Source organism: Chiroxiphia lanceolata, chromosome 1 (genome assembly GCF_009829145.1).
Source record: "Chiroxiphia lanceolata isolate bChiLan1 chromosome 1, bChiLan1.pri, whole genome shotgun sequence".
Taxonomy (NCBI): Eukaryota; Metazoa; Chordata; class Aves; order Passeriformes; family Pipridae; genus Chiroxiphia; species Chiroxiphia lanceolata.
The window spans coordinates 26,162,689-26,306,867 of NC_045637.1; the positions used below are offsets into that span (position 1 = coordinate 26,162,689).

At 39.8% G+C, this 144,179-nt stretch overlaps 2 protein-coding genes across 3 annotated transcripts; one reads left to right on the forward strand and one right to left on the reverse strand.

Moving 5' to 3' along the window:
- Positions 1–2,563: 2,563 nt before the first annotated feature.
- Positions 2,564–84,590, reverse strand: NECAB1 (N-terminal EF-hand calcium binding protein 1). The gene is given in 16 exon segments (XM_032675069.1): positions 2,564–2,948; positions 6,057–6,148; positions 7,145–7,222; positions 9,467–9,579; positions 11,059–11,112; positions 15,258–15,334; positions 18,103–18,218; positions 20,221–20,244; positions 20,246–20,279; positions 20,282–20,354; positions 34,488–34,585; positions 36,967–36,992; positions 48,685–48,793; positions 60,122–60,146; positions 84,041–84,200; positions 84,487–84,590. Coding segments are annotated over 16 exon segments (1,212 nt in total). The 3' UTR covers positions 2,564–2,919.
- Positions 84,591–95,158: 10,568 nt separating this feature from the next.
- TMEM64 (transmembrane protein 64) lies at positions 95,159–107,178 on the forward strand. Of its 2 annotated transcripts, none has more exons than XM_032701900.1 (4): positions 95,159–96,013; positions 96,980–97,066; positions 101,540–101,695; positions 104,599–107,178. In XM_032701900.1, exons 1-4 carry the CDS (start codon positions 95,267–95,269, stop codon positions 104,791–104,793), a joined length of 1,185 nt encoding a protein of 394 aa, XP_032557791.1. In that variant the 5' UTR covers positions 95,159–95,266; the 3' UTR covers positions 104,794–107,178. The 2 variants fall into 2 exon arrangements, with proteins under 2 accessions (XP_032557791.1, XP_032557781.1); XM_032701890.1 differs by having other exon boundaries at positions 95,171–96,013; positions 96,980–97,070.
- Positions 107,179–144,179: the final 37,001 nt, after the last annotated feature.

Sequence of the window (144,179 nt, forward strand, 5' to 3'; positions counted from 1 at the left end):
GTAGTTGAGTATTTCCTGAAAGAATCCTTCAGTTTACAGGCTTCAGTGATAGTTATTTTGTATGAATATACTTAACTTCAAAACCCATATTCAAACCTACAATAACATCATTTGGGCACTGAAGGCAATTTTTTAACTTCTGTCAGAAATGATAATAAAAGCTAAATGAGAATGTACTGAATGGCAATTGCAGTAGTGCAGAAACCTTTCGAGTTGTGTTTGATAGGCACTAGATTTCTTTCCCTAGACCATGCAAATAAATCATTTTGTTGGTTAATTTTTAATCACTGGATCTTTTTTCCAAGTAAGTGTTGAAGACAATTTCTTTGTTTAGCTCTCAAAACTCTTAACTAAAACTTCTCAAAGTTCTCGTGTATGATTCATCAAAGTTTGTGTTTACTAGTAAATATACAAAGGAGAATAACTGCTAGAAGGACATATGACCTAGTAGAACTTTTTTCACCCCTCCAGCACCTAATTGACATGAAGTTCTAAAACAGGTTATTTTAAGAATGATTTTAACTTAGTTTTTCTTTTTCATGGTGAAAAGGAAAAATGTCACAAACTTCAGTGTAGAGTATAATTTTTCACTTAAGGATTTATCCTGCAGCTCTGTCACGTGTCACTGTATTTCCTTGGTTGGTATGTCCATAATGACAAAAAAACCTGTGCCATACATTAGACAGACATCTTGGCATGGGAAAAACAGTTGTTCAGGAATATTTTGCTTTTACTTTGCTAAAAACAAGAAACTAAACTTACAGTGATGTCACTTGTAAGGGTAATACAGTTATTTGGGTGCCTTTTTAAAAATGGACAGATCAGTAGTTGCATCATGTTAATAAGGGAAACCTTCAGACCGGTATTAAAACATTCACTTTTGCTGAGTTACCGTCAGATTTAAAGGTGAAATTTGTCTCTAACGTGGCACCTAAATTTAGGTGTGCAGGTATCACTTTCTGACATCCACATTTGTGTAGAGAACTTAGACCTCATGAATTTTATTGTCAAAGGGCTTGATTCAGTTGCCTAAAGGTAGGCATCTGCTGTTATCTGAGACTGTCATGTACTTTTTGGGTACTGTTTGTAACCTTGGGCTGCTAGATGAGAGAGTGGTCATGTAGCATGTAGAGCTTGTCAAGCTGTCATGGAGGTGTGAGGGAGGTTACAATGGTTGCTTTCCTTTCATTCTTGAGCTGAATGCCTCAGATACGGGGGACAACGCTGTGACTTGTTAGGGAATCAAATATTTCTACTTCCAGGTTTTATAGAATCATAGACTACCCTGAGTTAGAAGGGCCCCACAAGGATCATCAAAGTCCAACTCCTAACCCTGCACAGGACAACCCCAAGAGTCACACCACGTGTCCGAGAGCATTGTCCAAATGCTTCTTGAACTCTGTCAGGCTTGGAGCCATGACCACTTCTCTGGGGAGCCTGTTCCAGTGCCCAACCACCCTCTGGGTGAAGAACCTCTTTCTAATATTCAACCTAAAGCTCCTGTGACACAGCTTCAGGCCATTACCCCAGGTCCTGTTACTGGTCACACAGAGAAGAGATCAGTGCCTGCCTCTCCTCCTTCCCTCTCAAGGAAGTTGTTGTAACTGCAGTGAGGTCTCCCCTGAATCTCTTCTTCTCCAGGCTGAACAGACCAAGTGACCTCAGATGCTCTTCATACGGCTTCCCCTCAAGGCCCTTCACTATTTTTGTTGCCCTCCTTTGGATGCTCTGTAATAGCTTTGTATCTTTCTTATACTGTGGTGCCCAAAATTGCCCCGATATTCAAGGTGAGGCCACACCAGTGCAGAGCAGAGCAATCCCCTCCCTCGGCTGGTGATGCTTTGCCTGATGCCCCCAGGACATGGTTGGCCCTCCTGACTGCCAGGGCACTGCTGACTCGTATTCAACTTTCCATCGACCAGGACCCCCAGGTCCCTGGATGTGAAGGTGATCTGGCTGCAACATCTGTCACCCCATTGATCAGCCGGGTTGATTGAGCAGATCTGACTGGCTATAGGTGGGGGTGTCCCCTTCCTCCGTCAGTGCTCCATGTGCGTCCCTCATGAAGCTGCGCACTCTGTCACAGAGTGACCTCTGATGGTACTGTTTGTTGCTCAAGGGTGTACAGTAGCCCTGTTCCCCTGCTAGAACCTCCCAAGGAGCTCAAGGTTTATGGCTATTTGTGTTCTAACAGCAGTTTCTCTAATGACTTTTCAGTGAGCTGCCAGAGATCTAATAAAAATATTTTCTGAGTGGTCAGGACATAGAATTCAAAGCAAATTGGTTGTGAAATGTTAAGTCTGGGGATGTGTAGTGTCTTGGCAGACAGGCAGGTATGTTTCCTCTTGTGAGGGTAGGGGCTAGAGTCTGTGAAGAGAAGATAGTACTGCCTTGTCTTCTTGTGAGCAGAAAACATCCTGTGTGAGGGAAATTCTCTGTTAGCACAAAGAGTTGGCCCTGTGTTTATTCTCTTAATTAATGGCTTAAAGCATCTCTGCAGACGTGTGAAAAGGTGTGCTTATGGTCATACCTCTTTCTTCTGTCAAAGAAGACCACAGCAGCATTATGTAATGATTGTTTATTAATGCAAGATTGAAACTTTTCACAAATACTTAGTCATACAAATCAAGATGTACTTCTCTGTGATAGTTTGGACTGAATATACACAATAAATATTGTAGTTGTCTTATTTCTTATTTCAATTTTTAGAATACATCATGTCTCCGAACTAGTCACAAGAAGAGAAGGTAATAAAGATGCAGTTTTCCAGATTTTAAGATGGATAAAGTGGAAAAGATCGCATCCATAATAACAAACATTATCACATCATAAATTCATAGCCCAGCACACCTGTACACTGCTATGTGAATGTTGGTGTAATGAAAAACAATGCAACATTAACATTACTTGGAACAGCTTCTAGTTGTTATCGAGGACCCACCACGATGCTGAAAGAGAAAATTTATTTATTTGTTAATATAAATGATATTTCTGGTAAAAATCCTAAATAAAATAGCTATAACATATATATAGAAACATTAATTTATATATGCAGCTGATACTGGTGAGAAAGAATACTCAGAATACTGGGAGAGCTGAGTAGAACTGGTGGGGGCATGGCTTTAGCACAAGAATTTATATCACCTTTTGTAAACATCCAAAGAAGCATTAGCATGTCACAGGTGTGGTTGCATAGAATTAAGCACCCAGATCCTCATTCCTGTGCTGCTGCATGTGTCAGTATTTAAGCTGAGCACTGTGTCCTCTGGCTGGTTGTGTTACCTTAAATAACTTTCTTCCCTGGTGGCATTAATCAAATCTGGTGGTGTTTTTACACAGCTCTGCAAATTAATAGTGTTTTGTCCCCAAAAGTAAGATAATTGATGAACTTGTAAAATGTCATTCCTATAAAAGGATCTGTAATCACCAGATTATAGACAGAGCTGGAGTGAAGCAAATGTGTGTTTCTTCCCCACAATCTCTCTTTGGCCTTTTGAAATTGAACCTTACGCAGAGAGGAAACACGAAGTGTGGAGAGAGACAGGATGGAAAGAAAGAAAGGAATTGTGACTATCTGGGATGCCAAGTGCCCATAGCAGAGGGGTGTTCTGAGCTCACTGGGTTTTGCACTACACAGTTTGGGGATTAAATCCATTAACACAACTTGTTTCTTGTGAATGTATCCATAAATCCTTCCATTAATGCCATTTAAATGGAAAATATTATTATTGAAGAAAAATGATGAGAAGATACTTACGAATCTTACCTGAATTGGGGCTATGAAAGCCTAGTAGTTTCAGAAACATCAGTGGATTAATGAATTCTGGCCCCAAAAATGCCAGTTTAACAGTTTATTTCATAGATTTATAGTGTTATAAGTGTTCAACAGTTTTCTCCTAGCTTTTGTTTTCTTCAGGCAAAGGTTCTCTAGTGTCCTCAAGGCCAGATCTGCTATGAAAATTAGGCATTCACTGAAGATGAACCAAGTGATTCATGCCACCCTGGTAGATTGCCTGAAGCAGCTGGGTCAGTTAACAGGTGTCTGAGTGGTTATAATAGGTTGTGGTTCCTATTAAGTGATGTTAAATTAATTTTCTATAGGATAATACTGGATTGAACAGTCTTAAAAAGTGTTGTCTCTCTGAATCATTCTTGGCCACATAAGTGTATACTTGTTAATTTTAATTAATTGGTGGGGTAAAGACTTTTGGGTTGTAAACCTTGAATCACGTTTAGATTACAATTTGCAATTCTTTCAGTTCTTCATTACCCAGATCTGTAAAAAGAGTTTGGAAGTTTCTGAGCTATGGTAAATTTGTTTCTAGAACAGAGCTAATCCGTGTGCTAATTGTGGACAGTTTTGCATTTTTTTTCTCCTGATTTTACAGTGTTATTACACTATGGTGTCTGAAATTCTTTCCTAAAGTATACTGGTAGGATTTCAGCCATCATTTTTTACTTCAAGAACTTTTTCTGTCTTTCAAACACAAATATGATTTCACAGAATCATAGAATCGACTGGGTTGGAAAAGACCTCTGAGATCATCAAGTCCAACCCTTGATCCAACACCGCTGTGGTTACTAGACCATGGCACTAAGTGCCACATCCAGTCTCATCTTAAAAACCTCCAGGGATGGTGAATCCACCACGTCCCTGGGCAGCCCATTCCAATGTCTGATTACTCTGTAAAAATTTTTTTCCTAATATTGAACCTAAACCTTCCCTGGCACAGCTTAAGACAATGTGTAGACCAAATTTGTATAGATCAGTCGTAGGAAGTACTTTCCATGAAACAAAATCCACGTCTCTGCACAGATTTCTAAATTACAGGTAATCTATAAAATTGTACAAATGACTGTGAATGCATTTATTCCTATTGCCCCAGCAAGGAGTGCACAGTGAGAAATGCTGTTCCTATGGCAACAGTCTGCCAGGACAGAGTGCTGCAGACTGAAATCCTTCTAAGCAGGCAGAGTCAATGCTTTAATGACTATTTGGAATTCAATTTCAGACACTTCTATATATAGGCATTTAAAAATAATGTTTACATTTTATTTTATGTTAATTGTACTTTACCTGTGAGCTTTACCCTGGAACGCTCCTGGATCATATACAGTCTAACACTCCGACACAAAGAATTTTGGGAAAAGGCATCATTGTTTCCTACAGCCAACTTTGTCTTAAATTTCCCAGTAAGATACAAGATTTACAGAGATTATTGGTTCATTAAGTGTAGTCTCTTGATACTGCAGGAATCCCTGGCATATAATTCTGTGCTCAGATCAGGCTCATGAGATCTGAAGATGTCTTGGCTGGTTTCTTTTAAGGAGAAACTCCAGGTACAGGACTACATTTTTTTTCTACTAGGTGTGGTTTTGTGATTTTAAATTTAGCTTGTATGGAGACATAGAGGAAATTAGGGTTTTATTTTAATAGATTTGTGTTCCCTAAAATAAAAAATAATTGCTTTCCTCCCTGTGTAAATATGAGACTGATGCTTGCTTTTCTTCATTCTGCACTGTCGCTTAACTTTCATTTCTAGGAGAAGGAAGATGTTGCATGCTCACTGGTTTGCATTAGAAATAATAATTTGGAATCTTTAACACCTTGTTTTTTAAAAGTAGTTTTTTAACATAGCAGGAAAAATGTAAAATAGATTGGTTAATAAACATAAATTATTAGTAATTAAGGCTCCCTTCAGGCAGTGTAAATAGGATTAAGTTGAAGTCTTCATCAGAAAGCATTTTTTTGCTTGAAAATCTTAAACAGGGTCTGTTTTACCATTCACAAACAGTATTGTTTATTCTAGATATTTTCTTAAACAGAATATGCTTGTGTATGTTTGCACTATATAAAATAAAGCATTGTGAGTCTTCTTGCTGATGCATTTTATATTTCTGTGGTTAAAATAAAAACATTTGGAGTCCTTTCCTCCATACTTTACCAAAGATCTGACTAAGGGTGACATTATGCAGTGGTCTTGTGTATGGAACACACTAATATTGCAGAACTTTTATCTGGAACTAACAGTTTAATGTGAAAAGTTGATATTTACCAGGGACTAGCATTGTTGTGATGAGCTCTGGAGTTTCCAAGAAATCCACATTACTTCTTTGGAATGTCTTGCTGTAATTCATTTGAAGGTGGCTAAATAATTGTAAAAAAAAAAATAAATTAAAAATAAGTTTTTTAAAGGGACTCAGTTTTTTTTTTTATGAGCATTAGAAATTTTACAGTTGATGCTGTACAGAGATTTTGTGCTTCAAAACTTAGGCAATGGTGATAGTGGGAGAGGAGTCCAGATAAGCTGTGAAGTGCTTGCATATTATATTAAACACAGGTTTTCTTCTGTGCATCTAGCTGTCACTCTGATGCTCGTCTCGTGGTTGTGACCCAGTGTAGCGTTGACATGTGTTATGAGTGTTCTTGAGTCTTTGTGATAGGAAACCCAGTAAAACTGGGGTTTTGTTCAAAAGGAAAGTGACTGAGCTTCAAGAGACTTCTCCATCTCCCTTCAGAACAATTTCTGTCTTCAGATCATAGGGCTGGTTTGTGTGGGATTTAACCTAAATGTAATTAAGGGCAATCTCTTTGTCTCGGTTTCTTATCTGCCTGCTGGAGGGTAGAATTCAACTAGTAGGATTTTTAATCACTGCAACTTCTATTTTGGGCCCAAAAGAGACACTCTAGGAGTCTGTTGGATGGGTTTTTGTGATGTGGATTGGGAAGCTGTGGGAGAGCTCCCCAGGACTACTTGTATGCTGAACTGTGTTGTGGGATGGCATGCGTTCTATCTGTTGGCTCCTTCTGTTTCTTTCTTTACCATTAAACTCTGGTAATATTGCTACCTTCCTGTTCTTTTGTCTCTGATGAACTAACATCTATCTGATGATATATTTTTAGCACTTTCAGACTTTTTCTGTTTTGAATTAGTTTTGTCTTTCTGACATTTTTATTTATGTTTCAGTATATTTAAGTCTAGCAATTGAAGTATTCTGAAGTATTAATTGTGATATATTTAGCAAGAAATTGGTTAGCAGCATTTTAAGTAATTTATATTCAGTCTTTCTGCACAAAACCTTCAAAACTTAATGTATTACCAAAAGAAAAAAAAAAAAAAGCCACCAAACCCCTAGAACTTACCTATTCCAGGCATTGCTGTTCTCCCAGAACTCATAAACAATGAAGCGGAAATTACTAGGAAGCTTCTGTATGGAAATACTAAGAATTGTACAATTGAACTAATTTAGTAAAACACAACAAAGTTATTGGACATACACATCTTATTCCAAACTGCCTATAAGTAGGACTAAATGCAGTGATTTTTGAAAAAAAAAAAAATAAAACAACAAAAGCAAAACCAAAAAACAACCCAAATAATAATTTTAACAAATGAGTGATCATATACTACAAATTATCTTAACTTTAAAAAAACCCCAAACTCTTGTTGTATACTTATTTTTACTTAGTAATATTTTATATTACTACACTTAGGATGGACTCTTATTTATGAAACTCATTTTTCATTTTGCTCCAATAGTACCATATACGTAAAGAAATGCTAATCAGTAATACATAAAATTAAATAACTGTGGTTCAGGAAAGATCAGCTAATACAGAACCACAGAATATGCCAAGTTGGAAGGGACCTGCAAGGATCATCAAGTCCAACACTTAGTCCTGCACAGGACCATCCCAAAGAGTCACACCATGTGCCTAAGGGTATCGTCCAAACGCTTCCTGTACTCTGTCAGGCTTGTGACCACTTCCCTGGGGATCCCGTTCCACACAGTGAACAGTTTTGAGTAAGTTTGTAGAGGTTGTTTCACTGAAGAATTACACAGTAGAAGTTATCTTTTTGTATAAGAGATGCATCGAAGTGTCATGGAATTTCTGTGCTTTGAAAGCAAATGGAATATATCTACAATGTAGTGTAGAGTCAGATAGGCTGATATCTGCTGCATATACATTTTTAAAATAATATTTTGGGTACTAGTTACTTGTCCTTACACTTTTCAGCTAACAATATCATGGATCAACAGAGTATCTGTTGATCCTCTACAGAGTATCATCCCACTTACTATCCTGAGCATAAAACCTTTATAGCATGTATGGTATTAATGCATGTGGGTACTCAAATTGGTGTTTAGATAAATAGTACAAAAAGTATATATACATATTTCTCTAAGTGCCCAATTGTAAGATTGCTGATCTCACTACTGATGTGCTTGAAAACTGGTATCAGATTATATTTCATACTGTAATAAGCAATGTTTTATGATTTATTGGTTTTCTCCTGCTGTATGTGTAAGCACATGGTAAAATAGCATGTTGGAAAAAAAAGCTGTTGGAAAAAACAAATCCCTGTCATTACCAACTACAGCAAAACCCATCCGGTAGGTGGCATTACAGACTTACCAAATGCCTGTAAACTTGGGAAAGAAAGGAACTTCCTACCATCATTTATTAAGTTGCATTCTAAAGTCATGTAAGCTCTCTCCCCTGACAAGTCTGCAGTCACTACAGTCTTTAGCTTGATGTTCATTTTTGGAAGAGGCCAGAAGGGCTTCTCTTGTGTGGGGTTTTTTTTTTTTCCATCTCTTGGCCAACAAGAGAATTTTATTTTCCTCATCAGTCTGCCTTTACAAGTGAGCCACTGCAGAAATGTCACTTCTCTTGCAGCTTTACTTTTTCTGGTCTGTGTGGACACTTGATAAAATCCTAAGTATGATGATCTCATAGCAAAGTTTATAAATTAGGGGTATGATAGGCAGGCTTTGAAGCCTTTGAATATATAGGAAGATCCTATATTGTGTACACATATAAAAACATCTTTTTCATAATGGTCTACAGTGTGTATAGTAGTAACTTTCTCAAGTGTGTGAAATTCAGAAATTCAGAACAGTGGTGAGCCATGAAAATTTATTCGTAACCCATAGTAGTTTATTCAATAGTTTATTTCATTCTAAAAGGAGCAAAGCAGAAACACAGTTTCATTGAAAATTTTGCTTTTTAATTTTCACAGTTCTTTATTATGAATTAAAATTTTAAAAAGACAGCCTAAAGGGAAGATTCTGAAAGCTTCTAAGCAGAGAACTGGTGAACAAGTTGACAAGTTGCCAGGTGAGCACAAACGAAGGCTGGCAAATGAGTTTTCCAATAAGGAGTCTCAGCCTAGGAGCTTCCAGAAGTCATGAATCAATGACCTGCGGAGCTAAGAAGCCTGAAAAGATTGTTTAACATCTTTGGGATAGCCTTTATTGTCATTTTTTGATAGTACTTAAAATCTGCACATTTTGACATCTTTTTCTAGTTCTAGTTGTCTTTGAAAAGCTCTGTCTTACAGATTATGCATAAGCTACCAGGACAGGTGTTACAGGTTCTCTCTTTATAAATAATCCCGGTTATTCAAGAAATGAAACTACATTCCTTCCTTCTGCCCAAGGACAATAACATTGTACTTACTGCAGGCAGCCACCCAGAGTAGAAGCAGATTCCACATACTGCTTCAGGGCAAGATGGAATTCCTCAATCTTTTCTTCTATCACACACATTTGATTTTGAACGATCATTATGTGCTGATACAAAAACATTACAATATTACTGCCATATCATCCTCTGAATTCCTTGTACTTTAAACTCAGAAAAGTCATATCACGAAACAAAAAAACCATAAAGCATGAAAGAAAATCCACAGAAGTTCCTTAGAAGTTTGCAGTCCCCATTTTAGTGCTCTGGAGTGGAGTAGAAATGCTCAGGTGTGGCTCTTATGTCTAGACAAGCCGAGGTACAGAATGGAAACACCCAAAATGAGTGTCCATCTCAGAGATGGTTGTCCTAATCCTGGATGAGAGAGTCTTTTCGGAAGAGTGCAAAGCAAATGCTGATCTTTGAAATATTCAGTATTAAAGACAGTGTGTTTCCTTGGGTGAATCTGTATGCAAGCAGGTGTAAGGTCTGGGATAAGAGCAAACCCCCACAGTCTGCACTGGATATGTTGTTGCTTTTACCTTTTAGAGCCCTGACTCACACCTGAGTGAGATGCCTAAGGCAGCCCATGTTAAGTGATGAATAGAGAAGATTTTCTTTCCTCCACCTTTCTGAAAATGAACAATCTTTATAAACAAGACTGGAAACACTCAGTAGTACAGAAGACCTATTTATCCTTTTAACTATTTTAAATAGTTTATGTGTTGATTAATCTGTTGGAGCTTGACAACTTTACTAGTGGAATATTTAAAGCAACACAACGTGCTTCTTAATGAATACAACTTAATTTCTTGTACAGGTTTTTGACTCATTTCTGCTTTGATTATTAATACAGCTACCTTATGATTTATAAGCAATCTGTCTAGCAATATTGTATGGTCTCATTTAAAAAAAAATCTAATGCAACTCCTGTGATGAAATAATGATCCAATTTGATGGATCATCTCTTTTGGTTATTTTTTCATGTATATTTGATTTGCGTTGCATTAGGTTCAAAGCTCTGAATTTAGGAATGCTAATCTATCAATCTTGGGACATAAACTTACTTAACAGTAAGTTTATTTCTGGTCATGATTTTGATTTTTTACATTGTAATATAGATTACTGCTTAGCACTAGATAGTCTCCCATCTTTCCTATTAAGATTTCCTGTAGCAGTTTTGGGAGGGAGGGAGGCTGTACAACCATGATTTAAAGCATGCATGCAGCATTAGGTGATTTGAAGCAGAGAAGCTACCGCCCCATAAACACTGCTGCCAAATTTGTAAATCTTATTAATGACACCTTTTCCTCCTTATGCAAGTTAAGGTTTGGCTCCCTGTATCCTTTGAAAACAATGCAAAAATTAATGTAAACTTTTACCTCATGTATTCTGAGTTTTGTTTCTGTTGCCTCTTTCACGGTTAAATAAAATGGTTTCAATGCTAAATGAAATGGTTTCTTATCACTGAAAAGTGAGAGTAATGATTTTACAGTTACTTTTTAACAAAAGAGACCAGATGAAATTGTTGTCTCAACAGCTAGCATTCATAATCAAATGTGAAAATCATTATCTTGAAAAGTACTTACAGATCTTGCATTTTCTTCTAAAACTTCCTCTTCAAATGGCTCAAGCTTTAGGTCCTTTTAGGCAGTTGAAAAGAAAATAGAAAATAGAAGAGTCAATACTACAGCCATATTCTGCTCTTACCTTTTTAACAAACTATTCCAATAGCTAGATTCTGTTTTATTTCAAGAAGTTATAACTAAATACCTTCTTTATTAGCTGTAAGTCAAACATAAATGTTGATCTGGTATACCTCAGTGATTAATCCAGGTTGGGCTGTTTTGTAAAGGTTTATCTCTAATGCTCAGCAGGTTTTTTTTTCATTCAACAAAGTAACAAACCACTTGTTTCACAAATGTATGGACTTAACTGAGAAAAGACAGACATGCTCTCAAATTGTCACGTGAAGTATAGAGATGAGCAAGAATGGTAATTTGGAACGAACTATCAGTTACTATTATGCCATGATAAAACTTTACACAAAGGGAGATTCTCTGCAGGAGGTTTATAAGTGGTTGCAAGGGGCTGTTTTCTAGTGTCGAGAGATTCGCCATGATGGTCCAGATCAGGTTTCTGAACTGCTGCACTTACTGTGAGCATGGGCTGGGCAGCAGCAAACAGATGTGTCTGTGAGGCAGCAGCATGTTTGGCACACAGGCTGGATGTGCACTTCATGAATTGGTGATTGACACAAACACCGACTAGTAATGCACACAAAATCATCCTTTACATGTTAGACACAGGCAGTATTTTCTAACTCAATGCCATTATGATATTCTGAAAATATTCGTATGCCTGAAAAAAAAAAGGAGAGTGATTTCCAATAAGCAGCTGGAGAAAAACGCACTCTTTGTTTGTGGTGCTTCACTTCTCACTGCACACAGTTCTTGTGCAGCAAAGAGAAAAAAATTTCTTATGCTCCCAGCCTGGGTGAGGATTGATTAACCTCAGATAGCAGGCATTCTGCCAGCACAGATGCTGTACTCGCTGAAAACCAACAAGAGATGTGCAGGTAGAATTCAAATGAACAGAGGACCTCCACCAGCAGTGGGTGGCAGAGCAAGGCAGCAGTGAAATACTTAGAAACTGCTGTGAACGTGGATAGAAAAGCATAAAATGTGTGTTGTGGAGGGAAAAACACACAGCTTTTTGTTAATTCAGACACTTCAGGTAAAAAATCTGAAGGGAAAATGCATATTCCTGTAATTCTTCCACGCTTTCAGTGCCATTTTTTTCTAGGGAAACATGGCAAACTTTCTCTAAAGGTATCAAGAAAAGAATTCTTTTTTGTTTTTCGGTGTATGTAAATTTAGAACTCAAGTAAAAATAGGCAGCTTACAAGACTGATTCATGGTCGAATTGACCTTTGACAGAAGGCAGCAGAAGACTCAGACAACACTACATCAACCCTTCACCAAGTCGTTTTCCAATAGGAACCACTGACTAATAACTGCTACCCCTTCAAAAATAAAAATTATCCATAGCAGCTCTTCAGTAGTGTATGTCATTAGACAGGGCATGACTACACAGATAGGATAAGTCTACAGAGCCAGCCTGTATGACCTTGGAGCATGTGAGCGCTGGCACAGTCCTCATCTGTGTGGACACAGTGCTTATGCATTGCGTGGCTTGACTTTGAGCACAAGTGAAGTAGCCCAGGGTGCATAACAGAGGTCCTGCCAGCCCGTTTTCAAGCAGCCTGGAAATAAAACCTCATGCAGCTCAAAGCTGGGGCTTTAAAATGACTCCGGAGTCCTACCTCACCCAACTGAGAAGTGGTGGCTTTTGAAATTCCCTTTTAGCAGGATTGTGCAATCCTTTCCAATCTGTTCCAGGGCAAAGTCAAAAAGAGGGACTTTTAATAGCTGCTGAAAGACAGCTGATATTTAACACCTCTCAGAGTCAGACATGGCTGAGAGATACAAAGTCAAGCAGATGCCAAGTTAGGCAAAGGTTAGAGTCTACTGGGAAAGACTGTCTACTGGGAAAATTAGGCTTATCTAATTGCTGTGTTTTAGTAATCAAGGTTTATATTGAAAAGGAGGTAATTATGGGAGTTCAATGCCCTGTCATTGTTTCCCTTTGCACTGAGCTCCTTTTCAGACTGAGTTTCTCTGTCATTTAAACATGGCAGATTTGATATTTTTATACATCCTTGTTTGTAAATTTATTCACCACAAAATGGTTGGCTGCTTTCTGTAATGTTGCATTGCATTATTGCTGTAGGCCGGGTTTCTTTTTTTTTTCTTTTTTCCACATTCCTTTAGATGTTAGGTTTCTTTTGGCATCAGTCTATGTTGGGCTGGACGAGCTGTGACGGGGCAGTGAGCTGCTGTTTCCAAACCAGAGATGGGAGGTAAAGCCAGACAAAAAGTGAGATTTACCTTTGATGATGGACTTGACATTTAAAAATCCAGTTTTATATCTATTCAGGAAAAATCAAGTTGCCACTAAAACATCATTAACGTTGGCAACTGCCATGTAATTGCCTTTCTCTTGCAGAAATGACCTCTGGGAGGAAGCAGTTGTATAGAGGCTCATGGGTAGGCTCTGGCCAGAGACTTAATGGGCTGAGCTGCTGAGCATGGCAAGGAGCAGAGTGAGAAGGTGACAGGACTTAAGGACAGTGCTTCAAGTAATGGCCAAATTTCACAGCTGGTTAAGGAGAAGTGATGTGAGATTTTCAGACTGCAGGGATAACCAAAGGGAATATGGGTCTCCTTTTGGAGCACAAAGTCTTGCAAGGCCAGCAATGCTGGGGGTGACCATATGCAGCTAATCAGTAATAAGACTGAGATAACTGAAATACCCAATGCTGTTCCCAAACTGGGAGCAAAGGGCAAAAGTAGCTAGAGGTGTTTTTTTCATTTGGGAGGGAGCAATGGCAGAGAAAGGTCAGTATGCTTCTCTTGCTGAGCCCTGTGCCAAGTCACCACTCTTTTTATTTTTTTTGTTAAATCCCTTAACTATTTTCTGTGTGTGCACTTTGCTACTGAACTCAAGTTGGATGACTGGTTGAGGGAGAGGAGACACTTGTCTGCTAGGGCCCAAGGTCTGAGCCAGTGCCTGGGTAAGAGGTGCAGGTCCAGGCACAAATACTTAAAACCCATGATAATGCTCACGAGGCATCATCCCCATGATCATCCCCGATCAGCTGAAAAGAAAGAACAGGATCAGGACTGTTTATCTTCCTGCAAGTGCTGCTGTTCATGTTCATGTTCCTGCAAGTGCTGCCTGGTGTGGGTGCTGGTGGAAGCACACCCGTGCCAATGTCTTTGGAGTACATGCAACCAGTCTCATTGCTGGTGGGCACTGACCTGTGGGGAGAAGCTACATCAGCTGCACAGGGAATGGAGCTACTCCTGGGTCTGAGAGCACTTGGTCCTAAAGCCTCACCTCCAGTGGACCAGGAGGGAAGAAACCCCCATGGTCCCAAAATCCACTGAATTCAGCCACTCCCAAAAAAAAGAAGTCATCACACACAGATAAAAAACAACTTTTGTACACCAGGGTAGCAATTAAATCTGAATAATAATTAAAAATAATAGATACTTTCTGTATGGATAGATGTGGCTCAGGATTTTACAAGCCCTAGGATTGTAAATGCTGGCATTGTTGGATCAGATGGGTCATTTTCAGACTCCTGGAGGGGGTCTGATGTGATGTGGGAACCACAGATGGTTTCTGGGCTCTGGGGCCTGTGCAGCCAGCTCCCAGACAGGGTTGCATCAGCTTTTGGTTGAACTTTACTTATTAGGAAAGTGTTTTAAGCTTTATGAATGAGTATTCTCTGATGGAAAAGGAGGAAACAAAATGTTCTGTCGTGCTTTCATGGGAAAGTTTGGAGAGGAAAAGAAAAACACCATATTCTAAAAACAGAGGCTTATACCATGTTCCCCAAAACAAGCATAACTAAATACAGTACCATTCTCCAGTTATACAGTAATGCAACTTTTCAGATCTTTATGAAAAGTTGAATCTGTGGTGATAGGAAGGGGAAAGGGGAGCATGGAAAAACCATGACATGCTGTCATGCAATAGGAAAGAAGAAAGTGGAAGAAAAATGTAGGCATTTAATGAGCGGTAACTGTCTTAGGTGGTGTTGAAGTTTCACTCATTGTTGATTGGAAAGACTGCAACTGGGGCACTGAAAACATTTGTGTTTTCAAAAGGGTTACTTTACTGAAAGTGAGAGAACAAACAGGTGGAAAAAACCACACACCTTCTTTTCCAGTCTATCAATTAGCTTCTGGAGTCTGTTTATCTGGGTCATCCACTGGCTGTCTTCCTCAATCCAACCTTTGGACAGATAAATAATGAACATTTAAAAAATGTTACTAAAGTGCTGGAACATAGTGTATTCCTGTATTTTATTTAAAAAAAAAAAGTTTACCTGGATTTTCTTTTTCTTCTCAAAATTATGCTCCAACTAGTTCAATGTTCATTTAGGTAAAACTAAAGGAAAGCATGATTTTGACTCCATGAATGCTTTTTGTTCCTTTTTAAGATACAGTAGGAATCCACTATATGAATTAAAACTACATTCTAGATTAATGCTAGTGCTTTGGAAATTGTGCTGGTACTTGAAGAAAGCTCTCCATCTCTACTGCAATTATATTCCTGCCTGTATAATGACTGATCGTAGAATCATAGAATGGTTTGTGTTGGAAGGGACCCCTAAAGATCATCTAGTTCCAACCCCCCTGCCATAGGCAGGGACACCTGCCACCACATCAGGTTACTCAGGGCCGCATCCAACCTGATCTGATATCATATATCAAGGGTGAAGCTAGAAGACAATGTTCTACAAAGGCACAAGCATCTGGGCTATGAAGATGGTAAAGGGCCTAGAGGGGGGAGACATACAAGGGAGCAGCTGAGGTCGCTTGGCTTGTGCAGCCCACAGAAGAGGAGACTGAGGGAGACCTCAGAGCAGTCTGCAGATTCCTTATAAGGGGGAAAGTAGGAGCAGGCACTGGTCTCTCTGGTGACAAGTAACAGGACCAGAGGAAATGGTCCTATGAGGAGAGGCTGATGGAGCTGGGGTATTTAGCCTGGAGAAGAGGAGGCTCAGAGGAGACCTCATCACTCTCTCCAACTACCTGAAGGAGGCAGTAACCAGGTGGGGGTTGGTCTTCTTCTCCAGGCAACTATCAGTGAGACAAGAGGGCATGGTCTTAGCTCTACCAGGGGAGATTTAGGTTGGATATTAGGAAGAAATTCTTTCCAGAGAGGGTAAGAATTGGAATTGGAATGGGCTGCCCAGGGAGGTGGTGGATTCTCCATCCTGGAGGTTTTTAGATGAGACTGGATGTGGCATTTAATGCCATGGTCTAGTAACCATGGTGGTGTTGGATCAAGGGTTGGACTTGATGATCTTAAAGGTCCTTTCCAACCCGTCTGATTCTATGATTCCATGAAATGGCATCAAGCTGCATAGGGGAGGTTTAGGTTGGATATGAGGAAAAAATTCTTTACCCAGAGGGTGGTGGTCACAGGAACAGGCTCCTCAGGGAAGTAGTCACAGCACCAACCTGTCTGAGTTCAAGAAGCCCCTTGACAACACTCTCAGGTTCAGATCTTTGGGCTGTCCTGTTCAGGGCCAGGAGTTGGACTTTAGTGATCCTTGTGGGCCTTTCTAACTCAGGATTGTCTATGATTCTGTAATTCTGGGAGTCTCTCTGAAGTCTCTGGAAAATTTTGCTTTGCCTAAAATCTCATGAACAATGTCTACTAGATGGAAGGGACAATACTCAAGAAAACAAATATGTGCATTATTAAAGCAGTTCCTGACATCACTCACAGTGTAAATGTCTACGTAAGTGGTTGCTCTAAGGAGAGAGGCAGGTTATTATCAGAAACTGAAGAATTTTCAATACATGCTATCTTGTTATGCACATTCACTAACTGCTTATTTTCCAGCTGAGAGTTTTTGTGGCTCTTGAATATGTTTTGACCAAACAGAGAAATCCTAATGCTGAGACCATACCACAGCTGTGGTCTGTAGAGGCAGGCAGAGTGCAGCTTACCTGAACAAGTACATAGGCTAAAGACAATGCTGGCTTGAGCACTGAATGCAAATACACACCTACAGTGTTACTGTGCATGTGAGCAGCAGGCAGTAAGGAGGAAGATCAAGTGCCAAGACAAACACAAATCTTGTGCAGGAAAGTAGACAGCTATTAGCTATTAGTAAAACTGTGGAGAAAGATGTTAGCTTTAAAATTACATCAATACAGTAAGGTGATTTGGTAAAGCTTGCATATGTTTGGGTTCCTTCTGAACTCTGTGAATTAGCAGTGCTGCAACAAGGTTATGTGACCTTCCTTGTTATGAACAACAGTAACTCACAACAAAAGAGCAAACATCATCCTGTATCACTGAGCTGAAAGAACAGCATTATTTGGTGAGTGGCACAAAGTGAGTCAGGAATGTGAGTGACAGAAAGGTCCTCAGAAGAGGGTTAAAAAGGAAGAGGTAAGCATGTGGCTGCAAGCATTGACATCTGCATGACTGGTCAAGAAATGAGCCTGATCCATCACATATTTTGTTGTTTCAGTGATCTTCATGCCTTGATTTTGGGACACATCACTAAGCATGGAGACACCTTCACTGCAGCCTCATGCTTAATGTCACTGCTTCCAAAGAATCCCATTTACCAAAGTGCACTATCACATTTTCCAAAGGAGAAATGCTTATTCAGATTTTTTTGTGTCATCTGAAATGAATATTATTTTCTTTCACTTTTGTATTTTCCCTTTCTGTATCTTATTTGTTCCTCTCAGCTGGGATACAAATATTACCTAAAAATGTTTAATCAATCCAAAGCCGCCAAACAATATCACAATTTGGACCATAATTATATATTTATTTTTATCAGTTCACATCTATGTATATAGTTTCCTCATGGTTTGAGTTAATACCCTCTATATTAAATTGAAATTGTCTTCTGTCAGTAAAGTAGTTAGTTAGGTGTCTAAATGAAATTTTTGAGAGAGAGATATGTGTATATTTTTCTGTATATGTGTGTATGCACATGTTTTAAGTATCTTGAAAATGTGAAATACCATACCTGTGCTAGAATGGGTTATTTGATGACAAGCTGTTGTTCTTCTGAAGCCTTCGAGCTGAGCGTTTCCCTGGCCACTGGACTGAGAGCACTTCTGGTTTTGTTGGATCTTTTCTGCACAGAAACACAGGAGACTTCTTAAGATAAATGTGGGGAGAGCTCTCCTCTCTCTGTTTTTAAAAAATGTGCTTCTGTTCCCTTTTTAATTAAAAGAAAAGAAATACCTATTGAGACCACTGGACTATTTTCCAGATTGTCACTATTACTGATTAGTTGTGGTTATGTCATTAAAGAAGTTAAAAAAAAAAAAAGAAAAAAGAAAAAAGAAAAAGAAAAAAGAAAAAAGAAAAAAAAAAAAAAAAAAGAAAAAAAAAAAAAAAAAAAAAAAAAAAAAAAAAAAAAAAAAAAAAAAAAAAAGGAGGGGTTAAGCTGGCATAAACTGTAGATCTTTTAGGGAGGAAATCTCAAGGTCAGTGTCTGTCTGTGATGTGGCTCTGACCTGACCTAAGGAATCATTCACACAGTTTCTTCATTCACAAGAGTTTTATAGCATCACTGCAGAGGAACTTCACAGTACCATCTAAAAGTGAGATAGGAACTTTAAAAATTGAGCCCTGCAGCTTAAATATTGAAAGATAAACACAACCTGTATCTGTTAATAAGGAAGGAAAACTGATGAGAATTAGATGATACTGGATGCAGGACTGATACACTCTTGGGACCAGTAGTGAAACATAGCAGATACAGAAATGATTTATGTTTGTACTGTGATGACAGAGTCATTGAAGCTTGATATGTGTGTGAGGACTAAAGGCTGTCTTTATGTGGTTCTTCATCATCCAGCTGGCATGCAATGAAGGACCAGGACTATGGTTAATTTTGAACAGTTAGGATGAGTGGTTGCAAAGAGTATTAGACAGTAGCCTAAACAGTTCAGTAAATAATTCTCATGGCAAACTGTTTTGGAAAGATATCTGGTCTCCTGAAGCACAGAATAAAGGCTCACTAAAAGTTCACACACTGTGTTAAGGAGATGTTTTTAGGATGGTGTTTTCTGCAGCATAAATCCTTTCACAGTAAGTCAAATTGCAGCAATTCCCCACTGAGCACTCTTAATTAGTTTAGGAGTGTCTTAATGGGATTCTGATTCAAACAGTTGCCCCGAGTTTTGTTAAACATAACTGAAGATGATTTTACATATGGACTGGGGCATCTGCACTAAGAACTAACTAATTTTCTCCAGAATAGCTGTAGTTAAAGTGCTGAGTTTGCTGGGCTTTTCACTGCTACCTTGGAAATGGGAAGATGGTATTTGGCTTAAGTGTGTCACACCTCTTTTTTTTTTTTTTTTTCTTTTGCCACAAATGAAATTCAGCATTCCAGAGGATATTTCTAAACAACTGTACTGATAGAACTGGAGAAAGAAGTCTCCACAATGTCCTACTAGACAGTCAATTGGTCAAGAAAACTCACTGCAAAGGGATGTTCATATCACCCGTTCCAAGCACCCAACTGGGTAGTTTGACTTACTCAGATGGTCTTTCTAAATTGTATTTCTGGAGAGGCTGTCCTAAAGGGCAAGTCAGAGAAGTCAGTGATTACTTCAGAAGATGTAAAGGCACCTAAGTTGGACTCTAGCTCTGAACTGGCCATTCAAGATTTTTTCGCATCAGTTGCTGTGGAACCTGGAAATATGTATGCATGAACAGAGAGATATAAGATACTGGTCATACTTGGTGCATCCTCAGACTTCCAAAAACTGTTTGATTCCTATGGTCAAGCTGCTGACTCAAAACCCCAGGGTAGATTCATGTACTTTAGAGATCTCAACCCAACAGCAAAACAAGCAGATGACATTTCCAAAAGAAAGGTCTTAACATCTTCTTCGTCTGCAAAACAAAAAGTTCATATTTTGCTTTCTTTATCGTCTTTACAATAGCATACTGAGGAAAAAATCCATAAAAACTCCTTTAGTAGGTTCCTATATGGAATAAAAGTGTAACCTTATTTCTCCTGTTATTCCCTACATCAGATTGCTGGGTGAAATGTAAAAAAGAAGGTTCACAGTGACCCCACTCCTCACCCCTTCATTGCGCTGAAGAGGAAGTTTGCTCACCTCTCCTGCCGGGTCTGCTCCTCCGGTTTCCATGGCACACTCCAGGGAACTCTGGAGGACTGAAGCTGGTTCAGTGTCTCCTTCAAGAGAAAGCGAGTCACAAACTGCTCCAAATTAGAAGCCTCCTGATAGTCCTAAAAATTACATAGGGAAAAAAAATAAGGTAAGGCTTTGCCTACTAGGTTAGAAAACACGAGGGAAGGTTCAGACTTCATTCAGAAAGGAAGCAGGTGGATGTTTTCCAGTTGTATGTGCAAAACCACATAATCAGCCTTTATGTTCTGGATAAAAAGACCTCTGAATTTCCAGGTATAGACACAAATGCCACCCAGCTGAGAGACGGCCCGGATATACAATGACACAGCATAGTTTCTACTCAAAAAAAATCCCTTTTCGTTATGTGTCTTAACTCCAGCTGGGGCCAGCACCACATTACTTCTAAGTGTGGAAAAGTCCAAAATAAGACTGACAACTGCAGAATTGAATTTAAGTTTTTATTCAGATCCACTTTTCTGAAATTGTGTATCAAGCCCCACTGGCCTGTCTCTGACAGTAATTATGGGAATAGTCTTCTGAGCAAGGCACATTGCTTAGTGATACTCCCTTGAAAAACTCCTCCTCAGCTGGCTGAAGGACTGTTGGTGCTGAGAGAGGTTGCCTTCTGAATTTAAGAGGTCTTTGACTGATCTTTATTCCTTTTATTGTTTAATTATTTTTGAACCCATATATCTATATATTTTACAATTACATGAATGCATCTACATGTTATTTGAGCTAAAGTTATTAGAAAAGTTTGCACCTATACGTAGCAGTCTGTAGTAGTTCTTTGTGTAATGTATTCAAAAATATTTATGCTTATTTGGTGTAGATAATTTCAGAAATAAATTCTTACCCTGCTTTCTCCCTGGCCCAATAAATCATATTGCCATGGATGGGGTCAAATTTAATGTTTCTGGCAAGCCTAGATCTGCAAAAACCCGTTGTGGTCTCTTCCAACTGTATCCATTCTGTGATTCTGTAGTTCTGCAGTAGCACATAGGTAATGTGAGGGGGTCACCTTTACAATAATATAACACGTTCTTTCTTTTTTTCTCATTAATAAGTGTAATAGAGAGGATAGAACAGACCCCTAGAGCCTCTGTTTACTGTGGTTGAACTCACATTAGAAACAGAGAAAGAAAAGAGATTTCCATCTCTTAAACTCTGAATGAATTTATTGGCCCCCACTCAGCTGATCTTGAAAACTTTTGGGTACAATTTCACCTAAAACAATTTAATAAATATGAGATGCCTTAAATGAAAGATTTCTTTAGTCACGACATCCAAAGAGATGCTTAAAGAAGACGTCATTTCAGTGGTGTTACCTCCTACTCTGAGAACCCATTTGAGTAGTTTTGGCAATGCATATGGGTATTTTTAAGCTCTTCCATGTTCTTCCCAATATGAATGACAGCTGAAATGCTTTTTTGATTTTTAGACTTCTCTTACAATTTTTGCACATATGTGTTGCAATCAGAAACAAATACAAGATGTTTTGAAATTTAAATGTAAAATTAAAGACTGACAGATAATAGCTTTAAAACCATTTTGCTTTCAATTGAAAGTGATCTATTCACAATATGTTATTAAGTTAGTTCTTGTAGGAAGATTTCTGCTGCAGAAATCTCAGATGTTAAACCACTCATGAATCATCAGAAGTACTTATGTAGCCAGAAGCTTTGTGGTCTTCTATATTTACTTCTTCTGTCTTCAGATTAATCAGGTGTGAGTCACTCTCCAACATAATTTTTCATTTATACATTTTTAAAATAGATACTCATGAGAGATTGTCTGTCTACCTCAGTGATACCTGAGACTCACACGGTCTATAAATAATGTTTATGACAACCTTTTTACGATTACTAAATCTTTTTATGCAATAGGAAAGCTGATTTTTATTCTTCTTATAAATTTCCTTCATTGGTTCTCTGGCACGTTAGAACAACATGTGTGAATTTGTGTAGCATGGACAGCTAAATAAAACCCTGCAGTAGAAATACAGGGTATGATTTAGTTTTCTTCAGCTTTTGCCAGTGCTTTTGGAAATAAATGAACAAAACATGACAGAACTGACAATTTCTTCTAAGTTTTTTGATTGTTTGAAGTGTTTGAAGTTTGAAGTGTTTTAAAATTCTGGGCATCCAAAAAGTAAATGCTGCAGATACCTCCATATTGCTTTCTGCTCGTAGTCATGATAAATCTGACACTGGCATGCTGAATTACAACTTAAAATGTACACCTTTGTTCTGTTCCCTACACTTCTCTTGCAGTTGTCTGAGGACAAATACCATGTCTGTGGTGCTCCCTTTGGCTCTGAAACCACACTGACTTTCAGGTAGAATTCCTTCTGCTATAGCGGGTATTAGTCTGTTCAAGAGTATTCTTGCCAGGATTTTGCCAGCAATGGAGAGCAGAGTAATACCATGGTAATTTGAACAGTCTGATTTAATTCCTTTCTTCTTATACAAAGTGATGATGACTGCATCACGGAGGTCTGATGGTAGTTCGCCGAGTTCCCAACAGTGCACCACATGTTCGTGAAATTTAGCATGGAGTGCTTGGCCCCCATGTTTCCAGACTTCAGGTGGAATTCCATCAACCCCAGCTGCTTTGCCAGTTTTCACCTGCTGTACAGCCTTAGGAGTTTCTCCCAGAGTAGGGGCAATATCCAATTCATACTTCGCCAGTTGCTGTGTGATGGACTGAATTGCTGAGTTTTGAACTACAGGTCTGGTACTGAAAAGAGTCTGAAAGTGTTCAGACCATCGATTCAGGATGGAGGTTTTATCTGTTTCACCACTCTACTTCCTACAGAAAAGTACTTTATTTTGTATTTTACTAAGGGCACACTGATATAACACTTCGGTAGAAGAAAGAAAATGTTAATTTTGAATTTTAAAAAAGTGTATAATTTTATTAAGTGCATATCAATTTATTAAGTGTATATTATGGTAGAATCAGCTTAACTGGCATGCCAGCATTGATTGTCATGTATCGTGTCACAAATTAATAAGGAGACCCACAGATGGTGTCTGTACTAAACTAGAAAAATGGCCTGGTTCTTGAATTTTATCAGCTGTAAATTACTGTTCATTAGCATATACATTATACTGCACCACAGTTTGGGGCAGTCCAGATGAAATAAATCTGTGTTAGCATATGTTTCTGGTTGTTAGTTTTACTGACTGTGAATGAATGAGGTTAATTTTCCACATCTTCCTCATCAAGAGGCAAGTGTGACCTTGTGAGCAGCAAAGATTTGAATTTCCATTAGTGCAACTGAAAATACACATAATTAGTGATTTCCCAGTGAAAAGGTCACTGTAGTCTTTAAAAGTGGCTTATGGCTATCTTAAAAAAATGCGTGAGAGGTTGTCCATTTACAACAGCAGAGGAGGCTGGGCTTAGGTATCTCCTAGGGCACTCCACATCTCAGGGTTGCAACAAGAGGCTCAGCAACACTCTTGATCCTTTTGATCTCTGGTGCCAACCCCAGTCCTCACCCCTGGGGTAAACTAACACCACACAGATTCACTTATCAGAAGAGCAGCTCCTTGAGATGGAGAAGAAGGGAAATACCGGGCAAGCAAACTAAATGTGGATGGGACAAAAAAATAACCCTGCAATTTCTCAGAAGGCGTGGCAGGTTTGGCAAGAGCTTCCGCAGGGCTCCATCTTAGGGCTGGTTCTTTTCGACATCTTCATAAATTCCTTGGACACAGGACTTGAAGGTATACTGAGTAAGTTTGTCAGCTGTACTAAACTGGGAGGAGCTGTTGACTCCCTCAAAGGCAGGAAGGCCCCACAGAGAGACCTTGCCAAATTAGAGGGCTGGGCAATCACCAACCATATGAAGTTCAACAAGACAAAGCACAGGATTCTGCACCTGGCACAAGATGACCCTGGTTGTGTGTATAGACTGGGGAATGACAGGCTGGAAGGCAGTGCTGCAGAAAGGGACCCAGGAGTCCTGGTCAATGGCAAGGTGAATGAGTCAGCAATGCAGCTGATGGCAGCCAGGAGGGCCAACCGTGTCCTGGGGGGCATCAGGCAAAGCATCACCAGCTGGTTGAGGGAGGGATGTCCCACTCTGCTCTGCAACTGGTGCAGCCTCACCTTGAATATTGTGGCAGTTTTAGGCACACAATATAAGAAATATATTAAGCTATCAGAGAGCATCCAAAGGAGGGCAAAGAAGATGGTGAAGGGCCTCGAGGGGAAGACATATGAGTAGCATCTGAGGGCACTTGGTCTGTTCAGCCTGGAGAAGAGGAGACTGAGGGGAGACCTCATTGTAGTCTCCAACTGCTCATGAGGGGAAGAGGAGGGACAGGCACTGATCTCTTCTCTGTGGTGACCAGCGACAGGACTCGAGGGAACAGCATCAAGCTGTGTCAGGAGAGATTTAATCTGAAATTAGAAGGAGTTCTTCACCCAGAGGGTGATTTGGCACTGGAACAGTCTTCCCAGGGAAGTGGTCACAGCACCAAGCCTGACAGAATTCAAGAAGCATTTGGACAATCTTCTTGGTCACATGGTGTCCGTCTTGGGGCCATCCTGTGCAGGGCCAGGTGTTGTAATTTGACGACCCTGTTAGGTCCCTTCCAACTCAGAATATTCTATGATTCTATGATTCTACAACTTAGTGGGAAAGGATGTCTGACTGTGACGTGTCCAACCCCACATTCAGAGCAGGGCCAACTTTGAAGGTAGTTCGAGCTGTCTGGGATGTGTTCAGCTGAGTTTGTAACTCCTCCAAGGATGGAGATGTCACCATCTCTCTGGTCTGCTTTTGCACTCTCTTTGTGCATATTTTCTGTATGTCCATTCAGCATTTTTCTTTCTGCACGATGTAGCTGTTGCCTCTTGTGCTTTTGCTATGCACCCCTGAAAAAGACAGAGGGTTCTTTTGTCTTCTCTATAACTCTTTAGATTAGATTTAACTCTTAGAATTATATCTTCTCTCTGCCTCTTCTCCCAGTTGAACAAACCCTTTACTGCTTATTATGTTCCTATTTTGCTATATAATAGTTGATTCTATATTACACTTCTATAACTTATCTATTGTGCTTATTTTTAACATTACTTATAATAGTAATTTAACATTACTTAAAATAGTAATTTCTTACTATTATACTACTTAGCAATTTGCTGTGCTTATTTTATATTTCATATCAAATGATTTCATAAAAATATTTAGGCTTATCTTTTCAGAAAACACCCCACAACTGAAAACTAGTTATTATTGAGTTAAAACTCAGTGGGGAATAATCTATTTAAATTTCCCTTTATCATGGAATTTCTCTTGCCCTGTGTGTTTAGAGCCTAAATTACTGGGACCAATGCCCTGGGTTACAGCTTAATATTGAAGATATAAAATTAGTCGAAATAACTGTACTAGATGAAAAAAATCAAATTTTTTTCATTTCAATCCCTAAGATCTAATTATTCACACTGTAGGAAGAAATCAGAACTGAGTCAGAATCAAAATCATAATTTCACCAGAAGCCATATCCAGAGATGCTCAGTGTGTTGACTTCACACAAATGCAACCTTTACATCATCCTCATTGTAAAAGTGATCAAAGGCATAACATGCCAAATTATTGGATTCAACTTTGAGTATGGCACAGGCTTTTACAAGTTTACCAAATATTATATTTGGCATAAACTACGTGTTTAAATTCTGCCTATAGAATTGGAACAGTGACAATCTCTTGCAGTGCTGACTTATCAGCAATGAAATAAAATAGGCAGCCATGGCTGATTAGAGAGATACTGACACACATTTATAATAATTGTCCATCAGGACAGTCTATCACTCTCCTTTATTGGGATTATCGAAGGAGAAATATACTCTTATTGCAATATTACAAAATTCATGCACAGATAAAAAGTAACTCCTATTTAACTGCTATTAGGTGTGTCAGATAGCTTAGAGACAAGAAACTGTTTTGACTGTGTTTGATATTATCAGGTAGCTGTAATCAGGGTAACAACATTGCTCCAGAGAGAAGGTTGTAAGGATACGTAGAAAACATCAAAGCTGTTGGTGGTTTTGATAGGTATCAACAAGAGACATGGCTAGGTTAAATGCTTACTTTTCTGCTGTGAAGTAATTTATATACACTTTTATGTTTAGAGGTATGAATATTAAATTAATTAAGGAATTTTTGGGTTTTGTTTTATCTTTAAGTGCTGACTATTTAACACATCTTCTCTGCTACCGGCAAAAATTCGAGCATTCCTTCTGATCCAATAGGTATAAGACTTCCACAAAAAAAGATCAAAGAAGTTCCCAAGAGTTTTCATTACTCTGACAAGGAGCTAGGAGAAGAGGAAAGGCATGAATCTTTGGAATATCCTTGCACAACTGCTCAGAATTAATTGCCTGCAGCTTTTTGAATTTATCTTACTTGACCTGCACTAATAGTCACAATCTTAAAAATATTTTTTTTAAAATAGAAACTCCAATGAAATAAAATTCCAAAATGTAATTTAATAATGTCCCTAGATAAAAATAGCTGTTTATTCATAGAGTCCTCTGCCTTGTAGAAGGATCCAACTGATAATATATTTAGGTCTGTCACCAGCATTCTGCTCTTCAGTTGAGAAACAATCAAGTCAGTTTACTGACGGGAACAGGCTTCCCAGGGAAGTGGTTGAGTCACCATCCCTGGAGGTATTAAAAAAGCATATAGATGTGGCACTTAGGGACATGGTTTAGTAGTGGGTCTGGCAGTGTCACATTAACGGTTGGACTTGATGAACTTAAGGATCTTTTCCAACCTTAATGATTCTAAACCATAATGATTCTATGATTCTATGATTTTAGATTGACACTGACCTGAAAAAAACATTAATGATAAACCCAAAGGAACAAATGAACTGGATTCAAAGCCAATGCATAAAAAAATTAATAATCAGGATAAAATGATCAATACCTGCCCTATGTTATTCTTATGCAGCAGCCATTCCATTACATTCATTCTGTGTAAAAATGCAATTTCAAGGGAAACAAGACTGGATTCTTTGAAAAATGTTAATAAATCCTAATCATATACAAAAATGGGTCCTAGCCGATATCACAGTTTTTGTGAAAACAAAAAAACAATTTGAAACTTCACTTTTTTCCTTCAGCAGAATGCTAGTTGTGGAACACTATTGTCAACATATGCTTATCGAGCTTTTTTTCCACTTAATTTGTTTTGCTATATAATTTACATAAATGCACCTGTTACTGAAATATGCAATTAAAAAAAATCTAGGTATTCTAGTTTATAATAAAACCCTCCAGAGTGCAGTAATTTACATAATTACCATAAATGTACCATCAGTAACTAAATTGCAAGTCCCTGTGTTACTCTCTCAGCTCCTATAATCTTCTCTTTTACCAAATCTGGTTCCTATTTTTAGAAATTTTCAAGGCTACAGTGACTTTGCTTAGCTTTGGGGTTTTCTGAGCAAAGCAGAAAAATTACTGATTTCATAGAAGCAGGTAATTAGACATGCTGTGTCGGTCACTGAATCCAGCATTTTGCTGTTGTACACAATGCACATCCCTTTCTATTTTTTTGCAAGCAATATGTAAAAAGCAGTTAGGTTTTTTTGCTCCCAAAAAACTTGGAAGGCTATTCGAGAACTTGATTGCTCCACTGAAGAAGAACTATCTTTCATTTCCATCCTAAACTTAATATGTTTATTTTTTGCATATGTAAATGATGGGTATAAACTGGTCTTGATTATACCAGTCTTGACTACTGCTGCTTAAAATGGTGTTTGCTAGTTCACTGAATCTGGTCCCCTGCTATGACAGACGGATCATTCTGTGTCTTTCATAAAACAGTGGCAAGGGTGGCAAGAAAGTCTCTCCAAAGCAAAGAATGTGAGACTTTATGGAGTCTGAAAAGGAGAAAATCTGCAGTGTTCTGTCCCTCTACATTGTCTGCCATTCCTTTCCATGGAAGTCTGCAGTGCTTTTGTCTCTAAAAGAAGAACTGTACCAGTATTTACAGGAGTAGTATGCACTCAGAGGTCATCACTTTGAAAAAGTGTATGTTAGCTGTTCTGGGCAAAGCACCTTCTAGTTTTCATCTATGGAAGAAAGCTAAATGTTTTCCATTGCCTATACAAAAATCCTGGCAAGTCCATCTGGGAGGTTGCTGTTGCATTATAGTTGTTGGCTTTGTGCTTCAGATATAGGGTTGTCTCAGGTCAAGATACACTCTTGCTCACTGGATCAAAGTTTCATCTTATAAGCATTGTTAACTATAAAAGCTAGTTCTGGTTTGCCTTTTTTTTTTTTTAAAAAGAATCTGTATCACTATGTCCTTTTGAAATGGAACTATATGATCTAATAAATATAACTAATAGAATCTAAGTAGCAGCTTAGGTACAAAGCTTTTTCTTGCTTGAGACTGGATCACTTTTACAAGAGGTATGGTGGTCTTAAGTCAATTTTGAGACAGCTTATAGGCCTCTGTGAGAGCTATACAGGCACTGCACTTGCAAGGAAAAAGAAACAATTGCATGAGCTCTTAGTGCCATCCTCCCAAGGAAGCATCTCTGCCAAGTTCAGTTACTCCCAGTGATTCCCAATTCCCACTACTTTGCCATTGTGCCAATGCAAAAAGTCTGAATTCCCTTTGTTACTCCAGTAAGTTAAGAGCTGGTACTCTATGTCAGCGCCATTTTCAGCTCTGTGACTGACTAATGGGTGAGGTGAGGTTCAAGCCAACAATCACTGAAATCACAGAGCAGGAAGTGTGTCCCATCCCGAGATCGCCCTGGCATGGTCACTTGGCCACCAGCCAATTGTGGTTGGACTTTCACAACAGTGCAGTATAAACTGCCCTCGGGAGCAGTGGGTTTAAAATCACCTAAAACAGTTCCTGCTTCCCTGCAAGTTTCTGCTGCCAGCCTTCCCTGTGTAGGTGCCAGTGACAGCACCAGTGGGGATTCACGGGAATACATCCTGGCTGGAAAACGACCCGGTGCTGTTGGCATAGGGGAAGGCAGGAGTCAGAAGGAGAGGGGTGTGCTCTTCAGCTGGTGAAAAAAGTGAACTTCAAACAGGCATTATGTCTGATAAAAGGCACTGTCAGATCAGGGTAAGATCTTCCTCTGTGAGACAGCTCCTCTGGGAAAAAACTTTCAGAGACCTCAGAGCTATTGAAGTACCTAAACTGGAGTCTGGTGCCCTAAAAAGACCCACCTGGATTCCAGCTGGTGCCCCAGAGAGGAGTTTCATCCTGCCCCATGGTCTCCTAGAGATACTGCATGCCATTTGTCAGGCCTGTGCAGATGTCTTGGATATCCTTGAATACCCCAGATCTTCTAAAATTCTTTTAGATAACTGTTTAAACTCCTGACTGCTTTTATATTGTCAATTTAATTTCGTATGTAAATTGTATTTTTGGTGATCAAATGAGCTTCTGCTAGTTTACTGAGTACAGAATAGTTCACCACCTGCAGCAGGTTGCATTTCCAATACTAGAAATCAAAATGATAGAGCAAAACTTATTCTTACCAAATAGATGACAAGCAGCAACAATTTAATGGCTTGATAACTTAAGGAAGACATGTTCTTTAGTCTGTAAGTTTTTGATTTTCAATATTCACAAGTCAATAGGACCAAAATGTTGAGCACCTTAAAAAAATTTTCTACTTTTACCTATCTACTTTGTTAGTCAGCGACAGATTTTATTTTCTGTGCTGAGGGTTGCAAAGTTCTTGTAATTTTATTTATATGTGACTGCAAGCTACGGAATGTAATTAAAATGCAACTTTCTGAAAATGTTATGTTCACGTGGGTAATAAAAAAGAGAAGATTAAATATTTTAACTAAATATACTTCTGTGGTCTTTTTTATAAAAAAATTCAGAAAAAAAAGGCTTAAAGAAACAAACCTTCCAATAGTAAAGTTTTGCTGAGTGTTTAATTTTTAATGCTTCCTGTATATAAGAGGAAAAAGAAATGCAACAAACAGAACTGTTCAGATAGTGCTTTGATCTGGAAAATACCAAGTTGGCAGGTGCAAGAAAAACAACTGACACCAATGATTAATCTGTCCTTGCCACTCTGGTATAAGCAACTCATGCAGACTCACGGAGAGAAATTATCAAATATTAAAGGGCACAAATCCCCCTAAAAATCCTCAGATATGCATTTCCCTTCTTTGTGTAAGGATAAAACAGAAGGAGACCAGTACCAAAACAGCAGGGCTGTAGCTCCCCTACTATCCTCTGGTATGCTGCTCTTTGTATTAAAAGTAGATTGTTTGCAAATGCAACTCAGTCTTTTCCCTGCTGAAAGATGTTCCTAGCTATATCTATTTCTCTGCATTTTTAGCTTAGCACCTTCCCATCAAGCAATGGAGCATGAACAGTTCCTACACTCCTAAGGGCTTCCTGTCTTCCCTGCTATTTAGTTTGGTTTGGCTGGAGGGATCTGGCCCAAGAATGGTGAAAGGAAGCCTGGTTTCAAACTTCTTGACCCTGCTAACACACTGGACATTTTCTCCCACAAATGACTCGATGTTTTCACTTTCAGATAGCAGAGGACTGGAAGACTGGAGAAAAACTCCGTTCAAGAAAGCTGAGCTGACAGCTCTTTCAAACTACAGAGGGCAATAAAATACACAAATTCATGCTGAAATTGCCTTGCAAGAGCCAGTTATCTGCTAATCTATTGGGGAAAAAATATCTGCACATGGAAATCATTTGGAGGGATGGGGAAAATTTGGTTGATCTTGATTTAAATCCAGAAGTCCACAGCCAAGCCAAGTTCCAGTTGCTCTTAGTGGGATATTGTGTTGAGTTTGTGTGGCATGGTTTGGGTTTGGGGTGTTGGGGTGGACACCTACAGGGATGGCTTCTGTGAGAAAACCCCTTCTACCAGAAGCTTCCCCCATGTTCAACAGAATCAATACCAGACCTGCCACTGGCCAAAGCCAAGCCCATCAGCGATGGTGGTAGAGCTTCTGGAATAACAGATATAAGGGAACAGTGTTGGATCAAGGGTTGGAATTGATGATCTTGGAGGTCTTTTCCAACCCAGTTGATTCTATGATTCTATGATTCTAAAAGTTACTGCAAAGAAGGAAACTGCAGTCAGAGAAGAAAGGAGTGAGATTATGTGAGAATAAGAGCAGGAGGTGCTCCAGGCATCAGAGCTGAGGTTCCCCTGCAGCCCGTGGTGCAGACCATGGTCAGGCAGCTGTGCCCCTACAGCCCATGGAGGTCCACAGTGGAACAGAGGTCCCCATGCAGACCGTGGAGGACCCTATGCTGGAGAGGGTGGATATTCCCAAAGGATGATGTAAGTCTGTGGGAAGCCTACACCAGAGCAGGCTCCTGGCAGGAACTGTGGCCCCATTGAGAGAGCAGCCCATGCTGAAGCAGGTTTGCTGGCAGGACTTGTGACCCCACAGTGGACCCCTGCTGGAGTAGTGTGTTCCTGAAGGACCCCATGATTAGACTGGTTTTTGGATTTTTCAGACGTGTCACTCCATACTTCTCATTGAAGACAGACACGTCTTCCTTCTCCAGGGTTTCCTTGGAAAAACTGATGCTGAAGAATTTTTCTAGGGCTCCAATTCTGCAGATGCCTCTTGTGAAAAGTATTTACTGAGTCTGGGCAACTTGAATTGGTAGGAAAGCAAGGATTTTCTATGGGAAGGGCTGAGTGCTGGCTATAAATAAAATTAATTAGAGTACCAAGTTGCTCCTTTCCCCACTAAATACTCAAGACTGAATGAGCTGCCTGCCTGAAGCAGGACACACTCTGGGAAAGTTCAGCAGAGACTGATAGAAGTGCTGAGCTTTCTCCAATCCATAAAAAGTAGAGGGAAAGCTCATGACAACCCTGAGGACTGGGTCTATAATCAACCCCATGCTTTGTGGGCTGGAGTTCAGATTCAATCTCAGCAGTTTTTAATAGGACAATTTAGTCTTTTGGAATTTGGTTCTGGTCATTGGAAGCTGACTCAGCCACTGTAGGTACACCATGTCTTGGTAGGTTTCAAAGTGCAGGTCTTCAGTTCTGGACTTTTTTTCTATATATGAATTTTCCAACTAGGTCATCACTTAGAAGATAGTAATAAGTGCTCCTATTACTCAGTGACTATTCAAGAGACTCAGCGACTGCAGTGGCAGAACAGTGACAACGTTTTTTACTGCACTAGGAGAGGAAAGCCAAGCCTTGCTCTGGATCCATGCCAATGGCCATTTAAAACCAGACCAACCATTTCTGAGCACCTACTTGTCTGAGCTGGGGAGTCAACTCAAGTTAGATGTGTCACTGTTGATGAACATCATTTATCCATCCTATCTCCATATACTGCACTTCCAACTCTGATTCTAGACGGATGTAGTCCAGAGTTTAGACCACAAACTGCAATAAATTTTGAACTATTTAAGATAGAAGTTTTAATATTTGCACTCCAATATTTATCAGGTAGTCAGGTCACATAACCCATCTGTTTCCTGAGAACTGAGTTCCTATTGGGAATAATCCTAATTTGTATTTCCATACAAAGCTGTAGTGGCTGAGCATATCCTTGGCAGAAAGCTCTAGTTTAGAATATTTGAGCACGTATTTTTTTTTGTTTGACTGTGTTCACCCACTGTTTCTACTAAGAGGAATTAAAAGTTTTTTTCCAGTGTCAGCCTTTCTCTGGTTCTGCCACCTCTAATGAATGGTCAGCTGAAATATTCCTGAAAGACATAAAACCCATTAAACTTGAATCTTCAGTTAGGAAAATAAAATTTAAAGAAATTGTAGTTTGTTTATATTTTAGATGGGTTTTTCAAGCAGACAAATGAAACACTTATTAATATTCCAGACTTTCTTGTCCATTTTTCTGGTCAGGCCAATGCACACAGGCTGATTAGTTTTCTGGCACTCCTACTTGAAATTAACTTCTTAAGTAATTCTTAAATGCTGTGGTTTATTTACTTCCAGTAGCTCTGAGGTGACATGTCCTCCCCTTTAGCAGCAGTAGTTTATACACATGGCTATTTTTTTAACTTATGCATAGCTAAAATGAACCAATCTGTTGCCTTTCAGTGTCCAGCTCAACAAGACAGTGAGTCAGCACACAATCACTTCATTAAGAGTGGAAGATGCACAGCATGAAAGAAGAGACTTACTGGCTCAAGCTCTAAATAAATAAGCTACACTTTCAGGTTTTTATTTTGGCAACTCATGTAAAATATATGAGTACTTTACTCCTGCAAACACCCAAATATCAAAAATAATAGTTTCACTAATGAAGCACAGCTTTCTTCCCGTAGATCTCTCCATTGATTGACTGAAAAAAAAAATCAGGGTTTTTTGACACCATGGGATCTCACTGAAAAATTTTTGCTGAAATTTCTATTCTTGATGACTAACCTGCCAGTGAATACTCTTGTTGTGTGGGTCTGTGTCTGGATTTGGAGTATCTAGGTTCACTTCCTCCTCTGGGTTGTGCTTTCCCTCATCTTTTGAAGCTGATCCATCGTGAAAAGAATATTTAACTGTTCAGCCAGGGAAGAGGAGCGTATTATCCAATGTCTTGATGCAGTTTTGGTCAGACATAGAGCTGGGATGAACAACCAGGTCTGAACACAGGAGCAGGTATGTCCATAATGAATCGAGTGGATCACTGCCTGGCATGCCCTGCAGCATGGCTGCGTGCCTCCTGTCAGATGTGTGGATGGATAAATCAAGCTTTTCCCCCTGAGAAACATCTCCTCCCTTGCTGTGCTGGTGGGCAACAGCCCTAACAGCTCCTCTTGGCAGGTTCTTTCAGTCCTGCTTTTGTTTAAAATGCCTGAAATGGAAATGAAATCTTGTTCTTGGTTGGGAGTTTTTACTCAGCACAACACATTGTTTTTTCAAATTTGGTCTATTTCCAAATATTTGTGCTGATACTTACCCACACTTGGCATGGGACATAGAATCCTCTAACTCTCTCTTGGTACAAAAATATAAAGAACATTCTTCAAACCATTCACAAAGACAAATTTGGTTATTTCCGAACTGTAATACTTTGCAGACAGAACTTTACAGATTTGGTATACAACGATTTTGACAAGTCTTTTTCCTATTGGACTTTTGCTACAAACAGGTATATGTAGAAGAACTTAAATACAAATTAGTAACTTTAGTTAGGACAAATACTGCAAATACTATTCAAATAAACAAAATATGCAATATAAAGAAAATTTCACAGTTTTTACTTACTTTCTTTGTTTTGTCCATTGCCTTCAGTATGGTTATGTTTAAGTCTTCCAAAACAGATAGAACATTTTCATACTCTCCTAAGTGCTTGGAAAAATAATCTAAAAGAAATAAAAAAACACATCATCTATTAATTACCTGAAAAATCAATATTTCATTAAATATCAGTTTTACTAACTCTCAATTCAGTTCATTTAATAATGATATTATTAAATATGTAAATATAAAATGAATAGAAATGAGAATGAAAAGGATAATTTTATTTTTTTTTTATTTTGGTATTATTTCTCTGCAAAATCATTCCCGGAATACTTAAAATACCAAAATCAGTATTTCAAAACATTCTCTTTCAATAAAGGAGTTGCCAAAATGACAAAAAATTTACAATATCAATTTGATAGCTGAAACAAACTTATTTTCAAAATATCTACATTTTCTTTGCCAACTTGATTTTTAGTCCAATATTCTACTTTACAGGTACTAGCAGGAAATGAAGTTTTCATATGTATGTACTAAATTTAATTATATTGATACAAAAATGAATAATTCTGGTAAAGCCCTTAGAGGAGATAAGATGAAGTCGGGGCTATTGTGAGTTGGGGTTGGTTGAGACCAGTTGTTTCTATCCAAGAAATTAAGACACCGTGAGTTGGCCAGATAAACTTCTAGTCTCAGGTACTATGATTATATTTTCAACAAGTATGATGCATGCAATATACGTTTAATGAAAATCATGGAAATAACAAATTGCAGGATGTCCTTGTGTAGCTGCTTAAAGCAAAGAACATTTTAACAGAAAGAGCTGATGTAAAATCAGAGGGCACAACTCAATCAGAGGGATTACAGCAAGAGAAGGAAGGAAACCTGGGAAATCATGACCTGAGTTCCCATTGGTTGATGTGGGGAAATACAATAGAGGGGAGGCACAGGAGGGAAAAAGTGTGAAAAGGAAAGAAAAAAAAATTATGTTAAAGCTAGAGACTGTGTTAGACAAGGCATTTAGATATCAAATCACCTGGAAAAGCACAAAAAGCAACATCTAAATGGCAGATGGGAAGAACAAGATTAGATAAGGTCTTTTTGAAATAATAAATAGCAATACTTTGAAGCTTTTAAGAGGTCAGCATGAGCTTCTCAGGGAAATCATAAAAGCACAAGTTACCAGGAACACTGCAACATAACCTGGTATTGCTAAGAGGTTGAATGAAAACATATTGTGAATTAATACCGTGGATGTTTTTTCATTTAATTTCTCAGGTGAACTGAGATAACTCATGAAGAGCTGTATAATCACAAGCTCAAACAGATGTTGAGTAAACTTGGTACCAGATTCACAGATGAGGAACACTCTAGTAGCAGCATATGAAAGATTTAAAAGGCAGCTGAAGCAACTCGCATTTAATCAAAACAGACAGCAAACAGAGTCAGTTCTGGATTAACACCCCCCTCAGCCCAGCAAGCCTGTAAACCTCCAGTACAATGTCAACAGCAGTAAATCCCTTGTGGAACAAAACCACCTGTTTTCCTTGGCTGGGTTTATACAATTTTGACCAGGTACTCAACCAGCACTAGTTGTCACAGCCCAATTCACTTCAGATGAGTCTCTTGTCATATATTTATAAGCCACCGGCTGAGGTACCTCTTAGTGGGTTCTTGGCCATGGGAAGAGTCATCCTGTGGGTAAGTAAATGAGCTTGTTTTCAACGTAACAGTATTTTCAGCTTTTAAATGTCTTTAACATTGTTGACCATTGGAAAACTTAGCAGGCTACCAACTCTCCCTCAGAAAAAGGCTGGTGTTGACAAGTATAAATGTTGGGGCTTTTTTCCTGACATTCTGTGGGAGGACTTGCAAAAATCTTATGTGAATTGTTTTCTGCTGGAAGCAGAACTCCTAAATCAGGGGCTGTAAGATCAGCTGGAGAGCCAACAGGGTGTTGGAGAAATGATTCACAGTCCAGAATAGGGTACAGAAATAAGTAATTGGGCCAAATTCTAGGCCTTGCAAGAGTTTTACTGTCATGAAGGATGATAAAACTTCTCAAACTGCTGTTCTCACTGGCTCAAGTAGGAGGAAAGTAATGAATTTTCCTCCAGTGGGGTACTAATATGACAATCTTTTTCAAAATTCCTAAAGCACTCATACTTGTTAAAATGCGAAAACTAGAAAAAATATCTCATATGAGAGGGAAATAAGATAAAAGCCATCTCTCTATTTATCTATGTATCAGAACAAATTTTGAATCTCGGAGAATGTGAAGTACTGGGTAGGAAAAATATTTTCAAAGTAGTTTCTGCACATAGTGGGTGATAGAGTCTGAAAATATTATAAGCCATCTGCATTTTCCCAGGAGTTCTTTGAGTGGAAATTATTTCCTGTTTGAGCTACAAAGATTAAACAGAAAAAAATAATCACATGGTATGTTCATTTGCACAGGGCTGCCACAGGCATAGATTATGTTCTTTCCCAAAAACGAACTTACCACAGAGTTCTTCTGTGTCAAGATTGCTGGAAAGATAAGAGTATAGAGGGTTAGTGAGCTTAGTAATACTTTTTTTGTTGGATTGGTAAATAGTAGGACTCAAAGATTAGCCTGACTAGGGTATGAAACTCCCCTGCCTGGGCTGCAGCAGGAGTTGAGAGTGCCTGGCCCTTGCTGGCCTTGCTCTGCTGCCTTAGGGAGGCTTGTCTGAAGCAGAAGGCTGCAGCCTTTCTGAAGCTGGTGGCAGGTGCAGCCTCCTTTCATGATCACATTCCCACTGGCACCTTCCTACTCATTAACAACCCACTTTGATGTTCCTTGCCCAGCCTTTGTGCACCATGGTGCAGGGTCACTGCTCCTCAGACCTTACACATTTGGTCCCAGTTCTGGCAGAAATCTATCTAAACATCAGAAATATTGGTGGGGTTTTTTTCTCTACCTTTCTGCCTGTACTCCTCTTCTGTGGCTGTCATGCTGGACATTGGGGCTCAGAGACCTTGGCCCTCCATGCTAAATGAGGAAAAACCCAATAACTTTCTCCCATTTGCAATCCTTCTTGTGCAGTAGTGTTCCATGGGAGAGACAGTACAGTAGGAGGATAAAACCAGATATATCCCATCAGCACACATAATTTCTAAGGCTTTCTGGCCATACAAAACCATTTCACCACTACTAGCTTCAGCAAAATTAGTGATAAGAGAAGTATAGCTGTATTGCCATATTCCCATGCCATTATATAAGTATGTAAATGCAGGCAAGTATTCTATACAACACAAACCTGTTCACTTGGAACAGATTTTGTCTTGATCAACTTTGAAGTGATATTTTCTCTCATAAGCAATATTTTCTCTCTGAGGCCTTAATAGAAAGACGAAAAAAAACATTCAACCTACAGCTCATTACTGAAAGTTAGCATATTGACTTTCTTCCAAGGAGGAGAAGAAACTGATTATTAAAGAAACTTAAAAGCATGAATGTCCTCTTTGAATCTTGCTGAGGGGTGAATATTGAACGGCTGATTGCACTTAGGGTATTTTCACTTATCTTTTTAATGGGATTTTTTAATTGACCTTTTAATAAAATGATGACACAGTGCTATCTTAAAATCACTTTCACCACTGCTAACTTCTGTACATCTGGCTTTTATTTCACAAGGGAGAGAAACAGGGAAATTGCAGGATTCTGGGTTATCACAAACTTGCATACTCAGGACTATAAAAACTTCTGAACACTTTTAATTGATAATGTAAATGAGATTTTCACACAACTTTTATTAATTGAAGGTGACCTTATCTGCATTTGAACAGGCCAAGTTAGATGGCTGCCAATGAGACTTGCACCTGATTTTTTTTTCCAATGACCTTGGTGGCAGGTACAAAGAAATTCATAGTCTGTAAGAACAGGTGCCGAAGCTGAGAAACTTAGGTCAACAAACCATATGATGGGAAAGTGTCTGCAACTCCTTAGGGCTTTTTACCACAGATCACTACAGCATCAATGGTCAAATGTGTCTGACCACCCACTCCTGCAGTTCAGCAGCCATTTTTGGAACAGTCCAGGTGTTCACCCTTTGAATGCAAACTGAATTCCTGAAAGCTGGAAAATTGCCTGAGTCAAAAAGCCTTGACAGAATATGATGATGTTAAATGACAGGAGTTTGCTGTTATGATGCCTACTATTTGTTAATCATCCCTTCATTTTCTTCTCTTTCACATCATCTGTCCTAATGCCTTAATCTAAAACACATTTCTGCATTTCTTAATGTACAGCTTGATAACTATGTTTAAAATAGCCTTTCACATTGTTACCCAGTCAAATTCATGCTCTTTTCAAATTTCGTATGTGAATCCATTCTCGTCCTTCTGCAGTATCCTCAGTACCATGGTACTGATATAGGGAGTAGCTTGGAGGCTTTCAGCATCCCTGTTTTCTGTATGCTGTTAGTCTTATTGGCAGGAGTGACACAGCTGCAAATGGACTACCAGTGCAGATGGAAAAGTATTTAGGTGCTGAATTAATTTTCAGTTAGAACTGGACATCTGAATAATGAGAAAAATATTATGCAAAGCAATTTTCGCAGCAAGCCTGTGAAAGAACACAGAAAAGACACAAAGTACATGGATTTCAGTCTAGCATACTCAGTATTTCTTTCTTTGTTATAAATACCCTTCATTGTTCTTGGCATCCTGTTTGAAGGGGATGCTGTTCTAGGCAGGGAAGCTATAATTTTGTGTCAAAGATTATTTCATTCTCTCAGAAATTATAACATGCTGCTTTAAACAGAGTTGTGAACAAACCTAGGAGTTCTTTTGCTGCATACAAACAATTTTGAGCTTCCTGCAAGATGCTACAGAAATAATTAAACAAATTTGGCTTGTACTTAATAATACAGGAGTGAGGTACACACCAGAGGGTTGTTTCTGTAACTCAGTACTCAGGTTTACAGCAGGCACCTGTTCATCATTTCAGTGGGTACATATGCCAAGGATGCTTCTGCTTAGACCTATAATCTGGAAATGCTGAACGTGTTATTTGCGATATTTGCTGGATGACTCACATCCAGCCACCAGCCCTCTACTCACAATAAGCAACTGAGGCATAGGGTGTAGCCAAATGTATTCACACCATGTCAGCATGTTAATTTTTTAAGTCCTGCTCTCAATTTGCTTTCTTATTACTAGATGCAGTCCTTCTACATGTCTGTGTCTAAAATGTTCTCTACCTAAAAACATAAGCTATTTTTAAAGAACTATTACACTGAGCAGTCCTGATCACTGCAAAGTTGATCATACCTGTTGCTCAGTGACAGAAAAATAAGCAAATTCACTTGAATGAACTGTGGCAAAAGTGCCTATTCATGCTGCCTCTGGAAGTGGTCCAAAATGTAGAACTGCAAAGCAGCTGTGACCTTGTTCTGCCCACCACAGTTAGCTGTGGACTGGGGGCTGCCAGGGAGGAGGGAAGGTTAAAGCTATTCCACTCATTCACTGCTGTGGATCCACTGATCCACAACCCCACCCCACTGACTTGACACATACTGTTCTCTGATAGGAAAGGCACCTCTAGGCAGAGGCACCAGCAGAAGATCTGCATATTTTCACTGGACCACAAGAAGAGACAATGATATCTCTTCAGGAGTTATATACAAAGTATGGAGTCTGGCATTTAAAGCAGATACTTTATCGAAGAATCCAATACTATATGAAAGACTTTATGAACAAACTTAATTTAGAAAATTCATTGCCATGACTTATAGCTGGACAAGGATAACACTTTCTTCTTCAGATCTCTCTTCATTCTCAAAGATGCTAAGGATTTTTTCAGGAGCTTGAACCAACTCTCTTTTTGCATCCCATTTGCATGACTTTTTGCTAAATTTGGTTTTAGGGAGGAAGGTTCAAAGCTAGTATCACCTATTGTTAAGTAGAAGCATATAATTTGTGACTGAAAGGAATTACATATTACTTAAACTATGCAAGGGTGACTGCATAGTCATCCATGGACAATCTTGGCCAAAATGCTGTAAGCTCTTTGTAACATGAAAGCCTGCATACCATCCCACTTTAAGTCAGCAAAAAGAGACAAGTGCTCCAACATTACAGAGTGTGTTTCACAAAGGAGTCCTATGTGTGCACTTCCAATTTAGGGGTTTTCTGTCTCACAGCTGCTTTGCAACAGTGAATACATTTCTATTCAGGTTTGTTTAAGGTTTCTTACCAGTGTAGGCAAAACTGCCTCCAGGATGTTGCAGTGCTGTGATAGGCCCAGGTATTGGCCTCTTGTCACACAAAAGGAAGAAGGAGAGGTTGAAGAAGCAACAGAAGTGGGACAGAGTCTGTCCTTGAAGAGGCAAAATTCCTTCTGCCCTGAGGACACTGCAGCTATTCAACCCCAGGTCCAGCTGGACTGTGGCATCTGCTGGACCCTCAAAGGCAGCAGCGAGCTTGGCTTTCTGGGCTTTGACATGGGCAGCAGGGGCATGGCTCTTTTAATGTCCCACATCCTGCTGCACTAAATAATTGCCTAGTTTGCTCATGCTTAGCTTCAGGCTAAGTGATAACTTCAGAATCATCACTTACTGTTCTCCTGTGGCAGAACTGCAGGAGAGAATAAAGTTGTGATTTTTTTTCCTAAGAACTCATCTGAAAAAACAATCCTCTAGTCCTTTGCATTCAGCAATGATTTATAGGGATGCAATGACTACATAGCTGACAAGTTATCTTAATCATCTGAGCTACACCAGCCTCTGTGTTGCTAAAAGAGGCTTAATAATACTATTAAAACTCGAGGTGTATGTCAAAATCTGTAGAGCACTGTGCAAGAGCTGCAGAGCTATGATTTTTTTTTAGCAGAATCTGAATGACACAAACCTAAATCAAACACAACATCATGGTGGCTCTTTTGCCACAGGGAACAAATTTCAGAGTTTTTACCCTATAGGACATGAGAATGTTTTAATTTCTGGTTCTGTCTCAAAATCATTTTTTAAAAAAACCATGAGATTATTTATTTTTAGACAAACTAAAATGTTACATTGTTTTATTAAACTCCTTGGAAATACACATCTTGATAGAGGTGCCAAAATGTTGTGGTTCTCTGGGAAACCCAGACTAGGACTAGGCTTTCAAACTACACCTACCATTAAGCAATGTACTCACTACTGGGAAGCCACTTATCTTCTGAAGAATTGAAATGAAACACTTTAGGTCAGCTCCATTTAGATAAATGCAACTGAAAATAGTCATTACCATCTGATTTCCTCAGTGTGAGTGATTCTCATTTGTTTCTGCAGGAAGCTGAATTTCCCATTTAAAATAATGATCCATATGGAAAATTTTGAAGCAAAATTCTTTTTGCAGCTTGTCTGTCTAATGAGAGGACCTAGTAGCATCAAGACTGTATAAATCATTCTCAGTGAACTTCTTTTGATCAGCCGTGAAATACTAAAATGAATAATCAGCTCACTCTGACCAGTATCTTGCCTTTGTCTCTGTGCTTCATTTTCAAACTGATTTCTGTACCTATTGTCTGAAAAATCTGATAGTTAAAGCCAATAGTTGCAATTACAACTCTTAAATATTAGCAAACATACCTTCCTGATGTCAATGCTGAACCATGTGCCTGAAATCCTAATTTAATGTAAAAGAACCATTTTTAAAAATGGTCAAAAGCCAGTAATTATATTCCTCTTGCATTTTTTTTTTGCATTCAATAATTCCTTTTTAGAAAAAAATCCTTTTCACTCATCTGCAGTTCACCTAATTAAAGAGCCTGCCTGTATCTCATATCCTTTTAAATAGATATTTTATTTTCCTAATTATTAGAAGTTAATTATTTTTTTTCTATGTAATTCTATTGAACTGTGAAAGATCAGCAATACCAGGAGACCAAAATATGCCTTGCAAGTAACAGAGAAGAAAGCCTTCCAAGGCAGAGATAATTAGTATCCTTAAACTAATAATCGTAGGTTCCTACGATTGCAAGGACAATGCTAACCAGCTTCTTGCTCTCAGACATCCAGTTGGCATCCTTGCGAAATTTGCTACTAGGGCAGATGATCTCAGCACTCCTCTTTTGACCCAAGGGAAGAACTAGGGCTCAGCTAATGAAGACCTGGACAGGTGGGAGGGAGGTGGATTTACTTTGGGACTGAGTCCTAAATGTAGATGTCTGTGTGTCCAATCTGCCCTGCCAACCAAAGTACCCCCAATATATTCAGTGGAGTTGGAGGGTTTTGACTGACCAGCTAGCAAGAGACTGAGTAGTAACTAGATATAACATATCCAGAACACCTAGTGTTGCTTCAAATGTTCTAGCATTTCTCTTGCCATCTATGTCTCAGCTGCTTCTCCTGTCATCCTTTCCACATTAGGCTGATTTTCAGGTGCAAGCATCTTAAATGCCTAATACCTGGGCAACAGAGCTGAAGCCTATGTGAACAGTGTCACATCTTAGGTGCCAGTGACTTCATTGACCAAGAGGGAGCCTCAGACTCCCTGCTGACACATACACATGCAAGTGTAGATGTGTCTCCATTGTGCCAAGTCACATCCTGATGTGCAGTACATGCAGCATGATGGACTCTCCCAAACACCCAGCATAAGCTCAGTGCTGCAGGTGGCCAAGGCTTTCAGGTCCTCACCAAACTCATCTCTGACTTGTGCATAGTTTATCCTGTGCTACACACAAAGGTTTAATGGGATCTCCCTACCTTTGGGAGGGTACCTGTGCCCCAGGTCCTGAATAGTTTAAGTATCCCTCCTATCTTGTAACTAGGGTCCTGACTGAGGACTTCATTTTACTAATGAGTAAAGTGAGAAGAACAAGTCTGATTCCCCACTGACTCCTGTGAGTCAGTAATCAGTGAAGCATTTATTGCTCTATTTCTCCAGCAGTGCTGTAGACTGAATCCCCTTGAGATCCTCTGTGTATCTCTTAGTTTGTAACTTTGCCAGATATTCTCATTATTTTCTGACAACTTTTCCCTGAGGATGCCATTATGCAAAAACAATTTCCATGAAAATTATGAGTGGGAGAAGGAAGGGTGAAGGATAAGAGTTATTCACTAAACCATTAACCATGTCAAGGATTCTTGCTCTGCTGAAACACAAGCTCATTAGAGTTGACATTAAAATTAAGCAGGGGCCAATTTACCATGGAAATGAGCTTTAAAAGTCTTCACCCCTTAAGCCACTAATTCCAAACTTTTCCTGCATACTTCACTCCATGTATAAAAAGACCTATGTTGCTGATACCTTTCTCTGCTTTCAGTACAATTATTCAGGCAATAACACATGTAAAGAAAATAGCTGTATTTCTTCAGAACTGCCTCTTCTGAAGTCCAGCTGTCCTTCAACACTGTCTTGCATGAAAGCTGTTTTGCTTTCACTTAATAACCAGAATGCTCTGAGACAGCAGAGCATTAGGTCTTCAGCTCCGAAATTATTTCAGCTCATGTCATCCATGAGCTGTGTGTTGTCACCTTCCTTGTCAGCCTCAGGAAAGACTTCTGGTGCCTTTGCAGCACTTGCACTTGCAACACCCTTCCTGTTGCTTCCTGCAGAGCCTTGCTGAGCGCTATATGGCTTGGAGCTAAGATTGTGGGGGAAGAGAGGGGAGATGAACCACACTGAGAGTAACTTCACACTCGCAGAACTCCAACATGATTAACTCAGCTTTGAAGTAGAGTGCATTGAGGTTTTCTGAAGTCCTAGGACAAGCACTGACCAGCTCCAGGTGTATAACACCTGTTGTGTGGTGGGAAACAGTTTTCCCCCTGAAGCTATAAAATGGTAAACCCCCAGGGGGTGGTGACCCTTGAGGTTTTGAGCCAATGAGCGCTTTTGCAAAATATAAACATATCACAAGCAGACCAGAAGAGAAGAAGTAGTTGTAGTAGTTGTTGAAGAAGTAGCCATGTTGTAGAGCCACGAGGAGAGAGGGTAGGAGCCCCTCTGGGGGGGCCACAGCCCCCCAGCCCCTGGCTGGGGTCATAGAAACTCGGAAACAATGTTAAACTGGACTGAGGTCTGTGACTGAGAGACTGGAAGTTTTTTTTCCCTCCACCGTGAGCAGCAGAAGAGGCGGCCAAAAACAACACTGGCTGGAGAAAGTGGAAGAGAGCCAAGAGATAAGAACTGAAGAAGCAGCAAACGAGTATGCAGCCGAGCAAGAGAGACACAGAGTTGTCTGAGAGATGAGAGCCAGCAGCAGAGAGCAGAACTAAGCCCCAAGAGTTTGGGGTAAGAGCTAAACCATAAACGCCCCAAACTCCTTGGAGACCCCTCCTAGAGAGAGGAGGATGATGGACTCTTACTTGAAAGAGTCTTGGAGTGCTACAGCACTGCAGAAAGGAGCTGAAAAGCTCAGAGAAGGAATGCGGAGAGGGTGACCTTGCCCCCCCCCCCCCCCCGCTGCTTGAGACAGAGCACAGGAGCTCTGCAAAGGGAATTTGAATCCCCTGAAGATACAGACAGTCACGAAGACCCCTGAGCTTCGTTGATATGACCGTGGTGAGGCGACTGTGTCCAAGTGAACGCAGCCCATGGAAGAGGAGACTCTTGCTTGAAGACGAAGGGCTGAGAAGGCTTGGATACCCCCCTTGTGTGTACTGGTAGAGATCCAGCTACAGCTGCTGCATGAGAGGAACAGATGCCTTCTGCCTTAGAGACACTGATGTTCTGAGAGTGGAAAGGATCTTTTCCTTCTTCCCTCCTGGACTTTTATTTGGAGAGGAGAAGAGATTTGATCCATTGTAAATACTTTTATGTCATGGTAGAGATAGTTAAGATTGTATATAATGTATTGTAGTATTTATTTTGTACAGTCATTTTAATATATAATCACTTCCCCCCATTTTAAGTCTCGTGTGGTGTCTGGAAAACCCATCTGGGTTGAGATGTGGGAGGGGGCTTGGACTAGGGAATTGGATTTTGGAGCTCTCAAACCATGACAGATGTCATGTCAAATAGATGCCAAATCAGAATGCAAAGATAAGCTCTTCCTCTTGTCCCTTCCCAGCTCACAGCTATGCACTCATGTTGGCCTAGTTTATGCTGGGGGGGCTTGGCTCCTACTCAACACACTGTGGCCTTGGATCTATCTCTTGGAAATTTTATGCGGTGGTAACTAAATCCTACTCATCTATTTTTCCTGGTGATTATGGTCGCTGCAACACCAACCTTTTACTTTGTAAGAAGATGACACGGGATTGCACCAAATACCAAGGTGCAGAGATCTCAGTCAGGCAGACACAATCTGAATTACTGGGAAGTTAAAACGTCTGTTATTTGCTCTGCTATCATACTCGAAATGGTAATTACTCATTTTAGCAGTCTTCCACAGCCCATCTGACTGACATTAGAGCCTGTGTAACAGGAGGTCTTAATACCTGGTTAGTTTAGTCCCCTGAAAAGTGTAAGCCTTTTATACTTTGAATATTTTATTGAAAGATTGTTGCAACAGAGCTGAGAAGGGAATTGAGATTTCCTGAGCTTGTGACCCATGGTTATCACCCCAAGGCCACATCTTTTTTATCTTCAGGCTTTGAAGTACAAAAACCCATGCACACAGACAGTGAGGTTTTGAATGTTGGCAGAGTTAAAAGATTTAATGCAGGTGGAAACAACTCAAAGTCTGTACTTGTGACAAGCTGGGTATAAAATCTTGAGATACTCTAAGAAATGAACTAAGAGATCATGACATGCTTCCCTAGCCATCTGTCCTAGGCATTTGTGTATAGTGTGAATCACTGCATAATCTCAGTGCTAACAAAATATTTCTGGGATAGGGAACTACAGTCTGCATTTTGTAAATAGTGAAGTAAAATAGAGAGAAGATAAATGACTTGCCCAGACTTTGACAGAGTCTGTATTTTAACTGGAAAAGAGAGACAAAATAATCTGTACAAATCTTCTCCTACTAGCTACACAACTGAGTAGAATTCCTTACCCTCCCCTACTAAAAACAAGCCATAAACTACTTGGGACTTACAGGCACAAACCTGGATTTTCATTTAATTCCCTTGGATAATTTGCAAGAGAAAACATCACAAAACAGATGGTTTTGGGATTGTTGATATGTACATGATTCTCCTAACACTTACATTACAACACTTCCCAAGGTTCACTGAACATTTTGCTACTTTTCTTAGCCAGATTGTTAGTTTGAGACATTTTATGCAACCTACCCTTTTCAGGAAATGACAGTGAGTAAAGTTTTTGCTCCTTATTATATCTGCTTCATGTGAGTTTTGCTGGAAAGCTATACTTACAAGGAAATTATATTATACTGTCCAAGTTATCTCTCTTCACTATATCCATCTGATATTTGGCATGTGACATCTTGCTGTCTGCCTGCCAGGATTCTCAAAAGCTTTCAAAGGGCCTAAGGGAATGCCTTTAAAGTGTATTTGCTTCTGTTAGAGAGAAAGATCAAGCCTCATAAAATACTATTCAGCTGCAAAGTCAGCTAAAGCCTTTTATCAGTTAAAGACTTCATGAAAAAACATACTCAAAAAGCTTCTTGTTGTTTTAAATCTAAGCTTCAACTATGTTTTCTTACCTAAATCTAGGTTGTACTCTGTAACATAAGTTAACCCATCAATAGAAAGCACTCCTTCTTCTGGTTGGAAAAGGTAATTTAGCAGGTTGCCTAAGTCTTCCACCTGTTCGATTCCCTGAAATACATGAAAATATGACCCTTCACAGTACATATTCTGTGACTTTTGTGCCTAGCTTTTTACCAGGCTTTTCCTGGACAGTGAGAATGATTTCTCAGATGGCTGCTGTGACAGTTTTGTTGCCTATTCTCAGCTAATAACTCTAGCATTCAACAGTTGTATCTAGTCTTCAGATGTGCCTGTCTACCAGGAGGAAAACATAATGCAATTCTCACTTTTCTACATATTTTTCAGATCCATATATTTTCTGTTAAAGAGAAAATGGTGTAAAAACAATAATAAAAAATAAAATATTTTAAAAATTAAGAAAACTTTACAAACAAAAAAGAAAGAAGGAATAGATCTAGAACATCTCTTTTTTCTTAGAAATCTTACTTAGTCCTCCAGGATTTCTGGCCTTATCAGGATGCTTCCTGACAAATGCAGATAAATGGAACTGCACTGAAAGAAAACCACTTCTGCAGATATGTAGTACATATGAGGAAGTCCAAAGCTGTATCAATGAGTCTGGCTCTGAAGTGAGTTTTTGACTCTGGGTTATTCATACCATTGGCCTTCTTGACCACAGAGACACATTGTTAGCTGATGCTCAAACTGATGTTCACCCAATGTCCTTTTCTGCTAAGCTGCTTTCCAGCTGGGTGGCCCCCAGCATATACTGGTGGACAGAACTATAGAATCATATAATTGTTAAGGTTAGAAAAGACCTCTAAGACCATTGAGTCCAGTTGTTAACCTAGCACTGCCAAATCCCCCAAATACCTTCACAGGTGGTGACTCCACCACCTCCCTGTCTCCTTCACCCCATCCCTTGATCATTTTATAAAACCTATAGAGTTTTTCATTCCCCAGAAGTCCAACAGACTGAGTAGCATTTCTTCTGCTTACTTCAGGACATTATGTTGGCACAATGTCTAAAATCTTGTGAATTCTACTATGAAACTACATTTAATTTGATTCCATTTTCCACAAAAGCATGGAGTTATTCCTCCCCAGGAGCAGGACTGCTCTTCTCCTTGTTGAACTTCATGAAATTCCTGTCAGTTAATTTCCCTGTGGCCTTGTTTAACCCAGCCATGAAAGGGATGTCCAAACAGCCCAAGGGAAAGCACCAACACCATGCCACCAGACAGGATGGTTTTTTTAGCTCTTTACTGTATATGATTGCTTCATTTATTTTACTCCCTTATCAACATCTTCTCCAAATCTCATGTAATGAATCAGTGGGATCAAGAATGGAGGAATCCACATTTATGCCTGAAGGAGGCCACAGCTCCTTTTCCTTCCATGGGTGGGGAATACAGAAGGCATTCAATTTCCACCCTGTGTTCTCAGCTACCCAAATCACATTTATTGGAACATACATGCAAGTATATGAACAAGGTTTCAAAGCACTTCACTTGTACAGCCATATGACATGGCCTAGCTTCCCTCAAGCAGCTTTCTACTTAGATTTGTTTCCTCAAATCAGCCTGATGCCTTTTTTTCATTCTCAGGTACAAAGAGTGGCACTGGAATTGTAAGAAGGGGGCACTTACTCAGTATTGTGTGTATCAATGGTGTGAAAAAGTTCATGCAGTTCGTCTCCACTCAGAACTCCATCAGCAAAGTAAGCTTTGAATTCGTCAAAGGACAGTTTTCCATCATCTGGAACAATGAAGAAATGAAAATTGCCCTCATTTAATTCATAATTTTGCTTGTTTACTTCATGCAGTAGGAGAGGAAAGTATTAAAACCCTCTAGGTCTCCAGCTTAAATGCAGAAACTTTATATATTTAATAAAGAATATGATGCTAAATGTATCATCTGTTGCATCAGAGTTCTCTGCTTGGTAACTCAGTTATTCTTCCTCCTTCTTATCTTTTAAGAAAAGATAGTTTGGTTTTGTTAAATTTCTATTGGCAAACACATCAATACAGTCCTGGTTTTGCCCTGATGCCATTCACTGTGGCTTCTCCCCATCCTGCCCCATCCTTCCCCTACTTACTCTCTGCTCTCTGCATGGAAGATCGGCAACCTCCTGAAACGGAGTGGGGCAGAGAAAATCCAGGGAAATACAAAAGCAAGCAATTGTTGAAGGAACGTGCTATTTCAATGAAAATTCCTTCAGCTATCTAGAGCTATCTATTTCTTTTTCCTATTCTTCCTCTTTCTTTCCTCTGCTCCCTGCCTTCCACAGGGGAGACTGAGACTCAAGTACACAATTAAATAGCAGCAGGTGTCTGACCCTGGCTCTCCTCTCTAGCTACAAACACTAATCGATACACTGCACTGGCTTGCAACACTTGTCCTTCTTCATAAAATACATCTTTCAAAAAAGTTCCACGCTTGGTGTGTAATTAACAAATAAATTAAACAAAAAGTTTGACTTTCATGGAATAGGAAGCCAGCTTTGTGTCCTCTTTCCTGGAAAGAATTTAAGCTCATTTTCTTGGTCAGCAGAGAAGAGAAAACATTTCTATTTACCAGCATAATTCATCTGAAGATTACACCAAAATATAGGAATGAGAAAACTGGTTTGGACATATATCAGAGGTCAGTCAAAATGCTCAGATCAATTTTCATATGGAAGTTGAATTGGTCATTTAATATTCAGGGAAGTCCAATTATGAAAAAGTTTATTTTATAAATAACTGTTGTTCTCATTTGTTTGGGACAAACCCAATTATCACCCCATGGGTGCTAATTATTATCAATACCATGATGTAGTTAGGTAGTGTCTGCAGGACTAATGGGACACAGAGGGAGGGGAGGTACCATCTGATAACATTTATGAGAACAGTAATGTGGTTTACATTAGTTCAAGAGGGAAATGTTCTTATAATAGCTATACGTTATTTAATGCAGTTTGTTTCATCTGTTTCTTAAGTTAGCTTTAACTATAACAAAGTTATAAGCTTTAACTTACAGCAAGTCCTTGACAACCTGAGACAAAACCCTTGATGAGGTATGTTAGGCAGATTAATTCATCTGGTATTTTCATGATGTTACCACTTCAGATTGAGGCTCTACCCTCCTTTGTCAGATTAAGCACAACCATCACTGTTTGCTATATAATTTCATTGAAAAAAAGGATCATACTTGTATCTCACCTCAATTATGCATATATGGCAATTCCCAGAGGTGTTTCTGTACTTCAGATTTTCCATGCTTTTTAATATATTTTTAATTAGTTTATTAATGAGGCCAGAAATGCATAAAAGGTATTGCAATTTGGACAGTTAGCCTGTTCAACTCACAGTGTGGCCATGGCTGCAGCGGCAGAAGTGTCAGACTTTAGGCTCCTCCCTGTTTTGGAAAGGAGGACTCTGGGAGCAAGGAGCATTAAACTTTGTTAACTCTGGACTCGAATCATATCATAGTGAATATTTAAACAACATATGACAGCCAACACAATTAATTTTTTCCCAAGGATATGATTCAAGGCTAAAGAGAAGGAATCAGTCAAAGGAAGATAAGTAAGATAATTCTGGATGCTGAAATGATTTACAACCTGGATGAGGCTTTGAAGGACATTGTATAGAAGGTGATGTGAGAAATCAGCCAATGCTTGTCAGCAGGATGTTAAATAATAAAAGACGTTTGTAAACAGAAAGCTGATGCCACAGAATTCCATGAGCTTTCATCAGAGATCCCTCAGTTACAGCTGACATTTACTTCTGTTGTGAAGAACAACTTCCCTCTTTTGTTTGTTTTACAGACATGGCTTCAGAAGAAGTGAATGGGTCAGGATGAGGCAAATCCATAACTTTTAATTAAAACAGTTAAGGCAATTTGTTGCTCATTGCCTAGTGTAGTGAGTTTTAAATGAAAGAGAGATAATCAGCAAAGAAAAGCCAAAGAAAGATTCACCTTTTGCTATTATTTAGAAGAAGTTTGAAAGATGAAACTGTAGTGAAGCAGTCATTTATCTAAACTGATTGAGCTTTTGCATGAAGCATAAAGAATGTTTTTATAACCTAACACTTCATAACTCTGATTTGGGTAGCACTAAATTTAGGTTCACATATTTCTTTCTCTTCCTTCAGTAACATATTGAATCCCTCACAGAGCACTAAACAACTGTATAGGATAAGACTAAGATGTCTTAAGCACCAGACTAATCTACAATGTATTTTGGCCTAATTTTATAATGGCTAAGAATCTATTACAAAAGCAGTATCTAAATCCTGTAAATACATACTGTACTACAGCAGGCATATTTAAAGAGTACAACTGAGGAGTTTCCTCCATCTTTTACTTGCTCTTATTTCATAATTTTTTTTATTTGAATATATGGCTTCAGATATGTAATCTTCAAGAAGTTTCAAAACTGTATAAATTACATGTCTTCCTCAAAAAAACCATTTTGAAATGTTTAATATGAAAAGACAGATTGTAGCTGGAGATTATCATTATGATCAAAATAAAATGTCAAGATCTAAAAGAGCTAAAAACCAAGATGGCAGAAAACTGCCATGATTACCTGACTGAGAATCTCAATACATTTGCCATTTGGCACTGGTTACAGGGAAGGAATATCATATATTGAGTTTGTTGACAGGACCTTCTTTTCACAGCTATGCTTCTTTTGGCTCATATAGGTACAGTTAATTGCTTAATCAAATTGCCTCTGCAGCTTTATCCTTTGCTGGGAAGGGTGATTTTTATGCAAGTTATACATGTACTTAGGAAACTAGTGCCTTTTGGTAACTTTCCTGAGATAAACATATCATGAATTTACCCACTGAAAAGCCTGGATATGACACAAAACCTGAAACGTCTGTTTATTTCTGTCCTTTAGGATCATTGGCTTTACCTCACTCCAGACAATCATTGATCCAACAACAGCCAGATTGGGCACTGTAGCTATTTTCTTTAAATTTTATCATCCAAGAGCAGACATTGCGTTTTGCTTCATTGCTAGTTATTCTCAGTAACATTCAGAATGTTATTGACGTTGACTGACACATCACTGAGCTTGTTGCTGGCAAAACACAAGGAGATTTGAGCACCTATTTGGTACTTACAGACTTCATAGAGTTACATTAACTAAAAAAACCTCTGACTACTCAGGGCATTTTTCTGATATTTCATGACTGTAACTGTTTTGTTAGTGCAACTGGGGAATCAGCCACCAGTGGCCCAGGCCATCTGTGCTTCCTCAGTGCTCAGATGAAGCTCGGACCCAAAGCCTAAAAAGTGCTCCTTGTGCTGTTAAATTGAAGATGCATTTGCCTAACCTGTTTATTGTTTTTTCCTTTTTTCCCCTAAGTGTCAAGAATATCAAGAATAGCTTTTATTTTAAAGTCTGTATTACATGTCCTCAGCACCACCTCTCTGGGCACACCTCACTGCTCCCAGAGCACCAGATAAATGCTGTTTGGTTTAAGTGCTTCAGAGCAGTTGAGCAGAAGCTTCTATTATAGATGCTTCAATCCTTTCCACTGGCAAAGTGACAGGGGAAGGATGACTCATGAAAGGCAAACTTCTCTGAAGCTACACATCGCTCAGAGTAATAAACCTTCATCAGTATTTGCCTTGCAATGTTGTATCAAAGAAGCAGTTTTGCAAGACTTGCTTGCTTTTGTCCATCTTCTCTGACATCTTTCAAAAGCAGGTTTCTTCAAAAACAAGCACAGTCACCCATCCTCCTTGAAGCCAGAATGCTCCCATCTAGCAAACAAAAATATAAATAATAAAATGAATCTCCCCATGCAGCACTTGCAAATTTAGAAATATAGTTACACAGTGGTTTAGAGGAGCCTTCCTTCAGGTTACGATTGCATTCTTACATTTATTTCAGTAAAATTCACCTCTCTATTAAAGAGATTTTTTTTTTTTTTTTATAAAATAGGCCCAAATGATACCCCCCAGCCAGTCTGTTGCATAAACACTAGTAATCTCCAGGACACACATTGGATAACATTAAGACTTAACAGAACAGCATATCTGATGGAGGAAAGCCACACACATACTCTCTCTTGGAGTCAAAAGTGAGTCAAAAGATATCAAGCAAACAATGAACACGTATTTGGAGACTACATGTACAAAGATGATGGCAAATGGCGAGAGTACAGCCAGCAAAGGAAGTTATGGTGATGTAGAGAAGAAGGATGTCTCACAGAGATGCCAGCAAATGCTAGAGCGCAACAAAACCCCTTCCACCGCCTCCTATTTCAGGCTTCCTGTTAGGACTATGAGCCTTTCCTAGCAGTTAAACATGCCTGTGAGCTCCATGGAGGTTAACCAAACCAGTCTTCATATCAGGAGCCACATCAGATGGAGCTTGTATGGCTGAATGGCAACCCTAGGGCTTATGGCAACTGGAAGAGCCACATGGAAGGGTTAATGGCAATCAGAGGGGAAAGCCTCACTAGGCTAAAGCTCATCCTAGGGTTCATGCAGGAATTTTGAAAGTAGCACCCACAGCACTGCCCTGGCCCAACCAGATGGTTCCCAGCCTGTCTCCAGGCCGGTAACATGCACACTCTCAGGGTAGTCAGGTTGTTTAGGGTCTGAACACAAATCTCTGCCCTTGTAGGCCAAAAATTAGGAAAGGAAGAAGAGATAACAACAAGTGAAACAAATAAATAGAAAAATCCTCTGTGGCAGAAAGTATTTATTAACCAGGAAGGTACAAAAGGACTAGGAAATGGATCCCCCTCCCAGCTCACCTGCTCCTGGGGACCTGCTGTGGGACTTGTCTTTTTGGGAGGAACTGACAGTTGACACTGCTGTAAAAGATTTGGATCAGAGCACTTAAGTGCTCTAAGATATTACCATATGCACAGAGATCAAGGTAGTGTGGGGGGACACATGACAGCAGGCATAGACAAACCACATGCAAAAATAGGAAAACCACCCAATTTATTGGCATATGGCACATAGGCTGGAATCAGATCAAGAAAGAGCTGCCAAAATAACAAGTTTCAGTGTGCCAAAGTGAGCGTGCTAATAATATCCACTAGGTTCCAGTCATAAGCGGTTGCATCAGAAGAAGTGCAGACATAGGCTGAAGCTTTAAAGAGTCTGGGCAAATGCACTTAGCTTTCATTGTATTGTATGTTGATAGAACCAGAAATCATCTGATCTGTATTGTATGTTGATAGAATCAGAAATAAGGTTGAGCCATTATGCTGGAAAAGCTTAGCACATGCAACCAAGTGATTCCAAGGGGACTAGGCTAACAGGGAGAGAATTTAGGTTGTCTCTACAGTAATAATTTCTGGAATTTGGAGCACAGAGTCCAGCCCTGCAGCACTTGAAGGACTCAGGAAGGTGAGATGGGGAATCTCACCCCCAGGAGAGCCTGGGCTCTGAAACAGGAGCCAGGGTGATGTCTGCAGTGGATCCAGATGGTCAGGAACCAAACAGCAGTGGGTTGAGAGTTCATAGAGGATGTGCTGCAAGGGCTTTGCCTTACTAATCCATTTTACCAGTATTGATTGAGTAATTTGGGAACTTAAATCTGGGATGCTGCAGTTCAGAGAATTTCTGTCCTCTGGCTCCTGTTCAGATATGAGTTCTGTAAAGTCATCCAGTAAATGTGTGGTTCAAACATGAACACTTTGGACCACTCAAACCTGGCCTTTCTGGGAACCATGGTGCATAGAGCTTCCTCAAGGGATTCCTGCATACTGTTGTTTTTCTCAAGGAAGGGTACACAAGAGATGAGTCACTCTGTCATGCTGTGACCTATTTGGCAGGTCTGTATGGAGGGAAGAGTCCATGTGCTGCTGCAGCAGCCATCGAACAGCACTGCTGGGGGCAGCCCATGGGCTGGCTGAAGACCTCATGAGATGTCAGGATGTTATAGCCCCAGATTAGGAGACACTGGCCTAGGAAAAAAATGCTGAAATCAGGGACTTGGCATTCCTTGCTTTGGTGTCACTATAACATTTTTCTTGAAAAAAAGTTTAACCCACTAAGTGGCAAACTTCAGAGAGCCTCCAGGCCAACTCGGACAGTTCACTTTAGGGTAGATTCAAGAGATCCCCTTCCCTGCTTTCCCTGCCTCTCAAAGGCATATTGCCTCAGTTCTCTGGGATGGCATAAACTATCACTCTGGTAAAAAAGCTAGAGCCACTGAGAAGTCATGGTCTGAGGACTGCTGTAGTGAGGCAGTTGTCATCCTGCCAGAGCTCACCTAGAGGCACATGAGCAGATGCAGCTGGTAGAAAACTCACCTGAAAAGTCAGTGTTTATTCTGCAATGGTACTGTCAATAAATAATGAATATGAAAACATCTATTCTATCTCTGCAAAACTGACCTAGAGTAAGCGTTGCAAGATTTCCTCTTGATGATCATACAGGTGCAGTTCAGTGGTTTTTTGTTTATTCTGTGGAAATCTTGTTGAGTCACTCAAGTGTGTATGATCTGTGAATCAATCCCCTTGGTCACTGACACCAGTGGAAGGAATACGATGCTACTGCTGCACTGATTTTAAAGAATCCTGTATTTATGACCCATGTTTTCTTGATGGGCTAACATTTGCATGATTTTATAGCTGGGCTGGAATCCTCAGATCATTGCAATCAGCAACGATTTTGATACAGGTGTATTATCATGATATTTTATACAGTTTGAGAACTGTGCATTTAAAAGTCTTATGTCTCTGCTCTGTGTCATGGACATCAGGAGTTCTGAATGAAGACACATGACAGAAAGCAAAGATTAATCTCATCTGGCTGTATTTTTTATTTTACAGATTCTAGTTTAAATATATCATAAAAAAACTTTTTTTTTTTTGGGGGGGGAAGCTTTCATTGAGTGCTTGTTTGATGTGTCAGAGAAAAAAATGAAAGCAGGTATAAATGCATGGCTTCTGACATTACTAAGATTTTGTTCCTAGTCTGCTGGTTGTTTGATATTCAGGTTTGGAAATCTATGGAACTTTACTCTTCTTTTGTTTAGTCAGTTTTTAAAATTTTCCCTCGTTTGTTTGCAGTTATTCTTGACTGCCTGCAGCATACTGTTTGCAGTGTTCTTTATGGTTAAGGCTTTGCAATTTTTTTGACAGTGTCTGCTTCTATAGCAGTTATTACCTGTGATGTTTTCAAATATCTTTCTCTTAGAAGCTTTGAGGATGTTTTAGGTGTAGGTTATACTCAGTGCTTTTTCATAATAGCTGACTTGTATATGCAAATCAGTGACAGCATCTATATACAAACAAACTTTTCTAAACCTGTCATATTGAGTTGCCCTCTTTAGAGCTGCTGCTTGGAGCTTGAGCTCCTTCTTGAGCTTGGGGGTAGGAGTTGTTAAGTTTGGAACAAGGAAATAATGAAATACCAATTCTAATTTATGGAGGAGAGGGACAGGTGAGAGGGTCTCCTCCTGGAGAACATGGCTGGGGGTCACTTCTTCCTTCCTCTGGGTTTGACTGGATGGATGTTTCCACACTGAAAAGTGCTGAGGGGAGTCTTGAATGCTAGAGCATGCCATGTTTCCAGAGTAGAAGAGGGGATTCATGCCTTAAAAGGTGGCTGTTGTTCCGGTGCATACACTCAGCAGCCCATTGCTAGATAAGCCAGTCATTGGGCTTGGGGTAATTTGTTTCCACCTTTCTAAGGGAACAGGCCTGCAGCAGCCAGGCTCCCCGCAAGAAAAAGCTGGAGATGATAAAGTAGAAAGACTGCTAAAAGGTAAGAGTAACTGTCTTCTTCCCCATGAGGATGGGAAATGACTCCTACCATAATGCAGGCAAAGGCAGGGCACTTTTTTCCAGTTATTTTTTTATCTGGTGCTCCTTGTCTTTGGTCTGTGTTGAACCAGCAGTGTTGAGGCACCTTCCCTCAGCTAAAGGATGACTGTTCCTCTTGCAAGATCAAGAGTTGCATTATCAATAGATTATTACCTTTGTTTTTACCATTCGTTTTGACAGTCAGATTGTTTGTGATTGGATTTCTGCAACATAGTCTATATTTGAAATTACATTCCTGTGCTAAGAGGAGAGAATTATAGCAGAGGCTCTTCTAATTGGGAACATGTCAAAGCTCCAGGGTCAGGAGAGGCCCCTGGGTGACCTTTAGCAGCAACTGATATCGTTTCACTTGACTGCAAGTCACTGTAAGGCTAATGGGGAACTCCATTTCCATCTCAGCATATCAAAAGGTAAGAAAAACACCTCATGCTGACAAGCATGTACAGATGCCACATTCACATATGTGTGGGGTTACTACTGCTGCCTGTGAGACGAGAAACGTAAAAAATTGGCATTTTCAGTTTCCCATATTTCTTCACTTTGTCCCTTGCAGGCTAGGGACAAGATCTTATTTTTTGAGAAGAATTTAATGAATTTGATTTTGTTTTAAACAGTAAAAAAATTAAATAAATGAAGATTTTTCCTTTTAGCTGGAATTAGTTCTGTGTGACATCCACACACTTTCCTTTGAGCATATGGAGTTTTATAAAGTAAACCTGACCAAAATTTCATTTTGACATGCAGACCTGAAACCTCTCCTTTCCAAAAAGGTCAATGTGCAACATTTCACCTTTATGAAATTGCTTTTTTTCCCTCAGGGTTTTCTGTTGCTTTTGTCAATATTACGAACCATATATTTCTTAAAAATCCTTCCCTATGTTTGTCCTCCATCTAAAAAAGTCATATGACCTTTCAGTTTTAAAAAGGAGTGCAGATCTGCTCCACACAGAGCAGAGCTGCTCAGCCATGAAATAAGAACTATAGATAAGTTTATGAAGCTGAATCTCTCATGGAAGCTGTGCACAGCTGATATTTCCAGAAACAGAACAGTAACAGAATACATACTAGGGCTGGCAAAGAAAGAAGCCATCACATTTGTATAACTCCTTTCACACACAGGAATGACTGTTTGCTAAAGGACTTTCTCAATTAAACATAGACATAAATCATTGTAGTACTTTTGAGTAACAGCAATCCAGCAGAATTTCTTGGCTCTTTTGATCTCTTATTTTATATTGTCTTTGCAAGAATAGTTGTCTTTCCTTGCTGTGGAAGGTTCACCTTAAGTCCCACAGTCCCTGAATTCATAGTGAGAAGGCTACCTCCTACAATACTCTTATTTATCAGCTTGATCCGCTTTGTTGGATGCATTTTTTCCTTGCTGTCAAGAAAGAATATAGTAAAGTTTTTGATGATAATTTTTCTGGGGGTATTTTAATCTCACAGAGAGAATGTGTACAGCAGACAAAGTTCTACTAAAAGTGTATGGGAGAACTTAAGAGGGCCATGTCATGGATGGTAAGGCAGTATTTGTTACTTAAAGCCAATACTTGGTTTCCCATAGCACAGAAAGGTGACACTGGAAGTGTAAGTAGCCCAGTCATTAACAGAAGTTAATAACCTCTGTTGACAACAGTGTAAACATGTTCAGTAATTGTTCACATATCTAATAACCTTTCTGAAAATGTACTTAACTTCACAACTTTAAAACAAATCTCCTCCCTGTTAATGTGGTACAAGCCATGTGATGTGCTAGATTAGCAAAATGGAAGTCCCACGGCAATTGATGGTTTAGTAGACACAATTAAGCCCTAAGAGCTGAAACCATTTCAAGTTCATGGACTTTAATTAATAGAACTAAAGAGGTTGAACTTAGCCACTTTGCCAATAATACGTTGTAAAGGATCCATATAGAGGTAGGAATGACAGCAACTAAAGTCTCTGGGGCTCATAAGGTTTTGTATTGTGGAAACAGTTTGTCATGGGTCATATGAGCCATTTCCCTTACTTTCATAGCCAAGTATTAGTAATGACATAAGTAATGAGCTTATCTTGGGGGCCGGGGAAACCTGAATGAGGACTTTAAGTGTTCTGACCACTGAAGTGCTGTGGATCCATCAGGGCTAGGACAGCATGAGCTCAAAGTCCAGGGCAGGGTAACAAAGCTGGAGGGACTCTTTTTGACTCCAAGGGAATGATGACCTCTGCTCTGCACTGTGCACTCTGACTCTCATGAGCCTTTGGGGTAGATATACACATCTATTTCCAACACCACGAGGAGGTCTGGGGGGGGGGGATGCCAGCAGAGCTTGGCTGTGGTTGGCGGGTAGCTAACCTAGAAAGGCACTGCTGAAGAGGAGATTATTCTCCTCCCCATTCCAGCCCTCACCCTGCACCATCACTGCCCATGCAAGCCACTGACAAGCTGACTGAGGGAGATAACAAAGAAAGCATTACCAAAACACTGTCACATTGATGGATTCTGCGGTTCCTGAGCTCTCTGAAGGAGGCTGTCATCGTCTCACAGGAAGTGCCACTTGCTGCACATGAGCTGGGGCAGGAATAGCAACCAGAGATGGGCTGTGGGGGTGGGACTTCCCTCTCAGCAACAACAAATGATTATTCAACAGGTTCAGTTATACCATCAAACTGTACAGTTGCCCCTTACTGGTCAATAGTTCTCCCTTGTAAGTTATTATCTCTGATTTTCTCAGTGGTATCTATTCGCCTTCTCTTTATTGAATGTACACAATATCCATGTTCTCAGGATTGACTGGGAATCACTTGTCAGGGTTAAACCTGTCTTAGCTGTGAGTTTAACACTGTTCATTGCTTTTCTCATTAATAAAAAACTCAAGACTTCTGTGCCATAAATATGTGAGCTAGATTCAAGGCTTTATTTTGCCTATTGACATGTCGAAAAATACACAACTGCAAAATGTAGGAAACAAATGTGATTTCTGGATATAGCCCATGGTGTTTTTAAAAAGTACTAAGATGAAGCTACTAACAAGTATTTCAAACCAGATTTTGCCAGTGTCACTAAGAAAGCACTCACATGCACCCAAAGTACAACAAACACACACACCAAAATGTGAAAGCACAAGATCAGCCCTTGAAGAACCTGCAGGGAGGATCAGTGTACAACATAATACATGACATTGAACCCGTAGAACACATAAAATGAAATGAGGAATGGCTGGCTTTTCTGTTAGGATGACTTAACATGGTGAGTCAATGATGGATTCTTTTTTCCAAAGGGAGGGGGAAGACGTGTGACCAATCTTACCATTCTTGTCTGCTCTTCTTAATATCTAAATAAAGAGAGAAAGAATAAAGTCACTTTTCTTTTTCTTTTTTTTTTTTTTTTTAATGCATTAATAACAAACAATGCTGTATTTAGTGTAGATTTTACGGTTTAAGCTTTACATGACATTTTCACAAGGCTGCATACAATTGCAAAGTTCTTAGTGTGTCTCCATCCTTCCCCCAGAGTATTGCTTTATTTAACTCCTCCTGTGTTGTGTGCACTACATACCTAGGACCATAACAAGAACCGTTTTTATTTCTAGTTTGTTTATGGATTATAAGGATGATGTTTAGGCACACAACCTGATACCGTATGGCTACAATGATACTGGATTCAGCATTGAGAGAAGTGGTTTAAAGAAGCAGAGCAAGTATGACAGCTGGGAGGATGCACTGAGCATCTGAGATGGTGAGAAAGGCTAATGGTTTGTGGGGGTGGAGGAAGCAAAGGGGTAAGTCAGGAGGGGAGCCTTGTGGCATGAAGGGATCAGACTGGGTGGTGGAGACAGCAGCATCAGATGTATAGGAGCAAATTTGAGGACTCTGATAGAAAGTAGAACCCCAATATAGAAGAGAGGGGAGAGGGAAGGCATAGAGGTTTATAACCTATGAAGCCAAGGACAGCATGAGGGTGCTTACTGTAGATCCCTCCCTTCAACATGTCTGCCACAAAATTATATGTGACCCCAGCTTGCCCTCTCAGTGGTCTGCCTTTTCTTCCCACTGTAAATGACACCTGAGGAAGAAGCTATTTAAATACTTAGGTGAAATTCTGTAACTCCTCATGTAGAATCTGAGAAGATGATCCTGGTCTGAAGATTTGTAGGTCTCATTAAGGTCAGGGAATACCTTGGAGATCTTTGGGTGAGAGTTTGCCATTTATCAGGACTTTCCCCAAAGAAAGGTTCTGTGCTGGGCAAGTTTAGACAAAAAACATAACAGCTGCACCTTCTGATATGCTGAGCTCTTGGTGATGGTTTAAGAGTGGCCAGATGAACAGCAGGGCACCTTGCTGAGCTCGCCCTCAAAGGGCTCAAGGGCTCAGGGTTCTCTGTGCATTGACCCTGGGCACCTCAAATCCATCAGGGTCTAACGGATGGGAGGCAGTCTGCAAGTTTGGGAAAAAAACTTTTTCAGGGTGAGAAACTCTGTAGTGAGAAGCCCCTTCCAAATGAAAATAATAAAATTCCAAGCAACATATTTTGAAAGGTGACTGTTTTCACACAGAACCTCTCATAAACACCCACAACCACTAACCTGCTCTTCTTGCACATGTAACCATCAGAAGCGAAAGGGGAAAGGAAAAGGAAGAGGGGGAAAGGAAGAGGGGAAAAGGAAAAGGAAGGGAAAAGGGAAGCAGAAGGACCAACAGTCTCACTGTTTTTCACCTCTTTCCACAGAGAGAGAAAATAACAGCTCCAGAAAAAAAGAAAAGAAAAAAAAAAAAAAGAAAATAAAAAGAAAGAAATGGGGGGGGGGGGGGAGGGAGGGTGGGAAAAGGAGGTGGGCAGGAAAAAAAGACAAGAAAAAAAGGCAGACCAGAACAAAACAGATGCCCCCCACCCCAAACGCTGGCAGCTGCCCTGTGCGGAAGTCGAGGTTCATGCCAGGAGTGCCGCGTACTCACATCGCGGAAGATGCGCAGCCCCGCTCCCCGCTCCGCCGCCATCCGCCCGCCGCAGCCGCCGGCACCGCCCGCAGCGCCCGCGGGGCCGGGATGGGGGGCGGGCGGACCGACCCCGGGGATGGGGCTCCGCCGGGGGCAGAGCCGCACGCCGGCCCCGCCTGCCCGTGGGAAACCTCCCTAGCAGGGGCAGGAGAAGAGGCGGCCGTCGGTGCTGCTTACCCGTGCGGGAAGGGCTTGTCCCATCCCGCCGCGCACACACCCCGTTGCATCTTTAAAGCGTGTTCGTGGGGAGAGTTGCTTTCTCTCCATGAAAGAAACTTGGCTCTTGCAGTCTGTCTTTGTCAGGCCACATCATCAGTTTTCATCGTCATTTTGGCTGCTTTCCCCGTCAGTACAGTCACTTTTGGGGAGGTTTTTCTCGAGCCACAAGACCCCAGACTGAGGTCTCTGCGGTGCGGAGGGGTGGTGGGGCGTCACCGTGCTTTCACATTGTGCTTACCGTGCGGAGACCGCGATTAGCTGCGCTCTGTAAAAGCGCTGGGGCTTGATGATAAGGTTCTTGAATGTAATACACCTCTCAAAGCGGCCTGGCCAAAAATCAGGGGCTGCGGGGACATTGGAGCGCTGGTGTTCGTGGAGAGCAGAAAGCGGGGATCTGTGAGATGGGGCAGGAGCGGGCTCTGAGGGGTGAGGGCAGGTGAGGAGGAGGGTGCTGGAGTAGGGGGAAGAAGAGCAGTCCTGAGGGACATTCCCCACGTATATTTTCAGACCCGTGCCTAGAGGTTATTTCACGGGCATAGTGTAACGGGGGCTTTGACTTTGTTCTCCCACCACACACCACCAGCAGATGGCATCGCAAGTATAGATTAACAATAAAATAACATAGATACTATGTTTTATATATTACCGTATATGATATTATGCTTCACAACGAATGTTAGAGTGAAGTTTTACTTTAAAACACCTTCATGTTGAAAGCCCTGGCGTGACTTGCTGAGTGTGGGTGTTTCTGCTTCTTCCACCTCCATTTCCACATTTCAGAGGAAAATCTGAGAGGGGAGAGAGAACTGTCCAAATGGAGAGACAAGGCATTTTACAAGGTGAGCAATTTTTGTATCACTTCCTAAAGATGGCTTGAAAAAGAGGCGGAAAGATCATCTTGACCTATTTTTGCTTTTTAATAATAGTGAAAGGCTTTTATTTAATCTGACTTTTATAATGAAAGTATGGAGATGTATTTCTTTCCAGAGAGATGAAAGAAGAAAAAAGTCCAAAGGCTGTATCAAGAGCCAGGAGGGTGAGTGGAGATAAGAAAAATCTTCTTTAGACTATAGAGGTGCTTGTTTTTGTTAACTCTTACAACAACTACAACAATAATTTACATATTTAACTTCTTTGACTAGTTACTATCTTGGAATAAAAAGGCTTTGATGAACAACCAGTATCGTTCCCCATTGACTGGCCTTAACATTCACTGAGAATATTTTGTTTGTATAGAGAAATCTTCCTTAAAAATTGTAAGGAAAAAAATTATACAATGCTGATATTTTTAGGGCAAAAATTAAAACATAAGAAGCAAAAATGACTCATAGGACTCTTATTATATTAGGAAGCTTTATTTCCATTATTAAAAAGCTTATTTGCAAATCATCTTTGCATGACATAGAAATGTGAAAGTACTGTTTAAGTAATTCTTAGAGACTTTAATTTCCAGATTTGTTTTCCAATGAACAAACAAATCTTTGAGTAGAGTATATGTGTAACTTACTGATGATACTTTTTATACCATTTCAAAATTACCTAAAGTAGTATCTCAATTTTAACAACACAAGCAGGATGAGTGCTCTGACTTTTACCAGCTTCCCTGTTCATTCAATGATTTCCCTCTGTCTAATCAAGAAGCTGTGAGGGGGAGGAGAGAGGAATGTATCCATATGGTGTCCCGTGATGTGGGAGTACAGGTACTGCCTTAATGGGAGAATGATGGCTTTGTGAAATGCCCAGGTGAGGTTAGCAGAGGTCAGCACTGCATGCTCACCTCTGCAGCCACAGATTTGTGCTGCTCATCATCTATTACAAGAAATAAAAGTTGTTTCGTGTGCGTCTGAGGATAAAACCTAAAAGGGCCTGCTCTCTTTCTTTCTGTGTGTCAAATCATTAAACTTTTATTCAGAAACCAGCTTACTGGACCAGCATCTTCACTCATGTGAGATGAAGTGGTCAGCCAGTATTTAATGATTTTGCCCTTTTATCTGGGAAAAACAAACAAATGAAAGCTGGCAGCAAGAGCGACCTTCCATTTACTGTGCAGTGGGCTGTGCAACAAGGAACATCGATACTGAGATAGATAGACAGCAAAGTTTCCTTTTTTCTAAGGAAGTGCAAGCTGTCCAAGCATCTAATCAAGTCACTAAATCACTCCATGACGGTTAGCTGTGTGTGTGACCTCTAAATGACAGGAAAAACATGTTTATGTCAAAATATAATCTTTTCAGCAGAACAGTACTATTTGCCCTTGGCTAAAGGAATGGGTCTGCTTCATGGTCCTTTTCTTTATTGCAGGAGCTGACTGATATCTATCTAAAGAGCTGAGTTAGCATAATACAATGCCTCCCTTCAGCTCTCAAAACATGTTGTTTTGTCATGGTTTCACGACCTGGTCTGGTACTCTGCAGGCCAACTCCAAACCAGCCTCTGATTTGAGTACTCAAATGCTGTCCCTGTAGTAGCTCCCTCATAAATTTCTTGGTCATAAAGTAAAAACAGAGAAAATTCAGAGTTAGTATGTGTGTGGCCATGACTTGTAATGTGAGCTGTAACAGAGGAATCTGGAGGCTACATTTCTCTTTCATAACTTTGTGTCTTACACATGGACAAATCTGATCCAAGTGAGAACCAGTATCTTTACAACTCCAGGTTTCTACGACTGTGAGACTGTGAGAATAAAAAAGTGAGTTTCTCCTCCATATGGTATATGTGCCATTGATAGCAAGGGTAGATGTACTAAACCCCAAAAGGAGTGGTTGCATGCCTGGAAAACCATTAGGTCAGCCACCTATAACAGGGAGTATGTGGCTACATTTAGTTGATCAATGAAAATTACTTCAAATTACTTCCCCATCTCTGGGAGCTCATTTTACCCTCATCTTGTTCCCTCCTGGAGGGAGTCTGAGTCTGAGTCTTCTCCCATGCCCTTCCTGCCCTTCTACTTTCCCACTGGTCCCATACCCATTCTGTGATGGAAAGGAAACCCAGACACAGGCTAGACTGCCAAGGGCAGTTCAACAGCAAGCCAGTGTACACAACTGGAATGTACATCAGCAGTTGAACCTGAATGCTGTCTGCATATATTGGAGTTCTTTCCTAAATCACCAGTAAAATAAATGCAAGTAAAGCCATAATTTCACATGGGCAATTCAGGAAGATGCTGGTTTCTGTGCTGTTTAGAGTTCCAGCATGAGGAAACCACACACCTTGCACCGGAACATTATTTTGTTCTTTTTGTTTATTTGCATCCTAATTGTAGTTTGGTGCCTTTGACAGACTCTTCCCAGCCAGTGGGAAAGTCCAAGCCTGGGGTCTCCTGGCATCTGAGGCAGGCTTTAGACCCTCAGCTATGAACTTCAGTTTCTCTTTACCAGTCCCCTTTCTGTCTGTAGGTGACATAATACCCCTGGGATAGAAAAGTATCATTATAAAGATAAACATAGCAAAGATGGAACAGTTCTGGGTCAGTAATTCACAGCAGTGCATAAGAAGGGCCTAAGTAAACTGTATGCACATCACTGTACACAGAATATCAATAGTTTCTTGTAAGAGGTAACCCACGTTTTTTGAGACACTCCTTCACACAGATACAGACAATGTGGTAGATTTTAGGACAACATTTTAGGGCAGGTAAAATGCATAAGATGTGTGATGATAATTAATACACTGTGTGAACTCTCCTATGCACATTATGGTTATGACCAGCCCTCTGGGAGCGTTTTGGAATCAAGAGTATAATAAAAATTGCTGTAATGGGGCATCCAGCAGAGACTCAGGCTCATGTTGAGAAAAAGCCTGTGGTGTGACTGGATTGCTAAGTCAGATATTTACTTAAAAGATCTAAGAAAAAGAATAAAAGATCAAAATATGAGATTCAGAAGCAAAACAACACAACAGCACAGTGAAAAAATATGTACTTTTACTCTTTGTATTTGTAACATTCCCAGAAAAAAAAAAAAGGTACGAGGAAACTGCTATTGTTAGTCTTCAGATAAAAATGATTTCATATTTAATCCAAACACAAAGAGGTTCAGTTCACAGCACCTGTCAGAATGAGATATGGTCCTGAGCAGTCCATACACCCCAGCTCATTTCTGCTTCAGAAGAGGGTTATTTGTATTGCAAAGATTTGGTCACTAATTTTTTGTCAAACCTGGGGGACGGTTTTCCACGCACCTGAAGAAGTGAGTGAGGTTCCACCAAAGGGTTAATTCCAGTCTTAAGGGTCCTGTTCTACAAGGGCTGGAAGATGCCATTTAATACAGAGTAATTTTGGGAGTCTGGTTAATTTATTCAAAGACTTGAGGCTTGTTGGGATATGTAAATAATTACTGTTTCTTTCGCGCCTATGTACCCTCCCATCAGCGCCAACCTATGCATAACATATTCTGAATTAAGAGTGTTTGAGGACTGCAACTGAGAAAAATTCCAAAGACCTTCTGCCTCACAACTGGGCCAGAAATAAGAACATATACATATAATAGACAGCACAGCAATCTGGGAGAGTGTCTGAGACCTGTGACACGGAGTAATGGTTTTGGACTTTGGCACAGCTTCAGTGCCTAAGCTCTCTTTAGGTACCTAAGTATTTTTCTGGTTGTAGGCCATCATTCTTCATGTGTAACTGGGGTTTAGTTACGTGAATCCAGTAACAAGATCATGGATCTGAGAAGAGTATCTCAAACTCATTTCTACAGCTGGATTTGAGAAAATTTTAGTTTTTAAAAAGAAAAATTGTATTATTCCAATGGTTTTTTGAAATGAAGAATTTTCTATCTATCCTTCCCAGGCTGCTTAAAAGGTACACATCTCCCATGAAGTAGTACCTGTTGTGATGATGCCAGCTCTTTTCTTTGCTTTTCATTTTGAAAACTTCTGGCAGTTGTTGAAATTCTGCTGTCAGAAATGACCACCTGGCTTATTCCAGTTCAATAATTTCAACACTTGCAGCCACACTGACAGTTCAGAATCTGCTGGCAAACCCCTCTCTCTGAGCCTGGCAACACTCACAGCCTAGTGGAAAAGGAAAGGAGGGGGTCTTCAAGATCTTTTTGACTGATGTTTTGATCATACTGCTACAGCTGTAGAGGAGACTCTCTTTTGCTTTTAGAAGATTTTGGAGGGGGACTGAATTCTTGGAGAAAAAGCAAATATGGCACCATTTTATTTTAAAAAGATCTCTGGCAAGTCTATATTGCCAGAGCATTCAGTGCCAAGCACTCTGTTCACTCCCTGGCTGTTACCATGTTCGATATTAGGCTAAAGGGCATAATGCAACAAAATGTAAAAAAGGGAGGGAAATGTGATTTATATGTTATTGATTTTAACAATAATTAATAAAATTAATAGTTCAATAATCAGTATCACTAATAGTTCTCTACTTGACATAAAGAGTCAGTTCTGCCAACTGACAGAACTAAAAGCCTTAATCCAAACAGAATGCAGCTTTAGAGAAATTTCTATCCAAATACAACTCTGTACTAGACATTGAAGTAATTTCCAGTAATAAATGTCAAAGTTTGGCCCTTCTGAATATTGTGTTTCTTTGGAGAAATTCTACCTAAAATATTCCCAGACAATTTCTGCTCGCAGATAAGATCTAAGATTGAGAATAGTAGTAAGTGATTTGGACTAATGTTTCCCACTAATGCTGCCATTATTCCAGAGCCAGACATGTGAAGGCTGGTTTGATGCCCCAGTGTTAGCCCAAACCAAAGACAACTAAGTTAAATTCCTGGCCATATTCTGTAGGGTCCTAGACAAAGAATTTAGTAGCACTAGTGTGCCTAGGAGCCCCTGGATCCACAAATTATCTGCAAACTTGCTGCAGGTGCACCCTGACCCTTCATCCTGGTTATTAACGAAGATGTTATATAGTACTGATCCCAGTATTAGTCCCTGTGGTGCACCACTAGTGACTGGCCTCCAGCTGGCCTGGAGAGGCTGAGAGAGCTGTGACTGTTCAGCCTGGAGAAGAGGAGGTTCATCAGTGCATTTACCTATACAGATAGGGTCAGGAAAACAAAATTCTACGGATATGCATATGATTTCAGAATGTGGTCACTCACTGTAACACAACCAGGGAACTGTAAACAAGATTTTAGTACTCTACAAAGGCCAAAACACACTAACTCAAACATCAGAGGATGCAATAAAACATCAGGGACATTGTATGTTGTTTCACAGTGAGAGACATTTTTAGCATTCAGGGACTGATTGTACACATCATTTTAAAATTAATGGGAATTAATGCAAGATTGAGTTTTCTACATATTCTCTCTGAAATTTTAAAGACTCTTTATTACACTCCATTTAAAAAATGAGCAGACAGTTTATGAATTTTCTTGATCTGTTTCTGCGTTGAGTTATATTAATATAAGAAAACAATGATTGTATTCTTTGGTGTCAGTCTGTTGAGCTCTGGAGAAACCCCTGAAGCAATGCTGCTTTTTGTGATAGAGGATCTAACAGTATGAGATAAGAAGTTGATTTCTTTAATTTTAGTTAGAATGATAACTGTGTGAATCAATCTCCATTTCTTCTATCCTTTTTTTCCTTTTCCTTTTCCTCTTCCTCTTCCTCTTCCTCTTCCCTTTTTATTTTTTTAGCCTCCTTTACCTCCTTTTCAGTTTCCTTTCATTTTCCTTTTCCCATTTCCTTTTCCTTTTTCTATTCCGTTTCTTCTTTTTTTCTGCAGTGGATACCTTCCCTGGAAAGATTTTAATCTAAAGAATGAGCACCCCTCACCCCTCCCCCCCTCATATTATGGGCTTCCTGGAACTGCATTCTGTGTATGGAGAACTGAGCCCTGAAGTAGGGCTGCAGTGGATGATAAAGACTGTATGGAAAGAATTAGGGAGGAAGAATATTACACCAGGCGTAGCAAGAATAGTCACAGTCATTTCCCAGTTACTATAAGGAAGGCTGTCAACCCAAATAAATAATTGCTAATTAAAGTTTCAGGTCTCATTTTAAAAATTGCAGGCTTTTGTGTATTTCCTCACTGCACAGATGAGAGAACAGTTTGCCTAGATGAAATGTAGCAAATCTGGAAAGGTCAGTTTTTCATTCAAATGCTAGTCAGGAATTCTGATTTACTAAAAGAAGAACTGAATAATGAAGTTATTATTTTCCTCCTCTGTGGATATAGATTAGATGACTAGATATAGATATTTCTGATGGACATGTATCAGTATGTAGATGACTTTATGTTCAGATTTTGATTATTCTGCCATGAGACCTCCTCAAATCCCTAATATTTGTGAAAATTACTGTCAAACATGACAGCACATAAATACACAGAAAGATAACGTTTTTATTGCAGACATTCCTAGAAATCTTAGTTGTGGAATATCACTCTGTTTTACTGGACGCTTAACAGCTGGAAGACAAATGGCTAAACTCACTGGTGAATGATAAAAATCACATAATTTTTGTTTAAAAATCCACAACAGATATAATGAAATTCCTCCTCCCTGCATAGTTCTCAATCTATGTCTGCTCCCCTTTACCAGATATCATCTCAGTAGTTATGTGATAATGAAAGCAAATATTCTGGAGACAATAAACCTATACTGTCTAGTTCTAGTTCCTTGTGATACACTGCCAGAGTAATGATTGAGTTAAATTTCCAAAGTATTTTCTGGGTCTTTCAGAGCAGTGAATCTGAATCCCATAAATCCATATCATTAACTTACTGTATCACGGGGTGCAATTACTGCCTTGTGACTGTATTGTAAAAAGGCTATTTTCAAAAGGTCATGAGTATCTAACATCTAATTAGAGATCGTTCTCAAACATTTTGCAATTCAAAAATTGAAGTAGTGTAGTGGCAAATGGAGTTATCTGTAAGATAGACAAAGTTTGTTGGTATTAAAGAACTTTCCAGCTTAAAAAAATAAATCACTAAAAAGATATTCCATAATCTTTGGAACATTTGACTGAAAGGAATCCAAAGTTACAGGGCTCTTTTAGATCTCAGACAAAACCGGTTACCTTGTTACAAAATAATTTTTGCTTTGAAATGTTATTTTATTGTAAATATAGAAACAGTTGTTTATTGAAGATAGAAGATTTCAGCATTTATAGGCTCAGAGAACATTGCCCTTAAAGTAGAAATAAGAGCTTTTTCACCAGAATAGGATATTTTTGTCTCCCTAATTGATATTAAATACTACGTTAATTTTTGTTTTTAATCTGTTCATGTCAGGCTGCCTTATGCAGTTCTATATACCTACTACAGCTGTGCCATCTTGTGGTCTGCACAAAACTTGTAAATTTTTAGCTTGGAAATAATTCACAAGTGCAAGAAATCATCATCAGCCACAAGCAAGGTGGAATGAATCAAATGGCACCCCCCTTAGCAGTGGTCTAACTTCTCACAGACAGACACATGCCCAAACCAAAGTTTCAGGTCTGCAGGCTTCTGGCTTGGCAGGCATGGAGAACAAGGGATGTCATTGTGGTAATGTCCAGAGGTCTTTTCACCTACAAATTGCATACGTTTCCTACCTAGAATCACAATAATTCATAGCAAAAGTGTATGTAAGATTTTCTATAAGCGCCTGCATTTTTTTTAACCAGCCTCTACTATAGCAGTTCAGCTTCAGCTGTGGATCTGAATGTTGGCTGAAGATCCATTTTGGGCTTGTTGCTCTTCTTGTAATTTTTTTGCTCTTTGTTTTTAGAAGCAGCAACAGGTGGGTCTACGGAGTCCAGGGAGATTTCACTTATAACTCCAGAGTCAAGCAGCTGCTTGTTCTGGTGTAGAACTGTTCTTTTAATCCCAGCATTAACAACTTGTTAGAGACTGCTTAGAGGGCAGTCTCTCCTATTGAGAGAAGAAGAGGTGGTTTTACTAACGGCCATGCAATTGAGTATCTCTTGGGCTTCTGTATGTGCAGCTGCAAATTAGAAATGCCTTATGGCTTCTTTTGGTTTCTTTTTCCTGCTGCAGGATGGCAGTGTTCAAGATGGGCCTTTGATATGCTGAGTAGCTGCTGTCCTAAAATTACATACACTTTTATTTGCCTTTACTGGGAGACAACCCTGCTTCCTAGTAGTCATTTTCCCCTCTGTGTTCCAGCCTAAACATATTCATGGCCAGTTTATTTTCATGTCTTTCTGTGTCAGCTAAAAGTCCTTTTTCTTCCCTGAGGTTTGTTCTTGATATTTTTACAGAGAATAATAGACTTGATTCTGCTAGGCTAGTTAAGTTAAACACTTAAATGTTTCTATTATTAGAAGAAGCTGTCAGTTCCCTCAACATGTCTGCTTCTGTGCATTGGTTCATGTTTGCTTCTCTTTTTCAAAGCAAGGGACGGGTGTTTTATACCACTTTCCAGAAAGACGTCACAAGGAAAATGTCATTACATGTCCCCTCCTCTTTGCTAGAATTAGCTCAGAATTACAGAATCACAGAATGGGTAATGTTGGAAGGGACCACAGTGGTCCCTTTACAATCTGGTCCAACCTCCCTGCTCAAGCAGGTCATCCTAGAGCGATTGGCACAGGATTGTGTCCAGACAGTTCTTGAATGTCTCCAGTGTGGGAGACTCCACAACCTCTCTGAGCAACCTGTTACAGTGTTTGGTCACCCACACAGTAAAGTTCTTCATATTAAGGTGGAACTTCCTGTGCATCAGTTTCTACCCATTGCCTCTTGTCCTATTTCTTGGCCTCACTGAGAAGAGCCTGGCTCCATCCTCTTGACACCTTCCCTTCAGCTACTTACAGACATTGATGAGGTCCCCTCTCAGCCGTTTCTTCTTGAGGTTGAACAGACTCAGCTCCCTCCTCTTTTCCTTGTAAGAGAGATGCTCCAGTCCCCTAATCATCTTTGTAGTCCTCCAGTGGGCCTGCTTCAGGAGCTCAGACAATACTTTCTAGATGCCTTTGCTTCTTTGAAAATAAATCCCTGGTTCATGATCTCCCCAAATGATGCACTCCTAGTCTGTAACACAAATCTCATTGCAGGTCCAAAGAGCAGGGTCTTACAACATCAGTTGGTTAGAGCATGGTGCTAGTAACACCAAGATTGTGAGTTCAATCCCCATACTGACCATTCACTTAAGATTTGGACTTGCTGATTCTTGTGGGTCCCTTTCAACTCAGAATATTCTGTTATTTTGTGATTCTGTGAAGCTCATCGCACTGCTGTGACTCCACACCCTTAAGTTCTCCAGTTCTTCCTGAATGCTATTACAGTCTTCTGCTTTTCCACATCTGAAATTTCAATCAAAAATGAAGTTTTAAGGCTGGGAATAAAAGCTATCTTTCTGTTTTTATCACTTGCTTCTGCCCCACAGAGGGACCTATTTTCTTCACAGTTTGAAAGATGACCTGGCAGTACTGCCAATTGGACTTGAGTCCAGAAGGTTTTGTGGTGTTTGTGCAGCCCTGCAAACGCTTCTGAAAGTGTCCATGCTTAAGGAAAGTGCGAAGCATCCTCATCCCTGCACTTGCTGGGTACTGAAGCCCTGTCTGGAGCAAATGCTTGCAGCCCAGGGGAGGACTTCCCCAGGAGGAAGGGAACTGGCTTGCAACACGGGCTCCCACAAGCTGGGTAACGCAGCTCAGGGTCCAGGGTAGCACTGTGTTCATTTGCTGAGCAGCTCTGAAACATCTGATAAAAAACCCCCTCAGGATCCTAAGGGGCTGGGGGAGGAGGAACAGTGTAAGTACTGTTACAGAAGATGACTATACTGCAAAGCCACAAGGATCTCTACTGCTAAACTCCTTCCAGTATATTAATTGTCTTTTCAACAGAATCAGTTTGCCATCTGCTCTGTTCCAAACCTCATGCAGTTTTGCAGTTCTTTTATGAGTTCCTTTATCATTTGTCCAACAGATAAAGTCCCAAGTGACAGCACATTAAATATTTTCCTGAAGTTCAGATAGATGAGATCTGCATTTCCTATTCAAATCTCTCAGGACATCAAAGAAGCTTGGTCTGGCATGATCTACCATTGGTAAACACATGTTGCCTTTGATCTCATTTTCTATTAACCTCTGTGAGCTAAAATTATAATAGATGTGCAGTGTTTTTAATTAGAAATCAGAGTTCCCATGAGTCTCATTTTTTATTTCTACTTTTGTTCCCTTCACAGTTGCTTATACATTCATGAGTATCAATGCAAGTGTAAATAAGTATGCATCAAATTCCTGAAAAGTGGGAGATTAACAGCTGGGACTGCTGAACTCCATTAAGCTACAGATCAGGTACAGCACAAGCTCCAGCCTTAGGAAATGCTGGTGTGCTGAAGAAGTCAGGACAGAAATATCCCAAACAAAGGGTCTAGAACTAGGGCTCTCCACAGCCCAGCTGGGTGGCTCGGGCACAGCCACAGCCTGTCCTCCAGCCACAGAGGCAAGTGCTTTGCCTGCAGTGGGCCCTGCTACTGAGTCCCTGAATAGCCTACGGTTCTCAGACTTTTATTTTCATTAGTTGACTCTTGTCTTAACTCTCAGAGATCTCTATTTTTCTATTCCCATTTGTTTTGCATTTTGATGTAAAAAGCACACAAACCCCACCACACCTTTCAAGCAAAATGACCCAGGCTGCAGGCACACTCTGATCTCCCCTCTGACACTAATCTGCCGTGAGAGGAGTACTCCTCCTTTAATTCAGATTTAATTTTTTACACTGCAGCTTGATATTGTTTAGCGAAAACTTTGGGGAATTTTCTCCAGTATCTTCTAATTAAAGTGCTAGACCAGCATATTTTTGGCAAATCTGCCTTCCGCTGGCTCTAAATCGAGTTGGTAGAACAGAATAATAATATTTGAATAATCTTTTTAACTTTCCACATTAAATTGTTTGCTCTGAACTAAACAAGTAAATCATCAAACATGCTTGTGAATAATGCATTTTACAAAAGTTGTAAAACATTAAAATTACATTCACAAATACTCAGATCATTCTCCCTTAACATGTAAAAGGAATAGGAAATTTATGTTACCTTTTTAGAAAACAGAGTTTATAAATATCTTGTTTATATTTTGGGGAATGAACATGATACCTATATTAAATTTAACTCATTTTGAGCTTATCACATTTAGATAAAAATCAGAATTCTAATCTGATGAAACACCATGAAGGTGGTTTGAACAACATAATTTCTTTGTTTTATGGGGTCATTCCCAGTGAATTTCTGAAATGAAACAGAAATTCTGAATCTTATATACCAAGTCTTTAAAACAAGAGATTTAAAGCTGTGTCTCCTATTCCCCTCTGCATGAGATTCAGCAATTTTGTTTAGTGTTTAGAAAGCTGTGGTGCATTGGAAAGAGGTTTACCAGTCACATCTGGTTCCCATCTTATGTTCTTTTCTTTCCCTCCATTTTGCATTTGAATTCCTAGAATTGAAAGGATGTGAACAGGTTAAATGAGAACAGTGGAAATAAAATGTATACATATACAAACTCCATCTGCACAAAGAGCATTGGCTACACTATTCCTCACGGATAAGAATTTGGGAATTAACAGGAGTTAGTAGTGTTTGTCGTGTATTTGATTAAACCATAGAAGCTTAGGATGATGACCTAAGATACCTACTAATGGGCTATCAGTTTCTACAGACCACAAATTAAAGTGGGGAAAGTGCTTACACGGAGAGACAGGCGTGGGCACTGTTTGCAGAAGCTGGCACGGTCTGTTGAACAATCCTCTCTCCTGAGCAACACCATGTGTTTAATTGCAGCATCTTTAATAACTCAAAGATGTTGGCTCCTGACTGTGTTTCTCAAGGTAGAAAGCAGGTGATTTTCAGAAAAGCTTATTAGGATGGAGCTTTAATTCTGATGAATATAGGAAGAAATCCTGTGATGAATACAGTGCACAAAAAATTACAAAAGTAGCAGATTTAGTCATTTCTCCATTTGTCTTTTCTCAGATAATTGATTTGTCAATATTATTATTCTTAGACAATTCTAGTTTCTTGACTGAGAGGGGATTTAATGTCTGAAACCTTTGTATAGATGAGAAAGTTTACAGAGATGTATGGCAGATGTATTTTTTTTTATTTTATTATACATTTTTTAATAATTCCTAGGATCCCAATTGACATCTCCTTTATCTATAACAGACAAGATCCTCATAGCCCCAGGGTCTTGGTCCAGAGAAGTCTCTCCCTTTAGTTGCCTCTACAAGTTGTTCCCATGCCAGCTTCCTTCCCACAAACCTTTTTGCTTCACACTGTGCAAGGCATTTTATGACCTAACCTGGATCTGACCATCCTGCCTACCTGCTCAGCAGACATAAGTGGAAAACAGGAGTCTGCCTGGGAGGTAGCATGCACCAGAGGAACATCTATGCTGAATTTAAGGATATCTGGTGGATGAGTTATATAAATTATTCTTTCCTGTTTTGTAGCTCACACTAAAGCAGTCTGCACTGTGCTCCTTGCTTCTTGCATGTGGCAATAAAATGGCCGTTTATGGCAGAGTCCTTGACCCTCAGCATTAATTAACAGCTAAGATTTACCATCCTTTCTTGCTTTATGTTACCAACAATGAGGAATGTAAAGGCAGTTGAACAGTAAACAGAAGTATTTATCGAGTGGATCTCACTAGAAAAGGAAGCAAGTTATATCTAAGACATTACAAAGACACTAAAGAAGTAAAGTTCTTTAGTAAAGGAACATAACCACTGCCTGTTGTAGTCTGGGAATAACTCCTCTGCCAAGCCTGGACTATGTAGAGTAATGGCAAAGGTGCCTCTGCAGAAGACCCTGGACTTGCTAGAAAGGCTGTGGCCATATCTTATGTGTCTCAGTGACCTGGTGAGGTTCCTGAGCTGCACAGGGGGTGTGCACCCCCTCCTCATGATGACATTATTTACTATTATGGCAATTATTTACTATGCAGGTGATACATACATGAAGTATGCTGTTCTCCACGTTATAACCCCAGTGCACTCCAGTTTCTGTTGCTTCTTTCATCCTCCTTCAGGGAGAAAGCCACACTGCCTGCAGTATGCATACTTTGTCTAATCATATCTTCTTGCCTAAGGTCACATTTTCGTATGTGTACTCGGTAATAAAGGTCTGTAATTTCTGGCAAATAAGCCTTGATTCTTAAGTTGCTATTTGTTTGGGGGTTTTTTTCCCTGTCCTTCAGAACAGGTGTTGCTTTTGAGTCTACAAAACCAGCTTGACAAATATTTGTCAGTGGTTACCTCTGACAGTTTCCTACCCACAAATCTTTTGCTTCGACTCTTTTTGGTCCTGCTGCACCCTCCCTGTCCCAAAAGCCGAGCATTATTTCTTGGTTCTTTTCCCTGTGTTCGAGAAAATGGATACCCAGCTAATCTCCATCCACTTCATTTGCAAGAGCAGGCAGGGAAATTACACAACAGGTCTGCAATGCAACTCCATCCTCTCTCTAATTCCCTATTAACCTAAAGAAAACCAATTAATTTTTTTACTGTGCTCCAAGTATATCCACTCTTTGGAAAGCTTTTTCCTTTTAATTGAGATACTATCTGTGTATTTTTCAACTTCAGGCCTTACTCCTCCCTCCTAATTTTTTTTAGATAAGCTTCTTTCCATAATCTACCCATTTCTCTCTGATCACCTCTTTAAAAGAAGAAGGGCCTCATTTAGCCAGCACTCACTTCCAAGATGCAAAACTAGATTAAAGCTGGGGTGTGCTGTAGGTTTACGGCATTTACCAGTATAGTTTGGTATCAGTATTTAACCCTTAGACAATCTTCCATCTATTAAATGTCATAGACATCGAGATGTAATGTCTGTGTTGTAATACACTTTCATACTGGCAGATGGAGTAAGAGACTCATACCTAGGTACAGTGGTAGTGGAAGGGATGTAAGTGCCTGTCCAGTATTTTTTATAACTGTGTGTCAGATAAGCAGAGGATAAAAAAAAAAAAAAGATAAAATTAAAAAAGGTAAGAAATGTACTGTAGGAATATTTCTCCTTTAGGAAACAAAGCTTCATTAAAAACTAAGCCATCTGAAAAATATATTACTTTTCATGAAATTCTATGATGAAAAGAATTGAAAAGCATTTTAACGTTGGCGTGATTAACTTGGATCTTTTTCAGAATAAGTTGTTTCATGTTTGAAACTCAAAGCTCTTTGCTAATTAATTATCTTAGGTTAATGCATTTCAATTTTCCTGAGACAGCATCTCCTCTAGAAGCTGTGTATTAAGAAACTATAAAAAGTTGATTTTGTTCCCATTCAGGATGAGCACAACTTTAAAAGAGTCAGAATTTTCCAACAAATTCTGACTGTTGAGCAGCTGAAAGTAATTGGAATTATGCTATAAAAAAAATTAACTTTTGAGCCTCAGTGAACACAATAGTAAAGTTTAGAAATTAATCATAAGGATGACGAATTAGTAGCTACATGCTTCCATCAGTTCTGCCAATGTAAACTCTTGTGGAAAAGGTAATACTAGCATTTTTTGTTCTCTGTCTTTCCAGAAAAGTCCAAGAGCTCTTTGTCTCTCACTCTCTTGCTGATGTAAATTTAATGGTGATGTCAGTCTAGATCTGTAGTATTATAAATGATGACTGAACCTGACTGTGTTGTCTTAATTTTAATGCTGATGACCTTCAGGACATCTCACAAAATTGTGCTGGTGAAAAATGGTAAATATCTACCTATGGAATACATTACTGCAAAATACATCAGAGATAGTTATTTTATTATTAATCTTAATAATAAAAGATTATTATTAAGATAATAATAATTATCTGTTGCTTGTATTGTCACCAGTTAAAACTTCTGCACCTGGAAAACTGCTGATTCTGGGAACTTTACTAATAGGACATGGGACAGAGTAAAACACTGGCTAGTTCTGCTGCCTATACAGTTTTAACAAATGAGGCTAAAGCTTAGCTTTGTTTCCAAAATAAGCAAATTCAAGCAAATCTATAGAGAAGAAGGGTATGATTAGTTGCTGATGATACTTGCACAAATTTCACTTGGGTTAGCACGTCTCCATTTACATTATAGCCATAGGTTTAGACAATTATATTCCAATTATCAAAATAGTAACAGTTTATTCATTATCATATAACATTTAGTAGTATTAGTGGGAACTACATTCTTCCTTTTGTTGGAGATTTTCTCTCTCCTCTACTCAGTGACATTTTTCTTCAGCTCACTTTACTAATATAACGTGAGAAAATAACAGTATAACGGAGAGAACAGCTAAGTGAAAGTTCCCCAAAATGGCCTAATTATTTGACAGCTGTACTGGTTTCAGTCAGACTTACAGTCTAAATGCAAGTTTTTGCTTTGGTGTTGTACTTCAGAAACAACAAAATGGTGTTTATGAAGTGGTTTTTACAAATAAACTCTTCCTTTTCTTTCCTCTTCTTCTTATGCCTTCACTGGGTTCCACTGGCAAATCCTTTGTGTAAGTATAAGATACATATTAATCTAATTAGTACTGATAAACATCTCCATCTTTAGTTTGAAGGATGAAAGTGGTTCTTGATTGGATAAAGAAGAGAATATGAGGAAGGATCATTACATACAGAAGATGGGATCTGAGTTTGGGGCTGAGAGAACATCTACACCCAGATACAAAGTGGGCTGCAGACACTGGTTTGAAAAAGTCAGCTTCAGAACTGGAGGGATGACACTTCAATTCATCAGCAAAATCCCTTGGAGTTAAGTATTTTGAAATAGTGAAGTTTAGCAGAGGATGCGTTTGGCAGCTGTTGAAACTTAAAAGAAAAGAACAAAAGAAATTATACTTCCTTGTTGTGCAGACAATGTTGCCATAAAAGCAGGGAAGAGATGTTTATTCCTCTCTTCACTTTGCTTTTGTGTGTATATTGCAGGAACTACAGTTTATAGTCTCTCAAACTGTCTGTCAACACTGAAAAAAACCCATTGATTGTATGGTTTGGCAGAGGTTCTGAGGAAGAAAGCATCAGTGGAAAGGTATTTGATGAACATTTGTTGGCATAGCAGTGAACATGAACAGAACTATACATGGAAACATCTTCCGTGAGCAGGGAAACAGCATCAAGATGCTCTGTTTCCCTTAGGACTTCATACTTAATCAAGGGCAAAATGACAGAAATACTCATTCTCTCTCTTGCTAAGGATATGACAAGAGTTCAGCCATCCTCACGGTTTGGCACTCTTATGAGACCTGTTCTGCCCATCATTTCTGACTGAGCAGCTCCTGAAATCTCTCATGTTTGTGGGCCAGAAATTCTGATCTCTCATAAGCTTCAGGTGTACTTAGAAATACTTATAAACCCATTGCTGAGTATTCTGAGTATTTCTTAAAGCCTACTCTCCTGTCTTTTTCTCGGTAGCTTCCCATTCCAATGCCCTTTAGCACAAAGAATAAGGCTTAATAATTTACTTTTGGTAAGCAGCAAAGAGAACATTCCAGGTGCTGAATAACCTGAACCAATCAGACTATTCAAATATAAGTGGCAACAGAATCTAGATGAAATACAAGCACTTCTTTTGTTGGGGGGGCTGTATTTGTACTACTCTTTCTCTCAGACTCTTCAGCTCTGAGCATTCCTATTGCCTTTTTCTTCAGTCCCTGTCACTAAAGCTGTCTGTATAAGCTATATAGCATATACAAAGCTATAATTCTGCTAAACTATAGCTATTTAGAATGGGTAAACTTTCTGAAAAGTATCTGGAGATGTGCAAGAGACTAAGGGTTTGTATCAAGGTCTCAATCATGGCCAAAATCTCTCTGGATAATGGAGTTGCTAACTCATGAAGCTTTTCCCAAGAGGGAACCTGGCCTAATTCAGGAAGTGACTGAGCTCCACCCACAGAGAGAAGTGTGAGGATGCCTCACCTGCTGCAGTGTGTGCATCCATCTGATCCCATGCCTGAAACCAGCACAGAGTTGGTCACATGCAGGGTACTGCAATCTGTGCAACTTGCACTTTCTGTAGAGTTATTAGCATTTTCCATTTCCTACACTGAAGGAAACCACAAAGGACATTTTTTCAGTCTCAGGAGAGTCCACATTGCTGGGCTCTGGGAGTTCCATAGAGGGTGAGTACTTGACAGGATCCTGAGCTCATCTTGTATATAATACAGCTAAAACCAAGACTTTATTATAAAGGGCAAAGATTAATAGTATGCTCTCTGGGAAAATCTGATTGTCATGCTAGTATTCTAAACATGCAATGAGGACAGACAGTATACATTATTTCAGGGTCATGATGGCCCTAAGCAGATTAGTTTCTCTTGAAACCTCTCCTAAAAGGTACGTGGCATCTTTAGATTGACTGGCTTTTAACGTTTTTAAAGAAGTCTAATTGCATGCTGAAGAGAGCTGCCAAGGAGACAGCCTTCAAATGTATCTTTTGACTTTTGTCCAATTATTAAACAAGTGTTTTCCCAGGAGCTACCCTGTACTGGCTACCTAGTAAATGCTCAGGAAGTAAAAACAGAAAAATAATTTCCTGTTTTATTTTTGACCCTTCTCATTTCTTAATTAAAAACTTAATTATGATATAGTCCTTCTTTTCTTTATTTTTAGCTACATAGGCTGAAAAGTGATATCTGAAGTAAGCACTGGGAATAATCCCTTTGCTGCAGCTCTCCTTTTCTGGAGCTGCACGAGGAGTACAGACTCTCTTACACGTACTAATAATTTTGGTCTCCTCTGCACTTAAACAGGACTGTTTAGTTCAGCTTAGAAGCCTGATGAAATTATTTCCTTTTCAGGAGGCTCTTCTATCTTAAAGTCAGGTTCATTCTTCTAATTTTTAATTATGTTGCTGCAGAAATATAGGAAATAAAAGGTAAAAACTTTGGCAGTGACACTAGTTGTGCTACTACAGTGTATGTTTAAATTTAATTGCAAAAAATCATGTTTATGTGATAATCTGTATCTTACAGGATAGGACTTTGTGCTTTACTGCCTGTATATGCCAGCATTGAGGAAGAGCCTGGAAGTTCACCCATGTCCTGAGTTCCCTCAGCGTGGCTTTCTTCTGATGCTCGCGCATGCTTGTCCTCTCCTCTCTGAGATCCTGATATAAAATGTTTTCGTCATCCCTTGCCACGTTTTTGTCTTGATTGAGCTCTGAGAAAGAAGAAATCTCTTGGCTCTGAAGTCTGTCCCCTCAGTTGACCAGATTTTCCTTCTTCTCCCCACGCCGTAAAGCAGAGATGCTGTTGCAGACCGCAGTGGTGATGTCTGCCACGCATATGCTGTACCTTCAAGTGCCTCTTATGGGCAGAGCAACTCTATCGCCCCCCACCCAGAACGGCGGGCGCAGCAGACTCCGTTGCAACACTGATAGTTAACATGTAACTCATATTGTGCTGCTTTAAAATCACAGCTTCCCTCCTCAACTTTGCTTCCAAACCATAGAGACTGTTACAGTCTATGGGAGGGCGGGAAACAGTTCGGGAAATATTCTGGGGTTTTTACATGTGCTTTGCTCTGATGTAAAAGCTGGTAAGAGGAGAAGCAGTTTATTGTCCAGTCATATGTGGTATACATCCACCTTCTACAGCCACAGGTGACCTAGTCTAGACTCTTCCTAACAAACAGCTTAAAACCAGCTGATTTTATGCTGTCAAAAGGAAATACAAGCTACACATGTGAATCTAATTTTTTAGGAGCTCTGGGTGAACTGTGAATCCCACAGCTGTTTCCAGGAGTGGTAAGCACAGCCTTTTCACTTTCCCAAAGAAAGGAGAGCTTTCTGTGTTCTAAAAATTACCTCATCCAAATTGTGCAGGTCAAAGCATATCGAGAAGACACTGGGTGCTTTTGCTAAAGAAAAAAAAAAAGAGGAAAAATAGAATGCTTCTCTTTCAAGCTCTCCTCTTGCTGAAGTTTCTCTCTGCTGTGTGCTGCTCTGGGACTTCTCATTATTTTCCATCATCAATCAATCATTCTCCCCAGTGAACCAGCTCATCCACTCATCTTCACCTCCCTGAAATTTCCCAGTGAGGTTAGAAACAGCAAATTGCTATAATATTAAGTAATAAACCCCAACCTTTTTATGACTTGGCTGTTGCTCATTTTTCTCTAGTGGATACCAATAAAATAGGAAGAGCTCCCTTGAGCAGCACATCTGAGAAGCTGGAATGCTTTTAAGTGCGACAAGTTAGAAGAGGTCTTTAGAGATAATCTCCACTGCTCTTTAAAATTAACTGCTTGGGGAAATCCTAAATAGTTCTTCATAATCAGAAACTTCATAATTGGATGCAGCAGAGTTACAACTACTTCATTGCCTCTGTTGTTGAAACAGCCTTCTGTTACACTGAAGGCTGGGTAAGCCTGACTGCTTCCATGTCTTCCTTTTCTTCTCGTGCAAAACCTCTGATGCCAAGGAGGATAATTTCTCCTAGAGTTACTGTAAAGCCCTGTTGAATCAGATCAAGTCTTCACCTACGTAACTACTTGTTGTGTAGAATTTTATCAATCTCCCTCCTCCAGTCTGTCTGTTCATGAAAATAGTTCCTAATGAGAGGATAATATCCTGCAGGAAGGGTTTACTGCAAAAGTCAGCATGGCAGGGAGGGGACACAGGTAACATGGGCCTTAATCTTCTTCTCCCTGTCTATCCTTCTTTGGCTTCTTCCAGTGAAGACTCACATGCAGCACAGTTGCCAGATCTGGAGCAGGGCTGGATCCAGCCTTGCTTGTGTTTGCTGTCCATTAGTGACATTCCATGATCATGGTATGTGTACTGTACCATAAAATATGTGGTGAGAAATGTATAGCAGAGAAATAAATGAGAAATACATTTCTCAGTAAAAATATATTCTGAGTAAATATTTTCTGCATGTTATCTAAGAGATATAGAGTGCAAATAGCCTTCTGAGAACCTCGTGAAGAATATATTTGGGAACAGTCTTGATGGATTTGCCAAAGGAAAATCATGCCCAAGCAACTTGATTACCTTCAATGGATTCCATTTGTAGTTTCTGAGATGAAGGAATGACAACAAAGATGGGAAAGGGCTGTTTAAATTTAGCTAAGTAAAATGCTAATTAAAAATCAAGACAATAAAAAATAAATGCTGTGTGGATTCCAAATGGCAGTGCAATTAATTGTTCCTGTGTTTGGTATGTCTGTAAAGAGTAACTTCGCAAAAAGCTTCCTGTATCTCTTGGGAAGCTACTGAGATTGACTTTATCACTAGAAACTAAATTGTCTTAATTCTGAAGCAATCTGCAAAGGTATTGCCTAAGAAATGTAATCTGCTTTATGCCCAGCAAGTTTTGGTCAAATGGGCAGTGGAGAAACAGTGAATAATGAAGTAACATAAAGCATATGAAGGGTTGAAAGTTTGAAGTACACGACAAATTTTAAAGGAAAGGGCAACTAGAAAACCAGAGGGTGAAATCACAAAGACTGAAGGTCTTACAGAGACCCAAGACACTATATCTTTGCTCTCAGCACCTCACATCCAACTTCTTGCCAGTTTCCTGATTTCTTTAAGGCACTGCTTCATGAGACTCTTCCTCCATGAAAGAAAGAAAGAAAGAAAAAGAAAGAAAGAGAGAAAAAGAAAAAAAGAAAGAGAGAAAAAGAAAGAAAGAGAGAAAGAGAAAGAAAGAAAGAATAAAGAAAGAGAAAGAAAAAAGGAAAGAGAAAGAAAGAAAGAAAGAATCCACAAAAAATAACAATAGTTACTGCACAACAAAAGAAGCATAAAAACATAGAAAGTGTAAATAATTTTGTTATGCTGTGGATGTAAATAAGAAAGATGTGATCCTTCTCTACACTTGTCAACCTTTATTAGCACATTAACCATGCATAAGCCAGACAAATAGTTTGCATTCATAACATAATTTTCCTTAGAATTAGCAAATTAAGTCCAGCTGGAGATTAAGCACCATGCAGCCACTCTCTCAACTCCCCACTGCAGTGGAATGGGGAGAAGCATCAAAGTAAAATTTGTAGGTTAAGAATAGTTTTATAACGGAAAACAAAGTTAAATACAGTAATAATGTAAATTAAAACAATAATTATAATAAAAAGGGAAAAACAAGTGATGCACAATGCAATTGCTTACCACTTGCTGATCGATGCCAGACCCTCCTTCCCGAAGCCTGATTGGCCCCCTTTCCAGGTATATATACTGGGCATGAGGTTCTGTGGTGTGGAATATCCCTTTGGTCAGTTTGGGCCACCTGTTCTGGCTGTGCTCCTTCTGAGTTTCTTTTGCTTGCCTCCTCACAGGCAGAGCATGAGACAAAAACCCAACCAAACAAAAAAATCCCTACAACCCCTTGCCCACCCTCTCCCCCAGAAAAAGAAAAAAGGACAACCAAAAAAAAAACTGAGTAAAAGAAAAAAACAAAGTCCTAGTCTTAGGATAAACATGACTTAGCAAGAACCAAAACATCAGTGTGTTATCAACACCATTCTTGTTCCAAATCCAAAACACAGCATTGTAAAGCACTGTAACAGCTACTGAGAAGAAATTAACTCTATCTCTACTGAAAACTGGACAATTACCTATATGGAACCAGGTCTTCACAGTTCAGGATCTCTGCGCATTTGATGTCATTGCTCCTGAGGGCAATACAGGTCCTGAGGGGCAGCAGGTGCAGTTTGTCCATGAATTCAGACTAGAGGTAATTTATGTCATTACTGTAGTGTGTGTCTATGATGCAATCCTTGAAGGAGATGTACAAGGAGATTGCTTACAACATCTGCTTTGTGAGCATATAAAGGCTTCTGCAGGAATCCAGCAGTTCTTTTTTGTCACCTTGGATCAAGGTATGTGATACAGAAAGAGTCTATAACTTAACAGATTCAGAAGAAAGGCACCACAGCCTCTTTCTTATGATTGCAATAAGGCACTGTGGAATTGAAAGGCTCATAACAGAGGTGCCATGGTCATGCCAGGGTCTTACTCCAGCCATAATGAACAGACAGCATATTAGTTCCTACAAACCATGTAGTGTGTTTGAGACTACCATGAAAGTACATATATTGGGTATAGTAGTGTAACTGGGTCGCTTTCTATACTAGGGGATAACACTGGCATCACACACTGCAACTATTTGCTCAAGTTATTAAATATCACGGTCAACTTCAAATGTATTTTAATGTCTTTCATGGGTTTTTTTCCTTGTCAAATAATTGTTTTATGGAAATTTTTGTGCACTTCAGAGGAGGTGAAGTACACTTCACACTTTAAAATGTACGAATTTCATAGCAAAACTTTTCAATATTCTTGTATGTCTTGCTACATGTGAGACCAATCTGGAAGGCCTTGGTGCATAAAGAAGAAAATTAGGAATATTTCAGATTAAGGTAAATTTTATGATGGAGTGGTGTGGAATTGCATTCAGAATGCATTAATAAATCATACATACATATTTACATAATAGCTCTTTGATATTTCCTTTGGTGTTAAATTAGTCCTAACTTGACAAATATTAATAACACACATACTGAAGAATGAAACCAGATTTTGATGAAAAAAATTATAGCTGAATATGTTATCCAGTTTCCAGTAAGGAATTTATGGTAGTGCTGCTGTAAGGATGGAATGGCATCTCAGCTGGTCTGGGCTCAGGACTGGTGCCTACTGCCCATCTGGCAGTAAAGTGATAAAGCAGCAACAGCTGCTAAGGGGCATGGAGAAGTTAATTTGAAGAGATATCCTAGTCTGAAGCAACTGGTGCAACTGCTTGAACAAATAATACATGCCTGCTACTCCATGGCCATAGGCAGAACGCCAGGAAGGAGATAGAGGAGGAAGGAATTGACTGGAAACAGAGAATAAAGGATGATGGTTAAGTGTGACCACTGGGATCATACAGGATGGCAAAGCTAATATTTTCCTAAAGATGGAGCAGTACAGGGTGTCTGTATATTAAACAAAAAATGTTGTTTCGTGAAGGAATACAAACTACATTGAAAGAGTGATTTCAGAATATGGTAAAGAAACTGAAAAACATGAAGAAAGTTTTACTGTTGCACAAACTTAAAAAAAAAATCCTCTTCACATCTTATAAGAGAGAAAAAGGACTCACAAAAGGTTAAATTTTTATCATAGGAAAAAAGAACTGATTTTAAATCCCAGATTCGGTACTAACTTAACCTTTTTGTCTTATTTCTCAACACAAGAAGTAAACAAGCAAACGAACACTACATGGAGGTTTTAGAAATATAGCCAGTTCAATGTTGGAGAAAACTTTTAATGTGCGCTTTCAGTGAAGAAGAAACTCTCTACCTAAAAGTTAGGACTTGCTGCAATGGATATCAAGCCTCTCAAGATCCAGCTCCCTCAAGATCTGAATCAAACTTCGTAATTTCTTTTTAGTTGTTAATCTGGAGCTATAGTTAGACAGTTACGATTAAGCAATTGCACTGTGAACGTTGTATACTTGGCTAATCTTTTGTTTTAAGGGAAAGGGAAGACAATCCCAAGATGAATGGACTGTCTGGATGAGAGCCACCAGGAGTGAACTCAGCAGAACTGAGCAATAACTGGGGGAAAGGTAGTTCCAGTAGTGGGAGATTGTGACCACTGACTCATTGACCACCTACTCAAAATGGACCCCAGACTCAAATGGAGGGAAGAAATGCACATGTGGACTAATTAGCATGAGATGTGAGAGATACAACTAGCAAATAGGGATTTGAGTACTAATTAATAAAAAAAATATGCAATTTGTAACCAATGAGTGCTGATGCCTTTGTTTGTTAAAATGTATAAATAATGTAAAGTCTTGATGATTGGTGAGTCAGCCTTTTGAGGGTTACCACTGAGCTCCGTTCTTTCACAGAATCACAGAATATGCTGAGCTGGAAGGGACCTTGCACAAACTAGAATAAAAAATTAAAATACCCTCCTTAATGTGTGACCAAGTAACGAGCCTGCATTCAGGACAACACAGAGGTTCACATAGTCATTTCTGTTACTTTGGGAGGAATAATGGGGAAAGACTGTATTTAGAAACTGAGAAAATCTTTCTGTGCTATCTTTGATGTGCTGCTTATGTGTTATTTTCTAAAGGGATAGCTGGGTTTTCAGACTACCTGTTTTGCCTGATGACTTGGAAAGCACTTTAGAGCAGACTCATTCAAATGGACTATGTGCTTGATTTAATGTATGCATATTTCATAAAGGTAATTTTAAGTGCTTCAATGAACAGATGAAGGCAATATATCCAACACAAAATGCTTATACAGTGTTTTGAGGATGCAAAGTAGATGAGAGCCAGACAGTTGAAAAAAATATTGTAGCCCAGTGAAAACTGATGAAATTGAAACTGTTACAATAATACTGAGCAGCAACGGTACAGATGGCTCAAAGCCCCAGACAAACACGTTCACAAGCAAACTCTAAATCCAGGTAAAGAACTGAACTAAAGAAGAGATGAACTTTAGAGCATACCAATGGAAAGCTCCATATACTTTCAGGTTTTGTGGATGTCTTTGCCTGAACACGTGACATGTATAACTTTTCTGCAAGTTTAATAACTCTGTACGCAACTGTTTACCGTACTCCTTTGGGGTTTATCTGCTGTAGAGAAAAAATTTTGCCCACACTACAGTTAAAAGAGGGCAGACCAAAGTATCTACTTACACAACTAAAACCCATATGCTGCTAAGTCTTTGCAAGATCAGGTTTGGAAACCTTTTTATGATTTTATCTAATGATATAATTTGAACCAGGTTTACTAAATAACTTCAGTTTAAACACATACTTTTGGGTATCAATGTATGACCATTTGAAATCAACTTCAAAGTCAACAAATAGTTTCAACATGTCTAAACATTTTTAAGGACAGCTATTCTGTTTCTGTTGAACCTGGTAAGAGATGCCATTTGGAAATATTTGTTTTCAAAAGTCCAAATTGTCATGCAGCTGGACTCCTACTTGCCTAAGCTGTGTACCCTATAGAGATCTGCTCTCTACACAGGTTTTGTATTTAGCAAACACACTAATCTTAATTACTGTGTGCAAGGTTGTTTCTTACAGCATCACATGTTCCTCCTTCTTGTATCGGAAAAGCTGCCACCAAGTGTAGAAAAGGGTGCATGGAGATTGCCTTGCATAGGGAAGGCAATCTCCATGATCTGGGGCCAGAGGGAACAGCCTCTTTTATGCACAGACCCCATCCCTCTACCCTGTTTCTCACACCTTCTTCTGTATAACTTCATTCAAGGAGGACTAGAAGACATTTTTAAGTTTACACCATCTCTTCTGACTGGAGGAGAGGGGGAACAGGATTGAAAAGAACACACAGCCCTTTTTCATGTGGTTTCCTATCAACATTAACAATCTCTAAGTCCTGTCGGCCCTCACTATCTCATCTGATCATTCATTTATTTGTATTCTGTGTCTCTCTCCTAAGATGCTTGATGTGGAGCATCTCCTACAAGTTCCTGAGTGCCTGTTAAGCCTGCTGAGCACTACTGACTCCTTCAAAAGAAAGAGAAGATACTCCAAGCCTTTGGCAAAATCTTTATTGCAAACTTAATGGATTGTTGCTCTTGCAACTACATTGTGTCCTCAGTTTCAGCTGTTGGACTAGGGGTACAGACACCACAACATAGAAAAGGAAGACAAGGAGTGGGGTTTCCACTTTGCAGTCTTGGCATGTAGAAGGTGAGACCATTAAGAAGAGACTGGAAACTCTTTTCCAAACCCATTCATAGTCTACCCCTCCTTTAAACTACTCAGCAGAGGAGGGTCAGGCTGCCTACTGAACTCTGACTTTTGGGGCTTCTAGTTAAGATGCTCTATTGCCTATGGCCAGGGCCATAACAATTAGAACGGAAGGCAAATTAGGCTTAAAATCATGTTTTCACCAGTGTTTAATGTAAAATGTGAATGTTTCCTCAAAGGAGGCTAGTAACTCATCAGTTAGTCTAGCTGGAAACTAAGAAAAATCAATATTTTAGTAGATATGCTGTAACAAGGATTATAAACACGCAGACCAATATATACAGTGCCTGATATAGGGTAATACTCAGACATGAGCTCTGCCATTGATTTTAGAAGCTGAGGTTTTTTTCAATCCTCTTCCTTCTAGAGAGGCATAAAACCCTGCTTTGTATAATGCCTGCCAGTGGTTATCACATTGTGGTTTCTCAGATAAAGGAATAACAACAAAGATGGAAAAGGGTTGCTAAAACTTTACTGAGTAAAAGCTAATTATAAATAAAGACAACATGAAAAAATAAATCCATGAGCTTCTTTCTAATCTTAGACTGCTGTAACTGAGATCAGTGGCCTGCTTTATACCAGCAAACTTAAATATGTTTTTATTTATCCAACCCACAAACTCAGAGTTCTGCTTCATGCTGACTTGAAGCTAACTTCAAAGCTGCTTAATAAAGCTTAATAATAAAACTCAGTCAAATGTTACTATGCTGTTAAAACAAAATCTTTGGATCTTGGTTTAACCTCTAATATTAAATACGTTTACAAAAACCATTGAACCAAAAATATTGGGAGAAACTGACCTCTAATCCATAACTGGCTAGGACCTTACCATGTAAAAAGTGAAAATTAAGGCTACTTTTATTTACTTTGCAACTTACTGCAATTTAAAAGTAAGTCTATAAAAGAGACAGATATAGTTTTAACATAGGGGATTGGATTAAAAGGGATGCATATGTATCAAAAGGAATGTTATTGCTTGTTGAAGAGTATCAAAGTATATTGCTAGAAAGACACAGGTGTGTGGGAACTGATAAAAACCTGACACTAAGGATATGCTAACATTTCCATTTACTTACAACCCTCCCATTAAAAATGGGAGCACGGACTGAGCATATATACCCTGAGCACGGTATATATTTAGATGCAGTTCTTCTTTTACAGTTCTCCTGTCACTTTAAAGGTGAGGAAAATCTGTGTTAACAGTCTCAATAAATGACTTCACCAAGAGAATTTCCTGTTCCTCAGATATGCTTTTCTCACTGTACCTTATTTCATGATACCCAAAATTAATTTTGAAAGCACACCTTCCAGATGTTAGGGCTCTCAAGAACTGCCTCATGTATTCTGTTGCATGAAAATATAGATTCCTGGTTTATGGTCCTGGTAGAAGTAAGTAATTACATGGCTAACGTTTTGAGGCACATCTAATGTTTGCACTGTGCAATTCAGGAGGACACAATTAATGTAATACATTTGGGTTTTCTTCCCTAGCTTACTATTTCCTAGAAGTGTCAGTGTTAGTCTAGTCCTTGTGAGAAATTTTGTGACTTCCAAACTTTAGGCTATTCCACATTACACCAACAGCCCCTGACTAATGTGGGGTTTTTGCAATAAAGCAGTTATTTCATGGAATGAAAAATTGGCAGAAGTTTCTTCTGTCAACCTAAGGATATCCTTTTGCAAGGAAGAATCCCATGTGAGTTTTTAAGAAGAATTAGCTTAAGTTTTCCATTACTCCAAGAGCTGAAGGCACCTATGGATATACCAAATATCATCATCATGGCTAGGCTTCGCGAACGAAGATTTGGGAAGGCACTATCCACTTTTGCTACAGATATACCAAATATAAAGCTGTACTTTTGCCTTATGTATAAGTATGTTCAAGGTTTCTCATTTGTTCTTTCTGGGCCAAGACACTCTAAGGAATATTATACAAGTCATTGTAAATCTTCAGTTCTACTGTAGTGGACTTGTTTTAGGTATGTCACTATTTATGTAATAACTAGTATCACAATGATGTCTCAGAATCTTCTCTTCAATTTAAATATTTGAACACATTGCTCACTGTATTTAATTTTTCTTCATGCCTTACATGGAGTTGTAATCAAATTGGTTGAAATGTTTCTTGTAAAAGTATTGTATAAACCATATTTCTTATGTAGAAATGTATGAAAATAAACACATGCATTTTCTGAATTATATGAGTTTATGGTAGTATATAAAACATGATTGATTTAACGTGATTGTATCTGGACTTATCTGGGAGGCTGGGACTATATATCAAGTCATAAAGTTTCTGTAGACACCTAATAAATCAAGCTGCAAAATAACACATTTTGGATTCTCACCTCAATATTTAAAAACTCTTCAAGGTATACACTTAATGAGGTTTATGGGTACTTCATTGTTTATGTTTGTATCTTTTAACTAAAGATCTTATCTGAACTAGGTAGCTCCTGGTTAAAGCAACACAAAATTTGTTACATCTTGATAGATATTTGTCAAAAAAAATTAAAACACTAGATGATCCTAAGTTACTAATAGTGCTGTTTCTCCTCTTACACCTCCTGTTCCCTATGCGGTAACTCCAGAACTATCACCTTTCACTGGGAATTTAAGCAATGTCCTATAAAGCTTCATGATAGCTTGTTTTCCTTCAGCACACTTCTCATTCACTTTGACAAAACTGTGAATGCACATGAATTTAAAATAGAATGATCCAAATCAGTGGGGGCCAGCAATGGCTTGCAGACTTGGTCTACCAGAATAATCTCTCTGGTCATGGCTTGCTCCTCACTAATACCTTTCCCCAAATCCTTGCAGCTAACACTCTGTTAAACAGCAAAAGGTGTATTCCTTGCATGAGTAAGGTTTATATTCACCTTCCTTCATGTGAATGTAAAGGAATGTATGACAAGAAAGACTGCAGACCAGATGGAGGCAGTTCCAGTGAGAGCCTGCTGTGGCCTAAGAATGGTTGCTCCTGACGTAAATTAGTCAATGTTGCAGTTCCCACCGAAGGACCTTCACAGTAATGCTGACAGAATTACCAGGCATTTAGAAGTATACTGGTGTTATGGCCCTTAATATCATCTGAAAAAAGTCCTGCCTCTCCCTCCTAAAGAGCAATTCAGAAATAACTGTGGCAAGTTTTCAGGAGCTCATAACTCAGAATAATTTTAGCTCCTGATTCGTGGCTTAATGTATCCTACTCTCCATCTTAAGGGCCCCTCTTCAGTGTGGACCAGTTACATGGGCCTAAATGAGTCATGTGTTTCGTTTGAATATGATGACTCACATGCTTAGTTGGGTGTGTTTGCATAATAATATTCCTTGAAGTAAAAGATGAGACGGGAGAAGCAGAGTTTCAAAACATAAATGAGCATTTCTCAGTTGCTCCTGCCAGATCAAAGAAATAGCCTGGACTTACATCATGGGCCTGGAAAAAACACCTGTATGGCAAAAATTCTTCAATATCCACTACAGTCTACACAGTCTACATCACCGTGAGAGCATCTTTCTATAGAAAGATTTTCTTCCTTGAAGCAGAACAGTCCTCCAGCTGTTATTCTGTGCCACTCAGGTTTTATGCTGATACTCAGAAAAAGCCAAACATAAATTAAAAGAAAGGTAAGAAATGAGTTGAAATGATAGATGAGTTTAGTGAGAATCTGTGTAACTCAGCCTAAGGAAGGATAGGAGCAGTTTTATTTGATGCAATGCAATATTTTAAACCTATATGTACTAAACCTGTATTTTTTATTCCTATTAACTCAAATAATTTCTGAAGTTAACCAGGCCAGCTGTGCTTTTCCAAAGAACAGGTTAGACAATATTTGTTGGAAATTATTCACTAAATCAACTAATCTCTGTGGGGGGAAAAAAAAAGCGCACTATCTTTTTTGGAGCACAAAGTGTTTGTCCAGAAGCTGTGTGTTCAAGAGGTCATTTGTTTTAAGTGTAATGATTGGTCTATGGGAAGGTAACTGCTTTTCCTTACAGATCTTGCTTTGCTTATATCATCAGACCATTGCAACTGCATCATCCATGGTACAGGAATATCTTATGATTCACTGACTAGTAAGTCTGAAAGGTGGACCATTTTGTCTGGCATTTTGTCCAGCAATGTGCTAATTTGGCACATTTTCAAGGGTGCGTGAGGTTGGGTTTTTTTCCCTTCAGATGATAAGAGTGTGCTGGGAAGGCTTGCAGGAGCCAGCTGACGCTGCCTCTCAGCTCCATAGCTGTGTCTGCTGTGTGTGCAGGAGAGGCTCCCAGCTCCACCCAAGTCCTGCTGAATTCCTGTGGCCTTGTTGGGATATTTTTCCAAAGAGGCTCCATGACCATACTCTGTGTCACTCAAAATCTGACTGTTTGTTGTCTTTCCTTCCTGAGCCGTTGCACCAAGGGACAGTAGAATGCCAGGATTAGCTATTTTAGGGAGCAAGGTGATGGATAAAGTCAAGGAGTTACAGCCCATATATTCCTAGGGACTAGAGAAGCATCTCCACTAACTAGTTTCAATATTTTTTATACATTAGAGTGTAATGTCAGACCTGTCACTTAGATAGACCATTATTTCCCTCATACCATTTTGAGGTCTCTTTTCAATTACAGTTTCTGTGATTATAAATACAGAACCCTGTAGCTTTTAGAATGGCAGCTGGAGATTCATTTTGGCTCTGAATGAGCACTTTAAATGCGAAATGTAGGGGCAGCATAAAGCATGTAACTCTGGTAGACATTTCTGCTCAGGCTTTTTCCTATTCTATGTAAGCAACTGCACTGAACAAAAATATACAGAAACTAAGTCCACAACAAAGGCATATGTGCTCTTAGTATAAAACCCAAAATTAATATTTTGTCTTCTTATTTTTCTATTGAACTTCCAGCCCATCCTGATTTGCTGAAATGCTTTACTGAATGTACAAGCATGCCCATCATCCTTTACAAGCCGTAATGCAGGGCTTTCTTTCCATTATTATTATAATTCTGGATGTATGCCCTATCTGTGTTTGCACTGTAAGCAAAGAGCACACACAAAATCTAATGCTCACATTCAGATACAGGTAACAGCATGAAAGCAAATTATGTTGGAAGTATTTATCTGCAACTTGCCTGCTGTACAGAGTCCCCAGGATCATTTTATTCTGCTGCTGATTCTCAAAGACATCTGTCATTTTCTTAGGCTGATTTGTTGGATTGTCCAGATTTTATTGTTTCAAACAGTGTATTTTGCAAGTCTGTATTTGCAGTACTTCCTTCAAAATACGTTCTTCATTTTGAGATTTGGTTAGTTTTTTGGTTTTATTTTTTTTCCAGTCACCCTTTACAGCTCCCACACATTCTCGTTTTATATACCCCTCTGAATTTCCCAGCAGAGAAATATAACTCCACTGGAGCACACTGTATGTTTAAGAGTTGTAAAGAAAACTAATCCCTTTCTGCACCCTATGGCTCCTGTCATTAGTAACGCCAGAGCAACAGCGACCTACGAAGTTGTCGAGCCTCTGCGAGGCTCTCGAGAAAACACCCCTCTAAATGGAGCCCTCGCTGAGTATTCAGGCTCAACATTCTAGCAGTGGCTCAATATTCAAGTTCAAACCATCCCAAGGTGTGCCTGAGCCTTCGATCGTATGAGCCAAGCAGAGCCAAGCCGACCTGACGGGGAGATGCCTCGGAGCCCAAGGGTCGCGGCTGTCGTCCCTCAGCTCAAAGCCCAGCTGCTGGCTGGGAGAGGCTCATCTCGCTCGTGGAGAGGGGAAAGCCCGGGTGTTTGCGATAAGGGAGGGAGAGTCGCCGATGCGGCAATGGAGCGCAAGAGTAACAGTGTCGTCAGTAATGCTTGAACCAAGTGCTCCTCTGACAGAAAATAACCCGCTTTTCAGCACGGCCCCTCCAAACACTGCGGATTACGGCTCTGCCGGGAATGCAAGCTGCTGAGGACCGCGGGGCAGAGCGAGACAAGCCGTCCCCGCACCAGGGGCTTGGCAGTGCGGGCTCGGCGGGGCTCCGCAGGGCACACCCGCCCGGCGCGGCGCTCCTGGGGCGGGGCGGGAGGCGGGGCCGCGGCGCCGCTGCCGAGCCCCGCAGCGGGGCCGGACGCGGCTGCCGCCGGAGCCGAGTCGAGCCTCCTCCCTGCCGGGATTGCCACATCGGCACCGCCGCTCCGAGAAGGCGCTTTCTAGAGCGGATCGGGAGCTCAGCGCGCGGGGAGATGGAGCCCCGGTGCTGCCGCCGCCGCCGCTGCCGCCGCCCCCCGGGACCCGCGCTCCGCCAGGGCCGCCGCTGCCACTGCCGGGACGGAGAGAGCGGCCCCGTCGCCGTCTAACGCCGCAGCCCCGGCGGCGCGGCCGAGGCGGGAGGCGGCGCGGAGGCCGCCTCGGCCCCTCCGCCCGCCGGGCGGCGGCGAAGCGCGGCCCCCTCCTCCCCGCCCTCCCCGCCGCCGCTTCCCCGCCCCCGCCCGGCCCTCGGCCGGGCTCGGCAGCCGGGCCATGGCAGGGCGATGAGGGAGCGGCCGCCCCTGCCCACAGGCTGCGTGGGGAAGCGGGGAGCGAAGGGGCCGCGCGGCTCGGCAGAGCTGGAGCCGGGCGGCGGCGCGGGGGGATGCGGGGCGCGGGGGCCGCGGCGCTGCAGCTCCTCTCCCGGGCCGTGAAGCAGGCGGCGGCGCAGGGCGCCCGGCAGGACCTGGGCCGCTGGCTGTCCCGAGCCGGCAGCGGCGGGGACGCCGTCGGCTTCGTCCCCGCGGAGGCGGCGGGGGCCGGCGGGCTGCTGCTCGGGCCCTACGCGGAGCAGGACGGGCTGCCGCCGGCCGAGCTGCTGCTCTGCCAGCTGCCCGAGGCGGGCGGCGGCGGGCACGGGCTGGCCGAGGGCCGGGGCTGGCGCTGCTCCTGCTGCCTCTTGGGCACCTGCTGGTGCAAGAGCTGCCTCATCGTGTGCGTCCTGGCCGCCCTCTGCTTCGCCTCGCTGGCCCTGGTGCGCCAGTACCTGCGGGACCTGCTGCTCTGGGCCGAGAGCCTGGACAGCCTGGCCGGCGTGCTACTCTTCACCGTGGGCTTCATCGTCGTGTCATTCCCCTGCGGCTGGGGCTACATCCTGCTCAACGTGGCCGCCGGTTACCTCTACGGCTTCATGATGGGCATGGGGCTCATGGTGCTCGGCGTCCTCGTCGGCACCTTTGTCGCCCACGTGGCCTGCAAGCGGCTGCTGGCCCGCTGGGCACGGACCAGGATCCAGGGCAGCGGGACGCTCAGTGCCATCGTCCGCGTCGTGGAGGGCGGCAGCGGCCTCAAGGTGGTGGCTCTGGCGCGGCTGACGCCGATCCCCTTCGGGTTGCAGAATGCCGTCTTCGCGGTGAGTCCCAGCGTGGGCCGTGCGGCCAAAGAAAGAGGCACTGGCTGGAAGGATGTCTTTCGGCATAGTGGCTGCTGTCACTGGTGGAGGTTGCTTGCTTTCCTGGGAACAAACCGTGGTTTCTCTCTCTTTTAACAATAATAAAAGCCTGCCCTTCTAGTGGCTCTTCTGTGCAGCCGGAGGGACAGCAGGCAGGTTTTTGAGATGCCTTGCTCAGTGGCATTGTGTTAGAGTTGCTCTCTGGCTTTCAAGACCGTATTCTGGTGTTAGAAAGAAGCACCAAGGTGCTGTGTAGCAAAATCTGCAGAGAACTCAATGGTTACAGAGTGCCTGGGTTTTTAAAGTGATCCGAGTGGGAGGAAAAGTCTTGCCAGATCTTCCTAAACTACTTAATATAAGTAGTCATGTTGGAAAGAAAAAAGTGGATAGATTAAAATTCTTGCTCAATGTGGTTGGTGTTTATGGCATGCATCTGGCAGTCTATGCAGGGTGTTAAGTCCATGCACACAATCGAGGTCACAGGTTTTGGGCAGAAGAGTAAGATGTAGCATCAGACCTGAAAAGGGACAGTACACCAGAGGTGTACCACTGAAAGTTAATTTAAACTTTAGTTTGAAAAAGGGTTAGTCTTGCTTTTCTTTCTACTTTTAGATGGAGATTGGTACATTCATTAGTACGTTCATTAGTACCTTCAGTAATATGTTAAAGAAGAACATAAAGGGTATTCTTTTTGAGTACTGTCTTGCTGATGGTGACAGTTTCAGACCCTCATTGCTTCCCGTGTACTTTGTCTGAAGGATCTGGTTTACTGGTTTACTGATGTGTGTTACACATCAGTTGTATTTGCTAACTTGGTGAAATCAAAACAAAACAAATGGGATTGTGAAATATTTTAAATATTCATCAGTAACTTAGAATGTCTTTAATGTAAGTAACCAAGTGTTTTGGTCTGCCACTTCCTTACAGCACACCTTCCCTCCCCTGTCTGCTGTTCCGATCCTGTTCCCTTCTGAAGGCTTGCTTAATTTTGACAGAATCATCTGGCTGCTTTTAGTAGGTCATGGGATACCAAATTTGTTATTTAAGAAAAAATTAATCCATGCAATTCTGGGGGGGTAACACCCACGTCAAATATCTAAAATTGCTGTGTATAAACCTTTCTATACTGGGGCATTCATCTCCAGAGCTGTGATCTTTGTCCATAAGAGCTGTAGCAACTTGTAATTTCTTTTTAAGCAGATCCTTTAACCACTTCCTTGTTAAGAGTGAGAAACTGAACGGCTGAACCTCTGCTGTTTTGTTTATTAACCTTTATTACTGCAGGACTGAGGAAGCTTAGACTTGTCCAGCTGGGAGCAGTCTCTGCTGGAGCCCAAGGTCCCAGTGTAGCAGTTGAAGCTTCTGCTGTACTGTGACCCTCCTAAAGTGGGGAAAGCTGTTGTGCTTCACTTGTTCACAGCTTCAGGGTGTCAATTGAAGAAGTCAGCAGATGTTTTACAGTAGTATTGGATCTGAAGAACAGACAGAGAATTACCAAATTAAAATTATTTCTTTCCTGGCATAACCATTCTGTTGGAAACACAATTCATCAGAGTATTTTGGCCAGTCCAATATTAAAATGATGCTGTAAATCAGTTGTTTGTATTCTCCCTGTTCTGCAGGCTAAATAATTTTCATGCCAAGTGGAAGGTTTCAGTGTTAAAATAATGGATGGAGAGTATACCAAGTAACTTGGATGTTTCCTGCTAATATTAGTTTATACATTTATCCAGATTTACTTCTTTGTAGCATAGTCAAATAAAACACAGTGTGCTCAATTTTTTACTGAGGACATTTAATAGGAGGTACTAGATCGCTAAAAAATAAAATGTTGCATGCAAATTTGGGAATTCAGTTTCTCACTGGGATTCAAGTTTAAGTTATGTATACCTGCACAGATCGAGCTGTCATTTCTTTGAAATCTCACTTATTTGAAAACTTAATGCTCTTTTTAAATTTAAAATGCGTTCCCCCCTACTAGCAATTTCAGCAATGAATTTGGAAGGAGTTGCTTTTGAAAAGACAGTGATCTTAAGAAAGCTTACACATCTTTAATTTTCTAGCAGTCTTGTCTGTGCGTGTTTTCAAGGTTGATATTTATAAGTAAACTGGAGATGCTGAGAATACTTAAATGAGAAGGAAGGAAGGAAGTGACACATGAGGTCAAGGCATAACCGTGATGTGAGATGGGTCATCTGCAGGGCTGGGATTAAATGTTTCTACAAACACTTGTTCAGTGGTGTGTACCATCTGCTGAGGGTTTTTGGGAGGTTGAATTGCAGGAAGTGTAGAGAAAGATGGAAGAGCTTCTTAACACTTGATTAGTGAGGGGATCATCTTAATTGAAACATCACAAGAAGAAAATTAACACAAATTTGCTAGAGTCTCGCCAGCCAGACGTGAAGATCTTGCTGCTTATACGGTCATTCTGCTGCTCTTTGAGAAAGTGCTGATAGTAGAGCAGTGGGGTAATGCATTTCCTTGCCTTTCTGGAAGACCTAGAAACTTGTTAACTGAAAGCATGTTTATACTTCTCTTTGAGTGGGTTTTGCTTGATTGTTACTCCTTGGATGCCAGGGTGGCCTGGACTGCTGGAGTGGGCTGATAGCCCTTACTGACGTGTTTGCCCATGCACAGCCCTCTCCCCTTGGCCACTCAGGGTGTTTTGAAGGTGTTTCTGTAAGGAGGCCTGGTATGCAGGTTATCATCTACTTCCCATAAGTGGATTCATGGAGCGAGATTTGTGCAAACTGGTTATTTATAGTGCCAGATGTAGGTTACATTGGAATTCATGCTTCTTTTTCCCCTTCTTTGAGAGGGTATCACATGGAAGAAATAATCTGACTAAGAAATCTGAGTGTTCAAGTGTGCATCTCTGGTTCCAGAAATGCACCACAGTGAAGTCAGTTGAAGAAAGGGTACCTGCTTTGCAAGAATATGCAGGCTGCTTTCTCTGCTTGTTGGAAAGTTGATAGCTGGTTTGTTTTTTTAATTCACTATTTTTTGTTGTTGTTTTGGTTTGTTTGTTTGTTTTGTAGAGCATCTGAGTTATCCTTAGCTCTCTCACAAAGCCTAGTGATCCAAAACACAGGGATCCATAAATTGAGGGGAGATAAATCTGTTGCAATCCCCAAAGGCATGTGAGCCCCCAACAAAGTCCTGACACCAGAGTTTATTCTTTGACAGCCCTGAACCAAAAGTGTCGGCCACAAAGAATACACAGAAGTGCGACTGGACAGAGCCTGTCCAAGGCTTAATTGGAGAGTTTCTGGCTATTGTTACCAAAGCAGTTAGGTATTTCTTAATTGTATTTAAATACAATTTAAATGCCACACTGTAGTGGCCCATAACACAGTTGCATCCATGCTTGCTTTGGGATTTCACTGTTAATTTTTGCTGGCCTCAACTTCTATTAGAAACAGAGCTCTGGTAGCCTCAATTGGGCAGTTTGACCATGCAGATGCCAGTCTGGCAGGTTCATAGAGCAGGTAAAGATCCTAGAAAGGAAAGTAGGAAAAGCGGTAAGTTTTATTGATGAGTTCTCAGGTTTCTTAGGCAGGGATGCTGTCTGCTTCCTGTGCCTTCTGGGAAAAGGAATAAGACTGTAGGTCTAAACCTTATGAACCAGGATTTAAAAGGGCATCTTGAAAAATGTTTCCCCCTTTTCCTAGCTTTCATTTCAGTGGGAAGTACAAGCTGCAGTCCAGTGTATCCAGTGGCAGTCTCTCCTTCATTTGGAAACAATCTCTCTCCTGGCTCAGGAGGTCCAGTTGTTTCAGGACAGATCCAGATGTGCAAACACGTTGCTCTGCAACCAAAGTGTCCTTAATATATATACAGAAATAAGAGAGGTGCCAGGAATGTTAAAACAATCTTTGGGAAGTTTCCCAGCTCCATTAGATTTAATGATAGCATCCTACTTAGCAAATCTTGCCTCTGCGTTAGTATTTCGGAGGTTTTTTAATAGCAACTTCTCCATTCCCTTGATAAGATGGTAAGTTTGGGCTGTGCATTCTTATTACATGGCCCAGATTATGATAAAGTTTAAAAAAAAAGTCTTTTGAAAGCAATGATCAGATGGAAAGTTCTGACATAATTATGTAATGCTTTTTCATAATAAATCTAAATCTTGTATAGAGAGGGAAATATATTATTTTTGGTGCTGGTATATGTTTCAGTCTGTGGGAAGTATGATTTGCAGTGTGAAGTTTGGAATAGGTTTATGGGATCTTGTCCCAGCGAATTAACTTAATCTTTATGCTTCATTACATTCTGCTCCTCCATTGCCCTTCCTTCCTCCCAGAAACTTTCCACTGATGGTGCACAGAGCTCTGAGAATTCAGCACTGTGACTTTCACAGTAACCAAAGTTTATTTTAAGAATAGCATGATGAAATGAGTAACATTGCTGCTATTCTCTGGTCTTCAACATTGTACAAAACTGTCAAGGTCAATAATTTCCATGTAGGCTCCCAGTGCTAGGGCTGTTCTTAATTAGATCTTGTTTTGTTGTGAAGTGATCAACTGAATTGTTTGGAAAATTTGTTAAGACTGCTTGTTTTCAAGATCACCCTTTTCATACTCATTTTTAACTCAGTTTCGTCTTGTTTTCTTTTTGGTTGTATAAATATCTTTTGACCTCATGACTCTTGCATTTAATATTTCCCAATGGTTGCTGATACTAATTTATCTGATACTGCGTACTTTGTACCCGTATAAACTCATATGTCCACGTAATGACTCAGAACAGAAATTTCACACCATAGAGAGGAAAATATCAAAGTATTAGTAGTGTTTTTTCTAGAGAAATGAACAAAAGCTATAGTCATGTGTACTGTTATGTTCACTAATTGAAATGTGATGCAAAATACCTTTGGTAAAGAATCTTAATGATACCCACGTATATCAGTACAGATATAGATGGGTATTGCTCATAGGGATCATTGATAGATATATGTGTCTTATTGAGCTGTATAACCTCCCTTGCAGACACAAATTGCCATTCTATTTGCCAAGATCATGTTTAAGACAGTGACATTTTGAACAATTACCTCTTGTATTATGTGCCATACGTGTAAAATCCAAAGCAAATAGGTTTTTGCTTTAGACCTTTGCATTTGATAAAGTAATTTCTTCCAACAAATAAATTCTCATAAATTCAAGGGCTCTATTCACCCTGCAGAAATAAATATCTTCAATGAACAGTGTAATTGCATCCTTAGTTAATGACTTTTACACAGAGATGTTGTGTAATGCAAGGTGAAATGAAATAAAACCTATTAACTTTAAAAAGGCCAGATGAAAACTAGACACATACTGTTTTGTTATGCTGTCTTCCCACTGAGCGCGAATCTAAGTTTCAGTGAAGGAATGTGAGAAATTCTTTCTTGATTTTGCAGGGATGGTTGTGGGAGCAGCGGTCTGGTTGTTTGTACACATGGACTGTGTAAGAGCTGTGCTTGATTTCTTACTCTGTCTTTTTACTCAGATTACAGATTTGTCACTACCCAACTACCTGATGGCTTCTTCAATTGGGCTGCTTCCTACTCAGCTCCTGAACTCATACTTGGGCACTACCTTGCGCACCATGGAGGATGTGATTGCAGAGCAAAGTGTTAGTGGCTATTTTATATTTGGTTTCCAGGTAAGTTAAAATAATTACTTTCATAGATCTTGGTTGCGGTAGTGTCAGTCTCTTTGTGACTTCTGTTGACTCCTAGATACCCAGAAAAATAGGTTTCCAGTGTACTGTTTTCTTCTGATTTTGTTTTATGCTGTTAAAAAAGTTTAATTCTCTCATACCTCACTGGGGCACAAAGCAGAACTTACTCAGTGTTCTCTTTTTCTGACACAGTTTTGGTAAGCTTTCTTTTCTTGCCCTCTGTGGTAATCTCCTGCTGAATTTTAGAATTGTCAAACCGCCCCTACACAAAAGCTCATGTGCCACCATCTGTGAAGTAGTGTGCTCAGGGTGTGTAGGCCCAGCACCCATGCAGTGTTCACTGTTAGAACTCAACATCCCCATTTTGCATAGGTATTCAGGACTAAAAGTGGTGTAGAAATATAATTTTGCTAATGCCTAAATCAGAATACCCTAATTTTACAAGTAAGTAAATTAATGAGAAGTATATAGTACCTTTACATGACCTTAGCTGATGAAATAATTCGTCTATAAATCTTGAGTGCAAGCCTTAGGTCTGAGACCATTAGGAGCATAGAGGTTATAGGTATTTCATAACTAGATTGTATATTAAAACCTCCTCTGACAGTGTCAGTACTTCAAGGTATGTTTGACTAGCAGTTACCATGGTTTGCAGACTTTCAGTAAGTACTGCAGTCATTTACATTCCTCAGTTTTTACATTTATAAAGCTGATGTTTAACAATGCTAACAGAAAACTATGTCTAGGACCCTTTTAAACGTAACTTCCCCTTTCCCCTGATACTTGTGTGTTCTTAAATAGAACATACGATTTATAGGCTTCATAGAACAGGGTTATGAGTATTAAAAATGCCTTTCTAAATATGGGGTTAATAGCCTTGATACATCAAAGAGAAAAAAAATGGTTATTTGATCAGCTATCATTTTAGTCATGAAATGTTATTTCCAGGGTAGTAGTTTTTAGTGGTATTTTCCTTTTTTTTTCTTTTTTTTTTTTTTTAATGACATTGACTCTGCAGATTATATAGGTTGTAACATAACTGTTGCTCAGGTCAGTGCTAGCTGGATAGTCTGAAAGTTTGAATAGGAGTACTGACCTCCTTGAGAGCAATCCTTAGGATCTGACTGAATAAGTGAAGGGGAGGCCTTTAGTGGAGGAATTATTTGTGTTCTCCCACTGTCTCTCAGACCTGGTGCTTTGCCAGGCTGAGCTTTGATTGGACTTTGATTTAGTGAATAGCTCTGAAAATCCCTCACATTTCATGGTTGTCTGTGTATAAATATATATTTTAAATATTCATCTAGAGAACTAGGTTTCTGGTAGTTCTATTTCTAAAACCAATCAAATTTAAATATTTGAGCAAGCTTTTAGAATAGGATTTTTTCTATGTATTCAGAACTTGGTGTCCATAGTCTCATTTTGACTCCTATGTTGGCCATCTTTTGAAATGTATAACTTGAATTGGTGAAAGACATCTTTTTCACCACAAGGATAGTCAAGCAGTGGAGAAACAGATTGCCTGGAGAGATGGTGAAATCTCTATCCTTGGAAGTTTTCAAGACCTGACTGCACAAAAGTCCTGAGCAAACTGTTCTGATCTTGCTGCCAGCCCTGAGCAACAGGTTGGGCTAGAGACTGTCAGGATGCCTTCTCCCTGCAGTTATTTTGTGACCATACTTGCCAGTCATCTCAGTGATATTTTAGCATCTTGTATGCCATGCTGGCAGACGTTTTAAGCAATAGTCCTCAATGCTAAAGAAAACATACCTCTGCTAATTAGTAACGAAGTTCAGATTTTGGACTCAGAACTTTAGGTTCTGTTATAAGCAATATAACAGCAATATAATATCCTTGGTTTTTTTTGAAAGGAGGTTGCCAATTCCAGCTAGTTTCATAAAACATTCTTAAAAAAAGACAGATAATTTACTTCTTTCAAAGGGACTCTTAGTATGAGAGACCTTGATTTTTATTTGAAGATTTTATCATTTTTATTAAACAGGATCTCAGCTAAAAAACTTGACTGGTGTTTTATCGAAATCAAAATATGCTTCTGAGAAGTGCAGTGCATGCCAATGTCACTGCATGAGTAATTTCTAAGCAAAAATTGTCCAGGTTTATTTCTGATGATTTTTGTGCTGAAAGTTTAAGAATTCTTAGCGATATAACTTAGAGCAAAAATCTGAACTAAACTCCTAGTTTTTGACAGTATTTCCTCCTTAAACAAATGAAAAAACCCCACACCATTGACATCCTGTCTCTTCCCTGAACCATCCTCCAGAAACCAAGTTCTTCCCTTAAAGACTGCTGTAAGTCACTTATAAACTCTGATTCTGCCCTTTTTAGTCCTGATAAACTGGTCCTCTCTGCTGCATTCCACACCAGAGGGGCAAGGATAAGTTTTATTTCCTTTGGTCTGCATCATTCTCTGGCTGTGCTCTGCTGTTTTGCAAGTTGCAGGTGCCCAGTAGAATCTAAACCTGTTATTCCCTTGGTACATGGAATACAGCCTCTTTGACTTACAGAAGCTCACCATGTCATTTCTTTGTGGAAGCCTTATTTCCAAGAGAGGAAGTGAAAGAATTGCTTTATAATAAGTGTACGGATGTCAACAGAAAGAAAGAAACTATCTTTCCAATTCCTATAAATATTTAAGTTCTATGTAATGTCTATGTTCTGATGTGCTGGTTCCCCTGCCAGCATATGTCGGTTTAGAGCTGCTCACTGGTTAAGTTCATCTCCCTTCTAATGTCTTGCCAGCAAAGCATTGAGCCCACAGATGCCTTCATGAATCTTTGCATCGACAACTTACTATTTTGTTCAGATCGGTTGCTTTGTATTCATGCCTGCAGCCTATATAGCCTACAACACTCTTGTTTTATTTGCAGATTGTCATAAGCATAGGACTCATGTTTTATGTCGTTCACCGAGCTCAAGTGGAACTGAATGCAGCTATTGTAGCGTGTGAAATGGAAATGAAGACATCGCTTGTTAAAGACAGTCAGCCAAGCCTCACTGGTTCAACCACATACTGCAGCAAAAGGACAGTAGCGTTCGCTGGAGGAGGTGTCAATATTGTGTGATTTCAAGTATTAATAATTAAGTAAGGTTTTGTGAACCTGAGCTATCACCTAGAAATATCTATGGACAATTGAAATAGATTTTTTAAAAAAATTGCAAGTGATTACAGGTTGTACTGTGGCACAAATCAACTGACCAGCTTTTCAATTGCACAGGGGTGACTTCTAGCAAGAAAAGGAAGATGGCAAAGTAACTTAAGATGTAAATGCAAATTTGGCTGCACCTTTGGTCATTTATTATGCCTGTCATGGCCTGTAGCCTGCACTTTAGTTTTTTTTTCCTTTGCTCCTATAAACTGAGAAATGCTTCTATAAACTGAGAAAAGTAGCACAGAGGTAAATATTTTTCTGCTTAACATTATTTATAAGGCTGAATAACTATATGCAGTAGAATTTGATTACTGATAAAGATGAATGAGAAGGTGTGCAATTCAGTGTGTTATTCTTGAATGTGCTTTTGATTTGGAATCGCTTCCAGAAGTTGGAGTGTATTATTTAGCTAATGATGGGACCATTTGGCTTTTTCTTCATTTTGATTTAAAAAAATAGAATCCTATATAAAGTTTTGGTTGAATGTATTTTTCTAAGGCATTACAGATGTTGCAGAGCCATTATGTATTCACACAAGCTTAAATCCTACATTGTGGGACTGAAGTGCTCTTAAATTACATTTTAAGTTACACTGTGTAATATGCAAAGTACAAGGGAAAATGCAGAAGTTAGATTGCAGTGACTATTTGAAGGAGACTTCGTTGGTTTTGCCACCTTGGTGATTGTAACAAAGGGCTGTTCCATGTTAGTCCTATTTATAGTATTTTTAATTGCTAAAAGGATGGAGTTTTTCAGCTCACATGACTACAGGTAGTAAGATTTCCAGAACAGGGAGCTAAATCTCTCCTTTAAACAGAATGATGGGATACTGGCAGTACTAATTTTACAAGAAGGTGGCCTTTATTTTGTAAGTGAATCTCCCCTCCCTTTAAAAAGCTTTAAAAATTCGCTTTGGTTGGCACGTTTTTTGTACAAGTTTTACATTTTTTAAAAGACGCAATCTATTACAAATTTCACCAGAGTGAAGAAATGAAAACTAGAGATTCTCCTTGGAAAATAAATAATCCAGTAATGGAGGAGGACAGCAATGTCTCTGAGACTCAGGAATTCTGACTCCATTTTTGCAAGACAACACTGTATTGGATACTGCTCCTTTTACACGTGCTGTGGACTGTTTTTCACTGAGTTTGAATAGACTGGATAACCTGATAGTAACTTGTGTGTGTATAAAAGGAAAACAACAATAATGGCTGAACACAATGTTCTGTATGTGTGATTTCATGTAGATATACATAGCAATGTTCAATTGCTCAAACACAGGCAAGTCATCTGATACAAAAATAATGTAAAGTATTGCTTATTTTGTAGTTATTTTGTGTGAGTTTTTAAGGATGCCTTCAGGCTTCGAGACTTTGTGTTATTTTCTAACAGTACGACTGTGCCTCCTTTTTGTAAGGTTGTTTGTAGGGTCCAAACATTTTTTCTTCTTCAGAATAGCAGGTCTTCAAGGTTATTGGGAAGCAGAGGTCTGGTAGCCTCTAACAGCCTTACTGAGAGGACGTGTGGTAGTCGTGTAACTGGACATCTACGCATTCTGTCGTAGTGGAAGTTCCATTTTGTTCTTTAAATTTGTGTCCTTTGCAGACTGGTATTCTTGGGTCTTGTGACCTAAGGAACTGAACTAGTTAAATGAAAACAACAAAGTTCAGATTGTCTCCTTTCTGTTGTTTTGGGGCTTTGGTTTTTGGGGGGTTTTTTTTGGTTGGTTGGTTGGTTTTTGGTTGGTTGGTTTTTGAAAAGGCAATCTATATACGCCTGGAAGTGTTCATTTACACATCTCTGCCTCTGACAGCTCCTGTGTGAAAACAAGAGAGCCAGGTAACTTTTTGATGGCGTTATTTGTCATCATGGTGTAATTAAGTCTTTTCTTAATTGAAGGGTGGGGTTTTTTGTTTGTTTGTTTTTCTTTCTTCTAAAGAGCAATCCTTCAATAATGAACTGATCTGAACTTTGCTCCATCTTGCCAAATGAAATAGTGTTTTGAAGAGGGTATCTCTTTCTTTGCATTTTTTAACTAACTTAAAGTTGCGTTGATTATTCGAGACATTTCCCAAATACGTATTTTGAAGTGCTTTTATTTCCATGACATTTTGTAACCAGAGTAACTTCACTATGTGAACACTTTTGTAGTATGAAATTAGTTCTTAAGACTTTTGCATTTTGCTTGATACTTGTAATATTTGTGTACAAGTTAATGGGAAATGTGCATTAAAAGGAACTTTTCTGTACCATGCCAATCATAGTTTTATACAATAAATTCACTCAAATTTCTTTAAAGGAATATGTATTAGATTTTTAAGTTGCTGTGACATAGTTGGAAAGAAGGTGCAGTGGAGTCTCGTCTTTATGTGTGCATACAAGGATAGTTGCCTACATTGAAGGAGTAACAAGTTAGGCTTTAAGGTTGAAGTTAATGGGTGGAGAGTTACTGATGAGTGAAAAACACTTGATTTTTTTTTTTAAATTAAATACATGCTTAATTCTATTAAATGCTTTCAAGATTAGGTATTTGCAGCTGGCTTTTTGATAGAAGAATAAGCATATATTGCTTATGAGAAACATGCTACTGAACTGAAAGAGCATTGATATTTCTGAATGTAACAGTAGTAAAAGCAATGTGATTTTTTTTTAAGATAGTCTCCCTACCTAGTGCAATTAAAACCCACAGAGGTATGAATCTAGTTTAAACAATATGTGGCAAGTCATTTTCATTGACGTTTTCTGAGTTGCCATGATAGTGAAATTTCTTCATTTTGCATATGAGAGGTACCTAGATAGCAGGTCATATGGAAGAAGGAATATCTCAGCTGCACAGCACCAGTTTTCCTTCCTCCTTGTAGTAAGTACGACTGTGTCATAAATTTGTCAAAATTTAACTTTAGGCTAAGCACCTGTGAGGAAAACGTTTGTTTTTTTTTTTTTGTCCAAGAGCTTTATATACTATTTTCATCCTGATTTTTGCACAATAACTTCAACAAGCATTGCTGAGGTCAAGTTTGAAGAATGGAAACGCTTCTCTTGCATGGGGTGTGGCTTGTGTCACATACTGGATCCTTTGCATTCATTTTCAGCTTTCCACCTGAGGCTAATATGATTTGGATTTTGACTGACCAAGATTACTAAAGTCATCGGTTACCTTGCAAATAATCTAGGATACGATGTGTAAAATGAAATAGAAAAGTGTTCCCATTCACGTTGAGGTCATTTTTAATGACAGAAGTAAAGAGCTCTAGTAGCTCTGTGACAGGTTCCCTCACTATAATACCAACTTGGTACTAGTCCTGTCTGCATAAGATGATGGTGGTTTGTGCATGAGGGAATAGGAATCAATTGCAAAGGGGGAGCTGATGCAAATTTTGTCTCTGCTGGGTAGATCAGCTTGTCTCTGTTCTCTCCTGTTGTGCAGAATTAGTGATGTTCCTGGCAGCACAAGGATGATGGGTCTAACAAATTCTCCTTCATGGACATTAGTATTTGTCTCACATTACCCTGTTGTATTGATTTTTAATTTATTTTAATTTGTTAGTGATAAGTAGCAAGAAACTGAGTCTGAGGTTTCAATCCTGTCCCTTTCCTCTTATAATAGATCATCCTGGCATATTGCTAAACTTAAAATTACATTTTAATGAAGTCCTGTGTTCATTGGTGTAAGTCCTCCTTGCTAGCCAAGTGACTAATGCATAGTTGGTTGGCTCTGGATTCTCAATTCATTTGGAAAATTAGCTGAGCCAGATTTGCTGTTGCAAGAGTGCAAAGTCCTCTAACTTTCCTTCTGATTATTTAGAACTTCAGATTAATTTAGCATGGATAGGCTTATTGTACAGGGGAGTTTGGTTTCTTTTAAAAAAAGGTCATTAGCAAGGTAGCAGAAGGGTTTGTTCTGTCCTGATCCTGAGCCTTGGATATTTGGTGTCATCCTTTTTAGGAGACAGTGTTTCCAAGATGTAGCACACATAAGCTTATGTCAGTCAAGGTAATTAAGTGCTGGCTTTGGTGAAGAGTATATAAAACTTGTATTGTCTGATCATGGTGACAAGTCTTTTTAAATCATACAATCTACGCCCAACACAGTTTGGCATTGGGGACTGCAATATGTTGCTTCCCGTCCCTCCTCTGCAGGATGGGAAATTTAAGAGCTACAAGTAGTTCAAGCTGAAGGGGAAGAAATAATTGTGTGAGCACAGCGGGTACAGTTTGAGGAGGTTAAATTAACTGTAACATTGCCAGAACTGTGAATACATCTGAGTGCCATGTTTTTGTAGTTGCCAAATCCTTTGACAGCTTCTGCTTTTTTCCAGGGCAGGGCAGCTGGGTGGCCTCACCTAGAACCAGGTTAGCATTTTCTCTTCCAGAGAATTCTAGCATGCTTTGACTTTTAGGAGGAGTCATTTGACAAATTTTGCTGACATTTCTCTAATGAGAATGGTTTAGTTTGTCACAGTAACAGGGCGAGATCACCGGGGGCTCAGATATGTGTGCCAAGTGGTGTCCGTGCATGTGCATGATCTCCATTTACTGAATGTGAGGTGTTTCCCTCTGTTTTCAGCGAGCTATAACTGTTTCCCTTAAAGGTTGTTGGTGGGTGGGTGGGAGGAAGGAAGGAAGGAAAGGCCTGTGGTGAAGGACTATTCTACTAGCAAATTTTCACTCTGTGCTTTAGAAAGGCAATTGCTTAAGATCACAGATATTCTCCATTTAATGTGAGAAGTGGTAGGTGGTAAGGGAATAGACTAATGAATTCTCTGATTGTGATTTTTGTGAGGGAATAAAAATTTGCTTCAATACATGATGAAGCACTGATGATAGAGGGGTGTTTTTTTGCTTAGATTTTTGGGGGTGAAGAGGAGTGGGCGTGGTACTATGGGAAGTAAATAACACTGAAATGGCAATGATACGAAGAAATGCCTGATTCTTTTAGACTTTGACTTTTTATGACTGTCTCAGATATCTTCTACAGAATAGTGGGGAATAGTGTCTTGGAGGCACCTGGAGTAAATGTTCTAAGAAAGAGCATCTTTCTGATGATCTTCTGGAGAGCTGCTGAATACACACCTCTACCTTCAGGCCCTGCTTTTATAACCTGGGCTAACAAAGTCCAAACCAGCAGCAGTGGCTAGCTCTCATCCATAGAGGAACATTTGTTGCTGCCCTTTTGATATCTTTTTTTCCTTTCTCTGCTTTACCTGGCACAAGTGGTGGCTGGGGGAGGAAGAGCTCTGCACTTGCTGTTTGCTTTTCCACCAGCTGGGGATGCAGAGGTTGCTGAGCTGAAACCAGAGGTTGTTCTGTGTCTTTCATCCTCAAACCTCTGAGTAGCTTCCTTTCTCTGTGCTCTAGAAAAAAAAAGAAATCACAAAACAAAATCAAAAGAAATCACAAAACAAAATCAAAAGAAATAATAATTTAAAAAAAAAAAAAGAAACCCCAAAACAACAACCCCAAAGACCACCACCCAAGAAAGCTTCAGGACTGGTAAAATTCATACCAGTAAATGAATATCCTATATATTCTCCTGTGGATGTAAATTGAGGTGCAAGATCATGTTTTGTGTGTTCAGACAGCTGTAATAATCTCTTCTCTGCTTGGTGACTTCTGCATGAAATGAGGTTCCCCAGTCACTGAGCTTGAGAGGATCCATTACTGTGTTAGCCTTGCAGGGATTTCCTTGTAGCTTACTTTGTATCAAATCACTGATTTCCAGTCATTCTCACATTGCACTGAATTTTGGTGGTCCATCATTGAGCAAGGTTTTTTTCTGTCTGGCCCCTTTCAGCTGAGGAATCTGTCCTTTTTCCAGCTACATTGGTCAGTCTAATGAAATATGTTCTCTCTTCTTACAATGGATGCTTCCTTAAATTAAGCTAGGTATGATACTGTTCTTTCAAACAAGCTTTGAGGTTGGAAAATGGCAGGGTCTGGAGGAAGAATTCTGGAGTCCTCAGAGCCCCTGGCATTTGCACTGGGGAAAAGAGTCTTGTAATGAGTTTAAAAAATGTTTCCATAGGGAAGCAGTCTGAGAATTGAAAATTTAGAGGAGGAGGGGAAAAGTTGCAATTAGTGCAAGTGTATTAGTATACTTAGTAGGAGGTAAAAACCCTGGCAGCTATAATTAGATGACATTATTCTCCCCTTTTCAGTGAGTCATTCCATAAAGAATGGATTCAATATATTTTACTTTTCTTAAAAAAATCCTTTTCACTTCTTAAAACCCAAATAGAAGAAGGAAAGGGAGTCACAGAAGAATGTGTTAACAATGCAGAAACTGCAGACTCATAAAGATTACTGAATATTAACCTTGAGGCAAGGCAGAAATTTTCTTTTCTATGTGGCAGGTATGCTGGTACAAATCTACTTTTCTTCATCATATCTGCTCTGATAAACAGTAAAGGTAAAGGAAAGGTAGCCCTGTAGTGAAGCATGGGTAGATTTGTATCACATGGATTATGTTCTCTTGGGGAAAAGTCCTCTTGTATTCAGTTTTTGGGGTTATGTGTAGTGTAAAAGTACCTGGAGTTCTCTTCCTGCACTCCATGCTGACTGTATGAGCCACTGCAGTGTCTCAGAATCAGCCAAATGTATAGCTGTAATAACATGGCATAAGCTTGAGAAAATAATCCCTCTATTTTATCAGCAGCTGTAAACAGTTTGGAACTTGAATAAAGAAAAGCTGGAAGATGCACCTGTACTTTCTGTAATATCATTATCCTTACTGATATTTACAGTGTTTCAGCTACCCTTGATGGAAACCCTGTATAGATGTAATGTGTGAATACATTTGCCTAAGAGATAAGTCTTCTCCTAAAAAACCCTTATTTTACCCAATATTTAAGCATCATCATATCCAAGTTGGGAAGTTCTGTCTTGAACAAATGAGATCATTTTGATCAACTGAAGCTCCTGAAGAACTGTTTGTTTCCAGGTTGTAGTGTTATAGAGTAATGAAGGTTGGAAGGGATGCCATTTAGTCCAGCCCCTGCTCAGGTCTCATCCAGTTAGATCATCTTGCCTGAGGCCTATATCTGGTTGAGGGTTAAAAATATCTCTGAGGGTAGAGGATTCACCCTCAGGAGACCTGGGTAACCTGGTCCAACCTTTGACGAACCTTACAGTGGAAGAATTTTTCCTCATACTCGGTCAGAATTTCTTGTGTTGCGGTTTGTGTCCATTGCTTCCCCTTCTGTCACTGAGCACCTCTGGGAAGATTCTGACTCAATCTTCTCTTGTGCTCCCCCTTAGGTAGTCAAAGACAGCAGCTGAATAGGAGTTGAGGGTCATGACTCCCTCAAAGGCACGTCTGGTCTACAAGAGCCCAGCAGGAATGAGCAGGATATGTTGGCATGAGGTTGGTGCTGGGTGGTTGGTGCAGCGACAGGGAAATGTGACTGGGCAGAGAACAGAAGTGCAAAAGGTCATGTTCATACATGCAGACCTGCAGCTCCAAGAAATTCACAATTCCTTGGATTTGTTGTCTCTATGTGGTTGTACTGAAATACATGCACCATGCATATTTATATTGCAAAAGAGTAATTTGTACAAGATCACAGATGAGGAGAAAGGCATCTCCAAACGCTGACCTAGCTAAGTTACAGGGGGGAACAAAGAAGGATATGAAGTCCCAACTGACATCTCAGACTAATTTTGTTTTTATTCTGCTGTTGAGTATCCATTTTTACCATTTCATGAAGTAACTTCTTAGACATGTCCCAAAACTTGAATTTTTGAAGTGTTGTATTTAAATTATTAAAGTATCTATATAATATATTATTTTATTCTAAGATTTTCTTGGAAATGCCATGGTAATTATTAAACTGTTCTTTTCAAAATATTAGCTTTAAGTAATATTGGGTAAAAATTATACCAAAAAATCAGGTATCCAGAGCAGAGTGTTCTTCTTCATAGAGATATCTACAATAATGACAATTAATACAAACGTCCAAACCCTTGCAAATAAATGTTTTAAGTACTACAAAATCGCTGTGAGGTCTGTGTAGTCACAGACACTCTCTTATATTTTCTATTGTTTAAAGGTTGTGGGTATTTAACAATAGCAGGGCAACAGTAATGCTGCTAACACGAGAGAAGGAAATAATTTGTTAGACCTTTTCAAAGAGCATTAGAAGTTCTGTATGTGTAGTAAGTATTAGATATACCCAGAAACCAGTTTCCCCAAAGTACTTGGGTGCCTAAAAGATGTATGAAGCCATGTACTAAGGGTCTCCAAAGCATTTCAGCACCCAATACCACTGAAGGTTTCTGATGTTTTCCAGTGCTTCTGAGGGGTGATATGTGTCTTTGCCTTCTGACCCACTGCATCTGTGTCACTCAGTCCAGTGTTCAGAGAGGCACAAGAGGATCAGAATGGGAGTGTTCTGGTATCTTCTGCAGAGCGGCCATTCTCTGATCCAGATTCCCACTGATTTCTGAACTTGTCAGCTCTTGGGGATCTTCACTCGTGGTGAATCAAGATACTGTGATAAATGTGTCATGCCTCTTGGAGAGGAACTGCCTCTTGCTGAGTTGCCTCAGGCATGCTTACCTCTAGTTTGGAACAAAAGAATTAAACTTTTATCGACTTTTCTTGAAATCTTGTTGAACCCTAGTCTACCTAGATGTTGTCGTTTAAATGCAGACTGCAGAACAAACTCAGAAGTACACTAAATAAATCACAAGTGAAGGCTGTGACTATATTGAAACTCTGGACAGTGAACCAGACCTCCTCCCTACCAGCATCTTAAATTACTCAACCTAAATCACGTGGAGGCTGTTAGCTGGAGCTGCAATGTGATTCAAAGCAAAAGTTCTACTTGCTATATATGGTTTCAGTTTTCTCTAGAGATCACTCAGCATATGTCTGAGATGATCATGAAGAAGGTAGTGCTGACACATTTTGCTTATGCCCTTTGTACTATGTACAGGAAGAGAGAGGAGGTGTGGAACAAAGAGGTCAGGAAACTGGTTGTTCATATATATGTATGAGTCTGCAGATTAAGTAGGCTCACAGCTTTGTAATCTTAGGCACACAGGCATTTTGGACTTCAGAATATATTTCTGCTTGGTCTGACCAAAGAAACTTAGCAATAGTGCAATTTTAATGTGTAAAACATTTTTACACAAGGGGTTTTGTGGGATGCTGTTTCTGTGTGCTCGCAAGTCAAAAACCACTTCTCAAATTCCTGTCTTTGCAAAACCAGCATGAAAGTCTGGTCCCTGGGAGCGTTTCTGTGAAACTAGCTCTGAGATGCTGCACTTGTGTCTTTGCAGAGAGGAACATCAGGAAGACATGCTGCCAATTCAGTAGTCTGCAGCATTTATGATCAGTCTTCAGCTGCCATTTGGAAAGGCTGAAATTTTGAAATAAGAAAGTAGTAGCAATAAGAAACTTTATTATCTTGTGTCAATATTATTGCAATATTAACTTCACACAGATTCCGAGAACTCTGTGTTATATTTAGATTTGTGTCCTCTGATGTATGCTTAACAGTTCGGGGATTTAATAAATTAAAATACAGATGGCACCCACTCTGGGACTAGATGGATTATCTCATTGTAAGATACTGGAACTGGAGCAGATAAAAGCAAAACCAGTTGTATTTTATAATTTAAGTATAATTTAATCTTATGTAAATTTAAGGTTTTATATCAGTATGTTCATATATAGATGCATTAAATCTCTAGTTCTTACTTAAGAAAGCTTCAACTTTCTTAAAGGCTTAAGAAAGTGCTTGGATGAAAAAATCAGTATGCGAAATCTTTTATACTGGAGGGATAAGAGAGAACTCCCCCACTCTATTTGACATCCTCCCCTTGCTCTGATTAACCAAAAAAACCCTCATTTTCCGAGTGTATTCATGGGCTCAAGGGTTTTGTATCTTATGAATCTAATAGGATGCAGAAAAATTGCTCAAAAGATTCTCTTTATGCTCATCTTCACAGGTAGCAAATAAAATCAACAAATATTTAGTCAATATTCATAATTAATAAAAAAAGAATAATAGAAAATAATCTTCTGTCTCTTCCTTCATCAATCCTCTCTTTTGAATGGATGAAGTTCCAAGCAGTTTTTCTGGAAAATGTCAAAGTTTTGACTTATGATAATTGAGGTCTGAACTCAGCAGAGAGGTCTGTACAGTAAGGTAAGCTCTTGCATCTTTGCAGAACAATGGCTTAATAAAATAGTGCAATATCCCCCTAAGAAAAGTCTTGTGTTAAATGTTACATTAAATGAAATATTTTTACTCATTTTTCTATCTAAATACTATTCTTTTAATAATCAGAATAATATTCAGTGGAGAAAATTGCTTAAGAAATAAAAAGGTGTTGTAGGTTGCAGAAGGTGAATCCCTCTATCCACCTCTTGAAGAACAGTATGTTACATTCTAGATCAGAATGAATTAAAAAAGGCCACTGTTTACTAAAAATATAAAGAAGTTTCTAGGTAGGCAGGCTACATGGAGGTAGACAGGCAGGTTTTTTTATAGCGCTCATTTTGAGCATCTTTCTCCCTTTCCTCTTTTCCTACTCTCAAAATGGATTCTTTGTATTGACAAGGTTAATATCTGTTAATTTTTTTTTTTTTAAAGGGACAGGGATTTCTGAGGATTAGGAATCTTCTAAACTCTCATGACAGCAGGACTTGTTCCCATCTTTTCAGTAGAGCTGCTTCTCTTTTGGCAAATTGTTTTGCCATTGTAATGCTGTTTGCCTGGCTTTTCACTTTCAGCAGGAAAAAAGGCAAAGATCTGGTCAGGTGCCATTTGCACTCCTCATTTGCCTGTAATAAGAAAACAACCTGATGCAAAACTGACAATGTTTGGTTTTTTTTCAAGGGGATGCTTTGGGATAGAAAACGGCTTTATATTCTAGCTGTTAGCTTGACCTATTTGTCAAGAAAACTCTGTGTGTTATTAGGAGCTTTGTCATGTTAATAACCAAGTTTGGCTAATTGATGTGAGAGATCAATTAGTATGCTCGGGAAGGAGAGTTATGGTCCACAGTTTCTAGTCTCCCTGACCACCTCTTTCCAAACAGGGATTTGTGTGGGAAAACAAATGACTATTGACCCTGTGGTCTGTAGTGGATGCAAGAAGCAAGGGCGATCACAGCAAAACTTTATTTTCTTCTCTTCGATCTTTTTCAGTAATGATTTTTTTCCACTGGAACTACCTGAAGAGGAGCTATACACTTTGGCAAGTGGGTTGACAGGTCTTAATTAACAGAGAATTAAGCTGCAACTGTAATAATAAATTATGTCTGGGACTGTTTGCTGTTACTGAGACATAGTATCTTGAACAGTTCATATCCATACAGCTAACCCCTCTTTTTCTCTGACACAGGGTGGAGATACCCAAACTGGAAGAATTGGAAGTATGGCTTGAAAGTCCCCAAGCCCATCTTGGAAGCTTTTTAGGAGAGTGCTAGTTAGTCTGGGGACTGTTTTAGTAATTTAGCAATGTAGTTGAGAAAGTAGATGTTTGAGCTTGTTGCTTCTTAACTTTTATATTTTGAAAACAAGTGTATTGCTTGCTTTATAGAAGTGATGGGGTACTCCTAAAAGGACTGTTTCCATTCCTATGCACCACATGAACCTGCAGACCTTCCACAGCTATGGAGTGATTGAGGGAAAACTCTCCCACTCTCTGAAGAGTTACCTGGTTTTCCTCAACATTTCACTTCCTTCTCCCTTCAGGCTGAACATCTCAATGCCAAGTCATTAGCCATCTCGTGTGCCCACAGTTGTTCTACTGGAATACAGACTCCTTCCTCTGGGGATAAAGAGGAATGCTCTGACTAACTGATAAAAAAAAGGCAAATTCAAAATGCAGCCTGGTCAAATTTTCTACAGAAAGCTTACAGCATGTATGTGCTGCCTGGTAGAGCACACTACACAAGAAACAAGCACAATTTCCTTCTGTGGCAGTTGTGGGCTGCAGCAATACTATGGTAGTCACAGGTGAGTGGCACTGCCACTCCCATGATGACTCATTATAAAGCCACACTCAGATGCTCTTGCTCCTGCTCGCTATCTCTCTACATCTCAAAAGGTCTTACTGCTTGGGAAGCTTCAAAAATTCCCGTCCACACAAAATTAAGATGGCCTTATTTACAGGCAAGGAAGCCTATCCTTCCAGGTACAGAAGGGCAGACCGAGAGTATTAATGCTGTGCTGAAAGCAGGAAATCTGAGGTTGAGTCTGTCATGTTTTGGGGGAAGTGTCTCTCAGTTTTTGTTCCTTATCTGTAGAGATTATTTCTCTATTTTTATGTGCTTATGTTGTGTTCTTGTGACAATGTGGGCTTGGTCACAGCGCAAGCAGCTACAGACCCACTATGGAGGGATTCTGTAGCCACGGGAGGATTCCAGACACTGTAAAAATTATGAAAAGTAATAACCAGGTATATGGAGCTCTCTATGTGATGAGGATTTGATGATTTGCAGTTCCTTAGAATATATAGAAAACTCTCCCTACAGGAATAAGGACTGTATTTATGTTTCATTCTCTCAGTGTGCAAAGAACCTTCTCTGATTTTAAGTAAGGAAGGGATTGATGCTAGATGTTAACATATGACAAAATTGCTTGTAACAACAGGGAACTAAACTAAAGTTAAAGGATGAAGGAAGGCATGTTTAGTCCGGCATCACTGTGATTTGGCTGTCTGTGTTTGCACATAGAATATAATCACTTGTCTACAGCTCTGCAGCACTGAAATCCTACAGAAATATGGTATTTGTACTGCCTCAGAAAGGAGACATTAGCTATAAATGCACGCTATGAAATATTCAGCATGCCTTCCTACCACAGGGAGTTTGAAAGGCATGCTGCTAACACTGGTGTAACAGTGTCTTTTTTGATTTCACACTCAATACGGTTTGTGCCAGATGAGGATGCCGCATGGACAGATGATGCCTGTCAGTAGCTGGCTTAGGGACTGAGAGTGGTGAGTAAAGGTAATTGAAAGAGTAATTAGATTCTAATTAGTAGCTGTTAAGGCATCTGCTTTCCTAGCTTGTTTTTCCTTGCAATGTTATGCAGTCTTCCTGTGTGGCAACCCACAAACAGATTTAATAAGTGCTGCATGTTTCGGATGACTTGAAGCTTCACGGTTCCACATTTTGTTGACTTTTTACAAACTAAAGTATTTGGAGTTTTGGCTGTGACACAAGCAGCAGATAATGAACAGTGTCAGCCATGTGTAAAGCAGAATACATATATATCAATGGCACTAATGCCTCTCACATTGTGCTATTGTCTTAAATAGTCTCAAGAATAAGAAGGGCAAATGTAAAAAGCTGCTCCAGCCTCCCTGGTTTCTTGACATCACAACTTACTGTGTCTAGTTCTGGGCACAGGGTGTATTTGGTACTATCTGCAGGCCTAGCTCTGTATTATCTCTCCAGCCCTTTTCTGACCTTTCTGTACACACCATGGTAGTATCTGACTGACCAGCCTGAACTAGTGATTCCTGTAAGATAGTGGTGGATTTCAACTATCTCTAGATTTAATGGAGGGTAAGGCAACCACTTTGGGAGGTCAGCTCCACAGTTACAGTATTACCCAAGCATGTATGTGTAGTTTCATTGCAAACTCCAGTGCCTGAAAAAAGGGAGTGTCTTTGTGCTCCTATGTGAGAAATCTCTTATATAAAACACATACCCTTCATAAAGATGTAATAGTTTTGTTTTCCAAATGTCTGAAACTGCTTGAGGTTCCTGCAGCTCCCAGTGCCCACACTGATCTATAGGGTGCCCCTGAAACACTCAGGATTATTGGTCTACCCTATGCTTTTCTGACTGCGGGTTAGGACCATTAGATTACTACCAGTTAAACCAAGCCTATGCTAAGAAGGGATGTGCCTAACCCTTATGTTGTTTCTTGGCAGTACATAGCGTGTTCTAGGATTTGACTTGATGTCTTGAACTTGGTTGGGCTCATGTGTATGTGTGTGCCCTTCCGTGAGTGTGCCCTGCAGTGACCCTCCAAACCATTACTCTGGTTGAGGTCACTTAGCTTTAATTGTCTGGTTGTTTTGGTTCTTAGTAGAGTCCCCACAGTTTATGTGACCAATACGTCTGTTCTAGAACAAGCAGCAGTTACAAGTATTGAGGCCATGTTACTGAGAACACAGCTGCGCTCGGCAGGACACGTCTCCAGGATGAAGGACCACCGCCTCCCTAAGATCTTGCTTTATGGTGAATTTGCCACCGGCTGCCGCAAGAGAGGAGCCCCAAAGAGAAGATACAAGGACTCCCTGAAACAACATCTCAGCCTTGACCATATTGATCATCATAACTGGTCTACTCTGGCCCCTAATCAGGAGGTCTGGAGACACACCATCTATAACGCTGCTGATGCTTCTGAGAAAGCACGCAGGATCACTCTCGAGGAGAAGACAATGCAGAAAGAATCGTACCTTGCAGAATATACCACCTAAGGAGTCTTTCTGCCGTGCCTTTTGCAATCAGACGTGCCTGTCTCGTATTGGCCTTTTTAGCCACCAGTGTACCTGTAACAAACGTGGGTAGAGCCCTTCCCAAATCTTCGTTCGCGAAGCCCAGCCATGAGAGTCCCCACAGTGGAAATTAAACTACAGGTCACATGATCATATAAAAGGTGTCTACTTTGGGATGTAATGAAGCAGTTCCTGAAATGTTCCTGCCTAGCTCCCTACTCTCTGCAGGACTGTGGAAGGATCCTATGGTGCCTTGGCCCAGATACATGCTAGGCATAACTCACATGATTCAGTGAATCCCATCCTTTGCTGTCTGGAGCTTTGAGATCTGTAGAATAAACTTTCTAATCAATACCAAAGACAGGAGATCATGTTTCTGGGCTCAACTGCTGACACCACAGGGTAAATGGGGCACTGGAAGTGGAACAGGTTCTGTTTCATCTTTAGTCTGATTCAAGTTAATTTCTACCTATGTTCACAAACCCTGTCTTTTCCATCAGTAGCCTTCAGTGATTAAAAAAAAAAAGTTAGGCTCTACCATCATCACAAGCAAGAATGCTTTGATGTTGTAAGTAAATACATTGTGCTATTTATGTTTCACTAGTCTGTACTCTAAATAGGCCCCTGTCCCTAACAGATCAAGCTGTCCTGAAACTTTGCTAATGCAGATATATTACTATCTTGGCAATCACCTAATTTGTACACTCAGACTTCCTAGTAACTCAGGATAGAAATTACCCAGGAATTAAGGAAGAAAAATGTCTCGATGTAAAAAAGAGACTAAACATTATTAAATAATTATTTAACAAAAAAAAATTATTTTTCTAAGCGTTTTCCAGTGGATTATAATGCCTTTCTTCCATGTGCTAAGTACTAAATTTCCCATATGGTCACTGGGAGACTTTTGATTTTCCCGTTCTATTTCCAACAATAAGCCTTAGTCTATTATTGCCTTTTAGCTGGAGTGACAAAATAAATATTGCAGCTAAATGTATGTTTTTCCAGGAAGCTATTCTTGTGGGAGAAAAACACTTGGTAGAGTCTCTCAGGACTCCTTCATCACTTGGACAGCTTATCGGTTCATATGCTGCTGTTGTTTATCAACTGCTTTTAAATCTCTCCAGATCACATTCTTGTAATAATTTTAGTTTAAGGTACCTACAACCTGGAATATTTGGCAGTGCTGGTATTCATAAAATAAACATGTCTGGGAATGTTCTCAGCACAGAGACCAACTGGCACAAAATAGCCCACATCCAACTGTTAAACTACTTTAACCTGGGATGATTGAATCCAAGCTGCCTGCAGGGGACGGTCAGTATGGGAGCTAACTCTTAAGATGTGCCTTTAAATTGTTTGTGAAGGTGCTAGTTGGTCCGGGTCAAAATAATGTTAGGGACCTTTCTAGTGATTACACATTCAGAAAATTAAATTCTTAGTGCTGTTTAATAATTACTAGTACAAATAAAACTTCTATTGCTGTTAGTTTCATTGCTTTTATTTCAAACTACAGCACTTTTTCTGTCCACTGACAAGGTGGTATCTAGTTTTGTCCTGGAGGGGTTTTTTTTAAGCTTAACCAAAATTGGATACTGTTTTAGATAGTATTTTGAGAGCCTTTCCCAACAAAGGCAATGATATTTCTGGCTCCGGGGTTGTGTTTGGGTTTTTGTTTATTTGTTTTGTTGTTGTTAGTTTGTTTTTTTTTAAGGTCACTCTTAGCACTTTTCATTCAAACTGGTGTAGGTCAAACCACTATCGAGCCTCTAATGTTTACATATGATTTATGTTTATTACCTTGAAAGCATGAGATAACTTTCACTGTGTTAAAGCAACATATCAGATCTTAATTTCAAGCTCATGAGACTTATTCTCTCAAAAATCTTATCCATGAATATTTTTACACACTGTAGAAGTCCAATGCCCTACTTTGTCCATTTCCCATGTTCTCCATGTCAGTGACTTAAATTTTTCTCAAGTTTAGTCTTTAAGTATGTGACTTTGGTCTTCTACTTCAGGATACAACTTTATAATTGCTTTTTCCTGTTCTGAGTCTCTTCTGTTCAGCTCTTGTGAGACTCCAGAAAGTACAGCTTCACTGTTTAAATTCTCCAGTCAGCATGATTTCAGCAAGGCTATTACAGTGCTTTTAGGATAAATGTCAAACTTTTTTTCATGTAGTGAAAAAACAGTGACACTGTTTCTGTCAAACTCAGCATCTATAATTGATATATTTTTACCTGGATGTTTTCAGAGTAGTGACTTTCAGTTTTTTGATTTTCAGATTAAGAATTTTTGGAGCTTTATATAGTGAATTTAAATACATTTGCTTTCCCTTAATTAGAGGTTGTGCATCCTTTAAAATGGTACTTGGATGTCACAGAGTGAAAAAGCATTGTTCCAGCTCATTGCCTTGTGGCACTTCTGGAATCAGGATGTTAGTACAGATGTATTTTTTATCTGATAATTCTGGTCCAGTTTCTTTAAAATACAGACTGTGCAACTTGTAAAAGCAGTTCCAATCTATAAGGAAACTTTTCAGGTTCTTATACATTTCTCCCATGCTTTTTGGGATATTGATCAATTTAAGACACACAGAGAGACAGGGGACTTGATTGTTTTCTCATATTCTGTAATAGGCCTTTTGGGGGGCCTAAAATAGGAGTATGAGTACTTTGAAAGTAATTTAGCTTTTACTCGGGAGAGCAAAAATTCTTTTCATTCTCAAATTCCAGTGGGAACATGCTGACTTAGAGCTGCACTGCACTTGGCTTTGTCTCAGTATCAAAGCCTGAGAGAACAGTAAAATGAGTACTGGGAAGGATTGCCATCATGCAATTTCATTCTACACAGAACTAAATTAGATAACAGTGGGACAAGGCACCTGACCTTAAATATATTGTAAGTATTTGCAGATTCAGAACTTAATAGAGATTTCTGGAATGCATTCTTTGATTAAAGAGTGGAAAACAACAGGCAAAACAAAACAGTACCTTCCTCTTAAGACTGCCTTTTTTTTTAAAATTTCATATCTCTACTGATTTATATTTATTCAAGTATTTATGTTACTGTGTTTTCTTTTCTGCCACGTGAATAAATATGGGCAATATTACTCTTTAAACTAAACACTGATATCTTTCCTGACAGAATAACTGCATACTTGAGAACAGTTTGTGCTGCCTCCATATTCTGTGAAATTAAAGCTTGAAGTTATTTTCTAAATATCAATCTCCACAAAATGGAAAAACAGATCTAAAATGAGCAGACAATTAGGACAGATAGGAAACTGTCAATAAGAATTATGTTGTTATTTTGTCATTTTCTCTGCAGTTGCCATTGTTTCAGAAGTTTAATGTACCTTTTTTATTTCCAGAAAGAGATAGTAAATTAAATTTATCAGTGTAAATGTTTTGTAAGCAAAATTTCAAGGTTTGCTTTCAAAGTAGTTTCACAGTCCAGTGAGTTGCAGAACATTTACAATTCATGGCTCTTAACACTGATGTTAGAGGAATGCAGTGAAGCAATACCTTGTTGACATTTCTATGAATTGTATTCCTGTTCACTTTTCCAGGCTGAGTTACCTGCTGTCAGTTCAAATAATGTGGAAAAATGGGAGCTGTATAGTGACAAACATGTCTTCTTACCTTGCAATCAAGGTCTCTCAGTGATCAGCAAAAATGAGAAACTGAAGGTCACTGTCTAGCAGTCCGTTTAGGATGATACAAATTGACAGTAATTAGAACTAAAATATTACAATTGGGGTATAAAATTGGACTAAATATTGCTTTGCTTAATTGCTGTATTCATTCCTGCCTTGTGGAACATATTCTACAATAAGTTAAATCTCACATGGGATGAAATCTTCAGCCTATTTTAGGATATCTCTTTGATTCTGTTCAGATGTGTTGCATGAACATCTATAGCAGAGGAAGTCTTAGAAGCACACCTCAAAGTCAGTTCTTGTGCTGAAAGAGCCCAGACAGTTCAAAATACCAGCAAATCAAGAAAATAGGCTAGATGACCTCTTAGGTGTCTTCCATCTTTACTTTCCAACTCTCTATTAATAACTAGTAATTTCTTCAAGGCATAATTATTTTTGAGCAAATAATTTTTCTTTTTGCTTCTCCAAAAAGTCCTGTTCTTTTTTGTCTCATAGAATACTATTATTTTGTTTTTATATTTTGCTATTTCCTAAAACTATTGTCTGTTTAATTTTTTCCAAAGGGTCCTATCTACTTCCTTTGTCAGGTTTTTCTCCTGTTCCTATATTGCAATTCATTTTGCATTGTCTATAGTGCTGCTGGCTGTGTAAATCCCGTGATGTTTTTGCCAGCTGCCTAGAGAGTAGCTAGTAGGAATATGGAAACAGGCAAAAGTGAGAAGATAGGTTTTTGCAGGTATTTCTAAGTGCTTATTTTCATATTCTTGCTAACAAAAGAAATTACTTTTTTCGAAAAACATTATCCCACATATGCTGTTAAAAATGAGCTGTCTGACTCTGAGAAAGAATATTTACTTCTTTGCCCAGCTACTAGAGTTAAACTACTATTGTTATACAAAGGCATATTTACAGTTGATAGGGTAGGATCAGGAGACTTGTCAAGGAAATCAGGGATCAGAATAAAACTCTAAATGCTAACATGAATGTGTTTTGCTTTCCCATTCTCTAACCTGCATGAGTCATATTTCAAAATGGTTACAGCAAGATTTATCTATTTCACCATATTTTGACCTTGAGTTCTTCTTATGGTCAAGTAAACTCCTTGGATAAGATTTTCATCTCTACTTCTTTAGCAGGAAAAAAAAAAAAAGCATGAAGATGCTCCAGAAACCTTGGTTCCAGCTCTAAAGGGGCAGGAGTTGAGAGGGAGGTGTTTCCCCTAATGTAACCACTACAGAGGGCAGCTTCATAGATTGTCTTCCAGCTACCCCTTTGCAAGCCCTTATGTCTGTGGGGAGGCAGGTGACACAGCACACCTCCCAGCACTTCTACCTTCTGGGTTACACCTGCTATGTCTATTTGTGGGTAATTTAACTCCCCGCCTGTGAGAACTGAAATAGCAGCAGCTGTTCTAACATTTCCACATGAACAGAGTGTGATCAAAAGTTATATTTGTCATCTCTAAACTAGTCTGGGGAATGCCAAGATTACGGTGTTGAATATTCATCCCATATATATAGTTACGAGTACTGGAGAATATGAGTGGAAACATTACATCTGGAGACTTGTATATTTGGATGCAAGGCAGATTAGGCTGGTTTTGGAATGAATATGCAGATATTAGGGCAATGCAGTGCTCCAAGCAAGTGGACAATGCTGGTATAACAAGGCTTGCTATAACAAGGGCCTCGTCTCATTCCCATAACAGGCCAGTATTCCCTCAGAATGACTCAATATTGCCTCAGACACCAAGATGTTAGTGAAGGTAAAATACAGTACACTTCTCTACAAAGTAAACAGCTGGCAGGGACATATGCACTTCTAGATATTTAATTATTACTCCTCTTCTGAATTGCATTCTGGAAAGGTTTGCCTCTCTCTTTATTAACAGTTGGAGAAGACCAGTCTCCTGGAGTAGGTAGTAGGCTCTGACTACTTGAAGTTGTGAAGTGTCGAGGGTCCCTCTCACTTGCATTTTCATTATCCATCAATCTGGCAAAAAGACTGTAGAGCCCTTGGTGCCACTGGGACTCTGCAGCAGTCTAACTGCTGTGCAGTGATTATTCTGCTAGCAGAATGAAACCCAACCGCTTTCCACACTGATGGCAGAGTTTTAAGGTCTAGTGCAAAATAACTTTGGAAAGAGAAGCCTGAGCATCATCCGTCAGCCAGGACAGAATGTCCTGGTCATCACCTCTCAGACAGGCACAGATAGACTGTTGCTTTTGATGGTCTCCAAATATTTGTGTCGCTTATCCTGGAAGCATTGGTGGTGGAACTGGCTCTCCACCACAAAGGACAAAGGGAAAGATATGCCCCAAACCCACACCAAGATCTGCAGACCTGTTCTGTGTTGGTGTGAGGAGCACTCCAGGGGCACCCTGAGGCTGGGAATCACCAGGTGACTGCATCAGTACCATCATATCATTGGAGCTGCTGCTCTTAGTGACTATAATCAGAAATAAAATAGGTCACTAAATCACAGAGAAACTGTAACATTATTTCTCAAATTGCTGGCTGTGTTTCTATTCACAGATTGCATTCTACTTACAGAATTCCCCTTGCAGCTGTCACTAGATACAATCCTTTGCATCATGACACATACTGCTATGTAAACTTAGTCACTCTTTGTAAATGACTGCTGTGACTGTCTCTTAGCTGAGTGACTTGACAATGAAAATAGAAGAAAGCCAAAAACTCCATTAACAAAACAAAGGATAATCACAGAATCACAAAATATGCCAAGTCGGAAGGGACCCGCAAGGATCATCGAGTCCAACTCCTGGCCCTGTACAGGACCATCCCCAAGAGTCACACCATGTGCCTGAGTGTATTGCCTAAATGTTTCTTGAATTCTGTCAGGCTTAGTGCTGTGACCACTTCCCCAGAGGAACTGGTTCCAGCACCCAACCACTCTCTGGGTGAAGAACCTCATTCTGATATCCAACCTAAACCTCCCCTGACACAATTTCAGGCCATTCCCTCGGTCTTGTCATTGGTCACCACAGAGAAGAGATCAGTGCCTGCCGCTCCTCTTCTCCTCACGAGGAAGTTGTAGACTGTGATGAGGTCTCTCCTCAGTCTCCTCCAGGCCGAACAGACCAAGCGACCTCAGACACTCCTCATACAGCTTCCCCTCAAGGCCCTTCACCATCTTTGTTGCCCTCCTTTGGACACTCCCTAATGCCTTAATATCTTTCTTATATTGTGGTGCCCCAAACTCCACACAATATTCCAGGTGAGGCTGCACCAGTGCAGAGCAGAGCAGGACAATCCCCTCCCTTAACCTGCTGGTGATGCTTTGCCTGACGCCCCCCAGGACACGGTTGGCCCTCCTGGCTGCCAGGGCACTGCTGACTCATATTCAGCTTACCATTGACCAGGACCCCCAGCTTCCAGCCAGGGAAGGGATAGAGTGTCTTTGGTGGGCACCTGGAATCCAGGCAGGGTCAAGCCATCACACAAACAAAAGCAATGTAAACTACTGTGAGGATTAAAATAACAAATAGTAGCAGTCAGCATGCCTCAGCCTCACGCAAGAGTGCCAACAAAATTATATTTAATCTGATTCCAAAAACAAAGACCTTAAACTTCCTATTAATATAGGGGGGGAAAATAGCACAGAGCCAGCAGAAAATCAAATAAGAGTTAGACAGCAGGTTAGAGAGTGGGGGTACCATTGTTCAAGCAATTACAGAGAAGCACAGAATGATGCCAGTCTCAAAAAGTTTGGTATTTTCATCCACAAAGGTCAAATGTTTTTTGTTCCTTGATCAACTTACTGAGAAGTGTTGGTGATTTACTACAGAACTAAGGCAGTTTTGTGTTGTTTTTGTTTGTTTGTTTGTTTTTCTCAGAGGAATTTTAGCTACAGAGGAAGTTGTGCAGCTGATTAAATAAAGTTTATGTGTATTATCTCGCAGAATGGCATATCTCTGGAGTAAAGGATAAATGCAAAAAAGATAATCTGTGACCTTCAAGAACAACAAAAGCTACATGTGTATTCCAGACAGCACTAATTGCATGTGAAATAATTGCCTCACATTTAATCTTAAATTCTGAATTTTCAGGAGACTTCTGTGTTGTCAGTCAAATAAAAATCCAGATATCTGAGTGGTTTTAATTTGGTTGAAATTTGGCAGTATTTTGTAGTTCCAGCCATAAGGATGTGTTGGCATAGATAAAACAAAAGATGCTTATATTGCTTCTAGGCTGAGTAGGAGGGCTTGGATGATAGGGGTTGAAGCAGATGACTGAAGCTACCGAGCTGAGACTAATTTCCTGACAGGTATTCGAAAATTTCTAGCAAAATGAAAACAAAATTTCTTTTCAAACTATTTTCTCAATCATGAATCATGCCTCTGAGAAATTCTTTTCCAATTCTTTAGCAGAGGTTAAGAGAAAGGTCAAAGCTGTAGACATTTTTATTGCTCCCCAAAGCTTCCAGACTAATTTTTTCTTTGTTTATTTGTTTTGTTTTGGGGTAGTTTGTTTTTTTTTCTTGTTTGTTTGGTTTTGGGTTTGATTTTTGGTGGTTTTTTGTTTGGGTTTTTTTTGGTGTTAGTTGTAAAAAAGTTCTGTTCCTCAATATGTTTCATCCCATTATCGACAGCCAGTTTCAGCGTGATTGCACAGCACGTTAGCATGCTGGGAACTGTGCAGGATCCTATATCAGAGTCTGGACCACTGAATGCCACGGAGATGCAAATCTACACCGTTCTGAATGTTTGGGAGTGTCCTTGGAGATACAAAGTTAAAAATGTTCTTGTTCAGTAATAGTGAGCTGTTGCAGTTTCAGACAGTAAGCACTGAAGGCAGCGGTTAAGGCTGGGTCATCATCTACTGATGCAGAGGATTAGCTGTTCTTGCTTTGGAAACCTGACAGAAAACATATATTCCTGGATGGCAGGGTGGAAACTTTACACTATCTTTTCAAGTGTATATTTTCTCCAAAAAGGCCCAGGACCTCTTTCAGGAAGGCTTCAACTCCATCCATTCCTACACTGAATGCGTTTTAAAGAATTTCCTGAGTCTCTTGCTCCTCTCTTGGTCAATAATACTCTACGGTCAGCAGTACTAAATACTCTCAGAGGAGGCCACAGTTGAGGATGGATATTCTACCATGCCTTGGCCTAAAGCCAGTCTGTGCTCAGTCCAGAACACTGACTTTAAATCAGTGTGTTTGTGAGTGGCTTTTGTTGACTGGATCGGCTGTGGATCTGTTTGAGGACAGGGTTAGTGCCATGTGTCCAGATATGTAGCTTTTTCTTTTAGTTGAGTTGTGTGGGTAGTTTCAGGAAGGAAGAGGGAATTCTGCTGAATAAGTTAAGGCCATTTTTCCAGGGCCAGCTGATATCTTGAAGGAAGTTTGTTGAATCACCTCAATACAGAGACAGGGACTGGGCTGAACAGATAAACTGCATGGTCCAATCCTTCAGATTGGACTTAGGACCCCTCTGCTCAATGTGCACAAGCATTTTGTGAAGTGCCATACACCTTGTAACATACAGGACTGGTGAAGTGAGCTGCTCATTGGCTTGTAAAAGGGTTTCACATCAATGCACAAATGATACAGCATGTGATAAAAAGTGTAGAGACCCACTCAACCTGTAGCTTGCAAAGTTTATTTGCACATCTATGGAGGAAATTTCATGCCTTCCACTGTGCACAAGCAAACAGATATTTGCAGATGCATATTCTTCAGTATCATGACTTTTTGGACACGAGTGCACATCGGAAAATGTACATATGAATGCTTAAGGTAGACTTTTGGGCAATATTAGTTCTAAAGATCAAAGAAGGAAACAACACATGATCTGTGCTCCAACAGCAAGGCACTGCACAGTGCAATGGGTTCGCTCAGAGGCAATGTGAGAGCCATTCTGCCAAATGCAATGAATTTGATCTGGAATTGCTGAGAATAGAAATGTACCCATGAAATGCTTTCAGATGAAGAGCAACACTATACATTTTATGAATTAGATACCAAAGCAGAACACAGAGAAGAGATGAACAACACATGGCTGCAGAGACTCTTCACACAAAACAAAAAAAATTCCTGAAAGTAAGAAAGTGAGAACAGGGAAACACTAAATAGATTTCTCTGGGATAATGCATAGTCCCCATCACTAGTAAGGTTTTTGAGAACAAGCTTAACAAACAATTGGTAGTGGATGATATCTGAAAACTGTATTCATGTAACGGTTCATGCTTTGTTCAGAGGAGGAGACTAGTCTAGATGACCTTTGAGAGCTCTACCAGCCCTATTTTTCAAGCCTGTAACAGTGTTTTCTTTACCACCCACCTTACCTGCACTATAATCAAGTCATGACTCAGATTATTTGGTGTAACTAATGTCAGTGAACAAAGCTGGCTGGCTGTGTAACAGTCCATTGAGTTGTTTCTGTTCAGCACAGGTTTTTTACATAATTGGACCCAAATACACTGCTGTAGAGAGGAGGTGGTCACTCACCTCTCTGGGCTTGCCCAGGGAGCAGCACAGGTCTGTGAAGTGGATCAGATGTGAGTGCAAGGTTGCCTTTTTTCCTCTGTCCCATAAAAATCCTATTATGCCCTTGTCATTGTATCAAATTATTCTATGATACAGTACAAATGCAAGAAACCTTATCATTATTTTCTTTTATTGTTTAAATGTAATGGCCCAAGGTAGGACAGAGCCCTCCTGTGCTGCAAGGCAGTGGAAACATTCATCACAGAACAGCTCCTGTGCAAAATGTGCATTGGGATGTGGGAGGAAAATTTGCAGCATCCAAATGCATAACCTGTGGTAGGAAGCAATGCTGAGATAATTACATGTGCTTGATGCTATTCCAAGATTAGGAGATTTAAGTATCTCCACTGCTACAAATTAAACAAGAGGGTTAAACTGGCCTGCCAGCTCCTTTTAGCCTGGATCCAGAAGAGTAGTCCTTAGTACAGGCTTTGGTTTTGACCAGTTCACAAATTTAGATTTGTTTGAAGTAAAATATAAGTAGACAAAATGGCTAAAATGGTTTTGAAGACTGAATTGTTAGACCTTGAAGTGGAGATATGCAGCTATCACCCTTGAGAACCTGTTGGACTTTTGCCCTGGAAGTCTAATTACATCCATTTCTCATCGGCTTGGGCAGCTGAGTAATAGCTGCAGCATGTGCATAGCAGAAGGAGGGCATTCTGCAAACCTGTGGAAATTACTTCCACTGCAGTCAATGGGACTCTTTGTGTGAGTAACTCTTTACAGGATTAGATCTTTGGCTTTAGAGAAGAAACACCAAAATCCATCAGTTGTTGAAGAAAGGGGGAGAGCTAGAGGCTCTGATTACCTCTGACAGCTTTGACTCATTTCTGATCATAAGGGGAAAATGGTAGAAGACTTAGCGAAGAAAGAGAACTGCTGTTGGTGAGAAAGTTTTGTACTGAACCTGCCAGTGGCTGACTGCCATTGAAAGGACCTAAATGTGGGCAATGATGGCAACAATGCAAAACATTTTATCAGGTCAGATAGTATTGAGTTGCTCTGCTCTGGGGTCAACATAACTTCCCATTTCTGAGTTATCTACTGGATAAAGTTATGTATGGATGCTTAATAGTTATAACCTGCCTCAGCTGGAGCAGGGATAGTTCATATGCTTTGTGGTAATTTTAAATAATTTCTTAGGGACTGTTTTGTTTCATCTGTAACAGCTGGCTAGAGAGTTTCAGTGATTTATTTTCAATCACACCTTCTGAGTTTAAGGTTTTAGGAAAGCTGTGGATGCTTTCTTCCTGGGGGTCCTGAGCCTTTTTTTTTCTGTGTTGTTGTTTTTTTGTTTGGTTTGTTGGTTGGTTTTGGTTTTATTTTTGGTTTGTGGCTCAGTGTCTTGGTTTAACCCCACTCACTTCTCAAGAGTAAAAGTTAGAAAACTTGCAGGTTGAGATAGAGGCAGTCTAACAGGGAAAGTAAAAGCCACATACAGAAAACAAAATAAGGAATTTATTCTTCTCTTCTCATAGGCAGACAGGTATCCAGCTGCCTCCAGGAAAACAGGAGCCCATTGCACAAAATAGGGAGTTGGGAAGCTAAATAACATCACTCTGAACACCCCCTCTGCTACCTTCTTCTCTCAGCTTTATATGCTGAGCATGATGCCATGTGGTAAGGGATATTCCTTCGGTCAGCTGGGGCCGGCTGTCCCAGCTGTACCCCCTCCCAACTCTTTGTGCACTCCCAGCCTCCCCGCTGCCTGGGTGGTGTGAGAAGCAGAACAGGCCTTGCTGCTGTGTAAGCAATGCTCAGCAATAACAAAAATATCTTTGCATTGTCATCTGTGTTTTCACCACAAATCCAAAACATAGTACCCTACTTGCAACTGTGCATAAAATTAACTCTATCTTAGTCAAAACCAGCACTCTTAGGAGTACGGATCAGTTCTGTATGAATTCACTTTCATGTTGCTCAGCTGGCATTTAGACGGCAAGCTGACATCTGTCAGCAAGGGCAGTTAGGAACATGATGCAAACTCAACATAGTTTAGCACTAAAGAAGTGGATGAGAAAAGAGGTTGCTACTTCTTTATTTATGTGGCTTGAAAGTTTTCAGCTTCAAGGCTGGAATAGAATCTGAGGGGCTGTTACTCCAAACAGACGTAGTTGCATGACTGTTCAGTACAAAAGGGGAAAACCCCATTGTTGTCTGTGCTTACTTACTGAGATTTAAGGGTATGTGCTTGGATATCTCCCTGTTGTAGAGGAGGGAGAGGCTGGTGCATACCCACCATGCTGGGAGCTGCCTGAGTATGCACCCAGACACAGAAGGAGATTTTGGCTTCTCTAGCTTAAGCAGAATGAAAAGTAGATTTCCCTCCTCTTCCTGTCTTGTACTACATGTAGTCTGCTAAGGCTGGGTAGTCTGATGCAGCATACCTGAGTAGAACAGCTGATTTACTATAGCAGTGGGGTGCAAGATGAATGACTTTCTGCACAGTCTAGAATTGAATGAGACTGGGACAAAGGAGGAAAACTACAAGATTGTAATTGCTTATTTTTCTTCAAGTAAAGTGTTATTGTTACCAATGTCATCAATTTAGCTGTTGGTCTCCCAACTGTTTTATGTCATAGAACATTGGCTCCCAAGTAAAGGAAGCAAAAAGTCATTGCACAACACTTTTATAAATGCATTAATCATTTTCATTCAGCGTCATAGCAATTTGATAATTCCACGTGCTTGAAACCTGATGTTTTTATGGCAACATACATTTTTATAGTGATAGAATGTCCAAGTTTTTAAACTGAGCCATAATTTCGATATTAAATACAGGCTTTATGAGCAGTACCGCAAATTGCCACACGATGGCAGGATGATGACATGGTAAAGCAAATATCCTCAAGCATGTTGTGGTAGTCATAGCAACTAGTTTGAAATGTAGTCTAAATATGTTTTGCAGAGAAAAATATTTTTCATTTTGCATTTGGAGGTGCAAGTGATGTTGCCTTTTTTTTTTGTTTTATTTTTTAGATAGTCTTAAAATAAGCTGCGTGGTACAGGTCTGACATTCTATTTGATTGAAAAAAACCAGTTAACATGACACAAGGAGTTCTTGTCACAAGCCTTTCAAAGAATTCAATGGAAATCACAGAATATTAGTTTTCTGTTGATGTGGTTGTTTCTTTTGTTTCTTTTTTTGGGTTTGGGTTGTTGTTTGTTTCTGTTGGGTTTTTTTAGGTGTGTGTGGGGGTTTGTTTTTCTGTTTCTGTTAGGGTTTTTCTTTTTTCAGGTCCTTCTTTCCAGGGAGCCTTATCCTTATTATATTGCAGCAGACCTTTGCTTCTTCACATGAAACCAAAGAGCCTGAGTTCCTCATCAGTGAAGAGGAGCTGCAGATAGTGGTGAGAAGTATTTTTCACCTGCTCCTGCTGAAACTGTCTTAGGCATCCAAAAAGTCTTTGAGTTAAACGTCAGTCAAAAGGCAACAAGTTTATCTTAGTTACACCCTCACTGAAAGAGGTTTACGTTTCTTACAGAGTACAAGAGGAAGAATTTCTTTACTGTGAGGGTGACTGAGCACTGGCACAGCCTGCCCAGAGAGGTTGTGGGAGGGTCCTTTCCTGGACACAATTCAAAAGCCATCTGAATACAATCTTGAGTAGCTCTAAGGATCCTGTTTGAGCAGGAAGGTTGGATCAGATGATGTAATGTGATCCTTTCCAACCTTGAACATTCAGTGGTTGTGTAACATGAAAACAATTAACAAAATCTAGACCAGTTTTGATAATTTTGGAATAACCATGCAGAAATTAATGCATTAAGTCTTTGGTGTTTCTGAGTATTCAGATAGTGGCAAATTACTTTCAGAAATTAGTTCTTAAAACAGCCCAAGAATTTGGTGAAAATCTTTATATTATGATGTTTGGTTTTCTGATGTTTGGTTTTGCTCCATTCACACATCTATCTGTCAGGGAAATAATCCAGATACTCTATTATCACAGCATAGAGTCAAGAAAGAACACCACTTAACTATGACTTGGGCCAAAAATAGTGACAGGTTCTTCCATGAAATCCCAGTGTCTCTCTGCTTTTGTTCCTGTAGAGAATGTTTCAGGACTGAGATCTCACTCTGCAGAAGCTGAAGTTAGCAAACCTCACATTTCTAGTGTTTGCACTTGAAATGATTGGAAATCATGTAAGAGTTGCCCCTCATCACCTAATACTGCTGATTCTAATCTTTTAAAAACCTAAAAATTTCTACCTATCTCAGTATATTCAAAATATTCAGTTTGAGAGGGGAAAAAAGGAAAATTTTGCTTATATCCTATCCTCTGTCTCTCTTTGCCCAGCTGCACTAGCCTTTACCATGTAGGACTGTTATGCCAAATGTTTATGCAGACAGATTATTCTTTCCCACATTGTCATGTTAACACTATTTTAACAAAACAGTACATTTTCTGAATATTGATTTTGACATTAAAATATTATGATTTTGGGTCTAACTCTAACAGAAGAGAAAAGCAAATGAAAAACCCTCAGCCAGTGTGTGCAGAATGGCTGGAGGGAAATGATGCATCTTGCTTTTTAATGGAAATCTTCAACTCTGTGTATTCAAAAAAAACTGTAATAGCCTTAAAACAGAGTTGTTTTGAGGTTTTGTTTTGAAGTTTGTGATTACCATAATATATATGCATAAAACATTTTTGTTATTCACATAGTAATTTGCATAAACACCAAGGCTTTATCTCAAAATGCTCATGAAGAAAGCTGTTCTTATGTTGGGTCAACTGGAAATTTTTCTCTGTTACTGTAGGGATTTCAGTTAATTAAATTCAAAGAATCTATTTGACTGCTAATGACTGTTATACTTCAGATAAGAAAAAAAAAACCAAAACATTTTTCATGAGTCTGTGAGGAGAGACACTGCTGATGTACCACCTGAGCTGTAGTCACAATACACATTGAAACTTAGGAAGCATGGCCTACCCAAAGGTTGATTTACTATTTTAGCAGGGCATACCCATCCGTAACGAATGGCTCTTCTGATGCATTTATTGTACAAAAATGAGCCATGCTTCTAAACTTTTAATGCAATGGAAGTCTGACTATAATATTATACTCTGCATGTGATTTACTTAGTATAGCGTAAAATAAAGGAGGAGGATGCAGTTGCAGGGTCTTTAGATAAATTATCATTCCAGAAATTTGATTGTTCTTCTGAGAGTCAGTAAGAAATTAAGAAAATTTTGTTGTTTGTTTGTTTCTTTGGTTTTTTATATGTTTTGGATTTTGTTTGTTTTTTTTTTTTTTTTTTTGGTTTGTTACTTGTGTTCTACTACTTTCTGATTGCCACTTTGGTTGTCCTAACTGAAAGAAAAGCCCTAGAGTGGCCACTTCCTGACTTATTTGTAACAATATAGGAATTCAGATGGAAAACTAGGTCAAAATCATGTAACAGCTGACCCAAGAATTGGAAACTGATATTAGCCAGGAATCCCTAAATGTCTGTATAAATCAGAGCTGATAAATGGGGACATAGCCTACAAACAGTGGAGATGCTTTTACTCTATACTGTTGTTACTATATAAATGTGACCACTAAAGGTCCACATTTTCTCACAGGCATCTTCCATAAATCTCTTTGTGAGACTCCCCAAAAGGGGCTAAGCTGTACTTTTTAAGACAAGACAGCTACTCCAATTAAGAAAGGAAGTACTAGAAATCGTATTCTTTAATATATTTAATAGTATTCACTCTACTGTCAATATATATCTTAGAATCATGGAATCACAGAATGAGGTCTCCTGAGAGTGGAATAGAGGAGGCAAACCACTGCTTCTTTTGATGTAACCCAGGTTATGACTTGCTTTCTGGCTTGCAATCACAGATTACTAATTTAGGTCTAATTTTTCATCCAACAGTATCACAAAGTTCTTCTCTGCAGGGCTACTCTCAAAGATAATTCTATAATGATTCTCAGGATTCTTACCATTCAGATATTGTTTTGCTTTAGACATTCCACAAAAAATACACTAATATTTACCATTAAAACTAATTTTTATACATCTTTAAATCTTTTGCAAAGTGAATAATAATGCAAAAGGCACCCAGGGTCAGGGACTGAATTTGTACAGATTTTATAGACCTGAGGACTTGAAAAGACTCAATTGCTGTCTTTGTTTCAAAGAGACAATTTGAGACATTGGGTAGGTGAAAGAAAAGAGTATAGATAGAGTAAAGGAAATGTGAGCTTGAAAGCCCGAGAAGGAGAGAAAATTGGAAGAGAAAAAAGATGATACAACCCAGTTGAGCAGAAATAGAAAACAAAAAATCATCAAGAGACTTACCTTTAAAAGAGACAGTAGAATGAAGATATATTTTATAGGATGCTATATTGGATTAAAGGAGGCCTAAAATGAAAAGATATGTGCAACAACGGCATCCGTCAGATAAGTTTCTTCTCTTTCTTTTCGTGGCTGAGGGCTTTCAACCCTTTTTGCATTTGGTTGATTACAAAGTATGAGATCTCAGAGGGTCACAGTCATCTTTGGCTTTTGTTGGTGAGAGGTCCTGTTGCATGTTTCTCCTGCTACAATAAGACACCTTTCCCTCAAGAGGAGTAGGTGGAAAGCTATACAGGCTCCTTTTATCTGAGTACATGGTAGAAATACAAGAGCCAGACTGTGGACCACTATGTATCCAGTGGACCAAATGCACTCTGGAGTTATTGAAGTAGAGTTCAATTCTTAGTCAAGAGACTAGGATTTTAACCAATATAAAGTTTGATACAATGTTGATGCTCTTCTTTTCTGCTATTTTGTGGTTTTATTTGGCAAACTTCAGCTTTTCTTTCTCCGCTTTTCTACAACATCACTAGATCTGATCTTTTGAAATGTTAAAATATCAAAAACCTTACATCTAAGTGATGCTCCAGACATAGATGTATCATAGTCCTTTAGAAAGCCAAGCCTGTTGGACACTGGTTCACTCTCAGTCAGATCCTCACAGAGTGGCTGCTGCCTGACATGGGCAGCAATGTGCTGGGGCTACTGCTGAGGAGACATCACAGGGAGAGCCTGAGCTGTGGGCAAGGCACAAAATAAATAAACAGACTATTCCAAATCAGTTCTGCTAATAACAAGAGAGTTTCCCTGCATTAGGAGACAACCATGCAGGGACTGATGGATCCAGCACTCAGAAATTCATGTTCAAGGGCTCCACTGGGGAGAGCAGTGTGGCCAGCAAAATATAAAGAGTTTTTGCTTTTTAAACCCATACTACAAAAAGTGAAGTCAACATAACCTGGCAATGAGCACTCATATCCCAGAAAGCCAGCTGTATTCTGGGATGCATCAAAAGAAGCACAGCCAGCAGATTGAGGGTTGAGATTCTGCCCCTCTGCTCTTGTGAGACCTCACCTGGATGCATCTGGCTCTGGGGCACCCAACATAAGGACATGGACCTGTTGGAGCTGGTAGGCCACAAAAATTCCCTGAGGCCTGGAGAATCTCTCCTATGAAGACAGGCTGAGAGAGCTGGGGTTATTCAGCCTAGAGAGGAGAAGGCTCCAGGGGGAATATATAGCAGCCTTCCAGTTCCGAAAGGGGGCTTATGAGAAACCTGTAGAGGGAGACTTTTTACAGAGGTGAGAGGTAATGGCTTTAAACTGAAAGAGATTAGGTTTAGACTAGATAGGAAGAAATTTGTTACTGAGAGGTGGTGAGACACTGGAACAGGTTGCCCAGAGAAGTTGTGACTGCCCTATCCTTGCAAGTGTTCAAGCCCACATTGGAGCAACCGAATCTAAAGGAAAGTGTCCACGTCTGTGACAGAGAGGTTGGAAGTAGATCATCTTTAAGGTCCCTTCCAACCCAAGCCATTCTATGACACTAAGGTCCCTTTATGTTGAAGGAAGCCTGGAATCTGGGCCAATGTAGCTGCAATCTTTCTGAGTTTGCTTCTAAAATCTTTGTCTCACCCTTCATCCTCTCAGTTTAATTATTGTAACCCTCTCTTTACCATGGCTACTAACTTTGTACTTTCCTCTCACCAGCAATCTGCCTGGGTGCTGTTTTGTCCATGGCAGGTGCCTCTTTGGACAATAAGCTGAAGCTTGATTGAGCTGTACTTCACCTCCACCTCATTTCTGCTCTGCTGTCTCTCCCCGACTGCTCAGTCACTGTGTTTTTGCACATTTGTAGGGGTGCTCAATGCTTTTTTCAGCACCTCTGTCCTCATTCTCTATCATGACCTCTTTTGTGTTTCTCTGTACTCCAGGATTGCTGAGACAAAAAGGCTAGGACTGAGTATATGTCCTTCCTTCTTTTGCTGGGGGATTATTTATTCCAGGAAACCTGTTCTATTAGTCTCAGCTATCCTTGTTCTGTTGTTTAGAACCAAGCACTTATCCAGCAGTGTGAATTGCAATTATACATGAATTATACAATGTTTCTGCCCTGATTTTCTCTCATTTACATAAATGTTAAGCTGTAAGCACATTTTGTCTTATAAACATTTTCCAAACTTAAAATGGGTTCTTTTGAAAGCAATTGATGACTAAGGACACCAGAGTTTTGGAGAGAGACGTCAGTGCCTGAATAAAATTTAAATTTTTTTAATATCTAGTCCTTATTTCATGGACATTCTGACGTTCTACTGTGGCTTAGATTTGTGTTGATGACTGGCTGGTAAAGGTGTGGGTAGTTAAAGAAGAGCATATGGACCATGCTGGTCCACAAACTTGAAATCCTGATGCAATTGTGATTTTTATTTCTCCTTGCATTACTCAGACCAACTTTTATGTAATGTCAGGACATGTATCTTGTCTGAGTAACAAATCATACCTCTAAGCATGGCTTCCTTTACTAAGCTGTGCATTACTACATATCCTAGAAAACTGTGTTTAAGCAGTTTAATTCCAGTATTTGAAATTCATTTTCAAACACACATTTTCAAATCCTGAGATGGGCCAGTATTTTCATTTCTTTCTTTAGGAAATACACATTTTATCTTACCCTTTTCTCTATTTAATAGAGCACACATTACACTTCAAAATATCTCATTTTTTCCTGCAAAACTGAGATGATTATGCTGTTCATGGCATCCTTGAACCCATGAATGTGCTGTTCGTGGTCGCAAAAACCAATACTGATGTAAGAAATGTGCTCAGACCTGGCCTACATGATGTTACTATTTCATCTGAAGACATCTTTCTCTCCATGCCATATAAACCCAGAGTTCTAATGCTCTTACTTTCTTCAGCCTTTAGCTACTGCCTAACACTTATGAGTGAGATGTCTTTCGTATGTTGTCTGTGAAACCAGTTTGTGCAGCAATTGAACTCCTTTCAGAAGAGTGCTATATAAATTTAAGTCATTAATGTTGTCACTATCCAAGGATAGAAAATGTGCGTATATATATATATATTTAGTGCTGGTGTAACTACACGATTCTTTAAACCTATTTAAATATTATCAGTTTGGTATAATGGTGGTTATTTAGTTTTAAACAAGAATAGATGCAGATGGTTTATGCTTCTATTAGTTCCATTTTAATACAGTGCTATTAAACTAAATTTTAGATTGGAAGGAGTGAAATAATAAGGTGATTTTAAAAAGAACATAGAATAAAAAATGAAAATCATAGAATCGTAGAATGACCTGGATTGGAAGGGACCTGTAGTTCTAACCTCCCTGCAGTGGACAGGGACACTTTTCACTAGAACAAACTGCTCAGAGCTCTATCCAACCTGGCCTTGAACATCCCCCTCCACGAGGGGAAACAAGGGCAGTTACCAATCTCTTCCTCTTGTGACCAGTAAAAGGACTCGAGGAAATGGTATGAAACTAAGTGGGGGAAGGTATAGGTTGAATATCAGAAAAAGGTTTTTCCCCCAGAGGGTAGTTGAGCACTGGAATGGCTCCCCAGGGAAATGGTCAGTGCCAAGCCTGACAGAGTTCAAGTGTTTGGACAACTCTCAGGCCCATGGTGTGATTCTTGGGGTGTTCTGTGCAGGGCCAGGAGTTGGACTCGATCCTGATGAGTCCCTTCCAACTCAGCATATTCTATGATTCTATGATTCTACTTCCAGAGATGGGGCAATCACAACTTCTCTGGGCAACCTGTTCTAGTGCCTCACTACTCTCACAGTAAAGATTTCTTTCCTAATGTCTAATCTAAACCTAGTCTCTTTCAGTTTGAAGCCATTCTCCCTTGTCCTGTAACTGCATGGTCTTGTAAAATGTCCATCTCCATCTTTCTTGTAGGCTCCCTCTAAGTACTAGAAGTCCAAAATTAGGTAACCCTGAAGCCTTCTCTTTTCCAGGCTGAATAATCCCAGTTCTCTTAGGTTTCCTTACAGAAGAGGGGCTCCATCCCTCTAATCGACAGAGGAGGTGACCCTCCTCTGGGCAGGTTGATGTCCTTTCTGTGCTGGGGACCCCAGAGATGGAGGCAATGTTTCAGTTGGGGTGTCACCAGAGTATAGCAGAGAGCCAGAATTTTCTCCCTTGCCCTGACGGCCACGCTGCTTTTGATGCAGCCCCGTGTTGAGCTTTCTGGGCTGCAAGCACACATTGCCAGCTTATGTCCAGTCTCTCATCCATCCCAAGTCCTTCTTGGCAAGGTTGGTTTCAATCTGTTCAGCCCTCATACTGGGAGTTGCCCCAACCAATAACTCTGGTTACATAGAGATACTACTTTCTTAAAGTAAAAAATAACATTAAAACTGTACCTGCCTCTAACTTTTTCATCTGCTTCTATTTTTTTTATCCTGAGAGTCCAGAAGCTTGAAACCATAATAAAAACAGCTCATTAAAAATCTGTCCAGTCCATCTACTTCTACAATAGGATTATTCATCACCACATGTATTCCCCATCTGGCAGTAAACGGCCAAAATGCTGAGACCACCACCGTCTCACTTGCAAATTGTTCCACAGTTTAACCAGTCATACTATTGAGAAGATATGCCTCCAGCTCAATCCAAATTGTCTGCAATCATATTGCTTCCTTTCCCTTGTTATCCTGAGTAGTTCCTTCCCACCCATGTGTTTAACCTCTCCAAAATATTTGAGGATGGCAATCAGATCCTTCTGAGTCACTGCTTAGCTAAGCTGTATGCATTTTGAGCTTCCTTCTTTTCCCGTGTAAATCTTTTCAGACATTTAACCACTTTTCTCCTCTTTCTTGTGAAATTCTCAACATTTAATGAAGTCATTAGAAAAATTACACTGGCTGGGCATGGGAATCACTGGGAGGTCTCACACAGTTGGTCTCTTCAGTGACCTGTGTTTGGCCGGAGCTATGCTATGAAGGTAGTGTTTTAGCTACAGAAAGAAGTAAAGTTGCAGCCCTGTTAAAAGCCAGTGCTTACATTCTTACTAGCTGCAGTATGGCCAGATTAAACCATTAAGCATATCACAAAGAGTGTACAGGAAATATCTTCCAGTCTTCAGTGGTTGAACCATAAATTTATTATATTACTGGTCTGAGGAACTGTGTGTGACTAGATACACAGGAAACTTTGCTAATTACAAATATTCTATGGAATGGAAAGTCAGTAGAATTTTTCCTTAGGAGAACTAATGTCAAACAACATTTTTGAAAAATATTTTGATCAGGGAACTCACTCTTGGCCAGAGAAAGATCCCAGGAAACCAGACAGCTGGTCAGCAGTTTTGACTGCTCCCTTCCCAGTGAGGCTTGTAACCAAAAAGCTGTCCATCCTGAGAGCTAAGGAGCCTGGAGGATAAGACAGGTCACACCAGCCTCCCTGCCTGCTTTCGATCAACAATTTTGACAGGTCCCCAGAGAGTATTGTTATTAAATCGTCAGTATTAGCAGCCAGAAAACGTCTGTCAGAATATATTTTTAACAAGTTGAACTTTAATTCTTCAACTGTCCTTTACAGGCAATTTTTCATTCCTCTTTCCATCAAAACATTTTCAATTTGACATGCCAAAATGATCCTTTCAAAAAAACCCTCCAAAACTAAAACTTGTAATATAGCAAATATAAAATTACTTATTACCTTTTGCATAAAATAGGTGATCTAACTGGTTTATTATCCACAATGATTATTTGCCAAGTTATTGAAGCTGTATAAAGAGAAAGCATGAAACATTGAAATGATAACATGAAATAATAACACTACCAAGACTGTGTCAGGTAAAGTAACTGCAGGAAACTGCTGTAGTGCACATTCAGACTTTCCAGCCTCACTATGTTTGCAAGGTAGAAGCACCAGACAAAGCACTTGGAGAAGCCAATAGTGCAGATTAGCATGTCTATTAAATTGACCTACATTCCGCAGCAGTCCTAGCTCTCATAAAAACAACAAATACCTTTTTTATTTCTGCATTGCTTTTGTTAAGGAACAGCAGTGAAGTTCTTGTTCCTAGTTTTGCTCAGAATTTCTCATAGATCTGGGATGAGAGTCCTGCCCATGACTGTTTGGGACTAAGTGAAATTGGTGTTGTAGGAAGACAAGGGGAAGAGGACAACGTCCCAGTGTCATGGGGACAACACTTGCAAACAAAAGGACAGAAAAAATCTATTTACTTTCTTGGACATGGCTCAATGGAATTGAATTTTTCTTTTTAGAGTTGAATAATGAACATAACATTGATGAAATATTGTATCTGCAGCATACTACTTATATATGTATAGATTAGTTTTCATGCTTCTTTCCCTATGTAGCTTACAATATTGTGGCTCCTGTGCTGGTTTTCACTGCAATAGAGGCTACATCTGAGGCCATGGATAAGTCCATGCCAGAGCAGGTACATCTCGAAGCACCTGTGGCTGTGGTTATGTCTGTGCCACAGTAGATGTACCTCTGAAGGGATTGCAACCCAAGGATAAGTCCATGCTGAGGAAGGAACATCTTGAAGCACCATGTTGCAACATGGATTTATCCATACCTTGAAGCATCAATGCCTGTACTGGAGGTCATGCTGGAGCACTTCAAAGCATTTGAGTTGCATGTTGCAGAAATTGCTATAGCAGGAACCACCTGGACCAATGGAGGACAAATCTCAGAAGAAGCAGTGCAAGTGCTGGTGGTGAACAAGGAGTTGGAGGGGACACATCTGGAATAGCTGACTCCCACTGACCAAAGAGATATCCCATACCATATGACGCCATGCTCAGCAATAAAAGCTGGAGGAAGGAGAAGAGGGGACATTCAGAGTTCACAGTATTTTGCCTTCCAAAGTCACCATTACACTTGATGGAACCTTGCTTTCCTGAAGATGGCTGAACACCTGCCTGCTGATGGAAAGTGATGAATTAATTCCTTGTTTTGCTTGACTTGTATGCACAAACTTTGCTTTACCTATTAAACTGTCTTTACTTCAACCCGTAAGTTTTCTCACTATTGCTCTTCCAGTTCTCTCCTCCATCCCACTGGGGAAAAGTGAGTGAGTGGCTGGATGGTGCTTAGTTGCCAGCTGGAGTTAAAGCATGACAGTTCCACCCACTTCCATCATCCCAATTTAGGAACCTCTCTAATTAGGGAGAGTAGCAGGAAAGACTTCGGAGTGTACTCAAGGGAGGGGACAGGTGTTGTTGGGCCAAAAGACAAGACTGAAGGATGTAGCTATGGAAAGATGACTGCATCTTGAGGCATGTAGTCACAGCTAAAGCAGTGGGAAAAAAAACAATGGGAGAAGGGACAAATGGAAAGAGAAGATCAGAAGTCCAAGTCTGTGGGTGTCTGTGAGCCTCTGTAAGAGACTGCAGCCTAAGAAACTCTCCTTCAGAGCCTTTTCCAGACCATGTTGTGTTGTTACTGGATGATTTTGCATGTTTTATAATGCTTCAGTGAAGATGTGTCTATCTTGGCAAATAAAACTAATATTGAAAGTGCTGTCACAAGCACTGGTAAATTACCTGCTCTAAATCTTCATAGAGCCCTTTGCCCTAAGGAGCAGCAGTTCAAGGTTGTAGAAGAAGAGCTGGGTCTTGTTGTCAGTTGTGGGTGGGAACAGAAAGGAGAAATGCTCTGTCCATCAACTGAGCATGGCACTTAAAAAATCCAAACAGGTCTACAAAGAAATATGTGTTTATACTGTATTCTCTTTCAAAGAAATATTTCCTGAATTAGCAGAACTTTCTGTGGGTCTGTATTATAGCTCAGTAATGGTCTTCAGTGCTGCAGCCATCACCCATAGGAAAGGGGTCTGGTTACGTGGAACAATTATTGTGAAAAACAATAAGAACAGAGGTCCTGCCTTTGAGTGCTGCTTTGGAAACTATCTGTGGGGAGAGACCTACTCTGTTGGTTGGCTTTTACTTCCTTCTCCTTTTATTGGGGCAAATGGGAGTCTGGTGGCAATACTCTTGAGATCAGCAACATAGTTAGGTCCTGCTGGCACGGTGGAAGTGGTAGGTCCTTCCAGAGTATGTGTACTGTAGAATCAGTGCTCCAAAAGCTGGCAGTTCTACCAAAACCGGGAATGTGAAGACTTTGGGGTTGTCCTGGTAGAAACTTAGGTTATTCTTGGCCTCAGGCTGTTCAGTTAGGTATGAGCTGACTGGCCTTGAGCATATAGTGGCAGTCAGGGAGCCTGACCTTTTCCATTATTCCAGCTTCAAATCCACAGGCCTACTTCTGAATTCCTAAAGTTCAGTTTGTTACATATGTTTGACTCAAAGTATGAAAATGATCTGGAAAGAAACAAGAGAGAGGCTAAAAATGTAGAGACAA

Excerpts from the sequence above, each read along its gene's own strand:
- TMEM64 (XM_032701900.1), top strand. The coding sequence starts at position 95,267 with ATGCGGGGCGCGGGGGCCGCGGCGCTGCAGCTCCTCTCCCGGGCCGTG. Across the intron at positions 97,067-101,539 it reads GAATCATCTGGCTGCTTTTA|ATTACAGATTTGTCACTACC; the intron begins GTAGGTCATGGG and ends CTTTTTACTCAG. Across the intron at positions 101,696-104,598 it reads ATTTTATATTTGGTTTCCAG|ATTGTCATAAGCATAGGACT; the intron begins GTAAGTTAAAAT and ends TTTTATTTGCAG.